Raw genomic sequence first — 144,179 nt, 5'->3', positions numbered from 1 at the left:
TTACAATAAAACCTAGATACAATATATGTGTGTAAATACCATTTTCTTGTTGCACATTAAGTATTAGATTCCGAAGGTATAAGTAACCTGGGTAGATAGACAGTAGTGCTAACAATTTACATTCACTTCCCAGTGTTCCTTCTCTGGGTGTACTTGTTTCTGTCCATCATTGATCAACTGGAAGTGATTTGGATCTTCTTTATGTTGAAGATATCCACTTCCATCAGAATATATCTTCATACAGCATTGAAGTGTACAACGATCTTCTGGTTCTATTCATTTCACTCAGCATCAGTTGATGTAAGTCTCTCCAAGCCTCTCTGTATTCCTCCTGCTGGTCAAAAATGCAGTTCTTAAGAGGTTTTTTGTTTGTTTGTTTGTTTGTTTACTTTTTTATGTAGGAGTCAGGCTTTTAATCCACTCTGCTATTCACTTCCATTTTATGGGAGAGTTTATCCCAGTGACATTCACAGCTATGATTGCCTGCTCTTCATTTCCCTCCATCCCGTTTCCTTCCCTGTACATAATTTTCTTCTCTCTTTCCATCCTATCCCTACTCAGTAGTATTTTGTTTTTTTTTTACTGACCCTATCCTGCACCTGCCCTACCTTCTATCACCCCTCTTCCCTTCTCTTAGTCCTTTCTCCTAATATTTCTGCCTTCCTTTTTATACAGCCCTTCTGTTTTCTTCCCCCTTTATAGGGTGAGATAAATTTCTGTCCCCAACTATGTGATTATTTTTTCCCCCTCTTTACAGTGTGAGATAAATTTCTGTCCCTAACTATGTGATTAAGGTTTTCCCTCTTTGAGTCAAAACTGATGAGACTAAGCTTCAGACAATGCTCATCTCCTATTCTTTTTTTTTATAGCTCTTTTGTGCCTATAATGTGATCTAATTTATGCCATTGTAAGTCCCTTTTCCTTGCCTTCCAACAGAGTCCTTTTTCTATCCCTTAATCTTTTTCTTTTATTATTTCATAACATCACAGTGCATTCCCAGCCACAGCCTCTGTACATGTATGACCACTCTAAATTCCCTAATAACTGTTATTAGTTCTCAAGAGTTACAGATATCCTTCTGTCATCTAGATATTCAAAAGCTTAACCTTTAAATAGTATATATTTTCCCCTCTTTACCTTCCTATATACTTCTCTTGACTCCTGTTTTTGAAGATCAAATTCTCTATTTAGTTCTGCTTTTTTTTAATAGAAATTATTGAAAGTCTTTTTTTCATTGAAGATCCATCTCTTCCCCTGAAAGGTGATGCTCAATCTTTCTGTGTAGTTAATTCTTGGTTGTAACCTTAGATTTTTGCCTTTCAGAATATGGAATTCCAGGTCCTTTGATCCTTTGTTGTAGATGTTGCCAAATCATAGGTAATCCTGACTTTTGTTAGACTGACCTTTCTTGAAGTTCTTCCAAACTTGTGATTTGGGGTTAGTTTTATGCTCTCTCCTGGAAGTTAGTTTGTGATAAGAAATCTTAAATACCATACTTGAATTGTTTTTGTCTGATAGCTTGCAATATTTTTTTCCTTGAGATTATACTTCTGAAGTTTTGCAACAATATTCCTTTGAGCTTTCCTTGTGGAAGTAAATTTGTGTATTTTGTGTTTTCTTTCAATTACTGTTTCCCCTTCTGCTTCTTGTAGATTGTAGATCAGAACAGTTTTCTTTGATGGTATTTTGAAGACGCTTATCCAGGGTCTTTTTTTTTTTTTTTTGGTTATGGCCTTCAGGTAGATTGATGATTTTAAAATTGTCTTTCTTGTATCTATTTTTCAAGTTGGCTGTTTTCCCAATGAAATATTTTACATTTTTTCCCAATTTTTCATTCTTGTTTGACAGATTCTTGAAGTCTCTGGGTCATTAGATTCCTTTTGCTTCATTCTAGTTTTCAATGTGTGATTTCCTTCAGTTAGCTTTTCTATCTCCTTTTCCATTTGATTTATTTCCATTTGATTATTGATACTGTTTACTTTAGCAGATGTATATATATTTCTCCTATTTGGCCTATATTGTTTTTTTAAGGAATTGATATATTCAGTGGATTTATTTTCCTTCCTTTTCCAAGGTGTTGGCTCTTTCTTGCATATCTCGTTTCTTTTCTTATTTTTCTTCTACCTCTTTTATTATGCTTGTAAAATCTTTTATGTGAACTTCCAAGGATCTTTTGACTTGAGACCATTTCATTCCTTTCTTAATAGGACATTTTGTCATCATGTGAATTGATGTTTTGGTCTTCTCTGTCACCATATAGTATGTTTCTTTCTTTCTTTCTTTCTTTCTTTCTTTCTTTCTTTCTTTCTTTCTTTTTTTTTTTTGGTTAAGGGTCTTTTCCTTTTCTTGCTCATTTTCTTTCCTTCTCTTTTTAATTTCCTCTTTTATGACTTTTATGTTAAAAAGTCTGCTCCTGGGATAAAGGGTGTTCTGTCTCAAGCTTCCCATGAAGTGTTAAACTTTAGTTTTGAGCATATAGTCCCCTTGTATTTGGTGTCTGGCTTACAGCAGAGGATAACCCTACCTGATCTTTCCAGGAAACTTCTTGATTTCCCAGGCTGTTGTTTTGCCTTCTTAACTAAGATTGGAGGCTGTTCACTGGTCTGCTCCACTAATGAGCCTAAACTAAGGGTTTCAGTTGCTGATCTACTGTGTTTAAGACCTTCTCACTAGTTTTCCCATACACTGAGCTGAGCTGAACACTCCTTTTACCCCAATGAAACTCTTGAATTTCTTCCAATCTATTTTGAGCTGGAGAGCTGGTTTGATTTCATCAAACTCTTTTCAGAGATTTGGTTTCATGTGGTTTTTGAGGGAAAGGGAGAGAGTTTGAGCAGCTTCCTGGTTTCATTTTGCCATCTTGACTCTGTCCCCTGAAACTCTCTTGAGTCCTATTTCCAAATCTACCCATAAGTATCTGTGTGATCTTAAGTAAAATATGTAACTTCTCTAGACCTTAGTTTTCTCACCTGGTGAATCTATAATTATGTGGTTATATTTATGGAGTATTTACTATGTATGCGGTCCTATGCAGTCCATACAAGAGAAATAGGATCCTGCCTTTTGAGACCTTAAAAGTTAATGGAAAGAAAATAAATATGGTCAAAATACTTAAAAAAATAAATACCAGGGAATATATAATCTAGTACTCAATTGAGTTTTAGATATAGATAGAATTAATACATTTTGCATGATCATTTTAAATGAATAAATATGTCCATATATTAAAAAATTGCTCTGATATATTAAGAGGCTTATGTTGGATTAGTTTGTGCCCTTTCCTGGAAGTTAGTTGTGATAGGAAATCTTAAATAACATCTACTAAATGATGGAGGTTAGACTTACAACATTTATATACATTAAGTACAAATAGAAATATAATTATAAATTCTATATCTATTGAAACAAGCATTGCTAAAATGATAAGGAAAAAGTTTTTCCCTTTTAAAAAATAAAAACTATGGCACATTTTAGTTCATTTATCACTTATCATTTGAATTCACATTTTATGATATTAGCTTATACTGATCTGCAAGCTTTATCTTTCTTTATTCACCCTAAATTTTTAGTTTAGAATAAGATTCTTAATCTGGATGACATACAAATATGATATTTTAAAACATTGTATTATAAAAAAAATTAAATTTCCCTGAAATTAAACTAAAATCATTGACAATAGAGATTGATTTTGTATTTATTTATCTATCTATCAATCAATCTATCTATCTATCCATCTGTTTGTTCGTTCATTTGTTTGTTTGTTTATTTATTTATTTAATTATTTATTGCCTTGGAATCCCAAGTTCTTAGCAAGTTTCTGGTAAGTTCTTAAAATGATTTATAAAACTTCCTGAATACATGATCAATAAGATGCAAGACTAGGTATTTTTCCTGATCCCCCCAAACTCTCAAAAACAGAAATTAAGTAATAAAGAAAGCTGTAATGTACGGGCTAACTCCCTGGAGGGCCTTGGGATCAGCTCTTTCCTTCTGGAGTCCAGAATCACCAACCTCTCTCCTCCTCATCCTTCTGCCAAGTGCCTCTGGCCTCTTTTCCCTCTTCCCCTTCTTTCCCCAATCTTTGCCTACAATTATCTTAATACCAAACATTCAGCAACCACCAATGGTGAGAAGACCCATTACCCAAATATATCTTAATAGAGTCATTATCTCATACTGATTAGGTAATTAGCCTTAAGTGCTCGGTTGTCTGATTGAAGCTTACCTTTTTGGAGTTTCAGCCCTCTTCAGAAAGCAACTTCATATGTCTCCATGTTCTAAAACATCAAAAATACAAAATAAATTTAAAAAAGAAAGAAACAAAACCTATAATACTCACACAAGTGCATACACATACAGAGACAGGAGAGAGGGACAGACACAGAGAGATGCAGAGACAGAAAAACAGAGAGATAAATAGCAACGCAGAGGGGCAAAGATAAATAGAGAAGGATAGAGAAACACACACACACACACACACACACACACACACACACACACACACACACATGGATCAAGCTTGCAATCCTCTTCCAAGGGCATTGAAAACACAAACTATGGTAATCTACTCCATAGTACAAACATCAAATCTCTCTGAGATGCAAGTGCCTGGATGGAACACTTAGGAACATAGTGTGCAAGACACAACATAGGGCTGGGAATGAGGGGAGAAGGGAAGACTATATATCAAACCACTGTGTGTGAGAGATCCAGCAAGAAGATTCAAGATTATTGAGTAGAAAGGCATTCAGAAGAATTCAACCAAACCCCCCTCCTACAAATGAGTTTACATTCCCGCAAATGAAATTTTGGAGTGGCAGAATCAACAAAAGGTTGAATGAAGCAATTTTGAGGCTCAAGAGTATCAAGATGATTGGCCAAAAATCTGTTTGAGCAGGCTGGTGATGGGCACAGGAAGCATAGACAATTTTTGATGACTGTTTGTTTCATCAGCCATAGTATGAAAAGCTTCAGAAGCTTTTAGTCCACTTCAGAATTGGTGAGGAAATTGGACTACTGGTTAGAAAGAGATTGGAACAAGATTGCAGGGGAACCCTTGCTGTTACTGGGTTCATGACTTTGTTGCATTGCCCATACACAACTCTGAGAACAAAAGAAAAAATAACATTTGTGGTAGCAAGGCATAAGAGGCCTATCTCTTGGTACCAGGTTGGAGAGGAGTTCTTGTTGTTGACCATGGCTAAGTAATAACCCTGCTCTCTGTTTTGAGACACAGGAGAACACTAGAATTGTGACTGCAGTCCAATTATAGTGCAAATGCTAGTGCTAATGACTATAGGGGAACAAGAGCAGAGCACAGGACAGGAAAGCAATTATAAAATCTTAGGTCATAATATGTTGGAAGTATTAAACTTCAGTAGCTCTGAAATGAGGCCTGAAACTTGGGAAAGGTCCCTTCCACCCTAGAAGTAAAGACTACTTAAGTTCCATGTTTTCTCTCAGAATAATTTATTTCATGACAAGCCTTGGAATTAGTGCTTGACTGAAAAAACCCACAAATAATTACCAAGAGAAGATATCCTTGAAATTCTCCAGAAAATGTCTGGTTTTGCTCATGTCTGGGAATGGTTTTAGATCAGGCACAAACTGAAGGCAGGAAGCAGCAGCACAGCAGACAGAGTAAGGCAGGCAGCTCACAGCTGAGCAGATAGGAGGGAGATGGGGTGGTGATCTCAGCTGTTTCTGCCAGGAGACCTTTAACGCAGTGTTGGCTACTTTGCCCTGGCAGCAAACTAGTAGACAAGCAGAGAAGCTAAAAACACAGGGGGTGAAGACTATAATCCCAAAAAGCTAGGGTCTCTTGGGACCTGACAACACTCATCCAGAGTAGAGTCTCAAAGTCTCAGAGCACAGATGCAGCACAGCCATTGCTGTCCTGCTAGTGCCTTGCTGCTGCCCCCTGCAGTCTGTAGAGTAAGCTCAGTAATACCATCCAGCCCCCCTCCCCCAACAAAAAAGCAGACCATTTTTTTTCTTGTTAGTTTGTTTTCTTTGACTCTTCTTTGATAAAATGAGCAAAAAATTAAAGCACACTCTAAATATTGATAGCTTCTATATGGAGAGAGAGCAGACTTAAACCCTGAGGAGACTAAAAACAGACTGTCTCCAGATGAATCCTCAAAAGGGGATGCGATCTGGTACTCAACAAACAAGACTTTCATAAAAGAAATTAAAAAGGCTCTCACAAGAGAGCTAGAAGAAAAATGGGAAAAGGAAAGGGAAGCTTGGCAAGAGAGTCTGGATAAGTCATTCCATCCATTTAAAGATAGAGAGGATAAAGAAAAAAAATCCTTGAAAAACAGAATTAGTGAGTTGGAAAAAGAAAATAGCTCTTTAAAAAATAAAATTGGAAAAATGAAAAAAAAAATCCATAGAACAAAACAATTCACTTAAAAACTCAATTGGACAATTAGAAAAAGATATAAAAAAGTGAATGAAGAAAATAAATCATTAAAAATCAGAATCAAACAAATGGAATTGAATGACTTGAGGAGACACCAAGAATCAGTCAAACAAAACCAAAAAAGTGAACCAATGGAAATAATGTCAAATACCTTCTTGGGAAAACAACAGACCTGGAAAATAGATCTAGGAGAGATAATGTGAGAATTATTGGACTTCCTGAAAAAAGATGATGAAAAAAAGAGCCTGGACACTATTTTCCAGGAAATTACCAAAGAGAACTGCCCAGATAATATAGAAACAGAGGTAAAATAGACACTGAAAGAATTCATCGATCACCTACTGAAAGGGACCCTAAAATCAAAACTCTAAGACATATATTGGCTAAATTCCAAAACTATTAGACAATGGGAAAAATACTGCAAGCTGCTAGAAAAAAAAATCAATTCATATACAGAGGAGCCCCAAAAGGATTACTCAGGATCTATCAGTATTCACATTAAAGGATAGAAGGGCCTGGAATATGATATTCTGAAATGCTAAGGAACTTGGTATGGAGCTAAAGATAATTTACGCAGCCAAAATGAGCATCTTTTCACAGGGAAGAAGATGGACATTCAACAAAATAGTGAATTTCATCTATTTTTGATGAAAAAAAGGATCTTAAAAAATCTGATCTACAAATATAGAATTTAAGAGAAACCTAAAAAGGTAAAAATAAATCTTGGGAACTATATTTCTTTTATAAAGATATATAAAGAACACATGTATACTTTGTTCTAGAAACTATAGGTGGAAAGGAAATTGTACCTGGAAAAGGGTAAAGTGGAGGTACTGCAGCTCTTGAAGAGACAAATGAAAGTAGTATATCTGAGAGAAAGAATGGAGGGCAATGAACATAGTGTGTATCTTACTGTCATCAGAATTGGCTTAAAGAGAAAAATATTACACATATTCAATTTATGGTAAAACTTCTCCCACCTTATTGAAAAGTAAGAGGGGAAAAGTGAAAAGGGCAGGAGTAAGCTAAGCAGAAGGGAATACAGAATTGTGAGGAAAAAGAAAGGGGGAGGAACTCTAAGGTTAAATACGCACACTCTCAGAATTAGATAAATCACACCACAAAATAAATAAGAAAGAAATCAAAGAGGTAAATAGAATACTAGAAAAGTTAGATATGATAGACCTTTGGAGAAAACTAAATGGAGATAGAAAGGAGTACACTTTCTTCTCAGCAGTTCATTGAACCTATACAAAAGTTGACCATATATTAGGACATAAAAACCTCAAACTCAAATGGTGTAAGGCAGAAATAGTAAATGCATCCCTTTCAGACCACATTGCAATGAAAATTACATTAAATAAAAAAGCCAGGGGAAAATAGACCAAAAAATAGTAGGAAACTAAATAATCTTATACTAAAGAATGATTGGGTGAAACAGCAAATCATACACATAATTAATAACTTCACCCAAGAAAATGAAAATAATGAAATGTCATACCAAAATGTGTGGGATGCAGCTAAAGTGGTAATAAGAGGAAATTTTGCATGTCTAGAGGCCTACTTGATAAAATAGAGAAGTAGAAGTTCAGTGAATTGGGCTTGCAACTAAAAATGCTAGAAAAGGAACAAATTAAAAACCCTCAGTCAAAACTAAACTTGCAATTTTACAAATAAAAGGATAAATTAATAAAATTAAAAGTAATATACATATATATTATGTGTAATATATATATTTAATTAATTAATAAAACTAAGAATTGGTTCCATGAAAACACCAACAAAATAGATAAACACTTATCAAATCTTATTTAAAAAAAGGAAAAAGGAAAATCAAATTTTCAGTCTTAAAAATGGAAAGGGAGAACTCGCCACCAACGAAGAGGAAAGTAGAGCAATAATTAGGAATTACTTTGCCCAGCTTTATGCCAATAAATTCAATAACTTAAATGAAATGGAAGAATATCTTCAAAAATATAGCTTGCCCAGATTAACAGAGGAAGAAGTAAATTGGTTAAACAATCCCATCTTAGAAAAAGAAATAGAACAAACTATTACTCAACTCTATAAGAAAGAATCCCCAGGACCAGATGGATTTATATGTGAATGCTACAAAGCATTTAAAGAACAATTAACTCCAATGCTATATAAACTATTGAAGAAATAGGGATTGAAGAAGTCCTACCAAATTCCTTTTATGACACAGACATTGTACTGATACCTAAACCAGATACATTGAAAACAGAGAATGAAAATTATATACTAATGAATCTCCCTAATGAATATTGATGCTAAAATCTTTAATAAAATATTAGCAAAAAGATTACAGAAAATCATCCTGAGGATAATACACCATGACCAAGTAGGATTTATACCAGGAATGCAGGGCTGGTTCAATATTAGGAAAACTATTAGCATAATTGACTATATCAATAATCAAATTAGCAAAAACCATATGAGCATCTCAATAGATGCAGAAAAAGCATTTGATAAAATCCAAAATCCCTTCCTAATAAAAACACTTGAGAGTTTAGGAATAAATAGACTTTTCCTCAAAACAGTTAGGAGCATCTAATTAAAACCATCAATAAGCATCATATGTAATGGGGATAAACTGGAGCCTTTCCCAGTAAGATCAGGAGTGAAACAAGGTTGCCCACTATCACCATTGTTATTCAATATTATATTAGAAAAGCTAGCCTTGGCAATATGAGTTGAGAAAAAAAGATTAAAGAAATTAGAGTAGGTAATGAAAACCAAATTATCACTCTTTGCAGATGATATGATGGTATACTTAGAGACCCCAGAGACTCTACTAATAAGCTATTAGAGATAATTCAGAACTTAAGCAAAGTTGCAGGATACAAAATAAATCTGCATAAATCCTCAGCATTTTTGTACATCACCTACAAGATCCAACACCAAGAGATACAAAGAGAAATTCCATTCAAAATAATTGTTGATAGTATAAAATATTTGGGATTCTACCTACCAAAGGAAAGTCAGGAATTATATGAGCAAAATTACAAAACACTTTCCACACAAATAAAGTCAGATTTAAATATTTGGAAAACTATTGAATGCTCTTGGATAGGCCTAGTGAATATAATAAAGATGACAATACTCCCTAAACTAATCTGTTTATTTAGTGTTATACAAATTAGACTCCCAAGAAACTATTTTAATGACCTAGAAGAAATCACAACAAAATTCATATGGAAGAACGAAATGTCAAGAATTTCAAGGGAATTAAAGAAAAAAAATAAAATTAAGGTGTCCTAGCTATACCTGATCTAAAACTATATTATAAAGCAGTGGTCACCAAAACCATTTAGTAGTGGCTAAGAAATAGATTAGTTGATCAGTGGAATATTTTAGATTCACAAGACAAACTAGTCAATAACTATAGCAATCTAGTGTTTGACAAACCCAAATATCCCAACTTTTGGGACAAGAATTCATTGTTTGACAAAAACTGTTGGGAAAATTAGAAATTAATATGGAAGAAATTAGACATGGACCCACACTTAATACTGTACACCAAGTTAAAAATGGAACATTGATGCATTGTTGGTGAAATTGTGAATAAATCCAACCATTCTGGACAGCAATCTAGAATTATGCCCCAAAAGTTACCAATCTGTATATACCCTTTGATCCAGCACTACTGGGCTTATATCCCAAAGAAATACTAAAGGAAAAGGGACCTGTATGTGCCAAAATGTTTGTGGCAGCCCTTTTTTAGTGGCTAGAAACTATAAAATGAATGGATAGCCATCAATTGGAGAATGGTTGGGTAAATTATGGTATATGAATGTTATGGAATATTACTGCTCTGTAAGAAATGACCAGCAGGATGAATACAGAGAGGCTTGGAAAGACTTACATGAACTGATGCTTAGTGAAATAAGTATAACCAGGAGATCATTATATACTTCAATAACAATACAGTATACGGACATATTTTGATGGAAGTGGATATCTTCAACAAAGAGAAGATCTAATTCAGTTACAATTGATCAATGATTGACAGAATCAGCTACACCCAGAGAAGGAACACTAGGAAATGAGTGTAAACTGTTTGCATTTTTGTTCTCTTTTTCAGGTTATTTTTACCTTCTGAAACCAATTCTTCCTGTGCAACAAGAGAACTGTTTGGTTCTACACACTTATAGTGTATCTAAGGTATACTATAATATATTTAACATGCATAAGACTGCCTGCCATCTAGTGGAGGAGGTGGAGGAAGGTAAAGGAAAAGTTGGAACAGTAGTGAGTGCAAGGGATAAAGTTGTTACCCATGCTTATGTACTGTCAATAAAAATTTATCAAAAAAAAAAAAAAAAAGCCTTTCATAAAAAAAAAATCCCCATACACACCAAAATATCTGTGGAAGCACTTTTTACAGTCATAAAAACTTAGAAACAAAGTAGATGCCTAAAAACATTATTATATATAAATGTAATGGAATATTACTGTACTTAAGAAATGATGAAGGTAATAAATATAGAAACATATATGTATGTTTCTATATTTATATAGCTATATTTGATGCAGAATGAACTAAAGCAGAAGAAAACTATGTAAACTGAAAGAACAACCACACACACACAAATCAAAAGAGAATATTGCAAAAATTATAGACAACAATCATCTACTCCTTTGTGATTGGTAGAAATCTACTTGTTTTCATATTGTACTTTCTTTGGAATTTTTTATTGTATTGATTGTGTTGATTTCTGTTCTCTTGTTTTTTTTTTATATTAAAATACTATATGTTATGATGTATGGCTTTTGAGGGAGAGGATGAAAAGTGTTAGTGGAGAAAACTATGATGACATAAAACAAAAAAAAAAGATCAATAAAAATGGCTAAAAATAAAAAATATATAAAAAAATAGAATTGAGCAAGTGGAAGCTAATAACTTTGTGAGATATCAAGAAACAATAAAACAAAATCGAAAGAAAAAAATGAAGGAAATTTGAAACATCTCATTAAAAATAACTTACCTGGAATAAAGATGAACAAGAGATGATTTAAGAATTTTTGGGGACAGCTTAAATGGCACAGTGGATAGAGTACCAGATCTGAAGTCAGAAGGGCCTGAGTTCAAAATCTGGCCTCAGACACTTGATATTTCCTAGCTGTGTGATCCTAGGCAAGTCACTTAAGCCCAGTTGTGTCAGGAAAAAAAAAAAAGTAGAATTTTTGGACTTCCTAAAAACCATAGTTAAAAAGAACTTAAAATTATACTTTAAAAAATTCAAAGAAAATTTCCATGATATCACAGAACCAGAGGTTAAAATGGAAATTCAAAGACTCAATCATCTCTTGAAAGAAACCCCAAATTGAAAACTCCTAGGAATATTATTAACATATTACAGAGCTCCTAGTATTATGAGAAAATATTTTAAGTAGTCAAAAATAATTCACATATCATGAAAGTACAGTAATGACACTAATGATTTAGCAGCCTTCATGTTAAAGGAGCAAAAGTCTACACATATGATATTCCAGAGATCAAGGAAAGTAGTATTGCAACCCAATAATAATCTACCCAGCCAAATTGAATATAATTCTTTATGGAAAAAAATGAACATTTAATGACTTATAAAACTTTCAAATTTTCCTGATGAAAAGACCAGAGCTGAATAGATCATTTTACTTTCTAATAGAAGACTCAAGAAAAACAAAGATAAATACATTAGAATAAATAATAAAAGTAAATAGGAAAGAAAAATCATAACAGAATCAAGACTATCAAAATGTTTACATTCATATTTGGTAAGAGCATAACAACTAAAAACTTTATCATTATTGGAGCAGTTAGAAATCTGTATAGATAGAGTGTGAAATGACTATGGTGAAATGATTTTTAAAGAAAGAATCAAGGAAAAAGAAGGATAAATATACTAGAAGGAGTAAGGGAAAGGAAGAATGGGGAAAATGTCTCACATAAAAGAGATGCAAAATAAAGTTTTACAATGGAGGAAAATATGAGTGATGTGCCAAGAAATACTTAATCTTTACTATCATCAGAATTGGCTCTGCAGGAACAACATACACACTCAGTTGGGTAATAAATGTATAGGAGAAGGAGAGGGGGCTGATAGAAAGGAAAGAAGACTAAAGTAAGTAGTGATCAGGATCAAAATAAACTTTTGAGCACAGTCAGGAAATTTTTTGAAGCATAGTTTTTAATTTCTTTTTTATCATGGCTTTTAGGAAGTCCAGTAATTCTTAAATCAGCTCTTGTTGATCTATTTTCCAAATAAATATTTTTGATGAGATAATTTAAATATCCTTCTATTTTTTGTTCTTTTGTTTAATTGTTTCTTGACATCTCACAAAGTCACTAGCTTCCACTTGCTCTATTCTAATTTTTAATGATTAATTTTCACTTTCCACTTAGGCAATTTTGTTTTTTAATATATTATTTTCTTCAGTATTTGTTTATGCCTTTTCTTTTAATTAAGCTGTTGACTGTCTTTATATTTTTCTCACGTCACTCTCAATTTCTTCCACAGTTTTCCTTTACCATTCTTATTTGTTTTACAAAATACTTTTTGAGCTTTTTTAGAAATTCTTGTTTTTTTTTTTTTTTTTTTTTTCAAGCAAAAGTTTGAGGCTTGGCTTATCGATGTTTTGACACTTTTGTCTTCTGAGTGTTTGTTTTTAAGGGGAGAGAGACAGAGACATAGAGGCAGAGACACAGACACAGAGAGCAGAGAGAAAGAGAGACAGAGAGGAGGAGGAGAACGAGAAGGAGAAGGAGAATAAGGGAAAGGAAAAGGAGAAGGAGGAGGGGAGGGAAGGGAAGACGGAAAAGGAATGAGAAGGGGAAGTAGAAAGGCAAGGGCAAGGGGAAGAGGAGAATCATTTATATACAGTTAGAAATCTTAGAAATCATAAATAAGTGTAAACTGTTTGCAGTTTTGTTTTTCTTACTAGGTTATTTTTACCTTCTGAATCCAATTCTTCCTGTGCAACAAGAAATTTGGTTCTGCACACATATAGTGTATCTAGGATATACTATAATACATTTAACATGTGTGGGACTGCCTGTCATCTAAGGTAGGGGGTGGAGGAAAGGAGGGGAAAATTCAGATTTGGGATAATGTTGTAAAAAATTATCCATGCATATGTACTGTCAAAAATTATAATTATAAAATTAATTGAAAAAAGAAAAAAAAAGAAATCATGAATGTGAATGTAAATGAGATTAACTCCCTGATAAAATGTAGAAAGAAAAGAAAATAGCAGAGTAGATTAAAAACTAGAATCCAATAATATGTTCTTTTAAAAAATATTCCTTGAAACAGAAAGATACATAGAAGTAAAAACAATGGATTAGGGTAAAATCTATTACACTTCAGCTAGGTTAATAAAATCAAGGATAGCAAATTATCACCTCAGACAAAGAAAAAAAAGAAATAATTATGGAAATTAACTTTTGTTAAAATGTACTGTGGATGATGATATAATATTAAAACCACACACACACACACACACACACACACACACACACACACACACAGGCGCGCGCGAAACAGCAAATGGCATAACTTCCAATACTTAAAGGAAAGGTTAAATCAGTTACATGACAAAATGGTGAAATTATAATGGTAGGAGACCATAAGTTTCCCTGTAAGTACTAGATATATCTAACTATAAAATAAACAATAAAGAAAACAAGGAGATGATTAGGGTTTCAGAAAAGTTATCTCTGAAGAAAATTGAATGGGAATAGAAAGGACTATATCTTTTCCTCTCAGTTGTATATGGAAAATTCACAAAACTGATCATGTTCCAAGGCATAAAAACCTTACAATTAAATTTTAAAAAGTAGAATACTACATATATTCTTTTATCACCACATTTCAATAAAATTGTATTCAATATACTCCCTAGGAAATATAGATTAAAAATTGATTAGAAATTAAAAACAAAACCCCAAACAAACTAAAATGAAATACAAACTCTCAAATTCCCAATTTTGATCCCCAAAATGAGTGTAGTAAACAACCAATCATCCAGTGGTCCTGAAATTTTTTAAATAGGAGGCCAGTTCACTGTCCCTCAGATTCTTGGAGGGCTGGACTATAGTAAAAACAAATGCTCACACTCTGTCTCCACTCCTCAGCCCATTTGCCATAGCCAGGCAGGCCACATAAATGTCCTCAGTAGGCCGCATATGGCCCACAGGCTGTAGTTTGAGAACCCTTGAATTATAAACAGTCAAAAATTTCATTAAAATTGAAAACAATAAAATGTAAAAATTTATTGGATGCTGCCAAAGTGTTACTTAGGAGAAATTTCATATATCTCAAAATTTACACCAATAAAATAAAGAGCAGATGAGTAAGTTCAGGATTCAATTAACAAAATTTTAAAATTAAAAAACCCCAATCATACTCTAAATCGGAAATCCTGAAAATCAAAGAAGATAAGAAAATTATTGAATTAAGGAGACAAAAAGTAGGATTTATTAAAAAAAATAGACAAACTAATGGTTCAGTTTGATTAAAAAATAGAAATAAGAAAACCAATTTATCAGAGTCAAAAATTTAAAGCATGAATTCAGCACCAAAGAAAATAAACTGAAGGTAATTGTTAAGAAATATTTTGCCTAATTATATGCCAACAAATGTGACAATCTGAATATAAAACATACATATTTATAAAAAATATAAATTTCCAAGATTTGAACAAGCCATCCATGAACTTTTTAAGAAAAAAATATCCAGGATCATGTGGATTTACAAGTGAATCCTACCAAACATTTAAAGAACACTATTTTCCCAAAAGTTTTTTGGAAAAATGAGCAAAGAGGACATCTATATAATTACTTGTATTACAAAAATATGCTATTACCTAATGCGAGAAGAGCAAAAACAGAGAAAGAAAACTGTAGATCACTTACTTTAACGACTATTGATGTGAAAAATAATAGCAAGAAGATTACAATCATACATCACAAATGTATACATTCTGACCAGTGGGATTTCTATCAGAAATTTAGGGCTAATTCAACATTAGGAAAACTGTCAATATGATTGTCCATATTAATAACAAAACAATAAAAATTATATGGTTATAACAATATATGGACTATGTTTTTGAAAATACAAAATTATTCTTTTTTATTAATTTTATAATTATAATTTTTGACACTACATATGCATGGGTAATTTTTTTTACAACATTATCCATTGTATTCACTTTTCCAAATTTTCCTCTCCCTCCCTCTATTCCCTCCCCTAGATGACAGGCAATCCCATACATATTAAATGTGTTACAGTATATCGTTGATACAATATATATCTGTAAAACCAAATTTTTTGTTGCCCAGTAAGAATTGGATTTCGAAGGTATAAGTAACCTGGGTAGAAAGACAATAGTGCAAACATTTTACACTCAATTCCCAGTGTTCCTTCACTGGGTGTAGCTGTTTCTGTCCATCATTGATCAACTGGAACTAAATTGGATCTTCTTTATGTTGAAGATATCCACTCCCATCAGAATATATCTTCATACAGTATTGTTGTTGAAGTATATAATGATCTTCTGGTTCTATTCATTTCACTCAGCATCAGTTCATATAAGTCTCTCTAAGCCTCTCTGTATTCATCCTGCTGGTCATTTCTTACAGAGCAATAATATTCCATAACATTCATATACCATAATTTACCCAACCATTCTCCAATTGATGGGCATACATTCATTTTCTAATTTCTAGTCACTACAAAAAGAGCTGCCACAAACATTTTGGCACATACAGGTCCCTTTCATTTCTTTAGTATTTTTTTTTGGGGGGGGGCGGTGGATATAAGCCCAGTAGTAGCACTGCTGGATCAAAGGGTATGCACAGTTTGATAACTTTCTTGGCATAGTTCCAAATTGCTCTCCAGAATGGCTGGATCCTTTCACAGCTCTACCAATAATGCATTAGAGTCCCAGCAAAATTATTCTTATTATAAGATAATAGAGAGCATAGAAATAAGTGGAGCTTTCCTTAAAACGATGAGCAGTACTTATGTAAACCATTTTCTTGAGATCAGGGATGATACAAGATTGTCCATTATCAGCACTACTATTCTATCTAATTCTAGCTATAGATCCCAGCTGGTCATAATGTATGAATTTTTGATTTATGGCTGTAATATCTTTGCTAATATTTTATTTAAAACTTTTACATCAGCAGTCATTAGGGAAATTTATCTATAATTATAATTATGTTTGTTATAGTAATAAGAGGAAAAAATTGAAGCAATTTGAAAAGGGATTAAGGAAACAAAACTCATTCTTTGCAGATGATATGATAATATACTTAGAGAACCTTAGAGAAGAAAGTTTAAAAATTAGTTGAAATAATTAATAGCCAATTTGAGGTATATAAAATAAACCCATCAGTTTTTATTTTATTACCAGCAGAGTTTAGCAGGAAGAGATAGGAAGAAAAATTTTCATTTAAAACAATTTTAGACAATATAAAATGCTTAGGGACTTACCTACCAAAACAAACTTAGGAAGTATATGAACACATTTATGAAACAGTTTTCACACATATAACTTCAGATCTAAACTACTAAGAAAATATCAGTTGCTCATGAGTAGGCCAAGCTAATATAACAAAATGAAAATTCTACCTAAATAAATTTGCTTTTTCAGTGTTATACCAAATTACAAAAAGATATTTTATACAGGTAGGGAAAATCAAAACAAAATTTATCTAGAAGAACAAAATGTCAATAATTCAATGGTATTAATAAAAAAAACCATGATGAAAGGTATGCTAGTAATACCAGATCTAATGTATTACAAAGCAGTAATCATCAAAAAAAAAAATCTGGTACTAACTAAGAAATAAAGTGGTGGATCAGTAGAATAGATTAGGGACAAAATATACAATGCTTGTATATTGTGTAAACTAGCATTTGACAAACACCTAAATCCAAGTTTTATGGACAAGAAATCACTATTTGACAGAACATTTTGGGAAAATTGGGAAGCACTTTGGCCAAAAGTACTTATAGTCCAATATCTCACACAGTATACTGAGATAAGGTCAAAATGGGTATAAAATTTAAACAAAAAAATATGACAAATTTGGGGAGAATAAGAAATTTTACCTCTCAGACATAAGCATAAGGGAAGAATTTATGACTAAGCCTTAGAGAGCATTACAAGAATGAAAATTGATAATTTTTATCACTTGAAATTAATAATGTTTTGTACACATAAATGCAGCCAAGAGTAGAAGGAAAATATGAAAGTTGGGAAAATTTTACAGAAAATTTCTCTTTGAGAATTGAGTCAAATATATAAGAACATAAATCATACTTATATTTATAAATGATCAAAGCATCAGACAATTTTCAGTACAATAAATTAAATATTGATATGAATTGTTATGAATATAAAATTATTAACATGAAAAATATATAAAACACTGTTGATTAGAAAAATGCAAATTTAAAAAAATCTGAGGTATTCTCTCATATCCATCTTATTGGCTAATATGACAGAAGAGAAAAATGACAAATGTTGGGAATGTGGAACAATTGAAACACTAATTCACTGATGGTAGTTTTCAACTAAACTAACCCTTTTGTAGAATAATCTTAAATTATGCCCAGGGGTCTTTACAACTTTGCATATCCTTTGACTTAGCAATATCACTACCACAAAAGAGATTTTTAAAAAGAGGAAATATGTACAAAATGTTTATAGCAGTTCATTGGAACTAGACATTGGGGGCTTATCTAACAATTGTGGAATTGAACAAGTTGTGGTATAGAATTGTAATGGAATAACATTGTGTTTTAAGAAATGAAAATGAGACTGCTTCCAGGAAACAAACAAACTTAGAAAGACTTACCTGTACTGATGCAAAATGAAATAAGCAGAACTAGGAGACTATTGTACACAGTTACACAATATTGAATGATGATCACCTGTGAATGACTAAGTTATCTTCAGTAATACAAAGATCGAAGACAATGCTGAAGGACATATTGAAAAAAAATCTTATCTGTTTTTTGAGAAATAACTGATGATATCTGAATACAGATTGAAAATGTATTTTTTTAACTTTGTAACTTTATTTCATGTTATTAAAGGATTTTCATTACTTTTTCCTTGAGTTATGATTGAGAAGTGGATACAGATAATGAAATTGCCAAACAGTTGTCCTTTAGGATTTCTATTTCCTCTTGACTGAAAGTGCTTTTTTTCTACTCTTGAATTAGTACCCAGGACTGTATCTAGGTAATGAAATTACCAAACTTCATCTAATTCTGTATCAAATGAAAGCCCAGAAAACCCCATTTAATTCACCCTAACATTATATTGCCTCTTCCACTGCAGAGTTTGATTTGAGGTATTGTTTCAAATTGTTTGGAGGGGAATCTTGGGAAATCTCAGCTGAGTATTTTCTACCATCTTGGCTCCATTACTAGAAAACTATCTAATTTCTTTTTCTTAATTTATTCCTATTCTTTTCTAATACAATATTGAATAGTAGTAATGATAATGAACATCTTTTTTCACCTTGACTTTATTGCCAGGCCTTTTGCCTTCTAGTTTATCCTAGATAATGCTTGATCTTGGTTTTAGATAGATATTCCAAAGGGAAAAAATATAAGAATGTATCTCATTCTATTTTTTTTGCAAGCAAAGAGATTCTAGTACTAATTAGTATCTTAGCAATTAATTCGCAGTCAGTTATTCCGATCAACCTACCATGAAATTTTCCCTGTGTCATTTGTCCATTACTTATCAAAATCTGAGAATATTTCACTCTAGGGAAACAATGACATTTGAAAGTTGATCAACTCTTATAACAAATAAATTCAGATTCTAACAACATATTATGAGATATACATTTTCAGTAATAAAACAAGATAACAATTTCAAAGATCACACTTTGGGAATATAAGCAAATACTGGAACAATTACAAATATAAGGAATTTTCTAGATAAATGTTGCTAAGTAAATTCTGAAACATCATTTCCTGATTCTAAGGTCTAATAGTATAAAGTTAGGCATATGTGATTAGTGCTTGCAAAATAGCAACCACAAGCCAAGATATGTTCAGGGATGAGAATATAGTCTAATAAGATTTACATAGCAAAGGTGCAACTGTGAAAAGATAATTAACATTGTCACCCTTGTGTCTGTGATGTCACTGGGCTATAAGCAATTTAACACAGTGTGAAGTGTCATCACACAGTTCTCATTATCTAGTGTTCATACACCTATGTTGACACTGAGAAATGCTGCTAGTGCTCAAAAATGGTCTGAATCAGTTTTCTGCTTTGATCTGCAGAAAATTACCTTTTTACTTTCAACTGCCTGCTCATCTTTTGTCTGAATGGATATCCAATTTTTAAATGGTGCTATTGAATAGACTTGGTTAATTCCAGTTAGGATTTATATGTTATCATTTTATGGTGATTTAAACAATAATGGTGTTTTCTCCATGTAAACCATCTGCTGTCTTATGGGTGTTATATTTTCACAGAATTTGCAGTAACTTTCTGCTTTGCAGATGTTCTAAGAAAAAGTGAGAATGGAAAATTTTGGATTTAATTATTAGAAGGCTATGTTACTTAAAGATGAGGAATCTAAGGGCCAGGGAAGTAAAACAAATTGCCCAAGGCTACAACTGTGGTAATGACCAAAAGTGAGATTTGAATTACTAACAAAGTCCAGCAGCAAGAGATACCAAAAAAAAAAACAAAAAACAACAAATAAAAAAAAAAAAAAAAAAAAAATATTCAAAATAACTGTAGATAGTATAAAACCTTTGGGAATCAATCTGCCAAGAAAATCAGGAACTCTATGAACACAATTATGAAACATTTTTCACACACAATAAAATCAGATCTAATCAATTGGAAAAATATCAAGTGCTCATGGCTAGACTGAGTAAATATAATAAAAATGACAATACTACCTAAATTAAGCTACTTATTTAGTGCCATACCAATCAAATTCTCAAGAAATTATTTTACAGATTTAGACAAGATAGATCTGGAAGAACAAAAAGTCAAGAATTTCAAGGGAATTAATGAAAAAAATGCTAAAATGTTGGCTTAGCTGTGCCAGACCTAAAACTATATTATAGAATAGTCAATCAGTGAAATAGGTTAGGTTTATGGACAAAATAGGCACTAACTATAGCAATCTAGTGTTTGACAATCCAAAGACCCAGCTTTTGTGATAAAAACTCACTATATGACAAACATTGCTGGGAAAATTGGAAACTAGTATGGAAGAAATTAGGGCTCAACACACACCTAACACCACATACCAAGAAAAGATTTAAATAGGTTCATGATTTAGACATAGTGCTATTATACAAATCAGAGGAACATATAATAGCTTACCTCTCAGATCTATGGAGAAGAAAGGAATTTATGTCCAAAGAAGAACTGGAACTCATAATTGAATATTAGAGAGATAATTTTGATTATACGAAGTTAAAAATTTTTGTATAAACAAAACTAATTCAGATAAGATCATAAGGCAAGCAATAAATTGGGAAATTATTTTTACATTTAAGGGTTCTTATAAAGGCCTAGTTTCTAAAATATATATTGATAAATGGTGAAAGGATATGAACTGACAATTTTCAGATGAAGAAATTAAAATTATTTTTAATAATATGAGAAGATGCTCTAAATCACTATAGATGAGAGAAATCCAAATTAAGGCAACTCTCACATACCACACACGACTCTCAGATTGACTAAGATGACAGAAAAAGACAAGAATGAATGCTCGATGGGATGTGGGAAAACTGGACACTAATACATTGTTGGTAGCATTGTGAACAGGTGCAGCCATTCTGGAGAGCAATTTGGAACTATGTTCAAAAAGTAATCAAACTGAGCATACTCTTTGATCCAGCAATGTATCTATTGGGCCTATATCTCAAAGAGATATAAAAGGAAGGAAAGGGACCCACATGTGCAAATATGTTTGTGGCAGCTCTTTTCATAGTGGCAAGAAACTGGAAACCAAATATATGCCCATCAATTAGAGAATGGCTGAATAAATTATGATATATGAATGCTGTGGAATAGTATTGTTCTATAAAATGATCAGCAAGATGATTTTAGAAAGGCCTGAGGAAATTTACATGAACTGATGCTAAGTGAAATGAGCAGAACCAGGAGATCATTATACATGACAACATCAATATTATACTATGATCAATTCTGATGAACATGACTCTTTCCAACAATTAAATGATTGATGGCAGTTCCAATGATCTTGTGATGAAGACAGCCATCTACATCCACAGATAGGACTATAGGAACTGAATGTGGATCACTATATAACATTCTCCCTTTTTTGTTGTTGTTCGCTTGGATTTTGTTTTCTTACTCATATACTTTCTTTTTTTGATCTGATGTCTCTTGTGCAGCAAGAGAATTGTATAAATATGTTTATACATATTGGATATAACATATATTTTAACATGTTTAACATATATTGAATTAGTTGTCATCTAGGGAGGGTATGGGGGAAGGAGGAGAAAATCTAAAACACAAGGCTATGTAAGGGTCAATATTGTCAAATTATCCATGCATATGTTTTGAAAATTAAAAAAAAAACCTTTATTAGAAAAGTGGGATTTGAACTTATGTCTTCTGAATTCAAAGGGAGGGATTTTTTTCCGTTCAAGAAGATAATTTTAATATAACATTTTCACTTAATTAACATATAAATGTTAACTAGTAAACACACTGTGTTAAATATTTGGTAAAAGGTACATTATTCAATTTAATGCATCATCTATAAATTAAGTATCTACTAGTTATATAAAGATAAAATAGGAATACTTTCTGTTCTCAAGAAGTTTATATTCATCTGGGAAATCAGTAGTCACATAGGGAATTACATTTAAAAGATAAAAATTATATCTTATATCCTTCCTGGTTGCTATAATGTAAATGCTACTAACAGTCCTATATCAAAAAGTGGAAATTGGGATGGAGGTAAGGGGTGGAAGTATGTTCTTGATAGTTTAAAAAAACTTTTCTTTCATCTTCCATTTCAAGAATAATTGGTGGAGTCTTCTGACTTGGATGATGATTTAGAGATGAGGAAAATCTCTTTCTTAAAGGAGCTAATATTATGTGAGGAAAATTCAAACATATATATATATATATATATATATATATATATATATATATATATATTTCTGTTGCTGCTGCAGCAGTAGCTTGATTATAACATAAATGAGCATATTTTGAAGTTCTCATAAGACTAAAACTGGTAGCAGTCTAAGAAGTCCTACAATCCAAACTTTTCATTTTATAGATGATTTTACTGAGGCAAAGACAAATTAAGGGACATATCTAAGCTCACACAGGTAATCAGTGACAGAGACACAATTCAAATTTATGTGGGTAACAAGATTAAGAAACTTAATTCAATCTCAGGTTTCATGATTATAATTACAGTAGAAAACATCAGCACACTTTCCATTTTATTATACCTGACAGTTATCCAGCTTTAACATTTGAAAAAAATGTTTTATTCAGTACCTTACAAAATGTACAGAAATTAATTTCATGAGGGACAGGGTATGAGCAGGTTGGAATCTTGCTTCTCAAACCATTTGTGTAATACTATGTACTATCCTATGAGTTCCCTGGAAAGTTAAGAGGGTTAAGGAAGATGAAACCTCAGTGAAGAAAAAGAAAAACTTATTGTGATTTTGATAAAGTATTGAAAATGTATCTTGCAATTACTTTATCAAATATATTTATTTGGAGATCAGACAAAATTTCACATGTAATCAGTAATAATTAATATTGCTGTGAATCTCCTGTGTGGTAGAGTGAAAAAAATGAAATTATAAGACTTAAATTCAAATACTGGATCTGTTATTAATTTTTTGTGTAACTTTCAGCAATTTACTTTACCTTTCTTAGCCAGTTTTCTCATCCTTGAAATGATGTTGTTGCTATAGACAACTTTTTTTTATTATAACTTTTTATTGACACTACATATGCATGAGTAATTTTTTACAACATTATGCCTTGCACTCACTTCTGTTCAGACTTTTCCCTTCCCTCCCTCTAGATGGCAGGCAATCTTATATATGTTAAACATGTTACAGTATACCTTAGATACACTATATGTGTGTAGAACCGAATAGTTTTCTTGTTGCACAGAAAGAATTGGATTCAGAAGGTAAAAATAACCTGGGAAGAAAAACAAGAATGTAAACAGTTTACACTTATTTCCCAGTGTTCCTTCTCTGGATGTAGCTGATTCTGCCCATCATTGATCAATTGGAACTGAATTAGATCTTCTCTTTGTCAAAGATATCCCCTTCCATCAGATGGTATTACCGAGCGTTCTCTACAGACTGCAGGGGGATGCAGTGAGGCACTATCAGGACAGCAATAGCTAAGAAACTCCAGGTGAGTGTGGCCAAATCTGGAGATACCCTTGCTTTTTGGGGTTATGGTCTTTATCCCCTGTGTTTACAGCTTCTCTGCTGGTCTACTGGCTTGCTGCCAAGACAAAGTAGCCACACTGTGGTAAAGTTCTTTTTGCAGAAACAGCTGAAATCATACCACCACCCACCCTCAGGTCTTTGCAGTATGATTGCCTTCCATACTTTCACTGCCTATCCTGAGTCTGCATCCAATCTGACTGTCCTGATCATGAGCAAAAACAGACCTTTTCTGGTGAATTTTAAGGATGTCTTCTGTTGGTAATTATCTGTTTGTTTTTTTAGTCAAGCACTAATTCTGAGGCTTGTCATGAAATAAATTCTGAGAGCAAAGACAGAGTTTAAGTAGATGTGTGTGTGTCCTCTGGGAAATGAGTGTAAACTGTTTGCATTTTTTTGTTTTTCTTCCCAGGTTATTTTTACCTTCCAAATCCAATTCTTCTTTGCAACAACAACAACAAAATTCAGTTCTACACACATATATTGTATCTAGGATATACTATAACATATTTAATATGTATGGGAATGCCTGCCATCTAGGGGAGGGGGTGGAGGGAAGGAGAGAAAAATTCGGAATAGAAGGGAGTACAAGAGATAATGTTGTAAAAATTACCTATGCATATGTACTGTCAAAAATATTACTATAAAATTAATAAAAAAAAAGATTCTCTCTCCCATCTTGGCCAGAAGTCTTCATTATAGACAACTTTTAAAATTTATTCCAATCCTAAATGTAGATCCTATAAATCTATGCAAGTATAACATGCATTGTCAATTGTTTGTGCACCATATTTGATGAACAACTTTTTTTACGGATTGAGAACAAAACCAGTAGTCTGTGTTTTTGTGGACAATGAAAAAATTCTTAAGTGTGTAGAAGAACTTTTCTGTTATGACTATCATGGAGAAGGAAAAAACAACAATAAACTTCAATATTAGAGCCAAATAACTATTTATCCAGGTAGTTGTTAGCAATGAGGTAGGGCCTAACAGTTTGATAAACTTCTATTTATTAATACAATTGGACATAACAGTCTTGGCAAATATAAAATTGAAGTTTTTACAGTCCTCACAAATAAATTTATATAAGGATTGGCAACTTGTTGCTGAAGAAATTACTTCACTGTGCAAGTGAACATCATAGTAGACAGGTGGTAAACATAAGACTAAGGAATGATTAGTGGAATTCTTTAGCTCTCAAGGAAAAAAAATGTTCTAAGCTTAAATAGCATTTGGTCCAAGTAATAATGAAAATAATAACCTCTAGGAGAGATAAGAATTTAATTGAGTTTGCTCACCTGTATAATTGGAAAATCTAATTGTTGAAGTATTTTGACAAGATGGAACTCCAGGAAGCTGTTTGAGCTCTTCAAGTTTCCCTTTAAAACCACATGAAATCAAACCTCTATACATAATCTGATGGAATGAACCTACTCTTCAGTTCAATATAGATTAGAAGGATTTCAAGAAAAACTAGTCTCATTCGGAAGAAATGGGGTGTTTTGCCCAGCTCAGATAGAATCTGAGAAAGCTAGTGAGAGGGTCTTAAGCATAGCAGATCAGCTTGGTCTTCTCTCAGTAAAGGAGCAAACCAGTGAGGCAGCCCCCCGTACTAGTTCAGAAGGCAAATTCTGAAAAATAAGATTGTTTCCTGAAAAGAGCAGATAAAGCCAACCCCAGACACAAGGGAGTATGCTCATAGCCAAAGCTCAGAACTGTAAAGGAAGCTTGAGACAAAGTCCAATTTACCCCAGGAGCAGAGCTGAAAAACAAATGTGAAAAACAATAAATACAAAAAGAAAAGGAAAGGAAAAGAGCAAGAAACAGAAAAGAACCTTGACCATAGAAAGCTACTATGGTGATAGGGAAGACCAAAACGCCAACTCAGATGAGGACAAAATATTCACAAAGAAAATCTCAAAGAGTGGTATAAATTGGTCTCAAGCCGAAAAAATGTTTTTCTTGGAAGTAGTCATAAAGTCTTTAAAAGTCAAATAAGAGAACTAGAAGAAAAAGTGAGAAAATAAATGAGAGGTATGCAAGAGAGAGTTAACAGGCTTGAAAAAACAAGGCAATTCCTTAGAAAATACAATTAGCAAAATGCAGGAATCCACTGAAAAAACACCTTGAAAAGTAGAATTAATCAAATAGAAAAAAAGACACAAAAGTTACCTGAAGAAACTCACACATTAAAAAGCAGAACAGGGCAAACAGAAGTTTAATTCTATGAGAAATAAAAAATCAGTCACAAGATAAAAAGAATGAAAAAAATGGAATAAAATGTAAAATACCTTGCTGGTAAAACAGCCAACCTGAAAAATAGATGTAGGAGAGACAATTTAACATGGATACAGGTTATGGATAGGAATGAACTCTGATGTGATGATATCAAAGAAAAGGACATTAAGGAGTAGAAAAAGGATTCTACTGGAATAAAAGGAAAGGAGAGGTATAATGGAACAAACTAGATCATATGAAAAGACACAAAAAACTGTTACAATAGAGGGAAAGAACAGAGGGGGATGAGCATTGTCTGACTCTTAGTCTCACCTGTTTGGTCAAAGATGGAATGACTTAATCACTCAATTGGGGATAGAAATTTATCTCACTATATAAAGAAGTAAAAGGAAAAAGGAGAAAGAAAAGGGAGAGGCTGGATAGAAGGAAAGACAGAAACACTAGTAAAAAGTACTAAGAGGAGAGAAGAGGGGTGATACAAGGTAAGGCAGGTGCAAGATAGGGTGAATTTAAGAGAAAATACTACTAAGGACAGACAGGGTGGAATTAGAGAACAAAAGTATGTACAAGGGAGAAAATAGGATGTTGGGATATACAGAGCTGGCAATCATAACTGTGAATGTGAATGGGATTAATTCTTCTATAAAATGGAAGTGAATAACAGAGTGAATTAAAAGCCATGTTGTTTACAAGGAACACATTTGAATCATAGAGACATAAAGAGTATGTATGTACTCTGTATGTAAAGCTAAATGGGTGGATCAGAATTTATTATGCTTCAGATAAAGCAAGAATAAACAAACAAACAAACCAATCAACAATTTTGATAATAATGCAAAAATAAAATCAGATCTAATTAAAAGAGATAAGTAAGAAAACTAAGTCTTGTTAAAGGATACCATAGACAATGAAGTAATAACAGTACTAAATGAATATGTACAAAGTGGTATAGTGATGCTATAGCATCACATTCTTAAAGAATATATTAAATCAGTTATAGGAGCAAATAAAAAGGAATACTATATCAGTAAAGGTCCTCAACTTTCTCTTCTTAGAATCAGACAAATCTAATCATAAAATAAACAAGAAGAAAACACAATCCTACAAAAACTAGATATGATAGATATCATAGATGTCTGGAAAAAGTTGAATAGGACAGGAAGGAGTACACGTTTTTCTCAGTAGTACATGGCACATATACAAAATTGGCTATGTATTAGGGCATTAAAACCTCACAATCAAATGTAGAAAGGCAATAAAACATAAATGTTTCCTTTTCATACCACAATTCAATAAATTTGTTATTTAATAAAGGGCCAGAGAAAAATGGACTAAAAACAAATTGGAAATTGAATAATATAATTATAACTATTGAGTGTTTCCAACTACAAATCACAGAAAAAAATTGATGATCATGTGGAATGACAATAATGAGACAGTATAGCAAAATGTATGTGACACAGCCAAAGCAGTTCTTAGGGAGAATTTTATATCTCTGAATAACTGCCTGAATAAAATAGAGAATGAGGACATCAGTGAACTGGGTATACAACTAAAAATAAAAAAAGAACAAATGGAAAATCCCCAATTAAATAATAAATTAGAAATTCTGAAACTTAATGGAGAGATGACAAAATTAGAGTTAAATATATTTAACTAATCAATAAAATTAACAGTTGGATTTATGAATAAAAGAATAATACTTTTTAATATTTAATTTGATTAGAAAAAGGAAAGAAGAAAAAAAAGGAAAGAAAATAAATCAAATTATCAGTGTCAAAAATGAAAATGGTGAACTTACTGCCAATGAAAAAATCTGAATAGAAGTAAGTGCAAGGGATAATGTTGTAAAAAATTACCCATGCATATGTACTGTCAAAAAAATGTTATAATTATAAAATAAAATTAAAATTAAAAAAAAAAAAAGAAAAAGAAAAAATAAGGATTGAAGGAATCCAAGAAAATTCTTTTTATGACAGACATGGTAGGCTGAAACCAGAGAAAGAAAATTATAGACCTATCTCCCTTATGAATATTGATGATAAAATCTTAAATAAAATATTAGCAAAAAGACTACAGAAAATCATTCCCAGGATAATACACTATGACCAAGTGCGATTTATACCAGGAATGCAGGCCTGGTTCAATATTAGGAAAACTATTAGCATAATCTACTATATCAATAACCAAATTAACAAAAACCATATGATCATCTCAATAGATTTTTAAAAAGCATTAGATAAAACCCAACATCCATTCCTACTAAAAATGCTTGAGAATATAGGAATAAATAGACTATTCATTAAAATAATGAGCACATATTTACAACCGTCAGTAAACATTATATGTAATGGCAGTAAACTGGAACAGTTCCCAGTAAGATCAGGAGTGAAACAAGTTTGCCCACTATCACCATTACTATTCAGTATTGTACTAGAAACGTTAGTCTCAGAAATAAGAGCCGAGAAAGTGATTCCAGTAATTAGAGTAGGTGTTGAGGAAATCAAACTATCATTCTTTGCAGATGACATGATGGTATACGTAGAGAACCCCAAAGACTCTGCTAAAAAGCTATTAGAAATAATTCAGAACTTTAGCAAAGTTGCAGGATACAAAATAAATCCACATAAATCCTCAGCATTTTTATACATTACCAACACACTACAGCAGCAAGAGATACAAAGAGAAATTCCATTCAAAATAACGGTCGATAGTATAAAATATATCTACCAAGGAAAGTCAGTAATTATATGAGCAAAATTACGAAACACTTGCCACAAAAATAAAGTCAGATTTAAATAATTGGAAAGACATTAATTGCTCTTGGATAGGCCGAGTTAACATAATCACGATGACAATACTCCCTAAAATAATCTACTTATTTAATGCTATACCAATCAGACTCCCAAGGAATATTTTAATGACCTAGAAAAAATAACAACAAAATTCATATGGAAGAACAAAAGGTTGAGAATTTCAAGGGAATAATGAAAAAAAATCAAATGAAGGTGGCCTAGCTATACCTGATCTAGAACTATATTATAAAGCAAGTCACCAAAACCATTTGGGATTGGCTAAGAAATAGACTAGTTAATCAGTGGAATAGGTTAGGTTTACAGGGCAAGATAGTGAATAAAAATAACAATCTAGTGTTTGACAAACCCAAAGATCCCAACTTTTGGGATAACAATTCATTTTTTGACAAAAACTGCTGGGAAAACTGGAAATTAGTATGGCAGAAACTAGGCATGGACCCACACTTAACACCACATACTAAGATAAGTTCAAAATAGGTCCATGATTTAGGCATAAAGAACGAAATCATAAATAAACTGGAGGAACATAGGATAGTTTACCTGTCAGACTTGTGGAGGAGGAAGGGATTTTTGACCAAAGAACTAGAGATGCTTATTGATCCTAAAATACAAAATTTTGATTCCATCAAATTAAAAAGCTTGTACAAACAAAACTAATGCAAATAAGATTAGAAGGGAAGTAACAAATTGGGAAAACTTTTTTATAGTTAAAGGTTCTGATAAAGGCCTCATTTCCAAAATATACAGAGAATTGACTCTAATTTATAAGAAATTAAGCCATTCTCCAATTGATAAATGGTCAAAGGATATGAACAGACAATTTTCAGATGATGAAATTAAAACTATTTCCACTCATATGAAAGTGTTCCAAATCACTATTGATCAGAGAAATGCAAATTAAGACAACTCTGAGATACCACTACATACCTGTCAGATTGGCTAAGACTACAGTTACATATAGTGATGAATGTTGGATGGACTGTGGGAAAACTGGGACACTGATGCATTGTTGGTGGAATTGTGAAGGAATCCAACAATCCTGTAGAGCAATCTGGAATTATGCCAAAAAGTTATGTGAATACCCTTTGATCCAGCAGTGCTACTACTGGGCTTATATCCCAAGGAAATACTAAAGAAAGGAAAGGGACCTGTATGTGCCAAAATGTTTGTGTCAGCCCTTTTTGAAGTGGCTAGAAACTGGAAAATGAATGGATGCCCATTAATTGGAAAATGGTTGGGTAAACTATGGTTTATGAATGTTATGGAATATTATTGTTCTGTAAGAAATGACCAATAGGATGAATACAGAGAGGCTTAGAGAGACTTACATCAACTGATGCTGAGTGAAATGAGCAGAACTAGGAGATCATTTTACATTTCAACAGTGATACTGTATGAGGATGTATTCTGATGGAAGAGCTAATAGAGAAGAGCTAATCCAATTCCAATTGATCAATGAAGGACAGAATCAGCTACACCCAGAAAAGGAACACTGGGAAATGAATGTAAACTGTTAGCATTTTTTGCTTTTCTCCCCAGGTTATTCTTATTTTCCGATTCCAATTCTTCCTTTGCAACAACAACAGCAACAAAATTCAGTTCTGCACATATATATTGTACTAGGATGTACTATAACATTTAATATGGATGGGAATGCCTGCCATGTAGGGGAGGGGGTGGAGGGAAGGAGGGGATAATTCAGAACAGAAGGGAGTACAAGGGATAATGTTGTAAAAAATTACCTATGCATATGTACTGTAAAAAATGTTATAACTATAAAATTAATTAAAAAAAGAATATTAGGGGAATTAATTTTAAAAATACAAATTATGACAGCCTAGAAGTATCAGATCTAAAATTCTATTATAAAGCAGCAGTCATAAAAAGAAAATATTTTGTACTTTCTAAGAGATAGAGTTGTGAATCAGAGGAAGCGGTTAGGAACACACGACACAATAATCAATGACTATAGTAATCTAGCATTTGATAAACATCCAAATTCCAACTTCTGGGATAAGAACTGACTATTTCACAAAAATTTTTTGGAAGTGGCAAATAGTATGTCAGAAACTCAGCATAGACCTACATCTCATACCCATACTAAAATAAGGTTAAAATGGGTACTTGATTTGCGCATAAAGGGTAATACCATAAGTAAATTAGAAAAACAAAGTATAATTAACTAAAGAAGAAATAGAAAAAAAAACTGAGCATACCCTTTGACCCAGCAGTGCCATGACTGGGTCTGCATCCCAAAGAAAATGTAAAGGAGGGAAAAGGACCCACATGTGGAAAAATGTTTGTATCAGCCTTTTCATAGTGGTAAGGAACTACAAATTGCATGGATCCCATCAGTTGAGAAATGGTTATGGTATATGAATGTAGTTGAACATTATTGTTTTATTACAAATGATGAGCCGGAAGATTTCAGAAAAGCCTGAAAAGGCTTATATGGATTGATATTAAGTAAAATGAGAATAACTAGGAAAACAGTGAACAAGAAATAAGATTTTGTGATGAAAAAGTGTAATGGCTCTTCTCAGTGGCATCTGCATGCAGAGAGGGAACTATGGAGACTGAATGTGGATCAAAACATAGTATTTTCAGCTTTTTCATTCTTGTTCTTGTTTATTTGCTTGTTTTTTTCCTTTCACATATTTTCCCCTTTTGATCTGATTTTTCTTATGCAGCATGATGAATATGGAAATATATTTAGAAGAATTGCTCATTTAATCTAAAAAAAGAACTAGAAAACATAATGAAATACAAAATGGACAATTTTGATTACATTAAATTGAAAAGTTTTTGGACAAAGAAAATTAACACAAATAAGATTAAAAGGGAAGTACAAAGGTGGGAAAATATTTTTTACAGCTAATGTTTGCAATAAAGTCTCATTTCTAAAATATATTAAAATACGAATCTATAAGAATAGAAGTCATTCTCCAGTGATAAATGGTCAAGGGATATGAACAGACAGTTTTCAAATGATGAAATTAAAGCTATTTATAGACCTATAAAAACGCTCCTGGGAGCAGCTAGGTAGTACAGTGGATAGAACACTAACCCTGAAGTCAAGAGAACCTGAGTTCAAATCTAGACTCAGACACTTAACACTTCCTAGCAGTGTAACCTTGGGTAAGTCATTTAACCCCAATTGCCTCAGCAATATATCTATCTATCTATCTATCTATATCTATATATATATATATATATATATATCAGTGCAATTACTGGGTCTGTATCCCAAAGAAATAATAAAAAAGGGAAAAGGACACACATGGGCAAAAATGTTTTTAGGATCTCTTTTTGTGATAGTAAAGAACTAGAAAAAGAATAGATGCCCAACTATGGGCAATGCTTGAATAGGTTGTGTTATATGAAAGTAATGGAATATCATCGTCCATAAAAAATCCACAAACTGATTTTTGAAAGACCTGCATTTGCATGGATTGATGCTGAGTGAAACTACAGGAATACAATTTACACAGTAACAACAAGAATGTGTGAGTATCAATTGTAAAAAGACTGGGTTCTTCTCAGTCTTTCAGTGATCCGAGGAAACCCCAATAAACTCTGAATAGAAAACACCATCTGCATCCAGAAAAAAGAACTATGGAGATTTAATGTACATCAACACATGCTATGTTTAATTCTTTTTTCTGTTTTTTTTTCTTCTCCATTAGTTTTTCTATTGTTATTTTTGTTCTGATTTTTCTTTGGCAACATAATTCATAAAGAAATGTGTAGGAGGCAGAGCCAAGATGGTGGACAGGACACATTTTTTTTTTTTTTCTGACCTACTACCCTAACACTAATTACCAAATCGAGCCTTTGTATAAGCAGAATCCACAAATATCAGGAGTGTAACAAATTACAAGCAGAAGACAGTTTTGAAGATCACCAGAAAAGGTCTGTTTCAATTGGGCACAAAGGAAGGTGGGCCAAGCACAAGCAGGATGATCATAAGCACAGAGTGCAGGCAGTGCAGATCTGGGGTTGTGCATGCCAGAAAATTTATGGGGAGGATTCTGTAGCAGTATTGGCTACTCTGCCCTGGCTGCAAGCTAGTAGATCAGCAGAGAAGTTATAAAACATCCAACAAAAACAGAAGGTAAATAGTGGAGCTGGAATCACTAGAATCTCATGGGACCTAGCCATGCCCAACCAGCACTAGGAATGACTCAGCACCAACTCAGCACAGCTGCAGCAACTTGTAGAAGAAGTCACTGCCACTTGTAAAGGAAACTTAGATAACCTCCCTTTCCCTAAAAACAGATAAAAATTAAATAAACAAACAAACAAATAAATAAATAAATAAAGGAAAAAGTACTCTGACCATAGATAATTTTTTATGGCGAAAGAGAACAGATTTCAAACCCTGAGGAGACTAAAAGCAGATTGTCTACAGAGGAGGCCCCAAATGGTGATAAAAAACTGTTCCCCATTATAAAAAGCTCTCCTAAAAGAGACTACACAACATCTTAAAAGACAGCTGAAGAAAAAATGGGGAAAGAAAATGAGAACTTTACAAGAGGGTTTGGAAAAGGTAACATAGGACTTATCTGAAGAAAATTCACTACAAAATATTGAAATGGAAAAAGCCTATAATTTCTTAAAAAATAGATTTGACAAAATGGAAAAAGAAAACAACTCCCTGAAATACAAAATTTGTGAAATGGATAAAAGAAAAAAACTCAAAAAGCAGAATTTGTTAAATGGAAAAAGAAAATAACTCCTTAAAAAACAGAATTTATGAAATGGAAAAAAAATCCATAGAACCAAACAACTTATTTTAAAATTCAATTAGACAAATACAAAAAGAAGTAAAAATAAATAAAGAAAACAATTCACTAAAATCAGAACTGAACAAATGGAAATGAATGGCTCAATGAGATATCAAGAATCAGTCAAGCAAAACCAAAAATAGAAAAAAAATAGGAAAAAAATAAAATACCTCTAGAGGGAAAACAATTGACTTGGAATGTAGATCTAGGACATACAATTCAAGGATTATTGGACTTCCAGAAACCATGATTAAAAAAAAAAGCCTACACACTATTTTCTAGGAAATAGTTCCAGAGAACTGCTCAGATGCCATAGAATCAGATGGTAAAATAGCCAATGAAAGAATTCACCAAAAACCTACTGAAAGAGATCCCAAAATTAAAATTCCAAGAAATATCATGAATAAATTTCTGTTGGAACAAGGAAAAAATATTACAATGCCAGAAGAAAATTCAAATACCAAGTAGCCACAATAAAGATTACCCAAGACCTAGCAGCTTCCACCTTAATGGATCCAAGCACCTGTTATATAATATTCCTAGAGGCAAAGGAACTTGGAATGCATCCAAGAATAAACTACCTGGCTAAAGTGAGCATTTTCTTTCAGGGAAGAAGATAGACATTCAATGAAATAGGTGAATTCCATTCATTTCTGATGAAAAGACCAGAGCTAAACAACAACAAAAAAAAATTTGACCTCCAAATAGAGAACTCAAGAGAACCATAAAAAGTTAAACAGAAAAGAACTTTTGAGCATTGTATTTCTGTTATGGGTATAAATAGAGAGTGCATGTATAATTTATTTTATATACAAAATATACATATTTATTATAACATTATATTATGTTATTGTATGTTATATATTATATAATATATTATAACATATACATATTTTATATATATATTTATTATAACAAATAAAAATTATATAGAGGTGGAAAGTTGATTGTACAGGAAAATAGGAAAGGTAAAATGAGGGAAATTACACCTCAGGAAATGCAAAAGAAAACCAATTAAAATGGAGAGAAAGAAGGGAGAGGGATGAATATTGTGTGAATCTTACTCTCATCAGATTCAGTTCAAAGAGAAAAAATATGTTTACATTTGATTTCACAAAGAAATTTCTCTTATCTTATGAGATAACACGAGGTGAAAGGGGAAAAGAGAAGGGATAGACTAAATAGAAGGGAAAACAGAAATAGTAGGGGAAAGGTATAAGAAAAGGGGAGAGGCTCTAAATGCTTCAGTGAAGTGGTGCTCATAAATAAAATACTGGGGAGAAGGGGAAAGGGAAAAAAGAAAGAGAAAAGTATAATTTTGAGTTAATAAGATGGTAGGAAATACAAAATTAGTAGTTTTAACCATCGATGTGAATGGGGTTAGCTCTCCCATAAAATGAAAGTAGACAGCAAACTGAATTAAAAGTCAGAATTCTACAATATGTTGTTTACAAAAAACACATTTAAGGCAGAGTGATACATACAGAGTAAAGGTAAAAGGCTGGAGCAGAATCTATTATGCTTTAAATGAAGTAAAAAAAAGCCATTTTTATCTCAGATCAACTAAAAACAAAAATTAATCTAATTAAAAGAGATAATAAAGGAAATTATATCTTAATAAAGAGTACCATAGACAATGAAGCAATACCATCACTAAACATATATGCACCAAGTGGTATAGCATCCAAATTCCTAGAGGAGAAGTAAACAGAGGTACAAGATGAAATAGACAGCAAAACTATAATAGTAGGGGAGCTCAACTTTTATCTCTCAGAACTAGATAAATAAAGCCAGAAAATAAATCAAAAAGAAGTTAAAGAGGTGAATAGAATACTAGAAAAGTTAAAGATGGCAGATGTATAGATAAATTGAATGGATTCAGAAAGGAGTGTACTTTCTTCTGGAAAATTCATGGAACCTATACAAAACCTGACCATATATTAGGACATAAAGACCTGAAAATCTAATTGCAGAAAGGCAGAAATGTGTAAATGATTTTTTTCAGACCATTATGAAATAAAAATTACATTCGATAAAAGGCCAGGGGAAAACAGACCAAAAAGAAAATTGAAACTAAATAATCTCATCCATAAAGAATGAATGGGTAAAATAGCAAATCATAGACATAATTAATCATTTAATCCAAGAGAATAACAATAATAAGACAACATACCAAAATTTGTGGGATGCTGTCATGAGGCAATAAGAGGAAATTTTATATCTCCAGATGCTTACTTGAATGAAACAAAGAGAAAATCAATGAATTGGGCTAAAAAGGCTAGAAAAACACCAAATTAAATCCTCTCAATCAAATACCATACTTGAAATTCTAAAAAATAAATGGAGAGATTAAAAAAAGTGAAAGTAAAAAAAAAAACTATTGATTTAATAAATAAAACTGAGTTGTTTTTTTGAAAAACCAACAAAATAAATAAACGTTTTCATAATTTGATTAGAAAAAGGAAAGAGTAAATCAAAATTTTAGTCTCAAAAATGAAAAGGGAGAACTTTCCATCAATTAAGAGGAAATTAGAGCAATAATTAGGAGTTACTTTGCCCAACTTAATGCCAATAAATTTAATAACCTAAGTGAAATGGAGGAAAACCTAGAAAAAATAGGTTCCCAGATAAACAGAAGAGGAAATAAATTACTTAAATAATTCCATTTTAGAAAAAGTAATAGAACAAGCTATTAATCAACTCTCTAAGAAAAATACCCAGGACCAGAAGAATTTATATGTAAATTCTACTAAACATTTAAAGAATAATTAACTCCAATATTATATAAATTACTTGAAAAAAATTAGGGAACAAAGGACTCCTACCAAAATCCTTCTATGACACAGACATAGTGCTGATACCTAAATCAGGTAGGATCAAAATGGAGAAAGAAAATTATAGAACAATCTCCCTAATCAATATTGAGACACAAATATTAAATAAAATATTAGCAAAGAGATTTGAGGAGATCATTCCACAAATAATACACCATGATCAAATAGAATTTATACCAGAAATGCAGAGCTGGTTCAGTATTACAAAAACTATAAGCATAATTGACTATATCAATAACTAAATTGACAAAAAAAAAACATATGATTATCTCAATAGATGTACAAAAAACATTTGATAAAATCAAATATCCATTCCAAGGAAAAAACATTAGAGATATAGGAATAAATGAAATTTTCCTTATAATCGTCAGTAGCATCTAATTACAAACATCAGCAAGCATCATATATAGTGAGAATAAACTGGAACCACTCCTAATAAGATCAGAGGTGAAACAAGGTTTCCCACTGTCACCATTATTTTTCAATATTGTATTAGAAATGCTAGCCTTGGCAATAAGAGAGGAAAAAAAAGAGATTAATGGAATTCGAGGAGGTAATGAAGAATATAACTTATCACTCTTTTCAGATGATGTGATAGTATACTTAAACAATCCTAGAGAATCAACTGAAAAACTATTAGAAATAAAGTACAACTTTAGCAAAGTTGCAGGATACAAAATAAATCCATATAAATCAGCAGCATTTTTATACATCACTAACAAAATCCAATAGCAAGAGATGAAAAGAGAAATTCCATTTAAAATAACTGTTGATAGTATAACATATTTGGGAATCTATCTGCCAAGAGAAAGTCAGGAACTATATGAGTAAAACTAGAAACCCTTTCCACACAAATAAAGTCAGATCTAAGTAATTGGAAAAATATCAAGTGCTCATGGATAGGTCGAGTGAATATAATAAAAATGGCAATACTACCTAAACTCCCAAGAAACTATTTTACTGACCTAGAAACAGTAACAACAAAATTCATCTGGAAGAACAAAAGGTCAAGAATTTCAAGGGAATTAATGAAAAAAATTCAAATGAAGGTAGCCTAGCTGTACCAGATATAAATTTTTATTGTAAAGCAGCAGTCATCAAAATTATTTGGTAGTGGCTAAGAAATAGAGCAGTTGATCAGTGGAATAGCTTAGATTCACAAGACAAAATATTCAATAATTCTAGAAATCTAGTATTTGAGAAACCCAAATATCTCAACTTTTGGGGATAAGAATTCAGTATTTAACAAAAACTTCTGGTAAAATTGGAAACTGGTATAAAATGAGGCATTGAACCACACCTAACACTATAAACCAAGATAAGGTCAAAATGGGTTCATGATCTAGACATAATGAATGATATTATAAACAAATTAGAGGAATATAGGATATTTTACTTCTCGGATTTGTGGAGGAGGAAGAAATTTGTAACCAAAAAACTAGAAATCCTGATTTATCACAAAATAGATAATTTTTATTATATTAAATTAAAAAGGTTTTATATAAACAAAACTAATGCAGACAAGATTAGAGGAAGGAAGTAATAAACTGGGAAAATATTTTTATATTCAAAGGTTCTGATAAAGGCCTAATTTCCAAAATATATAATTGACTCTAATTTATAAGAAATCAAGCCTTTCTCCAATTGATAAATGGTCAAAGGATATGAACAGACAATTTTCAGATGAAGAAATTGAAACTATTTCCTCTCATATGAAAGTGTTCCAAATCACTATTGATCAGAGAAATGCAAATTAAGACAACTCTGAGATACCACTAAATACCTGTCAGATTGGCTAAGTTAATAAGAAAAGATAATAATGAATGTTGCAGGAAATGTGGGAAAACTGGGACATTGATATATTGTTGGTGGAACTGTGAACAGATTAGAACTATGCTCAAAAAAGTTATCAAACTATGATCTTTGATAGATCTTTGATCTAGCAGTGTTACTATCGGGCTTATATCCCAAAGAGATCTTAAAGGTGGGAAAGGGATTCATATGTGTAAAAATATTTGTGGAAGCCCTCTTTGTAGTGGCAAGAAATTGGAAACTGAATGGATGCCTATCAATTGGAGCATGGCTGAATAAATTATGGTATATGAATGTTATAGAATATTATTGTTCTGTAAGAAATGAAAAACAAGATGATTTCAGAGAGGCCTGGAGAGACTTGCATGAACTGATACTCAGTGAAATGAACAGAACCAGAGATCATTATACTTGGGAACAACAAGACTATATGATGATCAATTCTGATGGATGTGATTGTCTTAAAAAATGAGATGATTCAAAACAGTTCCAATTATTCAGTGATGAAAAGAGGCATCTGCACTGAGAAAGAGAACTGTGGGAATTGAGTGTGGACCACAACATAGCATTTTCTCTCTTTTTGTTGTTGTTTGCTTGCATTTTGTTTTTTTTTTCCTCAGGTTTTTTTTTCCTTGTTGATCCGAGTTTTCTTGTGTACCAAGATAACTATATAAATATGTATGCATATGCTGGATTTAACATATTTTAACATATTTAACATGTATTAGACTATGTGTCATGTAGGGGAGGGATGAGGGGAAGGAAGGGAAAGTTTGTAATTGAAGGTTGTGCAAGGGTCAGTGTTGAAAAATTAATCATGCATATGTTTTGTAATTAAAAAAAGAAAAATGTATTTAAAAAGTTAACGTACATTAGAAAAAAATAATGTGCTCTCTCAAAATTCAGATCAAACATAATCTTATTTCAAAGTTAGGGAAAACAGATTTATTGATAAATCTCAGTGTCTGAGAAATAAATTTATATAATGTGAGTTTCCCAAAGACCTGGCCTTCATGGTTTTGCATACTGGCTAAAATCATGTAGGTGATTAATAAATATTTGCTGAATTGAATTTGTTGATGTATCTAAATTAGTGTGTTACAAATTACATGGATTGAGATTTTGGTTCTCCTTTTTACTACCTGCATGACTTTTGGCTAGTCACTTATCTTTCAGTTTTTCTTCTCTCAAATGTTGGGGGTTTGCATGAATGAGAAAAGAGAAAAGAGAAATCTAAATAGCTTAAGAAGCTTTTTCTAGGTTTAAGTTATGACCTATTCAAGCAACTGTTCATAATGGTATCATTGGGCAGAAACTAGACTTTTTCTTGTTTACTTTACCCTGTAGCTGCTACTCTGTTTGATTTCAACTCTATGGACCACACAAACTCATAACCTCAAATCTCACTACTGTGCTCAAGCCTTTATTAACCTTACCTCCCCCAGCTTCATTTCCTTTCATGTCAGTGGGCTGTGTGGTAGAATATCAAATTCTTCCCAGTGCTTTCCTTCATAGAAGACAGAAACTAGAATTTTGGGACTAGCTCCATTCTATCTTTGTTTTCCTGCCTTCTTTCAGTTCCATAGAACAAGAGGCTTCCAAGTCATGTCACCTTGGTTCACCTCCCTGCTTTCTTGTTTGTTGTTTCTTTACCATTAGATTATAAACTTCTTGAGGAAATATATAATCCTTTTTTATTAATTATCTCCCCAGTACTTAGCACAATGCCTGACATATAGTAGATACTTGATATGTATTTATTGGATTAGGTGAGATTCTTCTTAGTTTTTCTTGACAAATTAAGGATCATAAGAGGTAATTATGAATCAATCATTATGCTTTTATGAGATTTGGCATCCTTATTTATAAAATTAAGGGATTTGACTACTTGCTCTTTCAAATGTCACCTGACTCTACTTTAATTTAACTCTATAACAAGAAGGTGGCAACTATTTAGCCTTCTTTCACTTCCTTATCTCCTCTGGTTTTTCCCTTTTAGGAGGAATAAGAGGAAATATAGTGACTCTGCAATTTTCATGTCTTTTTTAAAATATCATTTGAGTCTAATTTCCTTTCCCAACTGTAAGTCAGATCAATTTATTGTCCAAATGTGCTTTTTATTATCCTTACCACTGACTGAAACTATGGTTTTATACATGTTTGAAAGACCCCCTTATTTCTTGCCTATTGATAAATGCATTTAAAAGAGTTATCTTTTCCATTTAAAATGACAACATTATTTTAGAAATTACAAAACATGGTGAAAATTTATAAATGTCTGCATAAAATTTTAATTTTTTTAGTAGTTTCAAATAAAAGAGTTGGGACAATTACTAACAAAAATAACTGAAATAGAATCAACAAAAGTTTGCATGAAATTCTGAACAGTTAAGAATTGACTAAATAAATATTAGAGACCAATTTTAGTTGAAATGTTCCCTGACACTAAACTTCTTTGCAAGGAGATTCCATTCACTACAGCAGAGACACATGAATACTTAGAGCAGCTGTTCATGTTGATCTGTGAATGTCCTGGCATATGTGATTAGAGACTTATCTCCTAAAAATCATGTTTAAAAAAAAGGAACAAAAAAAATTGATGTTATTTGCAATTTTTCTTTTAAATTTGCAGCAACTGTCCCCAAGTTAGGAAAAAAATACCTTAATTCAATTTCTATTTCTTTAAAGTAAATGTAGCTCCTGGTTATCAACACTTATTCTTCTGGGTCATTCCGAATAGCTGGCTTTAAATGGAAAGCATTTCCTATCCCATGAAGTCTTTCTGAGCCACTGAGTAATAGAACTTGGATTATTCCAATTCTCTGAAAACACTTTTATAAATCGAGCTTCTTTACTTTAGCTTAACATGCACATTTGGTGAGCACTGAAAAATCTAAGAGAATATAAATGTTGGTAAATGAACCTTCTGTGAGCACAAGTTATTTGCTTCAAGGTTTTTCTCTCTTTGATTACAGCTGAAAGTATGCTAGTTAATTATCTGGAAACAAGCTGTTTAGTTATGACTCCAAAAATTACTATGTAATATGCTGTTTCTATTCAGTCATGGGTGAAACTTCAGAGGGATACCTTTCCTATAAATAACGAAAGATCTTCCATGTGATTAGATGTATGTTTGTTTAAAGAAACAATGATGATGCCTTAATAGGAAGGACCACCACAGTTGTAAATTTCAAAATCCTACTATATAACTCAGTTACAAAAGAAGAAAAAAATTCAAGGAGTCACCCATTTGCATCCCTCTTTTGATAAATACTTCTCCACCACCATACAAGTAAAAAATGACAAATAAAAATTCAGGGTAAAAAATAATAAGGCATTGTGCAATGAAGAAAATAAAGCTGTAGCAAAGATCACATCCTGAATCTGAAAAAAAATAGAATAAAGTTTTTATAATGTAAAAGGAACTATGAATAGTATAATTGAAAAATATTGAATGCCTTCTCTACTTATGACTCATTGCAGGATGGGAGCTTGATGTATATTTGTTTTTAATGACAATAATAATAATAAAGCTAGTGAAGAAAAGATTCTCACTGGAACAGATCCTATCTTGGAAGAAAGTGACAAATACCCAATTAAAAACAAAACAGTTAATCTAATCTAAATGTATTTTTGAAATTTCTAGAGGTATAGTGTAAGCCCCTGTTCTATCTCTTAGTGTTTGTGTATTGAGGAATGGAATGAAATAAATAAGGATCTGATAAAGCGATATGATATCTTTTTAGAGATCTTTTACTTGATGATCACTGCCACATTCTTTGTGCATTATCGCTATCATTATTTTTATACTTCTCTTAACCCTAGATTTTCTTTTCTTACCTTAGTGCTTTCAAGTTGCTGTTTATTTTTATAGTAATTTATCCAGTATTGTCCATTCTATTTTCCTTCATCTTCTAAGGCTGCCTTCCTTCTAGTCAGAATAATTTTTTGGGTGCTATGGGAATCCAGACTTTATCTAAAGAGTGCTACAAATTAATTAGCTTCATCTCACCCAAGTACCCTCAGCTGCATGGATCAACATATTGAAACTATATACTAATTTTTTAAAGAGGCCACGAAGTGGCTTAGTAGATGGAGTGCTGGGCTTAAAGTTAGGAAGACCTGAGTTCTGGCTTCACACACTTACTAGGTGTATGACCTTGGGGAAATCACTTAATCTCTATTTTCATCTACTAGAGAAAAAACAAAAAAGGAAACAACTCCATAACCTTTGCCAAGAAAGCCCCAATATAGTCCACAAAGTAACAAAGATGACTGAATAATAGCAAAATATACCTTTTTAAAATGTGAGGACTCTATATATCTTTTAAAAAACTCACAATTAGGCTATAAATTGATATGGGGAAGTTGGTGGTAAAATGATTAGAATGTGAGATTTAGAGTCAGAAAGATTTGAATTCTACTCTTGCCTCAGTAATTATTTTAACATCAATATTCTCATATAGAAAATAAAGGACTGAAGAAATGGATTCAAAATTTCAGAAAATAAAGGACTGAATAAATGGATTCCTATCAATTGGAGCATGGCTGAATAAATTATGGTATATGAATGTTATAGAATATTATTGTTCTGTAAGAAATGAAAAACAAGATGATTTCAGGGTTATACTTGTAGGTACAGAATCAAATTGGAGAGAAATTACAATATCTAAGTTCTTCTAACATTCCCTTTCAAACAAATTCATAATAATGTCTCAAATATAATTCTGAAGTGGCATAATGAACAAAAAATGAAGGTGAAAAATTTTTGTAGGGAGAGATCAGGTTTGGGGACCAATTCAGAGCTGACATGGGGGGAACTCCAGCTTTGGGCATTAGAGATAGCATCAGCATCAACATCAGCAAGAACTTCAGGAGCTTTAAGTGCAGAGTTGGCAAGGTGAAGTTGTAACTAGTAAAAGCAAATTATAGAAGATTTCTGTGTTAGCATTGGGCATGAGATAGGGTACTTTTTGGCAACTTCTTTGCAGATATTCACCTTTGAGTCATTAAGGAACAGGGACTCTGAAAGGCAATGCTGTTTATAGTTTCAAGAGAGCAGGGGCCTTAAGAAAAATGTTGCTTTTGATCACCAGGGACCTAGCTCTTCAGGCGCTATATCTCTTGCAATTGTAAGAAAACAAGACCTCTGAGGGTGCACTTGTATGTATAAAGGATCAGGGGTCCTATCTAGGTAAAAACCAGAGAGTATAACAAAAGACAAGCCAACATATCTCTTCTACCTTGGAGACATTGAAAACTTAACAAACTCATGAGGTATCTTTGAAAGTATCAATGCAAAAAAAGCCTAAATCATGGCACAGTGCCCCTCCTTTTCAAACTTCTCTCCTCAATGAATAGAACTCAACTTTACTATAAGATAAATGTTAAAAAAAATAAGCTGTAAAATGAACAAGAAATAAAACTAGAACTTGACCACTAAAAAGAGAAAAGGTGAAAAAATGAATATTAAAATACAAATTCAGGGAAGAAAAAAGGTCACAAATTTCAACTAATGAAAAAAAAATTAAATGAAGGCGGCCTAGCTATACCTTATCTAAAACTGTATTATAAAGCAGTGGTTACCAAAACCATTTGATATTGGTTAAGAAATAGACTAGTTAATTGACTAGTTTGGTTGACAAGACAAAAGAGTCATTAACTATAGCAATCTAGTGTTTGACAAACGCAAAGATCTCAACTTTTGGGATAATAATTCATTATTTGACAAAAACAGCTGGGAAAACTGGAAATTAGTATGGCAGCAATCAGGCATGGACCTACACTTAACACTTTACACCAAGATAAGATCAAAATGGGTGGCATAGGGAGGGATACTAAAGAGGGAGGGATTCGTGATGAAAGTGGGGCTCATAAGTTTAATACTAAGGAAGGGGTTGAGGGGGGGTGAGGGAAAAAAGCATAATCAGGGTATATTATAATGGCAGGAAATACAGAATTAGTAATTTTAACTGTTAAATGTGAATGGGATGAATTCTCCAATTAAGCAGAGACGGATAGCAGACTGGATCAAAAGTCAGAACCCTACAATATGTTGTTTACAGGAGACACATTTAAAGCAGGGAGATACATGAAGATTAAAGGTAAAAGGATGGAGCAGAATCTATTATGATTCAAGTGAAGTCAAAAAAGCAGGGGTAGCCATCCTTATCTCAGATCAAGCAAAAGCAAATATCGATGTAATCAAAAGAGATAAGGGAGGAAACTATATCTTGCTAAAGGGTAGCATAGACAATGAAGCCATATCAATGCTAAACATATATGCACCAAGTGGTATAGCATCTAACTTCCTAAACGAGAAGTTAAGAAAGTTGCAAGAAGAAATAGACAACAAAACTATAATAGTGGGAGATCTCAACCTTGCACTCTCAGAATTAGATAAATCAAACCACAAAACAAATAAGAAAGAAATTAAAAAGGCAAATCGAATATTAGGAAAATTAGGTATGATAAATCTTTGGAGAAAATTGAATGGTGACAGAAAGGAGTATACTTTCTTCTCGGCAGTTCATGGAATCTATACAAAAATTGACCATATATTAGGACATAAAGATCTCAAAATAAATTCAGGAAGGCAGAAATAGTAAATGCTCTCTTTTCAGATCACAATGCAATAAAAACTACATTCAACAAAAAGTTATGGGTAAATAGAAAAAAAAAGTAATTGGAAACTAAATAATCTCATTTTAAAGAATGATCGGGTGAAACAGCAAATTATAGACACAATTAATAATTTCACTGAAGATAATGACAATCATGAGACATCATACCAAAATTTGTGGAATGCAGCTACAACATTAATAAGGGGAAATTTTATATCTTTGGAGGCTTACTTGAAGAAAATAGAGAAAGAGAAAATCAATGAATTGGGCTTGCAACTTAAAAAGCTAGAAAAAGATCAAATTAAAATTCCCAAATAGTAAATTTGAAATTCTAAAATTAAAAGGAGAAATTAATAATATTGAAAATAAAAAATATTGAATAAAACTAAGAGTTGGTTTTATGAAAAAGCCAATAAAATAGATAGACCTTTGGTAAATCTGATTAGAAAAAGGAGAGAGGAAAATGAAGTTGTTAGAATTAAAAATGAAAAGGGGGAACTGTTCACCAATGAGGAAGAAATTAGAGAAATAATAAGGAGTTACTTTGCCCAACTTTATGCCAATAAATTTGATAACCTAACTGAAATGGAGGACTACCTCCAAAAATATAAACTTCCCAGATTAACAGAGGAGGAAGGAAATTGCTTAAATAGTCCAATTTCAGAAAAAGAAATAGAGCAAGCTATTAATCAATTCCCTAAGAAAAAATCTCCAGGACCAAACATTCTACCAATCATTCAAAGAACAATTAGCTCCAATGTAATATAAACTATTTGAAAAAAAAGGGTATGAAGGAGTCCTACCAAATTCCTTTTATGACACAGACATGTTACTGATACCCAAAGCAGGTAGATTGAAAACAGAGAAAGAAAACTACAGAGCAATCTCCCTAATGAATATTGATGCTAAAATCTTAAATAAGATATTAGCAAAAAGACTACAGAAAATCATCCCCAGGATAATACATCATGATCAAGTAGGATTTATACCAGGAATGCAGGGCTGGTTCAATATTAGGAAAACTATCAGTATAATTGACCATATTAATAATCAAATTAACAAAAATCATATGATCATCTCAATAGATGCAGAAAAAGCATTTGATAAAATCCAACATCCATTTCCATTAAAAATATTTGAAGGTATAGGAATAAATGGACTATTCCTTAAAATAATCAGTAGCATCTATTTAAAACCATCAATAAGCATCATATGTAACGGGGAAATAATGCAACCATTCCCATTATGTCAAGAGTGAAACAAGGTTGTCCACTATCACCATTACTATTCAATGTTGTTTTAGAAATGCTAGCCTTGGCAATAAGAGTGGAGAAAGAAATTAAAGGAATTAGAGTTGGTAGTGAGGAAACAAAATTATCACTCTTTGCTGATGATATGATGGTATATATAGAGAACCCCAAAGATTCAACTAAAAAGTTATTATAAATAATCCACACCTCTAGAAAAGTTGCAGGACACAAAATAAATCCACATACATCATCAGCATTTTTATATGTATGTCACTAACAAAATCCAACAGTTAGAGTTACGGAAATTCCATTTAAAGTAACTACCAATAGTATAAAATATTTAGGAATCTATCTGCCAAGGGAAAATCAGAAACTATATGAGCAAAACTACAAAACACTTTTCACACTAATTAAGTCTGATCTAACCAATTGGAAAAATAGTAAATGCTCTTGGATAAGGTGAGCAACTATAATAAAGATGACAATACTACCTAAGATGACAATACTACCTAAACTAATGTATTTATTTAGCACTATACCAAACAGACTCCCAAAAAACTATTTTAATGACTTAGAAAAAATAACAACAAAGTTCATATGGAAAAACAAAAGGTCAAGAATTTCAAGGGAATTAATGAAAAAAAAATCAAATGAAGGTGGCCTAGTTGTACCAGATCTAAAATTATATTTGATCCTTTAATGTGGAGGCAGCCAGGACTTGAGTGACCCTTATTGTGACCCCTTGATATTTGAATTGTTTTTTCCTAGCTGCTTGCAGTATTTTTTCCTTAATTTGGTAGTTCTGCAGGTTAGCCACAGTGTTCCGTGGAGTTCTTTTTTAGGGTCTTTTTCAGAAGGTGTTCGATGAATTCTTTCAATGTCTATTTTCCCTTCTGTTTCTATTATCACTGGACAGTTCTCTTTGATGATTTCTTGTAAAATAGAATTTAGGCTTTTTTTAAATTATAGTTTTCAGGAAGTTCAGTGATCTCCAGATTATCTCTCCTAGATCTATTTTCCAGGTCTATTGATTTTCCCAGTAAGTATTTGACATTATTCTCCAGCTTTTCATATTTTTTTTTTGTTTGACTGATTCTTGGTTTCTCAATTAATCATTCACTGCTATTTATTCAGTCCTGATTTTTAATGAGTTATTTTCTTAATTCACATTTTTTTAGTTCTTTTTGTATATGCCCAATTGAGTTTTTAAATTAATTATTTTGCTTTGTTGAATTTTTTTTCCATTTCACTAATTTTTTTTATTAGGGAGTTATTTTCTCTTTACAATTCACAAATCCTACTTTCCTGTGATTTTTTTTAACCTTTTCTAATTCACAAATTTTTTTCCCCTGTATCTCCTGTGAGTTCTTTATTTTTTCCAACTCAAATTTCAAGATGTTGTTATTCTCTTTCATAGATTCTCTTCCCTTTCCCCATTTTTCTTCAAACTCTCTTAACTTTTTAATAGTCTATTCTAGGAGAGAGTTATGTGATGGGGGGCAGGTATCATTCCCCTTCAGGCTGTTTTCTGCTGACTCTCTGCTGTTAGCCTCCTTGGTGTTGGATACCCACTCTTTTTCTGTATAGAAGGTGTCAATCATTCTCTTCAGCTTCTTACTCATTGTTAAAAATCTGTTGCGGTTTGCCCTTGGGGTAAGAAGTTTATTTACCACCTTCCTCCCAGACCAGATGGATGCAGCAGTCCTTTGCCTGAGCTAAGAGAGAGCTCTGGGAGAGTTCCTCTTCCCCATCCATGGAAATGCCTTAGAGGTGGTTAGCACTGCTGCAGCTTCAAAGGAGTGCCCAGTGAAGGACCCAGCTATGTGGCCTAGAACTGCCCTGAGGTTTAAGGCTGAACAGTGAAAGCATCACAAACATCAGCCAAAGCCTCTCATGGGGCCGTGGATATTAGCAGCTGACGCAAAAAGCCCCTGCGCCCAAACCGGAAGTGTCTGCCCAGAAACTGCGGTCCCTATTTCAAGGGTTCTGCTTCTCTGGGAGTTCTGTTCCCCTGGGAATTCCGCTGCTGCTAGAATTCCACTGTCTCAGGCTGAGCCCCACATTATGTGGATTAGATGCTGCCTCGGGCTGTGTCCCCTGCTGTTCAGACTCTCAGCTACCCCAAGGAGAAGCCCCTGGGCAGCAGAAGGCGGCTGCACAGCAGTGCTGAGATTGGTGTTAGATCACTTCCGGATTGGTGTGGATTTAGGATCTGGCTTTATATTTTAAAGTAGCTTGATTTCTCTTCTGATTTGTTGTTTTATAAGCAGAGTAGAGCTATCAGTCTGTGCCAGATTCCACTATCTCAGTGGCTTTTCTGATCCCAAAGTTCTCCCCAGCCTGATTGGCACAGTGTGCTAGCACCTAACCCTGTCTGTGCTGATCTTTTTTTCCTCTCCTTGAAACCGACCTTTTCTTCAGCTGGTAAATTGGGCTTCTAATCCTTGTGATTTTTATCAGGCCAGCGTTATTTTTGATGCTGATTTAACTAATTGGTATTGAGGGAAGAAGGGAGTTTACAAATCTGCATGTATCTTCTCCACTATCTTGGCATTGCCCCCTTCTCCTGATCTTCTAAGTTGTCTTTTTGTGTCTCTGGGATAAGGGGTCTAGAAGCCACCAGTACTGTTGCTGATCAAGAGGTCACAAGGCCAGTTCCTGCTTTGTTCGCTGTGTGGCTGGAGCCAGTACTGCACTGGGACTGTGTGACACAGATCTTTCCTGACGATCTTCTAAATTGTCTTCAGCTGGAAAATCTACTCCATCTTTTTGTGTGTTCTGACACTTAAACATGTTTAGAGTTATTTTAAAAAGGAATTTCGAGTGATTTAGGGAAGAATATGGCAAGTTCCTGTCTTTCCTCTGCCATCTTGGTTCTGCCTTTCCAACATTACTTCTTCATAAAAAGTTCAGCAGGAAGAAATAAGAGGAGAAATTAGGTGATATGATATTAATTTATGGAAAGCATGGAAAATGTATCAGATATATGTATAAGGAAAGAGTTTATGAAAAAAATTAGATATAATTAGGATCATGTAAAAAAATGACTAATTTAGATTGCAAAGGAAAAAAATATGAAGAAAACAGGCATGAGGGTATATGAAATTTCTCTATAAATCCTTAATTTCTCAAATTTATAGAGATGAACCAAGTTTCTAAGAAACAGTATAAGAGGGGGCGGAGCCAAGATGGCGGAGAAGATACACAACACTGTGTAAGCTCCTTTCTTCCCTCACAACCAACTAGATTTAATCAGCCACAGAAATAGCGTTGGACTGATAGAATCCACAAGGACTGGAAGCACGACTTACCAGCTGAAGAGAATCTGGAGTTTCAGGAGGAAAGGTCAGCTCCCAGGGGAGGAAGAAGAGAGACCAGCGCAGACAGTGGGATAGTGGCACACTGCGCCGGTCACACTGGGGAGGACTCTGGGATCAGAGAATCCACTGACATAAAAGAATCTGGCACAGGCTGTTAGCTCTTCTCTGCTTATAAAACAGCAGATCAGAGGAGAAATATAAGCCACTTTAAAATTTGAAACTAGATTGGATCTTCCCGGATCCCAGGGGTGACTCAGCAGATCTCGGCACTGGGACATAGGCAATCCAGGCTTTTGCCTCGGGGTAGTTAAGAGATTGAAGAGTTGGCAGGGCAGTAACTCATAGTGCCTGGCTCGGCTGGGTGGAGGCTGTGGAACGGAAGTCCCAGAGAAGCGGAACCTTTGAACTAGGGACTGCAGTTTCTGGCAGACACTTCCCAGTTTGAGCGCAGGGGCTTTTCACATCATCTGCTGCAAACATCCACGCCCCACCGGGATGCATAGGCTAGGTTTTGAGTCGCCTTTGCTGTTCAGTCTCAACCTCAGGGAAGCCGCTAAAACACAGCGCCCTCAGGGCACAGCAGTGCTGGTCACCTCTGAGGCATTTCCAGGGAGGGGGTAGAGCTCTCTCTTAGCTCAGGCACGGGGGGCTGCTGCATCTATCAGGTCTGGGAGGAAGCTGGCAAAGAAATAAATAAATAATTTCCTACCCCAGGGACAGACCCCAAAAGATTTTTTAAGTATGAGCAAGAAGCCCAAAAAAACCATAGATTCCTTCTACACAGAGAAAGAGCGGGTATCCAACCCTGAGGAAGTTAACAGCAGAGAGTCAGCAGATAAAAACCTAAAGGGGAACGATTCCTGCCCCCCATCACATAACTCTCTCCATGAAGAGACTATTAAAAAGTTAAGAGAGTTTGAAGAAAAATGGGGAAAGGAAAGGGAAGCTATGATAGAGAATAACAACATCCTGAAATTGGAGTTGGAAAAAATAAAGAATTCACAGGAGATGCAGGGAAACAAAATTAGTGAATTAGAAAAGGTAAAAAAATCACAGGAAAACAGGATTTCTGAATTGGAGAAGATAAAAAAGTCTCAAGAAAATAAGATTTCTGAATTGGAAAAAGAAAATAATTCTCAAAAAAAAATTAGGGAAATGGAAAAAAAATTCAATAGAGCAAAATAATTCATTTAAAAACGAAATTGGGCATTTACAAAAAGATCTAAAAACTGTGAAAGAAGAAAATAACTCCTTAAAAGTCAGGATGGAACAAATAGAAATGAATGATTCACAGAGAACCCAAGAATCAGTCAAACAAAACAAAAAAAATGAGAAGTTGGAGAACAAAGTCAAATACTTACTGGGAAAATCTATAGACCTGGAAAATAGATCTAGGAGAGATAATCTGCGGATCATTGGACTTCCCGAAAACTATGACCAAAAAAAGAGCCTAGATTCTATTTTACAGGAAATAATCAAAGAGAACTGTCCAGAGATAATAGAAACAGAGGGGAAAGTAGATGTTGAAAGAATTCATCGAACTCCTTCTGAAATAGACCCTAAAAAAAGAACACCACGGAATATTGTGGCTAAGCTGCAGAATTACCACACAAAGGAGAAAATCCTGAAAGCAGCTAGAAAAAAACAATTTAAATACCAAAGTGCCACAATAAGGGTCACCCAAGATCTGGCTGCCTCCACATTAAAAGATAGAAGGGCCTGGAACCTGATATTGCAAAAGGCAAAAGATCAAGGATTGCAACCAAGAATAAACTACCCAGCTAAGTTTAGCATCTTTTTACATGGAAGAAGATGGTAATTCAATGAAATAGAGGAATTCCAAATGTTCCTAGGAAGAAAACCAGACTTAAACAAAAAATTTGATCTACATCCACAAGACTGAAGAGAAACAGAAAAAGGTACACAGAACCCTTGAGAACTGTAACTCTGTTGTGGGTATATAGAAAGTACTCATGGATAATTTGATTTTACTGATATAAAAGAAAAAAAAAGGAGGGGGTGTAGTAAAAGGAAGGGGGTAGGATCAGAAAAAGGGGAGGGTGTGATAAAAGGAGGGAAACTACATCCCAGGAAGAGGCATAGAAAATACACCATATCTGAGGGAATTTAGAGAGGGGGTGAATCATTGTGTAAATCTTACTCTCATAAGAAGAGGCTCAAAGAGTAAATAATTGTCATATTTGTTTTTCAGAGACTTCTCTCTCACCTCATTAAAAGGGAGGAGAGGAAAAGGGAAAAGGAAAAGGAGAATAAGGGAAGGGACATGGAGGGAGGGGGGAGGGATACTAAAAAAAAGGGAGGGCTGTGCATCACAAGGGGGTCTATAAATTAAATATTGGGGAAGGGGTTCAGGGAGGTCAAGGGAAAAAGCATAATCTGGGGATAATATGATGGCAGGAAGTACAGAATTAGTAATTGTAACTGTAAATGTGAATGGGATGAACGCTCCCATCGAATGGAGATGGATAGCAGACTGGATCAAAAATCAGAACCTTACAATATGTTGTTTACAGGAAACAAACTTAAAGCAGTGAGATACATATAGAGTAAAGGTAAAAGGTTGGAGCAGAATCTATTATGCTTCAGGTAAAGCCAAAAAAGCAGGGGTAGCTATCCTTATCTCAGATCAAGCAAAAGCAGAAGTTGATCTAATTAAAAGAGATAAGGAAGGAAACTATATCCTGCTGAAAGGAAGCATAAATAATTAAGCCATATCCATACTAAACATATATGCACCAAGTGGTATAGCATCTAACTTTCTAAAGGAAAAGTTAAGAGAGTTGTAAGAAGAAATAGACAGTAAAACTATAATAGTGGGAGATCTCAACCCTTGCACTCTCAGATTTAGACAAATCAAACCACAAAACAAAGAAGAAAGAAATTAAAGAGGTAAATAGACCTTTAGAAAAACTAGGTATGATAGACCTTTGGAGAAAACTGAATGGTGATAGAAAGGAATATACTTTCTTCTCAGCAGTTCATGGAACCTATACAAAAACTGACCATATATTAGGACATAAAGATCTCAAGATTTAATGCAGAAAAGCAGAAATAATAAATGCCTTCTTCTCAGACCACAATGCAATAAAAGCTACATTCAGTAAAAAGTTAGGGGTAAATAGACCAAAAAGTAATTGGAAAATGAACAATCTCATCTTAAAGAATGACTGGGTGAAAGAGCAAATTATAGAAACAATTAATAATTTCACCCAAGATAGTGACTATGATGACACATCATACCAAAATCTGTGGGATGCAGCTAAAGCAGTAATAAGGGGAAATTTTATATCTTTAGAGGCTTATTTGAAGAAAATAGAGAAAGAAAAGATTAACGAATTGGGTTTGCAACTTAAAAGGCTAGAAAAAGACCAAATTAAAACCCCCCAACCAAAAATTAAACTTGAAACACAATAATTAAAAGGAGAAATCAATAATATTGAAAGTGAAAAAACTATTGAATTAATAAATAAAACCAAGAGTTGGTTTTATGAAAAAGCCAATAAAATAGATAAACCTTTGGTAAATCTGATCAGAAAAAAGAAACAGGAAAATCAAATTGTTAGTCTTTCAAATGAAAAGGGGGATTTTTCCACCAATGAAGAGGAAATTAGAGAAATAATAAGGAGTTACTTTGCCCAACTTTATGCCAATAAATTTGATAACTTAAGTGAAATGGATGACTTCCTCCAAAAATATAGGCTTCCTAGATTAACAGAGGAGGAAATATATTGCTTAAATAGTCCCATTTCAGAAAAAGAAATAGAACAAGCTATTAATCAACTCCCCAGGAAAAAATCCCCAGGACCAGATGGATTTACATGTGAATTCTACCAAACATTTAAAGAACAATTAGCCCCAATGCTATATAAACTATTTGAAAAAATAGGGAATGAAGGAGTCCTACCAACCTCCTTTTACGACACAGACATGGTACTGATACCTTAACCAGGTCAATCGAAAACTGAGAAAGAAAATTATAGACCAATTTCCTTAATGAATATTGATGCTAAAATCTTAAATAAGATATTAGCAAAAAGACTTCAGAAAATCATCCCCAGGATAATACATTATGATCAAGTAGGATTCATACCAGGAATGCAGGGCTAGTTTAATATTAGGAAAACTATTAATATAATTGAATATTAATAACTAAATTAATAAAAACCATATGATCATCTCAATAGATGCAGAAAAAGCATTTGACAAAATCCAATATCCATTCCTACTAAAAACTCTTGAGAGTATAGGAATAAATGGATTATTCCTTAGAATAATCAGGAGCATACATTTAAGACCGTCAGTAAGCATAATATGTAATGGAGATAAACTGGAACCTTTCCCAGTAAGATCAGGAATGAAACAAGGTTGCCCACTATCACCATTACTATTCAATATTGTATTAGAAATGCTGGCCTCGGCAATAAAAGCCGAGAAAGAGATTCAAGGAATTAGAGTAGGAAATGAGGAAATCAAACTATCACTCTTTGCAGATGACATGATGGTATACTTAGATAACCTCAAAGACTCTGCTAAAAAGCTATTAGAAATAATTCAGAATTTTAGCAAAGTTGCAGGATACAAAATAAATCCACATAAATCCTCAGCATTTTTATACATCACCAACAAAATGCAACAGCAAGAGATACAAAGAGAAATTCCATTCCAAACAAATGTTGAGAGTATAAAGTATTTGGGAATCCATCTACCAACGAATAGTCAGGAATTATATGAGAAAAATAATAAAACACTTGCCAAAAAAAATAAAGTCATATTTAAATAATTGGAAAGACATTCAGTGCTCTTGGATAGGCTGAGCGAATATAATAAAGATGACAATACTCCCCAAACTAATCTATTTATTTAGTGCTATACCAATCAGACTCCCAAGAAACTATTTTAATGACCCAGAAAAAATAACAACAAAAGTCATATGAAGAATAAAAGGTTGAGAATTGCAAGGGAACTAATGAAAAAAAAAAGTCAGAGGAAGGTGGTCTAAGTGTACCTGATCTAAAGCTATATTATATAGCAGCAGTCACCAAAACCATTTGGTACTTGCTAAGAAATATAACGGTAGATCAGTGGAACAGATTAGATACAAAGGACAAAAAAGGGTACATCTATAGCAATCTAATCTTTGACAAACCCAAAGATACCAACATTAGGGACAAAAATTCATTATTCAGAAGAAACTGTTGGGAAAACTGGAAATTAGTATGGCAGAAATTAGATATGGATCCACACTTAACACCATATACCAAGATAAGATCAAAATGGGTCCATGATTTAGGCATAAAGAATGAGATCATAAATATATTAGAGGAACAGAGAATAGTCTACCTATCAGACCTGTGGAGGAGGAAGGAATTTATGACCAGAGGAGAACTAGAGATCATTATTGATCACAAAATAGAAGATTTTGATTACATCAAACTAAAAGTTTCTGTACAAATAATACTAATGCAAACAAGATTAAAAGGGAAGTAACAAATTGGGGAAATATTTTTAAAGTAAAGGTTCTGACAAAGGTCTCATTTCCAAAATATATAGAGAACTGACCCTGATTTATAGGAAACCAAACCATTCTCCAATTGATAAATGGTCAAGGGATATGAACAGACAATTCTCAGATGATGAAATTGAAACTATTTCCACTCATATGAAAGAGTGTTCCAAATCACTACTGATCAGAGAAATGCAAATTAAGACAACTCTGAGATACCACTACACACCTGTCAGATTGGCTAAAATGACAGGAACAAATAACGATGAATTTTGGAGGGGATGTGGGAAAACTGGGACACTGATACATTATTGGTGGAGTTGTGAAATAATCCAGCCATTCTGGAGAGCAATTTGGAACTATGCCCAAAAAGTTGTCAAACTGTGCATACCCTTTGACCCAGCATTGCTGTTATTGGGATTATATCCCAAAGAAATACTAAAGAGTGGAAAGGGACCTGTATGTGCCAAAATGTTTGTGGCAGCTCTTTTTGTTGTAGCTAGAAACTGGAAGTTGAATGGATGTCCATCAATTGGAGAATGGTTGGGTAAATTGTGGTATATGAAGGTTATGGAATATTATTGCTCTGTAAGATATGACCAGCAGGAGGAATACAGAGAGGCTTGGAGAGACTTAAATCAACTGTTGCTGAGTGAAATGAGCAGAACCAGAAGATCACTATACACTTCAACAACAATACTGTTTGAGGATGTATTCTGATGGAAGTGGAAATCTTCAACATAAAGAAGATCCAACTCACTTCCAGTTGATCAATGATGGACAGAAATAACTATACCCAGAGAAGGAACACTGAGAAGCGAATGTAAATTGTTAGCACTACTGTCTATCACCCAGGTTACTTATACCTTCGGAAGCTAGCAATTAATGTGCAACAAGAAAAAGGTATTTACACACATATATTATATCTAGGTTATATTGTAACACATGTAAAATGTATGGGATTACCTGCCATCGGGGGTAGGGAGTGGAGGGAGGGAGGGGATAATTTGGAAAAAAAAAAAAAAGAAACAGTATATGAGCCATTGATTTTCTTTCATGCTTAATCAAAAGATGTGATCAGGTAGTTCCCAGAAAAATAAATCAAAATTATCAGTAGCAACACAAAAATGCTCTAAATAACTATTAATGAGAGAAATATAAATTAAAGCAATTCTGAAGCATCCCATTTACATCTATGAGACTGGTTAACATGACAGAAAATGCAAATGACAAATACACAGTGCATATGGAAGGATTGTGACTCTAAGACATTCTTGGTAAGATAGTAAACTTGTCCATTTATTCTGGAGTACAGTTTGGAACTATGCCCAAAGGGATATTGAACTGTGTATATCCTTTGACTTAGCAATACCACTAGTAAGTCTATATCCCAAAGAGATCAAAGGAAAGGATAAAAGACATTTATGTATAAAATGTTTATAGTAGTTATTTTTCAATGGGCAAAGAATTGGAAATTTAGGGAATTCTTATCAATTAAGGATGAACAGATTGTGGTATATGATTATGAAATACTATTATACTATGTGAAATGAAAAACTGGATGTTTTCAGAAAAACTTGCTAAGACTTATATGAACTAATGCCAATTGAAGTGAATAGAATCAGGTAAACATTGCACACCAGAACAACTATATTATTGATCTGTTATATAATGCTGTCTCATTGGAATTTTTTTATTATTTTATTTTTTTATCTTATAATTATAACTTTTTTTTGACAATGCATGGGTAATTTTTTACATTATCTCTTGCACTCACTTCTGTTCTGATTTTTCCCTTTCCTCCCTCCACATCCTCCCCTAGATGGCAGGCAGTCTTATACATATTAAATATATTATAGTATATCTCAGATACAATATATGTGTGCAGAACTGAATTTCTTATTGAACAGGAAGAATTGGATTCAGAAGGTAAAAATGACCTGGGAAGAAAAACAAAAATGCCAACAGTTTACACTCATTTCCCAGTGTTTCTTCTCTGGGTGTAACTGATTCTACCCATCATTGATCAATTGCAATTGAATTAGATTCTGTCTTTGTAGAAAGATATCCACTTCCATCAGAATACATCCTCATACAGTATTGTTGTTGAAGTGTATAATGACCTCCTGGTTCTGCTCATTTCACTCAGCATCAGTTTAAGCCTCTCTGTATTCATCCTGCTGATTAGGAATTTTCTTTTAATAAGGTAATTTGATCTCAGTGGTATACTTATGGAGAGAAAGATTAGACCTGTGATGTGACTGGTATAGGGAACCCTCTGAAGAAAATCCCTCTACCAATGCAGATCTACATTTTTAAAAAAACATTGTTTAGGTCAGGACTTTTTCCAGTCATGCCCCTTTTTGCCTGCCAAATTTTTACATTATCCTGGGTATATAGAGGTATATAAAATAAGTATACAGATTAAATATTTACTGGTAATAAATCATAATTTAACCACCCCTAAATTCAATTATGTGACCACATATGGGATTGTATGACCCACAATTTAATAATCTTTAGTCTAGGTGCACATCTTAGTGATATGATATTGGAATGGAGGTAATAAGAAGATTGCCAAAAGCTCTCTTGCTCTTCATATGCCCAAAGTAGAATTAATCATTGTATGATAACTCAGTTTTCAAATTCCAAAGTGTAACTGATTTATTTATTCAAACCTTTTCCCTAAGTAATTAGGTGGTACAGTGAATAAGATACTGGATCTGAGGCCAGGAAAAATAAAAAACAAAAACAAAAAACAAAAAACGTGATGAAAATGCTACCTCAAGGCTCTAAAATATTACCATAGTCAATTGCTTAAATTGTGTTTCTGTTTCTATGTTTGCAAAAATGGGTAAAATAACAGCAACTACCTCCTAGAGTTGTTGTAAGATAATGCTCAAATGCGATAATGTTTTTAAAGGACTTGACACAGTGACCATTTGGATTCAGTGTCCAGATATTTTAGATCAGGATGATTGGGGATAACTCTGTATGCAAGTGATTTTGCACAGCCTTCCTTATTTAAATCCATTTCACTTACATATTATGACTCCCTCATGTGATAGTCTTCTTCAAGGATTAAGGACAAAAAATTTAAGTGGAGATGCTCTCCTCAGATGAAACAGCTTTCCTTCCCCCTCTCTCTCTTTATTTCTCTCCCTGCCTCCTTTCCTTTTTTTTTTTTTTTTCTTTCCTTTCTGTCCTTGTGGGTACTGTATCCAAAGGAATGTATGTACATTTTGATTGCTGAAATGTAGTAAGTATCTTTGGGTTCACTAGCTAGATTTCTTTCTTAAGAACCAAACTTTAAACCCAAATCATTGGCCCTTATTAATAGGCCCCCAAAATATGCTAGATCAGTTTCCATTTGGTCTTTTTTTTTTTAAACTTTGCCTCAAATGAATTAAATGCAAGTGATTTTGCACAGCCTTCCTTATTTAAATCCAATTCACTTACATATTATGACTCCCTCATGTGATAGTCTTCTTCAAGGATTAAGGACAAAAAATTTAAGTGGAGATGCTCTCCTCAAATGAAACAGCTTTCCTTCCCCCTCTCTCTCTTTATTTCTCTTCCTGCCTCCTTTCCTTTTTTTTTTTTCTTTCCTTTCTGTCCTTGTGGGTACTGTATCCAAAGGAATGTATGTACATTTTGATTGCTGAAATGTAGTAAGTATCTTTGGGTTCACTAGCTAGATTTCTTTCTTAAGAACCAAACTTTAAACCCAAATCATTGACCCTCATTAATAGGCCCCCAAAATATGCTAGATCAGTTTCCATTTGGTCTTTTTTTTTAACTTTGCCTCAAATGAATTAAATAACAATTATTTCTGTTGCTTCCAGAAACCCTTAAGTTCTCCCATCTCAGATTAAGGACCATTATTTGTCTTATTTTTTTCTTATCTAGCCTTAATTACTGAATGGGCTATTGCTTCAGTCAAACTGAGCCTTTTTAAAGATCTTAGCTTAAAAAGGTCAAGGACTCACACTGCATCCAGGGCCATCTTCAGTCATCCTGATCTATTTTTGGCTCCTGAACTCTGATGGCTCCATAGGAGAAAGTGAGACTAGTACCTTTGCACAGCCCTTCCTCACTTAAATCCAATTCACTTGCATGTCATGTTATCACCTCCCTTATGTCAAGTACTACTTCTAGAATATACATAAGCAATAGCAAAATGACAAGTAGTAAGTAGTTAAGAAATGCTTTTTTCCTTCCCCTAAATCATGGCAAAAAGAGGAAAAAATGGAGAAAGGATATTTTAAGTACATAAAAGCAAATAAGTATTGCCATAAACATTTATTTAATTCTGATATTATGACAAAGGCATTAATTAAAATGCAAAAATCCTGCAGCCATTGATATCAAATTATGATTTAATTGGCAAGACTAGTTAGCTAATCATATAGAAATGAAGAAAATTTGGAAAGAAAAACTCTTGAGAATTAAGTGGGACCCTGGAGCACATTTATGGGAGAGAGAATTTTGAAAGCTTTAGGGCAGCTGTGGCATCATAAAAGTAGTCATAATTTATTGTTATATCTTTTTTTTTAGGTAGAAGTCCATAGAAAATAAAAGAAGGAAGAAAGGGTTGCCAAAAGGGGAATGAAGACTAGCTGTTATCTTCCACATATTTTTTCCTGGTAGAGGGCCTGAATCAGTAAGATAAAGTTCCCATGCTGCCTTCATTCTTTATTTATTTGATCCTTTTTAATGGTAAGCAAGAGTGAAGGATAAAGATTACCATCACACATTTCATGACAAAAAGCACATGGAATATTTATCAGCTCATCTTATGGGCATATTGCCAAAATGTGAATGACTTTTTTTTTTTTTTTTTTGAGGATCCACAAATGAAGAAACAATTTATGATTCACTGATTAGCTAAAGTGAACATCATGTCAAAATAACACACTGAGTGAAATCACAATGTTTAAGACCTAGCAAAAATTGTCTTTGGAAAATAAATGATCATACATGGCTTTTGTAAACACAATGTAATCAAACCAGTAATTTTTCTTTTGAAATCTTCATGTTCCACATATTCTTTCTTTTTAAGTTGCAAACAGAAAAACATATTTTCAGTGTTATATATAAGCATTTTATTATGAACCTATTGTGTTCAGTTCACTTTACTTTGAGCTGGGGTATAATTTAAAATAAGGAAAATAATATTTATTTTTAAAGAGTTTACATTCAACTGAAGGACAATAATTTATGCATATAATGGAAGAGGGAATAGCTAATAAAGCTGGGTTTAGAGCATGTACGATATGGTGTGGTTATATTCTATCTTCATGGTTGATAAGCCCTTACCAATTGAAAACATATTCAGCTAGCCTATGAATGTTCCTTATTGGCTTACTTCATGGTCACAAAAAGTCTTTTAATTTATTGCTTAGCCAACTAAATTGAGTATGCATACAAAAGTAGGGATGGATGATAAATTCTTCTTCTTCTTTTTTTTTTTTTTTTTGTTTGGGGGATAATTCATAGAGGGATGATTTTGCAGAAATTGTAGGAAGAAAAAATAAGAGAATTGAATTAATGAAAAGACAGAAGGTAATTGAAGTGGTCAGTGTCAGTTACTACTCTAGAACAATAAGCCAGAGATGGAAGAAAAGGGGCTTTCTAACATGTAAACTATTATTCATTGATAGTATCAAAGTACTGAGAACAAGGTATTTGTATTTAATAGCTTTTTCTCCATTATAGACTTTTTTCAGGGTTGGTGAGAAGTTGTTGTATTTTTCCCTGGACCTGGAAGTTCATCTTCATTGAAATTCCCTATATGAAAACTCTAAAAATTATGATAAATTTCTTATCTACAATATGTTTTAGAGTCTTCTGGTAACTTGAGGTTATGCCCATAATGAGATAGGTAGTGTGTGTCAGAGACAGGGTCTCCCATTAATCTGATATGGCAATTTAAATAATCTTTTAGCCTAACACTTTTGAACCCAGTAGATTTTACAATATCATTACTAAAATAATTACTAAATTTCTTTAGCTGATTACTTCTAAATAAGCAAACACTATTCCATATTATTTTACTGATATTTTGTACACATGCTATTATGTATATTCTACTCTTCAGAAGACAGGGGTTTTATCTTTTGTGTTATTAAGGGACTAGGTACATTTATTATATTTCACAAATAGTAAAAATAGACCCTCCATATGGTTCTTTTCCTTGTAATTTTATTATATAGATCTCTCAAAATAAATCAGAATTGTACTCATAACCTCAGATATCACTTTTCATAGGAAATTACAAAATTCTTCAGAATTTTTCAGATCCTGTTTGCATGCATATTTCCCTTTTTTAGTTTTTTAATTATTTATTTAAACTAAATACAAAACAGGAATTTTCATTTCAAGAAAGCATGTATAATAATAGAAGATATTATAGTCATGACTACCCATCTTTTCTTTGCTTTCTTATAGACTATTCTTTGATTATTTTCTGTGCAATTTTTCTTTTTTTCTTTTTTTCCTCTTTTTATGTTCCCTCCCCTCACTTCCCTCAATCAGGCTACAATTAAACCTGGAGATATCTATCCATCTATCTATCTGCCCTCTATCTACATATATAAGCATATACATCCATAGCTGCACAATACATATGACATACCCTTACATATACCTACATGCCTACACAAAGAACACATATATTTACATATAGAGTAATATGAATCTAAAACAATATTAAAAAGTGAGATATCATATAGATTTTTCTCTTGATTGAATTTTTTAAAAATTATTTTTAACACATGTTTTATGAATCATGTTGGGAGAGAAAAATCAGAGCAAAAGGGATAAGCCATGGAGAGGTAAAAAACAAACAAACAGCAAAAATAAGTGAATATAGCATGTGTTGATTTACATTCAGTTTCATTAGTTCTTTTTCAGGATGCTAATGGCATTTTCTGTCCAAAGTCCATTGGATTGCTTTTAATTAGTGAACCACTGACAAGAACCAAGTCTTTCATCATTGATCATCACTGTTATTGTGCACAGTGTATTCCTAGTTCTGCTTATTTTGCTCAGCATCAGTTCATGTGAACTGGCCTTTCAGGCCTTTCTATAATCAGCTTGTTCATTATTTTTATAAAACAATAATATTCCGATATCTTCATATACTATAGCTTGTTCAACCATTCCCTAATTGATGGGCTTCCACTCCTTTTCCAATTCTTTGTTACCACAAAATAGCTGCTACAAACATTTTTGTACATGTGGATTCTGTTCCTTCTTTTATAATTTCCAGGGATACAGACCCAGTAATGGCACTCATGGATCAAAGTGTATGCACAGCTTAAAAGCCCTTTGGGCTTAGTTTCAAATTACTCTCCAGAGTGGTTGGATCATTTCACAACTCCATTAACAATGCATTAGTGTCCCAGTTTTCCCACATTCCTCCACTATTTATCATTATCTTTTCCTGTCATCTTAGCCAATCTGAGAGGTGTATAATAGTACCTCAGAGTTGTCTTAATTTGAATTTCTCTGATCAATAGTTATTTAGAGCACCTTTTGCTATGACTAGAAATGGTTTTAATTTATTCATCTGAAAATTGCGTGTTCTTATATTTTGACCATTTGTCAATTGGAGAATAGCTTGAATTCTTATAAATCTGAGTCAATTCTCTACAGGTTAGCAATGAAGCTTTTATCATAAATACTGGTTGTAAAACATTTTTTCCCAGCTTTATACTTCCCTTTAAATTTTGTTTCTGTTGGTTTTGTTTGTGCAAACCCTTATTAATTTAATGTAATCAAAGTTGTCCATTTTATCTTTCATAATGTTCTCTAGTCCTTTTTTGATCATAAATTTCTCCTTTCTCCAAAGATCTAATAGGCAAGTTATCCCCTTTTCTCCTAATTTGTTTATAATATCTTCCTTTATATACCTAAGTCATGTATCCATTTTGACTTTATTTTGGTATGAGGTATAAGATGTGGGTCTATGCCAAATTTCTAACATATTATTTTCCTGTTTTCCTGGAAATTTTTTGTCAAATACTGAGTTTTTATTCCAGAACCCAGAGTTTGAGGGTTTATCAAATACTATGCTCTAGGCCTTAATTATTGTTTTGTGTGTATCTAATTTATTTCACTAATTCAACCATTCTATTTCTTAGCCATTATCATATAGTTTTGATGACTGTTCTTTTATAATATAATTTTAAGTTTGGTACTGCTAAGGTACCATCCTTTGTATTTTTTTTCACTAATTCCCTTGATATTATTGACTTTTTGTTCTTTCAGCTGAATTTTGTTGTTATTTTTTTAATTCTATAAAATAATGTTTTAGGAATTTGATATGGCACTAACATATATACTTTGTAGAACTGCATAAAAATTCTATCATATCAAAAAATCTTGATTGTTATCCTTTATGTACATAGCCTTTTGATATGTATTGTTTAATTTTGTATATCTCTAATTCTTAAGACATCCTAGAATGACTTAGTTCCAGGATTTTCATTCAATGAATTTTTGTGATTTGCTATTACTGGTGAATGCAAATAGGCCTCCCTCCAGAAATTTCTTTTTACTTGAGGATAACATTTGCAAAAAGAATGCTTTAAGTAAAACAAAACAAAATAAAATAAAACCTACAAACATTTTGTATCCTTGGGAAAATTTTATATGGTTTAAAGAGCAAAACCAGTATAATTTCACTTACTTTTGCCTGAAGAAGCAAAAAATTTAATAAACATGTTTACTTTTTATTCAAAAGTGTTTTCCTTAGGAGGAGGCAAATTCATTTTTAAAATATTTTATTTTTTCCCTCATAATCAAGAGAGATGAATACTAGCAAGCTTCTATTGCTGAAAATTTTATAAATATAAATCATAATTATAACATTATAATCTTTGTGAAATGAAAAATGTGGTCTTTCATGAAACTTCCGTGATAACCTACAGAAGAACCAAAAATATTTTGATAAAAATTCATGAGCAATGAGATCTGAATGGTCAAATCATTGCTTTCTATTTAGCTATTGTTTTATCATGTTAGAAACTTCAAATAATATATATATATATATATATATATATATATATATATATATATATATATATATATATATAATATTATGAGCTTCCTCTCCCAATGTTCCTCTCTTGTACAGAAAGAAAATTATTTTTTCATCTCATCCCATGACAGATAAATGTTTTTATATCATTTATTCATTGCTAACCATTTATAACAGAATACACTGAATGGGGAAGATACTAGTCAAATCTAAAAGAATTATAATTAAACAATATTTTGGTAAATTAGAATAGCCTTTAAGACAGATCGCTTAAGGTAGCAAAAATGAAATTCATCAATGAAGACACATTTCTCAAATGTTTAATAGGTGCCAGAAACTCCCTGTTCACTTAGTTAAATGAAATAAAAGATAAATCTCTCCAACAAAAAGTTGCTATTTAATATCGCAAGTTTCTAAAGTTAAATTATATCAATTGTACATCACTCATCAATATTCCATGGATTATGTCTGTCTCAAAACTTCCTACTTTAACAATGCATTCACTGTCTTTGTTCTTGGCCCTTACTCCTTCCAAAAATATTTTAACAGAAGATTTCCAACAAGCTTGGGAATATGTACCTTATATGTTCTTTATATAAAATTTGCCATTACCATTGATTTTTCTCATCATTATATCAATTAGGAAGGATACATCTAGCTCTAAGATTTATCCCTAGCCTAGTGCTATCAACATTCTTTTAATCAATGTCTTAGTTAAGGGTATAGTTATCACAGTAATTTACTATATAGATAAAACAAAGTTTGGAGTGAGAGCTAAAGCACTAGATTACAGAATCAGGGTACAAAAGTACTTAGACAAAATACAATATTGGGGAAAATTTCCTGAGAGGAGATTTAATAGGGATAAACATTCTTAACTTGGAATAAAAAAAAAAAAAAGCAAGCTAGTGAAGGATAAAAATGTTTTGAATGAAAAATGATTTGAGCATTGTAATGGGCTACAAGATCAATATAAATACCCCCCAGAATTAAATTTTAGTTTATATGAAGAGAGGTATAATATATAATACTTAGATGGTTAATAGTTCTATATATTTAAAGTCCGAGGTTGTCTTATGGGTGCTTAATTTGGGAAGAATATTCATAAGATAGTGATATTTTATAAGAGAACCATCAGGGAAAGAAATTATTTAAGATTCAATATCAATTGAAATAAATGAGGATGTTTAAGGTGATGTCCATACCACAATACAAAGAAGAATTTTGGTTTCTTCAGTTGTTAGCATGATTCCTCCCCATATCCTTATAAATGTCTTTAATATATGTTCATTGGATAGAATATACACACATATACACATACACACATTCATACACATGCATATATATATATATGTGTCAACATACAGACTACCGTGTTTCCCCCGATAATAAGACACTGTCTTATTATTTTTTTGGGACTAAAAAACACCAGAGGGCTTATTTTCAGGGGAGGGCTTATTTTATCCTCCATCATGCCCCTTTTATCCTCCATCATGCCCATTTTAGCCTCCATCATGCCCCTTTTAGCCTCCACATGCCCCCTGAGTGCTTATTTTATTCTCCATCGCTTACTGAACTTACCGAGTTTTTAGATGGTCCTGTCTCAGCTCTACTCCGCGGCGCTGCTCTCAGTAGCGCCAGCAAGCAAATCACCAGGGAAGAAGAGGATGACGCGCTCACTGCTGCAGCTCTGATTGGATGCAGCTCGGAGCGCGACGTGCGTTTCACCCGGGAGGGGAGGGCGGCGCTGCTTACTGAAGGTACCGCTACGCAGCATATAGCGCAGGGGATCACCATGATGACCGTTTTCATAGTAAGTTCGATAGGGCTTATTTTCGGGGGAGGGCTTATTTTAGCGGAATATTAAAGAGTATGTGGGTGTCTTATTTTCAGGATAGGTCTTATTATCGGGGAAACACGGTATATATATATGAATATATATATATATATATATATATACATATATGCTTGGTATGTAGAGATGTTATACTTATTTATCATAATTCATGTTGTTTTCCCTAAACTGGACTTTTAAGGAAGTAGAAATATTTTATTTTTCTTTTTGTATTCTTAGGATCCAGTTCAATGAGTGGTATATAGTAGATTCTGAATGAATTGCATAAAATGATAGATGGTGTCCAGTATTCAAAAATGTTATATGTGAAAGAGGAATTGATATAATACAGCAGAAGCAGGAGTAATGGACTGTTATTAAAGCTTTAAGGTGAAGGTCAGAGTAAAAAAAGTAAACTAAACAAAACAAAGAAAATTTAAAAAGCAAAAAACAAACCAAAAAAACCTTAACAACAACAGCTTTCCTAGAAATTGGTGCTTTCTGAAAGTGGAATTGACTACTGCAAAGGTCATGTATCATTTCATGTGAAATCTTCAAAGAAAGACTGGAAAAGTCTTGGCATATGTGCTGTATAGAGTGTTCTTATTTAGGTACAGGTAAATTAGATGTCCTTAAAAGTCCCTTAGAGTTCATAAAATTGTGATTTCTGATGGTGCTGTGGATGAGACATCTACAAAGTATGGTAGATAGAGAACCAGGATTGGAATCAGTAAGACTCATTTTTCTGAGTTCAGATCTAATACCAGACACTTATTAACTGTGTATCTCTAGGCAAATCATTTAATCACCTTTCCCTCAGTTTCCTCATCTGTAAAATGAGATGAAAAAGAAAATGACAAACCACTTTGCCAAGAAAACTCCAAACGAGGTCACAAAGAGTCAGACATGATTAAAATATGACTCAACAAACAATAACAAAATATATAAGATGATCCACCCCCATAATGATAGTTTGGTCCTCCCTTTCCTCTTTTTTTTTGAGTAATATACGTTCCTAAAAGAAATTTCCTGAAATCTAAGGACACCCCAACTATTCATCTCTGTGCTCTGTGTCCCTTACTCAACTCAAACCTTCTAAACCTGAGACACAAGCCCTATCATATATTTTGTGTTCTTAAAGTTGTATTAGATTCCTGGCAAAGCTCTATGTCAGTGCACTTAGTTTGAGGAGCATAGTAGTCTTCCCTTGTCTTATTTGGTGCCTGAAAGATATAGATATAAGAATAAGATTCTCTAGGTCTCGACCCTCAGTTTCCCTCCATGTCCATGGGGTAATTTACAATACAATGAACTATTATTTGCCCCTTTTTGCAGGTGCTGAATAACCCTGGGAACAAATATAGTTAAAAGAAGACTGTCCTGAGTGGATTCTGGCCAAATCCACCAAGAACACATTATTTATATACTGGAACTAACCTCTCCAAGATAAAGCTTTACTCTTGACAGGCTCTGGTAGGACTGGATCCCCCTTTTGGGTTCCCTCAAGAAAGTTAAGTCAGTAGTTCTGACATTTAGTCACCTTTGTTCCCTGGGCTATTTAAGTCATGATAGATCAATATCCAAAGTGGAGTCTCACCCATGGAGAGGACACTCTGCCTGGAACTCTCCCCATCAAGACTTACAGCCCGGTAATCCAGGATTTCCCAGTCAGAGATCTGCAATGTTGGTACTTCCACAAATCAGTGATGTATTCTTTCCTCTCTCTGCATCTAGTCTATGTATCTCTTTGTATTGTACTAGTTATATTAATCATAGGATGCATTAAGTGCTTTTGTTGTAAGAATTGCATTGTCAATTCTTGTTTTCCTTTTTAAAAAAATAATTCATTTTTATTATATTCATTGTTATTTTACACTTTCATACAACCTGGTATCTTAGGTCTTGTGGTGGGAGGGAGCCACTCCATAGGACCAAATCATAAATCTTAACCTAACAGTGTCCCAAGTATTTAGAGTTTTCCAAGTATTATACTTTTGCCTATGCTTCGTTGCTCTGTTTTGTTTTGTTTTGTTTTGTTTTTACCACAAGATTCCTCCACATCTAACAATCCCTGAAGCCATTGAATTTAGCTCCTGTCTCTGCCCAGTCCTTTATAGCATTTTTTCCATTGGACTATTTCATTAATCTTTCAGCCTTTCTTTCCTTTAAAACTTCTTACCTTTTAACAAAGAACATAATATTACTATTAATAATATTTTTCTTGCAGTACTAATTCTTTTTTATTAAGTTCTTTCACTTAAAGTCATGTTGGTGTGGGCTCAATTAAATAAGTTGGGTAGGAGAATATCCCTATAACTCAAAGCATATTTCATCATATTCTAGGCTCTGCAGATAACTATTTGAATATGACAATTTCTCCTAATAAACATAGAAGTCATCAAAAAAGCAATTAAATCATTAGATTAAGAACAGTATGAACTCACAGGCATTTTCTACTAATATATGTTATATAAAATATAATTTTCTTTTCATAGGAGATTTGATGACAGTTGATGTATGGTAGTCATGGTGTTGATTTTAGATGAGAGAATCTTTTTTCAATTATTCAGTCTGAAACAGAAAGCTGTCATGTAGACAAAAGCAATCGAAGGTGGCCTGGAAGGCATTGGCTTTTATTATTGTTCCCTGGCGTTTGTTTTCAACCCAGGAACTCTGATTCTGTCCTGTGGCTTTTCTCATTACCCAGGACTCTGCTCAATGAATGTTTCATTAAATAGTTTGAAAGAACATTTGATACTTTGTCTTTCATAAGACTTTTTCTTGTTGTTGAGTTTGCAACATGTATTCTTACTTCTCCTGAAACAATGAAAGCTAGAACATGCTGCTAACTTGGGTGAAAATTAAATTTGTATCTTTTTACATTCATTCATTTACATTTATTCATAACATTTATTTGTTACCTTTTCCAGGCATAGGAAGCCAGAAATATTCTTTTGTTAAATACGATAGTAGAAAGTAAAACAGAAAATATATATGATGATGGTGCTGATCAATATATATTTATATCATAGGATCATAGATTTATTAGCATACCTTATTTTATTGTAATTTACTTCATTGCACTTCATAGATACTTCATTTTTAATGGAAAGTTTGGAATAGAGATTTTTGGAACTCAAGATAATTGAATAAGAAGTAAATCACCATAACTCTCCCATTCTCACCTCCAAAAAACCCCAAATCAGCAAACATGAAATAGTGCCCCAAATCGTGGAACAGAAGAATCAACAATAAAATGGAGGAGGGAAAACATTATTTTAGTACAAGAAACTTGGAAAATCAGCAAGAAAGATCTCTCTGATGAGGGTAAAAAAAAAGGAGCCCAGTCCAGGCTGCAAGCCAGCTGCAAACTCCACCAGTGGTTGATTCTAAGCCCAAATGTGGTAGAGCAGGTAAGCATCCACAGCAGAAGTCCCCATATCTCCAGCCATGCAAGGGAACAGGTAGACTCTAGTCCTGGGAGCCACTGCAGGCTTCAAGATAGTCCCAGAGGCATTCTCCAAAAGCCATATTCTATAAGCTTCAATGAATCCCTGAGAAATGGGTAGTCATTAGAAAGTAGACTGTCAAGTGCCTTAGTGTAGCCTTAGGGAAATGTTGAACTACCCTACCTAATGGTACTACACTACCATTAAGACCCTGCATCAGCACCAGTTAATTTGCCAGCCTCCAGCAACACCATTTACCACCTATAGGTGATCCTCCCCCACCTCCAGTGCAGAACCAGACACAATAGTCATAAGTGGTCTTCAGGACAACATCAGTGTAGCACCAAGTAAACAATGAGAATCTGCAGCATCTAGCACAAGAAACCTGAAATAGTGTCCCTTATACTTTGGGAGCAGAGCTCAAATTTAACAGAAAAAAAAATAGTAGATACAATATAACAACATCAACACCAAAAAAGATTCTGATCATAGAAAGTTATTTGACATGGAAAATCAAAACATATACTCAGAAAATGAAAACAATGTTTAAAAATGGGAAAAATCCTAATGAAAAATAAGAAATGGTCTTAAGTCTAGAAATGGACTCATCCAAAAGGGAGTTTTGAAATTATGTAAGAGAGGAGAAGAAAAATTGAAAAAAGAAATGAAAGTGATGCTAGAAAAAGCTTGGGAAAAGAAAACAACTGCTTAAAAAATAGAATTGGCAAACTGGAAAAAGAGACAGAAAGATTCACTGAAGAAAATAACTACTGACAAATGGAAAAGAAAATGCAAAAACTAATAAAGGAAAACAACCTAAAATTAGAATTGGTTAAGTGAAGCTATTGACTCTATGAAGTATCAAAAATCAATCAAATAAATTAAAAGATTTTTTTTAAAGGAAGAATATGAAAAATACCACATGGTAAAAATAACTGACCTGGAAAGGAGACCCAGGAGAGAATCACTGGATTTCCTGAAAACCTCAACCGAAGGAGTACCTGAACAGCATTTATCAAGAAATTATCAAGGAAAACTGGAGTGGAGACATAGATTAAAATTCATTGGAAACTAAATAATTTAATTCTAGAGAATAAGTGGGTCAAAGAATAAATCCCAGAGAAAATAAATAATTTCACAAAAGATGGGAACAGTAATGAGATAGTATACCAACATTTATAGAGTGTTACTATGGGAAAAAGGAAGACTGGAGTTGATCTTCAGAGGAGAGCAGTTGTAACGTGCTCTCCTGGCAGTTACTATTACTAGTCTGTCCTAGACCCACCAGAGTACCTTTGACCACTGTGCTTAGCAGTGTGAACTCTACCCGGCTTGCCTCCTCTGAGGCCTTCAAAGGTCTCTGGCCACAATCTCTTGAATCTATAGCTTAATAACCGGTAGCACACTCAAGAACAGCCACATGTAATCTTAAAAGCCTTTATTATACATACTCACATAATGCCCTGACTGATGCCCTGACTTGTTGGTTCCAGAGTGAACACCTGGTCAGAAGACCCACATGTTCACTACTAAAATCCTTACCTCTTTTGACTATCCATCTTGGCTTGGCCACCCAGGCTAGGGAGCCAGGATGAAGAGCGCTGCCTTCATCCTGATTAACTGCTGCCTGCAGTGGGCTTACATAGGGCCTGTGAGGTCACACACACAGCCAATCAGCAAGAGAGTCACCCATTATGAAGCTATCTCAAAATGGACAGGATCCCATCTACAAGGCAGTCCTAATATCCACAGAAATTACTTCGGGGCCTCAATGATGCGCTGTGGCGCAGCCCATTTAAAAGGCCCTTACAGGCAGTGAAAAAAACAAAAAGCCTCTTCTACCCTCAAAAGTAAAATTAAATGGCTTCCTGTCTAGAAAGAATTAATATAACTCATAAAATGACTTTTAAAATCAAGTGAGAGAGATTGAGGAAAAAAAACAAAACAAAACAAACAAAAAAATAAAAACCATCCAAGAAAAATGAGAATTTTATGAACAAGTTAACCAACTGAAAAAGAAAATGTAGGGTCTTAAATCAGAAAATAATTCTTTGAAAATTAGATTGGACAAAGAGAAGGCAGTAAAGGTAAAAGAGACCAAGAAATAGAACAAAATATAAAGAATGAAAAAATAGAACATAATATGAAACAGCTTATTAAAAACATGCAATAGATCTGAAGAATAGATCAAGAAGAGAACATATAAGAATCATTGGACTTCCTGAAAGCTGTGATCAAAAATTAATCTTAACAAATAATATAAGAAATAGACAATGAAAATTGTCTAGGAGTGATAGAACAGAAAGAAAAAATAAAAACTGAAAAAAAATTCCACTGATCACCATCTCAATGAGATTCCACATGGAAAACACAGCAATATTATTGCCAAATTTTGAAATCCCCAAATCAAAGAGAAACTTTTTGAAAAAATCAATTCAAATACACTGGAGTTACAATTAGACTTATATAGGACTTGTCAGCAGCCACAATAAAAGACCACAGGTCCCAGAATAATATATACTGCCAATCAAAAGAACTAGGCCTGCAGTTAAAAATATATTCAGCAAAATTATTCATAATATTGAATGAAAAAAATGACATTCAATGAACTTGCAGATTTTCAGGACTTTGCCTCAACCAAATCTGATTTTGAATAGAAAATTTAATATATAAGAGCAATTATCAAAGATTAACTTCAAGAAACTCAACATGGACAAAATTTTTATGTGTTTTGCATGGAAATGTATACTATATATTTAAAATTTGCATTAGTAATTGGATAGCTCAAAAGAAATATTGAGGCTGTGTTGAATATAAGATTCTAAAAATTTATACTGTCTAGGAAAAAGTAAAAATAGTAATTAAATAGTAATTTATATAAATGAAATGCAAAGGAAGAACTCAAAGAAAGATTAGAAGGCAGAGAAGGGCTCAGCATTATGAAAAATCTACTCACATTGGGGATGAATTAAAAAGGAGATACTTGATATACATATATACATATAAATGTATAATATACATATATGTATGTACATATGCATATATATACATATGAGAGAGACAGCGAGATTAATAGGAATGGGACAAGATATATATATATATATATATATATATATATATATATATATATATATATTAATGGAAATGGTCTAAAGAAGGAAGGAGAAAACAGAGGGAGAAGATGAGGTAAGCTTTCATGGGTGATGGGAAGATTAAGCAAGGCAAGTTATGGAGCAGAATTAAAGTAGAAGACAATAGGGATAGGAAAAAAGGGATTAACAGAAACACTACAACATGAATTAGGAATAGAATTTGTTAGAAAAAAGCAAGACTAATGATCACAAATTTAAAAGTCAAATTTAAAGATTCATTCAAGAGAAAAAGCTACATTATATGTTAGCCTTATTCATATTGTGATAGATACATGTTTTCATATGAGTATATGTATGTATGTGTGAATGTGTGTGTGTGTGTGTGTGTGTGTGTGTGTGTGTGTGTGTGTGTACCTGTACTTAACTGTATTCAACTTTATGAAGGTGAGGGTTAATGAAAGGGGAAAAAGAATAAACTAAAAAAGTGCATAGCAGACAACAAAAGAATAACTTAATAAAGCAAAAGATGAACATTCTTCCAGGAATTTGTGATCAAAGAAGAACTAGAGATTGTTGTTAATCACAAAATAGATAATTTTAATTATGTTAAGTTAAAAAGTTTTTGTTCAAATAAAACGAATGCAAACAAGATTAGAAAGAAACAATAAACTGGGAAAACATTTTTACATTCAAGGCCTCATTTCTTGAATATATAGAGAATTGACTCAATTTTATAAGAATGCAAGCCATTCCCTAATTGATAAATGGTCAAAGAGTATGAACAGATAATTTTCAGTTGAAGAAATTGAAACCATTTCTAGTCATATGAAAAGGTGCTCTAAATCACTATTGATCAGAGAAATGCAAATTAAGACAACTCTAAGATACCATTACACATGTCTCAGATTGGCTAAGATGGCAGGAAAAGACAATGACAAATGTTGGAGGGGATGTGAGACGACTGGCACACTAATACATTATTGGTGGAATTCTGAATGGATCCAACCATTCTGGAAAGCAATTTGGAACTATGCTCAAAGAGTTATCAAACTGCATACTCTTTGACCCAGCACTTTTTCTACTGGACTTATATCCCAAAGATATCTTAAACAAGGGAAAGAGACCTACATGTGCAAAAATGTTTGTGGCAACTCTTTTTGTAGTGGCAAGGAACTGGAAACTGAGTGAGTGCCCATTAGCTGGAGAATGTCTAAATATGTTATGGTATATGAATGTTATGGAATATTATTGTTATGTAAGAAATAATCATCAGGATTATTTCAGAGAAGCCTGGAGATACTTACATGAATTGATGATAAGTGAAATGAGCAGAACCAGGGCATCAATATACATGGAAACAACAAGATTATCCTGTTTGGACCCTGGATCTCTTAGAATCAGCCAGAGTCAGGATAATTAAAAGTCTTTATTCTTGGTCTTTTGCAGTCGTGGTCAGGGGAATAGATCTAGCAATCTCCACAACTCCTTCCTCCCTCTCCACCACCAGAAGAATGAATCAATTTCCTCCTCCTATTCCACCCACTCATGTTACTTCCCCTTCTTTGTTCACACCCATCATTCCAGCCAGCACAGAATAGTTGGGAAGGGTTATCCTTCAAACATGTTAATAGAGAATTGTCCAATTGGCAATTAGCTTCACATGCTCCATTATCCAAGTGCATTTGCTCAGTTCTAGCCCTTTACATCTACCGCTTTCTTTTGTTTACAGGTGATCACGCCCTCCCTGACTTCTCAGCAATGGAGGAGAAAACACCAAAAAGGAGATGATCACACCCTCCCTGACATCTCAGGAAGGGAGATGAAAAGCACCAAAGAGAAGTGGGGATTGCTAGTAGGTTTCTGGGCTGAAGTGTCTTATTAGAGACAACTACACACAAACCCATCAGCATGGGAGGTATTACACAAGCACATAGCAATAACAGAGGCTATTAGTGATGACTCTCCCCACAGTCAATGCAGGCTTGATGAGGTATAACAAACATGAATTGTACATGCAAGTAGTGATATAACAAACAATATAAATCAACACAGTCTTGTAAAAGATTTCCAGAAGTCCTAGAAGGAGGGTATATAAACATCAGTCAAACATACACCTTCTTCAGCAACCAAAAGATAGTCTAAAACCAATCTATTGCCCATTGCTTCCCATATCAGGGAATCCAATGATCCCAACAAGTTTTTGAAGTCCCACAACAGTCTTTTTTATATGTTAGGGAATCCAATGATTCCTACAGGTTTTGAAGTCCTACAACAGTCTTATGATGTCTCAGAGAATCCAATGATTCCTGAGGCCTTTCAAGTCCTATAATGCTCTTATCATGTCTCAGAGACTCCAATGATTCCTGAGGGTTTTCAAGTCCTACAATAGTCTTATCATGTCTCAGAGAATCCAAAGATTCCTGAGGGTTTTCAAGCCCAACAATTTTTGATGTCTATGAGTCAAACGCCATAACTGCCAGGCTCTTTCAGTGGTGGGCACAGTCAGCAATGGAACCAACCAATGTTTCTTGGGTCTTCTCCTTCGTTTCAAGGGTCTGCTCTGTCTCTCTCTATGATGGACAAGGCAAATATGGCTTGTTGGCACCCATCTGATTCCTTCTCCATCAGTAGAGATACAAAGAAACCCTCTCCCCCAAGCAGTTAACCTATCTGGTCCCCTCCATTCACCACTTTCTGGGTCTCTCCACATGACCTAGTGATTATCTAAAGACAGTGGAGCTGCTTGCACTGCACACTGTCCTTCCGGTGGGTTATAAAACCTGTCTGCCGGAGCCAGTGCATCTTTGTCAAAAATTAAAAACTTAATAGTATAGAGAACTAAATTTAGAAATTTTCTAGGGTTACCCGTGGCTCCCCCTTTCTTTTGTTTTTGAAGGAGTGTCTTAATATCTCTGTTTCTTCTCTCTACTATTGCCTGCCCTTGAGGATTAAAAGGTATGCCAGTGGTATATAAAATCTTATACTGTGCACAAAAATGTGTAAAACGTTTAGATATATATGCAGGTCCATTGTCTGTTTTTATTGCTTGTGGCACACCCATAATTGCAAATGCTTGTATAAGGAATTCAGTGACCACTCCGGCTGCCTCTTTTGCTGCTGGCATTGCAAAACTGAATCCTGAAAAGCTGTCTACCACAACGTGGATAAAAGACAGATGACCAAAAAATTTATAATGGGTCACATCCATTCACCAAATTTCATTACGTCTCAAACCACAAGGGCGACTTAGGGGTCGGAGCCAAGATGGCAGAGAAAATACACACGAATTTCTAAACTGCCTCTTACATTCAATATTAACTATTTAACTCAGCCTCAAAAATAACACTAGACTGGTAAAAACCACAAAGATTAGAGGCACCACTTACCAGCTGAAGAGAATCTAGAATTTTGTCAGAAAACGTCAGTCCTGAGGGGTGGAAAAAAGACTGGGATAGACAGGGTTAGACTAAAGGCTAGCATATTGTGCCAACCAGGCTGGGGAGGCCTCTGGGGTTAGAAAACCTACTAAGACAGAGGAATCTGGCATAAGCTGATAGCTCTACTCTGGTTGTAAAACAGCAGGTTAGCAGAGAAACCAAAGCCATTTAAAAACAAAACAAAACAAAACAAAACAAAACAAAACACCAGAACTTATAAATAGCCCAAATCAGAAGTGACTCAACACCAATCATGGCACGGCTATGCAACTGCCTTCTGCTGTCTGGGGCTTTTCCTTGATCCAGTTAAGAACCTGCACAGTGGGCAGTGGGGGACACAGCCCAGGGCAACCTTTAATCCACACAGTGGGGGGCTCAGACTAAGGCAGTGGAACTTCCACAGCAGCGAAACTCCCTGCAGCAAAAAACTCTCACAGCAGCTACTGTGTTTCCCCAGAGATACTTCCTGTCTAAGTGGCAGGGATTTTCCTTGGGGCAGTTAAGAACCTGCAAGGCAGTGGGGGGGGCACATCCTGGGCAGCCTCTAATCTCACAGAGGGGGGCTTAGCCTGAGGCAGTGGAACTCCAACAGCAGCGAAACTCCCGCAGCAACAAAACTCCCACAGCAGCTACTGTGCTTCCCCAGCAGAGAGACACTTCAGGTTGGAGCTCCGGGGCTTTTCACTGGTCAGTTGCTAATATCCATGGCCCCAGGCTTTGGCCCAGTTGTGACTCTTTCACTGTTCAGCCACTATCCTCAGGGCAGTCACTAGGTCACACAGTGGAGGTTCTTCACTGGGCACTCCCTGTGGTGCAGCCGTGCTAACCACCTCTGAGTCACTTCCAGTGGGTGGGGGAAAACTCTGTCCCAGAGCTCCCTCTTAACCCATTCACAAGACTGCTGCAATCCATTCTATCCCTGTTCTTTGAAGCAGCTGGTAAATTTCCTACCCTAAAAACAGACCCCATAGATTTTTTTAAAATGAGTTAAAAATTGAAGAGAACAATTGGCAGCTTCTATATAGAGAAAAAGCAGGGATCCAAGTCCGAGCAGGATAACAGCAGACAGTCTCTAGATAATACTCTAAAGAGGAATGATAGCTGGCTCCCATCACATAACTGTCTCCTAGAAGAGACTATTAAAAAGTTAAGAGAGTGAGTATAAAAATGGGGAAAGGAAAGAGAAGCCATGCTAGAGAGTAACAACATCATGAAATTTGAATTGGAAAAGAGAAAGAATTCACAGGAAGTGCAGGGAAACAAAATTTGGCAATTGGAAAAGGTTAAAAAAATCACAGTAAAGTCAGATTTCTGAATTTGAAAAGACAAAAAAATTCCCAAGAAAGTAGGGTTTCTGAATTGGAAAAAGAAAATAACTAACTAAAAAAAAATAAAAATTAAAAATAAATTTAAATTCCACAGAGCAAAATAATTCATTTAAAAACTCAATTGGACATATACAAAAAGAACTAAAAATGTGAATGAGGAAAATAACTCATTAAAAATCAGGACTGAACAAATAGAAATGAATGATTCAATGAGACAATAAGAATCAGTCAAGCAAAATCAAAAAAAAATTAAAAGCTGGAGAATAACATCAACTATTTACTTGGAAAATCAATAGACCTAGAAAATAGATCTAGGAGAGATAATCTGAGGATCATTGGACTTCCTGAAAATTATAATGGAAAAAAGAACCTAGTTTCTATTTTACAGGAAATCATCAAAGAGAACTGTCCAGAGATAATAGAAACAGAAGGGAAAATAGGCAATGAAAGAATTCATTGAACACCTTCTAAAAAAGACCCTAAAAAATCCACAGAATATGATGACCAAGCTGCAGAACTACCAGACTAAGGAAAAATATTGTAAGCAGCCAGGGAAAAACAATTCAAATATCAATGTGCCACAATAAGGGTCACTCAAAATCTGGCAGCCTCCACATTAAAGGATCGAAGGGCCTAGAATCTGATATTCCAAAAGGCAAAAGAACTTAGAATGCAGCCATGAATAAACAACCCAGATAAGTTTAGCATTTTCTTAAATGGAAGAAGATGGACATTTAATGAAACAGAGGAATTCCATTTGTTTCTAAGAAAAAAGAAAAAAAAACAGATTTAAAGAAAAAATTTGATCTCCAACTACAAGACTCAAGAGAAGCAGAAAAAGGTAAAAGGAACTCTTGGGAAATGTATTTCTGTTGTGGATATACAGAAAGTCCACATGTATAATCTGATTTTACTGATATAATATTTTAAAAAGGGAAGTAGAAAGGGAAAGGGGATAGTATCAGGAAATGGGAAAAGGGGAGATAAAACGAAAGAAACAACATCTCATAAAGAGGCAAAGAAAATTTACCATATCCGAGGGAATTTAAAGAGGGGAAGGAACACTGTGTGAATCTTGCTCTCAGCAGAGTAGGCTCAAAGAGTAAATAATTGACATATTTGTTTTTCAGAGAATTCTCTCTCACCTCATTAAAAGGGGGGAGAAGAAAAGGGAAAAGGAAAAAAAGGAATAAAGGAAGGGTACAAGAAAGGGGAAGCTAGGGGTAAATAGACCAAAAAGTAATTGGAAAATAAATAATCTCCTCTTAAAGAATGATTGGGTGAAACAGCAAATTATAGACACAATTAATAATTTCACTCATAATAAAATTGATAAGCCTTTGGTAAATCTGATCAGAAAAAGGAAAGAGGAAAATCAAATTGTTAATCTTAAAAAATGAAAAGGAGGAACTTTCTACCAATGAAGAGGAAATTAGAGCAATAATAAGGAGATACTTTGCCCAACATTATGCCAAAAAATTTGATGACTTAAGTGAAATTGATGACTACCTCCAAAAACATAGGCTTCCCAGATTAACAGAGGAGGAAGTAAATTTCTTAAATAGTCCCATTTCAGAAAAAGAAATAGAACAAGGTATTAAACAACTCCCTCAGAAAAAATCCCCAGGATCAGATGGATTTACAGGTGAATTCTCCCAAACATTTAAAGAACAATTAGCCCCAAAGTTATATAAATTGTTTGAAAAAATAGGGAATGGAGGAGTCCTACCAAACTCCTCTTATGACACAGACATGATTCTGATACCTAAACCAGGTAGACTGAAAATAGAGAAAGAAAACTATAGACCAATCTCCTTAACGAATATGCTAAAATCTTAAATAAGATATTAGCAAAAAGATGTCAGAAAATCGTCTCCAGACTAATATACTATGATCAAGAAGGATTTATACCATTAATATGTATGGGAATGCCTGCCATCTAGGGGAGGGGGTGGAGGGAAAGAGGGGAAAAACTTGGAACAGAAGGGAGTACAAGGGATTATGTTAAAAAACATTACCTATGCATATGTACTGTCAAAGAAAATGTTATAATTATAAAAAATAATCAAAAAAAAAAGAAAGTTGGGGAAAAACCATTTGTGATATTTTGGAATTTGTATAATCCCTAGTCTTACTCATTTGTGTCTTTATCTATTAGTTTAATAATGACAGTTATAGTTTATGTTTTAATGGTCTCAATATTTAGAACTTTAAAAATTCAGAATTTAGTATGATGACACTTTTAGTTATCCTCACCAACAGTTCATATATCATTTAAGTAAGGAGTACAGTAGGATACCTGTAAAAGCTGATATCAGTATAGATACTCTTTCTGTGTATGTAGATAACAACCTCTCCATACATTAATCTCCATTATTTGCAGAGAATAAAAATATCCTTACCTAGTAAAAAAAAAAAAAAAAAAAAAAAAAAAAGAAGAAGGATTTACACCAGGAATGCAAGGCTGGTTTAATATTAGTAAAACTATTACTATAATTGACCATATTAATAATCAAATTAATAAAAAACACATGATCATCTCAATAGATGCAGAAAAAAATCATTTGATAAAATACAACCTTCATTCCTACTAAAAACACTTGAGAATATAGGAATAAATGGACTATTCCTTAAACTAGCCAGGAGCATATATTTAAAACCATCAGTAAGCATCATATATAACTGCGATAAACTGGAACCTTTACCAGTAAGATCAGGAGTGAAACAAGGTTGCCCATTATCACCATTACTATTCAATAATGTATTGGAAATGCTAGCCTCGGCAATAAGAGTTGAGAAAGAGATAAAAGGAAGAAGAGTAGGTAATGAGGAAATCAAACTATCATTCTTTGCTGATGATATGATGGTATACTTAGAGAAACTCAGAGATTCTAATAAAAAGTTATTAGAAAAAATTCACAACTTTAGCAAAGTTGCTGGATACAAAATAAATCCACATAAATCCTTAGCATTTTTATACATTACCAACAAAATCCAATAACAAGGGATAGAGAAATTCCATTCAGAACAACTGTTCAGAGTATAAAATATTTGGGAATCCATCTACCAAAGAAAAATCAAGAATCATAAGAGCAAATTTACAAAACACTTGCCACAAAAATAAACTAAGATTTAAATAATTGAAAAGAAATTAAGTGCTCTTGTATAGGCCGAGTGAATATAATAAAGATGACAATACTCCCTAAACTAATCTATTTATTGAGTGCTATACCAATCAGACTTCCAAGAAAATATTTTAATAACCTAGAAAAAATAACAACAAAATTCATATGAAAGAACAAAAGGTTGAGAATTTCAAGGGAATTAATGAAAAAAAAAATCAAATGAAGGTGGCCTAGCTGTACCTGATATAAAACTATATAATAAAGCAGCATTCACCAAAACCATTTGCTATTGGCTAAGTAATAGACTAGTTGATCAGTGGAATTGGTTAGGTTCACAGGACAAAATAGTGTACTATTATAGCAATCTAGGGTTTGACAAACTGAAAGATAACAACTTTTGGGATAAGAATTCATTATTTGAAAAAAAACTCTTGGGAAAACTAGAAATTAGTATGGCAGATATTAGATATGGACCCACACTTAACACCATATACCAAGATAAGATCAAAATGGGTCCATGATTTAGGCATAAATAGTGAGATTATAAATAGATTAGAGGAACATAGGATAGTTTACCTGTCAGACGTGTGGAGGAGGAAGGAATTTCTGACCAAAGGAGAACAAGAGATCATTATTGATCACAAAATAGAAGATTTTGATTACATCAAATTTAAATGCTTTTGTACAAACAAAACTAATGTACACAAGATTAGAAGGAAAGTAAGAAATTGAAAAAATATTTTTAGAGTTAAAGGTTCTGATAAAGGCCTCATCTCCAAAATATTCTGAGAATTGACTCTAATTTATAAGAAATCAAGCCATTCTCCAGTTTGATAAATGGTCAAATGATATGAACAGATAATTTTCAGATGATGAAATTAAAACTATTTCCACTCATATGAAAGAGTGTTCCAAATCACTATTGATCAGAGAAATGCAAATTAAGGCAACTCTGAGATACCACTACACACCTGTCAGATTGGCTAAGATGACAGTAACAAATAAGGATGAATGTTGGAGGGGATGTGGGAAAACTGGGACACTGATTCATTGTTGGTGGAGCTGTGAAAGAATCCAACTATTCTGGAGAGCAATTTGGAACTATGCCCAAAATGTTATCAAACTGTGCATACCCTTTGATCCAGCAGTGCTACTACTGGGCTTATATCCCAAGGAAATACTAAAGAAGGGAAAGGGACCTGTATGTGCCAAAATGTTTGTGGCAGCCCTTTTTGTAGTGGCTAGAAACTGGAAAATGAATGGATGTTCATCAATTGGAGAATGATTGGGTAAATTATGGTATATGAACGTTATGGGATATTATTGCTCTGTAAGAAATGACCAGCAGGGTGAATACAGAGCTTGGAGAAACTTACATGAACTGATGCTGAGTAAAATGAGCAGAACCAGGACATCATTATACACTTCAACAATACTGTATGAAGATGTATTTTGACTGAAGTGGATAGCTTCAACATAGAGAATATCTAATTCAGTTTCAGTTGATCAATGATGGACAGAAACAGCTACACCCAGAGAAGGAACATTGGGAATTGAATGTAAACTGTTTGCACTATTGTCATTCTACCCAGGTTATTTTTACCTTTAGAATCCAATTCTTACTGTTCAAAAAGAAATTTGGTTTTACACACATATATTATATCTAGGATATGCCGTAACACATTTAACATATATGGGATTGCCTGTCATCTAGGGGAGGGAGTACAGGGAAAGAGGGAAAATTTGGAAAAGAAGTGAATACAAGGGATAATGTTGTAAGAAATATTACCCATGCATATGTACGGTCAAAAATTATAATTTTAAAATTAATAAAAAAATTAAAAAACAAACAAACAAACAAAAAACAATCAAACAAACCATGAGGGTTCTCCCCTGGAGGGAGTGTAGGAGCATGGAAAGGAAGGCAAACTGTAAAGGCTTTTACTATGTTCCTAACTTCTTCTCTTGTTATTCCAAATTGTAAATGTAAAGCTCGGGCAGCCTGATGATATTTAGAATGAGATTCTTGGGCTTCTTGAAATAAAGGAATATTGGCCAACATGTTTAGAAGGCTATCTGCCTTTGATTTGCCATCCAAAATAGGACCTGGAAGTCCACTATGGGAGTGAACATGCAAAATATCAATCTTACCTGGATGCTTTCTCACTTGCTCTTAAAGCTCCTTAAAGAGCTGATATATATTGGAGCTACACATTTTAGTTGGGCTGTGGCAATTCTTTGTACCACACCTACTGAATAGGCCGAATCAGATATTATATTTATGTCTCCCGGTAATAAGCAAGAGCTAGAATGATCACATACAATTCAATCTGCTGAATGGACTGAAAAGGAGTTCTGATTACTCTCTTTATAGTTAAGTCACAAGAATATACAGCACAAATATTATGTTTGGATATATCTGTAAAGATAGTCGGTCCTTTAAGAGGAACTTTAGAAACCCTTTCTTCAAGAATCCATCTCCAATTATGTAAAGACTGGTTATCTTTAATGGAGACCCATGTGTAAAATTTGGAGCCATGGCTAATAAAATTTGCCACTCTGGGATTGTTTCACAGCACACAATAACTTTTGCATTAGTATAAAATGTGTATATCTTGTCAGGTCTTATCCCAGATAATTGTACTGCTCCTTAATGGCCTTTAATAAAATCTAGCTGCAAGCACTGGGTAAGGAGTTCAGTTTTGTTCTGGCTGTGCTGTGAGGTTTACCCACTCTATCACATTGTCTCCTTGATGAAGGACTGCTGTGGGTGCCTCTTGTGTAGCAAAAACTGATATTTCCAAGGGTTTTTGGTTGACTCTTTCAACCACTTTGGATAAAGCCAGCTCAGCTTCTCTCAAAGCCTGTTGAGCTTCTTTTGTAAGCTAGAGTGGTAAATTTAAATCAATGTCTCCCCTTAAAATGTCATATAATGGGGTTTCAATTGATAGATAGTCAAGCCTAACATGGGACACATCCATTGGATATCTCCTATCAATTTCTGGAAGTCATTTAAGTTGTTTAGCTTCTCTGTTGTTAAGGAGAGTTTTTGTACTGTAAGCACCTTGGGATATACTTCATATCCTAAATATTGAAAAGGAGCATGTCTTTGAAATTTTTCTGGAGCTATGTGCAATTTATAATTCCTTAGTGTTTCTATGTTTTTTTGTAGACATGCTCCTAACATTTTTTTCCTCAGGTGTATATCCCAATATATCATCCATGAATTGTGAAAACATTATTTTTGGAAATGCTTTTCTTACTGGAGTAAGAGTAGCATCAACATATATTTGACACACAGTAGGTCTGTTTTTCATTCCCTATGCCCAAACTGTCCATTCATATCTTTTATAAGGCTCAGCTAAGTTAATGCTGGGCACTAAAAAGGCAAATCTTTTCATATTCTCCTTATCTAGAGGGATAGAATAGAAACAATCTTTAATGTTTATAACCCACAGAGGCCATTCTCTAGGCAATTAAGTAGGAGATGGAGGTCCAGGTTGAAGAGTTCCCATAGTTTCCATCTGTTCATTTACCTTTCTTAAATCAGTAATTATCCTACATTTTCCAGATTTCTTTTTTACAACAAATACTGGGGAATTCCAAGGACATAGAGAAGGTGGTAAGTGTCCTTGGGCAAGTTGCTCCTGTACAATGTCTAATAAGGCTTGAATTTTATCACTAGCTAAGGACCACTGTTCTATCCACACTGATGTATCAGTTTTCCATTGGATAGGAACAGGTGAAAGTTGTGGCAGGCCTTAAACATCAGCTCTGCCTAAAAAAACCCCAAAGTACTCATTTTTAACCACAATTGTTGTAAAATGTCTCTTCCCCACAGATTGATGGGGATTTTTTCAACTATAAAAGGAGTAAAAACTCCAGGTTCACAATATCCATTTTAAAGGGATGGCACTAACTTCAGCTGCTATTGATCCTCCTATGCCAAACATGTAGGTGTCTGCCATAATCTTTGTCCAGTGACTGGGCCAGTTGGCACCTCTAATGACTATGCAATCTGCACTAGTGTCTCCTAATTCTTCTTCTTCTTTTTTTTTTTTTTATAACATTATCCCTTGTATTCATTTTTCAAAATTTTCCCCTCCCTCCCTCTACTCCCGTCCCTAGGCAATCCCATACATTTTACATGTGTTACACTATAACCTAGATACAATATATGTGTGTAAATCCAATTTTCTTGTTGCACTTTGAGTATTAGATTCCGATGGTATAAGTAACCTGGTTAGATAGACAGTAATGCTAACAATTTACATTCACTTCCCAGTGTTCCTTCTCTGGCTGTAGTTGTTTCTGTCCATCATTGCTCAACTAAAAGTGGGTTGGATCTTCTTTATGTTGAAGATTTCCACTTCCATCAGAATACATCTTCATACAACATTGTTGTTGAAGTGTACAGGGATCTTGTGGTTCTATTCATTTCACTCAGCATCAGTTGATTTAAGTCTCTCCAAGCCTCTCTGTATTCCTCCTGCTGGTCATTTCTTACAGAGCAATAATATTCCATAACATTCATATACCATAATTTACCCAACCATTCTCCAATTGATGGACATCTATTCATCTCCCAGTATCTAGCCACTACGAAAAGAGCTGCCACAAACATTTTGGCACATACAGGTCCCTTTCCGCTCTTTAGTATTTCTTTGGGATATAAGCCCAATAGCAGCAATGCTGGATCAAAGGGCATGCACAGTTTGATAACATTTTGGGCATAGTTCCAAATTGCTCTCCAGAATGGCCAGATTCTTTCACAGCTCCACCAACAATGTATTAGTGTCCCAGTTTTCCCACATCCCCTCGAACATTCATCATTATTTGTTCCTGTCATCTTAGCCAATCTGACAGGTGTGTAGTGGTATCTCAGAGTTGTCTTAATTTGCATTTCTCTGATCAGTAGTGATTTGGAACACTCTTTCATATGAGTGGATATAATTTCAATTTCATCATCTGAGAATTCTCTGTTCATATCCTTTGACCATTTATCAATTGGAGAATGGTTTGATTTCTTATAAATTAGGGTCAGTTCTCTATATATTTTGGAAATGAGACCTTTATCAGAACCTTTATCTGTAAAAATATTTTCCCAATTTGTTACTTCCCTTCTAATCTTGTTTGCATTAGTATTGTTTGTACAGAAACTTTTTAGTTTGATGTAATCAAAATCTTCTATTTTGTGATCCATAATGAACTCTAGTTCTCCTCTGGTCATAAATTCCTTCCTCCTCCACACGTCTGAGAGGTAGACTATTCTCTGTTCCTCTAATATATTTATGATCTCATTCTTTATGCCTAAATCATGGATCCATTTTGAACTTATCTTGGTGTATGGTGTTAAGTGTGGCTCCATATATAATTTCAGCCATACTAATTTCCAGTTTTCCCAACAGTTTTTTTTTCATATAATGAATTTTTATCCCAAATGTTGGTATCTTTGGGTTTCTCAAACACTAGATTGCTATAGAAGTACTCTTTTTTGTCCTTTGTACCTAATCTGTTTCACTGATTGACTAGTCTATTTCTTAGCCAATACCAAATGGTTTTGATGACTGCAGCTATATAATATAGCTTTAGATCTGGTACACCTAGACCACTTTCATCTGACTTTTTTTTCATTAGTTCCTGGAAATTCTTGACCTTTTATTATTCCATATAAATATTGTTGTTATTTTTTCTAGGTCATTAAAATAGTTTCTTGGGAGTCTGATTGGTATAGCACCAAATAAATAGATTAGTTTGGGGAGTATTGTCATCTTTATATATTTGCTGGGCCCATCCATGAGTGCTAAATGTCTTTCCAATTATTTAAATCTGACTTTATTTTTGTGGCAAGTGTTTCTTAATTTTGCTCATATAATTCCTGACTTTTCTTTGGTAGATAAATTCCTAAATATTTTATACTCTCAACATTTGTTTGGAATGGAATTTCTCTTTGTATCTCTTGCTGTTGTATTTTGTTGGTAATGTATAAAAATGTTGAAGATTTATGTGGATTTATTTTGTATCCAGCAAATTTGCTAAAGTTTGAATTATTTCTAATAATCTTTTATTAGAATCTCTGGGATTTTCTATGTATACCATCATATTATCTGCAAAGAGTGACAGTTTGATTTCCTCATTACCTATGCTTATTCCTTCAATCTCTTTCTTGAATTTTATTGCTGAGGCTAACATTTCTAATACAATATTGACTAGTAATGGTGATAGTGGGCAACCTTGTTTCACCCCTGATGTTACTAGGAAAGGTTCCAGTTTATCTCCATTACATATTATGCTTACTGATGGTTGTAAATATATGCTCCTGATTATTCTAAGGAATAGTCCATTTATTCCTATACTCTCAAGTGTTTTTAGTAGGAAAGTATGTTGGATTTTATCAAATACTTTTCCTTCATCTATTGAGATGATCATATGGTTTTTATTAATTTGATTATTAATATAGTCAATTATACTAATAGTTTTTGGAATATTAAACCAGCCCTGGATTCCTGGTATAAATCCTACTTGATCATAGTGTATTATACTGGGGATGATTTTCTGAAGTCTTTTTGCTAATATCTTATTTAAGATTTTAGCATCAATATTCATTAAGGAAATTGGTCTATAGTTTTCTTTCTCAGTTTTCGCTCTACCTGGTTTAGGTATCAGTACCATGTCTGTGTCATAAAAGGAGTTTGGTAGGACTCCTTCATCCGCTAATTTTTCAAATAGTTTATGTAACATTGAGGCTAATTGTTCTTTAAATGTTTGAGAGAATTAACATGTAAATTCATCTGGTCCTAGGGATTTTTTTTCTGGGGAGCTGATTAATAGCTTGTTCTATTTCTTTTTCTGAAATGGGACTATTTAAGCAATTTATCTCCTCCTCTGTTAATCTAGGAAGTCTATATTTTTGGAAGAAGTCATCCATTTCACTTATCAAATTTATTGGCATAAATTTGGGCAAAGTAACTCCTTATTATTTCTCTAATTTCCTCTTCATTGGTGGAAAGATCCCCATTTTCATTTGTAAGACTAACAATTTGATTTTTTTCTTTCCTTTTTCTGATGAGATTTACCAAAAGTTTATCTATTTTTTTGGCTTTTTCATAAAACCAACTCTTTATTGTATTTATTAATTCAATAGTTTTTTACTTTCAATATTAGTGATATCTCCTTTTAATTTTAGTATTTCAAGTTTGATTTTTGGTTGGGGGTTTTTAATTTGGTATTTTTCTAGCTTTTTAAGTTTCAGATCCAATTTAATCTTCTCTTTCTCTATTTTGTTCAAATAAGCTTGTAAAGATATAAAATTTCCCCTTATTACCCCTTTAGCTGCATCCCATAGTTTTGGTATGATGTCTCATCATTGTCATTATCTTGGGTGAAATTTTTTATTGTTTCTATAATTTGCTGTTTCACCCAGTCATTCTTTAAGATGAGATTATTCAGTTTCCAATTACTTTTTGGTCTATTTACCCCTAACTTCTTATTGAATGTAGCTTTTATTGCATTGTGATCTGAGAAGAAGGCATTTATTATTTCTGCCTTTCTGCATTAAATCTTGAGATCTTTATGTCCTAATATATGGTCAGTTTTTGTATAGGTTCCATGAACTGCTGAGAAGAAAGTATATTCCTTTCTATCACCATTCAGTTTTCTCCAAAGGTCTATCATACCTAGTTTTTCTAATGGTCTATTTACCTCTTTAATTTCTTTCTTATTTGTTTTTTTTTTTTTTTTTTTTTTGTTTGTTTGATTTGTCTAAATCTGAGAGTGCAAGGTTGAGATCTCCCATTATTATCGTTTTACAGTCTATTTCTTTTTGCAACTCTCTTAACTTTTCCTTTAGAAAGTTAGATGCTATACCACTTGGTGCATATATGTTTAGTATTGATATGGCTTCATTGTTTATGCTACCTTTTAGCAGTATATAGTTTCCTTCCTTATCTCTTTTAATTAGATCAATTTTTGTTTTTGCTTGATCTGAAATAAGGATGGCTATCCCTGCTTTTTTGGCTTCACCTTAAGCATAATAGATTCTGCTCTTACCTTTTACCTTTACTCTGTATGTATCTCCCTGCTTTAAGTATGTTTCCTGTAGACAACGTATTGTAGGGTTCTGACTTTTGATCCAGTCTGCTATACATCTCCGTTTTTTGGGAGAGTTCATCCCATTCACATTTACAGTTAAAATTACTAAATCTGTATTTCCTGCCATCATATTATCCCCAGATTATGCTTTTTATCCTTGACCCCCCGGAACCCCTTCCCAAATATTTAATTTATAGACCCCACTTGTGATGCTCAACCCTAGCTTTTTAGTACCCCTTCCCCCTCTTTCCAAGTCCCTTCCCTTTTCTTGTACCCTTCCCTTATTTCCCTTATCCTTTTCCCTTTTCCCTCCCCCCTTTTAATGAGGTGGGAGAGAATTCTCTGAAAAACAGATATGTCAATTATTTACTCTTTGAGCCTACTGTGATGAGAGTAAGATTCACACAGTGTTTCTCCCCCTCTCTAAATTCCCTCAGATATGCTAGATTTTCTATGACTCTTCCTGGGATGTAGTTTCCCTCTTTTTTTCACTTCTTCCCCTTTTTCTGATATCACCCCCTTCTGTTTACTACTCCCTCTTTTTTATATCAGTAAAATCAAATTATCCATGAGGACTTTCTATATATCTATATATACAGTTCTCAAGAGTTCTTTTTACCTTTTTCTGTTTCTCTTCAGTCTTATGGATGTAGATCAAATTTTTTGTTTAAGTTGTTTTTTGTCTTAGAAACAAATGGAATTCCTCTGTTTCATTAAATGACCATCTTCTTCCATGGAAGAAAATGCTAAACTTAGCTGGGTAGTTTATTCTTGGTTGCAATCCTTGTTCTTTTGCCTTTTGGAATATCAAGTTCCAGGCCCTGCGATGTTTCAATGTGGAGGCAGCCAGATCATGAATGACATTAATTGTGGCACCTTGATATTTAAATTGCTTTTTTTCTAGCTGCTTGCAATATTTTTTCCTTTGTTTGGTATTTCTGCAGCTTAGCCACAATGTTCAGTGGAGTTGTTTTTTTTAGGGTCTTTTTCAGAAGGTGTTGGATGAATTCTTTCAATGACTATTTTTCCTTCAGTTTCTATTATCTCTGGACAGTTCTCTTTGATGATTTCTTGTAAAATAGAATTTAGGCTCTTTTTTTGATTATAGTTTTCAGGAAGTCCAGTGATCTCCAGATTATCTCTCCTAGATCTATTTTCCAGGTAAGTATTTGACATTATTCTCCAGCTTTTCATTTTTTTTTCTTTTTTGTTTGTTTGTTTTGTTTGACTGATTCTTGGGTTCTCAATGAATCATTCATTTCTATTTTTTCCATCCTGATTTTTAATGAGTTATTTTCTTTATTCACATTTTTTAGTTCTTTTTGTATATGCCCAATTGAGTTTTTAAATGAATTATTTTGCTCTATTTAATTTTTTTCCATTTCCCTAATTTTTTTAGAGAGTTATTTTCTTTTTCCAATTCAGAAATCCTACTTTCTTGAGACTTTTTTTTATCTTTTCCAATTCAGAAATCCTACTAGCCTGTGATTCTTTAATCTTTTCTAATTCACAAATTTTGTTTCATTGGACTTCCTGTGAATTCTTTATTTTTTCCAACTCAAATTTCAAGACGTTGTTATTCTCTATCATAGCTTCTCTTTCCTTTCCCCATTTTTCTTCAAAATCTCTTAACTTTTTAATAGACTCTTCTAGGAGAGAGTTATGTGATGGGGGCAGGTATCATTCCCCTTCAGGCTGTTACCTGCTTACTCTCTGCTGTTAACTTCCTCGGGTTTGGATACCCGCTCTTTCTCTGTGTAGAAGGTATCAATAGTTCTCTTCAGATTTTTACTCATTGTTAAAAATCTGTTGCGGTTTGCCCTTGGGGTAAGAAGTTTATTTATTTATTTATTTACCAGCTTCCTCCCAGCCTGGATGGATGCAGCGGCTCCTGTGCCTGAGCTAAGAGAGAGCTCTGGGAGAGAGTTTCCCTTCCCCTCCCTGGAAATTCCTCAGAGATGATTAGCATGGCTGAGATGTGAGGATTGCCCTGTGAAGGACCCTGCTGTGTGTCCTAGCGACTTCCCTGAGGTTTAAGACTAAACAGTAAAAGTAACACAAAGCCCAACCAATGGGTCCTGTGGGGCGTGGATATCAGCAGCTGATGTGAAAAGCCCCTGAGCCCGGAAACCACGGTTCCTCTTTCAAAAGTTCTGCTTCTCTGGGAATTCTGCAGCTGCTAGATTTCCACAGCCTCAGGCTAAGCCCAGCACTGTGTGGATTAGATGTTGCCTCTGGCTATGTGTCCCCGCTGTTCAGGCTCTTAAGTACCCCAAGGTGAAGCCCTGGACAGCACAAGGTGGCTTCACAGCCCTGCCAAGATCTGTTAGGTCACTTCCGGATTGGTGTGGTTCTAGGATCTGGCTTTATGTTTTAAAGTGGCTTGATTTCTCTTCTGAACTGCTGTTTTATAAGCAGAGAAGAACTAAAAGCCTGTGCCAGATTCCTCTATCTCAGGGGCTTCTCTGATCCCAGAGTTCTCCCCAGCCTGATCGGCACAGTGTGCTTGCACCCAACCATCTGTGTTGGCCTTTTTTCTTCCTCCACTTGGAACTGACGTTTTCTGTTGAAACTCCAGATTCTCTTCAGCTGGTAAATTGTGCTTTTAATCCTTGTAGTTTCTATCAGTCCAGTGTTATTTTTGAGGCTGAATTAACTAATTGGTAATGAGGGAAGAAGGGAGCTTCCAAATTCATGTGTATCTTCACCCCCACTCCCAATTCTTCTAATGGTATGCCATTGATATAAATAGTTAGCATAGATTGGTCATCTGTCACAGCTGCTGTCCAATAAATTCTTGGGTTTTGCTACTAGGAGTCAGAATTTGGGCGACTATTATCAATTTGCTTATTAGGAGTCTGTATCAATAAACCTGATGCCACTACTTCTCCTGGTTGATAAGCCACATTGTCTACTGTGTTAGTGACTGGGATATTATCAACACATTCCCCAGTTTCCCCCATCAGTGTATGGATGGACACTGTTTTGTAAGTACTCTCAGGAGGTGAAATGGTCAAGCCTACTGTGCCTGGATGCAAGGGATCCATAAGCTGGATAGGAATCGATTTCACCTCTCCAGGGGTACCTCAGTTGTCCCAGCTGCATACAACTCTATCCTCTCCAATTGTAATCCCTTTCTTCCATCAGGTTGCTTCCTGGCTGATTGATTGTGTAATCCCTTTCTCCCATCAGATGGCTTCCTGGCTGATTGGTCATGTTTGGGTATTGGAATTCTAGGCACTCTCTGGGTGTGGCATCAACTGCCATCCTGCCCCAAGTGTTTTTTGCCTGGGGCCCAGCTCCAGGGCCTCTCAACCGTTTCCCTGAATCAGTTTACACTCTGAAGCTCAATGGAACCCTCTGCTGCATTTTGGATATGGGGTATTGGGTCTTCTTCTCCCACCCTGTTTTCTCACTCTGTTTCTATGCCAACATTGAGCTTTCAGATGTCCTACTTTACCACATTGAAAGCATTGACGAGTCTCTCTGGAAGTCCCTTGCCAAAAGGGAGCCTGTCTTCTCATGTTGGGATCTTGGGAAGTCTTCATCATAGCCTGGCTATAAAATATATTTGTGCCCACTGTGGCACAGTGTCTTATGATCTCTTTTAAAGGAACATCCTTGTGTAGTCCAAGGATAATCCTTCTACAAACCTCATTGGCATTTTCTTTAGCAAGTTGCCTTACCAAAGTGTCTGTTACTGTATTTTGACCATTAGTCTGTATAACAGGTGTCTGAAAACATCCCACAAAATCAGCAAAGGGTTCATTTGTTCTTTGTACAATTTTTGTGAAGGTATCATCTTTGTCATTTTTATTGGGGAGAGAAGCCCATGCTTTTATAACAGCAGCAGCAGCAATTTGCTCAAATGCTGCTATGGAGTAATTAATTTGTACTGAAGCTTCTGCATAAGAACCTACACATGTTAGTAAGTCACAGGTGATTGAAGTATTAATTCCACTTTGACTATTTTGTTGGGCTTGTATCCTACAGAGCTCACTATATTCAGAAAGCTACAGAAGTTTTGTCCAAGTTCTAAGCACACCTTTGCAATGGATTTCCATTCACTAGGGATTAAGACTTCATAATCTAAATCCTGTAATAACATTTTAACATAAGCTGATGTAGTCCCATAGAGAGTGCAAGCTTTTTTCAGATCTTTGAGGATGTCTATATCAAAAGGAATGTATCTTCTACTTTCTTGACCTGAAGAGTTAAACTGTTGAATCACAGGAAAATTTTGAAGTCTCAGATCATTACCTATCTTCTTCCCTTCTTCTGCTCCTTTAAAAATTGCTTTTTGCAATCTAGTTATAGGAGTTGGGGATTGCTGGGGGGGGGAGGTGCTGATGATATCACCGCCCCTCCCACTACTCCTCCTCCTTCCATCCCTCAAGGTGGAGGTAATGTGGGCCTATCAATAATTGTCTCTCTAGGTGTGGTTGAAGCTGCTTCAAGAAAACCAGAATCACCATGCCCTGAATCCTTATTCAAGTTCCTTTGTTCTCGGGCAAGATCTTGAGATTGCTTATCTTCTATTTCTTTTTCCTCACACTTTCTCCTCTGGCCATTTTTAAAACTTTTTCTTTTTCTACAACTTGCAAGGTAGTTTAAGGCCAATTGAATTACATTGTATATATAAAAATACCTCTGTGGAAATTGAATGAGGACCTGATTTTGTATGGAATTCTTTTAGTAGGAGTCCAACTAGTTTCCAGTTGTCTACACTTATTTTTTCTTCTTCTAAGAACCAAGGGGATGTGTGTTTTAATGTGCCTAAGAGTTTAGCAATCTGTCCCCAGGTTATAAGTAAAGTCTGCTCCTCAATAATCTTAATTATATTCTCTATAACAGCACTCTGGAGTGGGGATGGAGCTGGGGCTGGGGAGGGGCTGAGGCTGAGTCTGCTGAGGTTGAGAGAATGTCTTTAGCTAACATCTGCCCCATTTCAGCTATAAGAGTTTTCTGGTTTAGCCCTCAACAAAGTAAGTTCCTTATTTATCTATTAAAATACTCACTTAATCTTCTGGTCCCTGGAGGACTTCAGTGAAGGTAGGGTGCCTGGCCCACGTTGGAGGCCAAAATGTTGGGACCCTGGATCTCTTAGAATCAGCCAGAGTCAGGATTAGGAAAAGTCTTTATTCTTGGTCTTTTGCAGTCATGGTCAGGGGATTAGATCTAGCAATCTCCATACCTCCTACCTCTCTCTCCACCACCAGGAGAATGAATCAATTTCCTCCTCCTACTCCACCCACTCATGTCACTTCCCCTTCTTTGTCCACACCCACCAATCCAGCCAGCATGGAATAGATGGGAAGGGTCATCCTTCAAACATGTTAATAGAGAATTGTCCAATTGGCAATTAGCCTCACGTGCTCCATTATCCAAGTGCATTTGCTTAGTTCTAGCCCTTTACATTGTCCAATGATAAGTTCTGATGGATATGGCTTTCTTCTACAGCAAGACAATTCAGTCCAATTCCAATGATTTTGTGATAAAGAGAGTCACTTGCACTCAGAGAGAAGAATGTGGGAATTGAATGTGTGTGTGTATATATATATATATATATATATATATATATATATATATATATATATGTATCCATAAGGGGCAGCTAGGTAGCACAGTGGATAGAGCATCAACCCTGAAATCAGGAGGACCTGAGTTTAAATCGGGCCTTGAACACTTAACACTTCCTAGCTGTGTGACCCTAAGCAAATCACTTAACCCCAATTGCCTCAGCAAAAATACATGTATGCATATATTATATGTAATATGTATTTTATCATGTTTAACATTCATTTAACTATTTGTCATCTAGGAGAGGAGATGGCAAAGTGGGGGAAAATTAAAACACTAGATTTTGCAAGGATTAATGTTGCAGAATTATCCATGCATATGTTTTGAAAAATAAGAAAGCTTTAATAAAAATACGTTCTACTATTATGTTTTTTTGAAATGGAAATTTATTGCTATGTATTTTGAATCCTCCCTGTGTTCTCCTGGAAACAAGACAATGTTTTGTTTTGGTTTGTTTGTTTGTTTTTGTCTTTCTTCTTTTTTTCTATTCTATTTTTTTCCTTATTTTGTATTTAGTTCAATACATTTTTAAAACATAGGCAAGCAAATCATCAGAACAATCTAGAAAAAGAAGAAACAGAGACACATGAACTGAATCATTTATTCTTCAATAAATCCAGGAGTATAAAAAATTATAGGATGCACTCAAAGCAGTACTTAGGGCAAATTTTATTTTTTTCTAGATTCTTACAACCAAAATATGGGAAAAGAACAGGTCGATGAATTGCCATCAATTGAACAACAAATAGGATGAGATCAACAAGATTGAAGAAAATCCCTCTTGAGCTTGTAAATAAATATAGGAGATGGTTTTATGAAAAAAAAAAGATATATACATTACTTTTATTAAAAAGAATACCAAATAACCAATATCCAAAATGAAGAAAAAATAAATCAATCATTAGGAAATATTTTGTTTAACTATATGCCAATAAATCTGACAATCTGTAAAAAAATTGATGCATATTTATTAAAATTAATTATCTAGATTACTAGATAAGGAAATAGAATGATTATATAAGCCATTTTAGAAAAAAAATATTGAACAATCTATTCATGAGCTCCTTATGAAAAAAATCCCCCAAACCTTATGGGTTCATGAGTAAATTCTACCAAATGTAAAGAATTTTTTATTTCAATTCTATATCAATTATTTGCCAAAATAGGCAAAGAAATCCTATACATTTTTTTTCGACCATACTATTATAGTACTGATACTTAAAGCAGTGAAACCCAAAACAGAGAAAGAAACTTATAGGATAATTTCTCAAATGATTATTGATGAAAAAAATATTTATTTAATAATAGCATTTAAATTTTCAAAATACATGCAAATATAGTTTTCAACATTCACCCTTGCAAACTCTTGTATTCCAAATTTTTCTCCCTCCCTCTCCTCACCCTCTTCTGCTAAATAGCAAACAATCTAATATAAATTAAACTTGCATAATTCTGTTAAACATTGTCATATTTATCATGCTGCACAAGAAAAATCAGATAAAAAAAGGAAAAAAATAATAATTAAAATAAAAAAAAAACAAGCAAGCAAGCAAACAGCAGCAACAATAAGGATGAAAGTACTATGTTTTGCTCCACATTAGTCAACATATCCTCTCTCTGAATGGAGATGGGTCTCTCCAGCACAAGACCATTGGAACTGACATGAATCACTCATTGTTGAGAAGAGTGAAGTTCATTACATTTGACCACATAATCTTCTTGTTGCTGTGTACAATATTCTTTTGGTTTTATTCACTTCACTTAGCATCAGTCCATGTAAGTCTCTCCAGGCATTTTTGAAATCATCCTGCTAATCATATCTTATACAACAATACTTTTCCCTTACTTTTGTATATCATAACATTCAACCATTCCCCAGCTTACTATCATATAGTCAATTTCCAGTTCTTTGGCACTATAAAAAGGCTGCTACAAACATTTTTGCACACATGGGTCCTTTTCCCATTTTTGTGATCTCTTTGGTATACAGTCCCAGTAGAGACAATACTGGATTAAAGAGTATGCACAGTTTTATAGCTTTTTGGACATAGTTCTCCAAAATGGTTGAATCAGTTTGCAATTCCACCAATAACGTATTTGTGTCCCAGTTTTTCACATCCCATCTAATATTTATCATTATTTTTTTCTGTCATCTTAGCTAATGTGAGAGGTGTGACGTAGTAACTCAGTGTTAATTTGCATTTATTTAATCAATAGTGATTTAGAGCATTTTTATATGACTAGAAATTGTTTTAATTTCTTCATCTGAAAAATGATCATATCCTTTGATCATTTATCAATTGGAGAATACATTTGAATCAATTCTCTATATATTTTAGAAATGAAGCCTATATCAGAATCCTTAGATGAAAATTTTCCCCAGTTTTAGCTTCCCTTCTAATGTTGGCTGTGTTGGTTTTGTTTCTACAAAATATTTTTAATTTAATATAATAAAAATTATCCATATTATTCTTTAGTTCTTCTTTAGTCATAAGTTCTTCCCTTCTCTACAGAACTGAATAGACCATCCCTTGTTCTCCTAACATTTTATATCCAAATTTTGGGTATAGGGTATTAGGGCATTAGTCAATGCCTAATTTCTGCCACTGTGTTTTCCAATTTGTCCAGCAACTTTTGTCAAATAGTGAGTTCTTATCTCAGACCCAGAAGCTGGGATCCTTAAGTTTATAAAATACTATTCACTATAGTTATTGACTGTTGTGTCTTATGAACCTAACCTATTCCACTGATACAATACTATATTTCTTAGCCAATATCAAATATTTTAATGACCATGGCTTTATAATATAGCTTTAGGTGTGATACAGTGAGGTCACTTTCAATTGCACTTTTCATTAATTCCTTAGAAATTCTTGATCTTTTGTTTTTCCAGATGAATTTTATTATTTTTTCTAGCTTTATAAAATAATTTCTTGGCAGGTTGGTTGGTATGGCATTGGATAAGTAATTAATTTAGCTAAAATTGTCATTTTTATTATATTAGCTCTACCCATGACTACTTGATTCACTTCCAATTGTTTAGATTTAACTTATTTTTGGTGAAAAGTGTTTTGTGATTGTTTTCATATAAGTCCTGGCTTTGTTTTGGCAGGGAGACTTCCAAATATTTTACATTATCTACACTTATTTTAAATGTGATTGCTCTTATTATTTGTTGCTGCTATACTTTGTTGGTTTTATATATATATTATATATATAGTCAATGATTTATGTGGATTTACTTTATATTCTGCCACTTTTATGCAAATAATTTTAATAAAATATTAGTAAAGAGATTATAGCAATTTGTCACAAAATTATGCATTGCACACAGGTGGAATTTGCAGAGTTGGTTCAGTACAAGGAAAACCATCAATATAACTGAACTAATTAGTAATGGAACCAACAGAAAATGTATGATTATTTCAATAGATACTGAAAAAAAAAACCTTTAACAAAATACAGCATCCATATCTATTAAAAACCTTAGAGAGCTTCATCAAAATAAGCAGTATCTATCTAAAAACATTAGCAAGCATTACATGGAATGTGGGCAAGTTAGAAGGCTTTCCACTAATAGCAGAAATGAAGCAAGGATGCACATTCTCATCATTAATAGTCAACATAATATAGAAATGTTAGCTTTAACAATAAGAGAAGAAAAATAAATTGAAGATAAGCAATGAGGAAACAAAACTATCGTTCCTTGCAGATCATATAATGATATACTTAGATAACCTTAGATTATTAATGCAAAAAAACTGTATAAAATAATTAACTTTAGTAAAATCACAAGACAAAAGATAAACCCACATAATCTTTAGCATTTCTTTATGTGACCAACAAAACCCAGCAGCAAGAGATAAAAAAAAGAAATTCCATTTAAAATAACTGTAAACAACAAAAACCATTTAGGAGTCTACCTGCCAAGACAAACTCAGGAACTATATGAAGAAAATACCAAACATATCATACAAATAAAGTCCTATTTAAACAATTGAATCCTATCAATTGGTGTTTGGTAGGCAAAGCCAATATATATTTTAAAAGACAATTCTGTCTAAACAAATTTAATTATTCAGTGCTATACCAATCTATCAAAAATTATCTGACAATACTAGAATAAATAACAATAAAATAATTTGAAGTAGCAAAATGTTAAGACTATCAAGGATACTAATAAAGAAAAGGATAAAAATGAAGATTGCCTAAATATATCTGATCTCAGACTATATTATAAAGCAGAAATCATCAAAATTATCTTTTTCTGATTAAGAAATAGAGTGGTGGATCAGTGGAATGTATTAGGTATATGGGAGATAGCAGTTAATGTCACAATAAACTACACTTAGATAAATACAAAGAGAGCAGTTTTTGGTATAAGAATTCACTATTTGACAAAAAAAACCTTCTGGAAAAAAACTGGAAAACAATACCAAGTACAAAGTAGATATAGGGCAACGTGTCACATCATCTACTAAGATAAGGTCAAAATGGGTGCATGATTTAGATATAAAGAGTAATACCACAAACAAATTAGAAGGGATATAAATAGTCTATCTATCAAATGTATTGAGAGCAGAATTTCATGACTATATACAAGATAAAAAGCATGTAAAATAGAAATTTTTGATTACATTAAATTAAAAACATTTAAACAAACAAAATTAATGCAACCAAGAGAGCTGGGAAATGATTTTTATAGCAAGTGTCTTTGATAAAGGTTTCACTCTCAAATATATAGAAAACTGAGTCAAATTTTTAGAAATACAAAACACTTCCACAATTGATTAAGGGTCAAAGGATGTTAATAAGCAGTTTTCAGATGAAGAAATAAAAGCAATTTATAGGCATATGAAAGTGCTCTAAATCACTTTTGATTAGTAAAATACAGGCCAAGATGGTGGAGAAGATACACGCCACTGTGTAAGCTCCTTTCTTCCCTCACAACCAACTAGATTTAATCAGCCACAGAAATAGCGTTGGACTGATAGAATCCACAAGGACTGGAAGCACGACTTACCAGCTGAAGAGAATCTGGAGTTTCAGCAGGAAAGGTCAGCTCCCAGGGGAGGAAGAAGAGAGGCCAGCGCAGACAGTGGGGTAGTGGCACACTGCGCCGGTCACACTGGGGAGGGCTCTGGGATCAGAGAATCCACTGACATAAAAGAATCTGGCACAGGCTGTTAGCTCTTCTCTGCTTATAAAACAGCAGATCAGAGGAGAAATATAAGCCACTTTAAAATTTGAAACTAGATTGGATCTTCCTGGATCCCAGGGGTGACTCAGCAGATCTCGGCACTGGGACATAGGCAATCCAGGCTTTTGCCTCGGGGTAGTTAAGAGATTGAAGAGTTGGCAGGGCAGTAACTCATAGTGCCTGGCTCGGCTGGCTGGAGGCTGTGGAACGGAAGTCCCAGAGAAGCGGAACCTTTGAACTAGGGACTGCGGTTTCTGGCAGACACTTCCCAGTTTGAGCGCAGGGGCTTTTCACATCATCTGCTGCAAACATCCACGCCCCACCGGGATGCATAGGCTAGGTTTTGAGTCGCCTTTGCTGTTCAGTCTCAACCTCAGGGAAGCCGCTAAAACACAGCGCCCTCAGGGCACAGCAGTGCTGGTCACCTCTGAGGCATTTCCAGGGAGGGGGTGGGGAACTCTTTCCCAGAGCTCTCTCTTAGCTCAGGCACGGGGGCCTGCTGCATCTATCAGGTCTGGGAGGAAGCTGGCAAAGAAATAAATAAATAATTTCCTACCCCAGGGACAGACCCCAAAAGATTTTTTAAGTATGAGCAAGAAGCCCCAAAAAACCATAGATTCCTTCTACACAGAGAAAGAGCAGGTATCCAACCCCAAGGAAGTTAACAGCAGAGAGTCAGCAGATAAAAACCTAAAGGGGAACGATTCCTGCCCCCCATCACATAATTCTCTCCATGAAGAGACTATTAAAAAGTTAAGAGAGTTTGAAGAAAAATGGGGAAAGGAAAGGGAAGCTATGATAGAGAATAACAACATCCTGAAATTGGAGTTGGAAAAAATAAAGAATTCACAGGAGATGCAGGGAAACAAAATTAGTGAATTAGAAAAGGTAAAAAAATCACAGGAAAACAGGATTTCTGAATTGGAGAAGATAAAAAAGTCCCAAGAAAATAAGATTTCTGAATTGGAAAAAGAAAATAATTCTCAAAAAAAAATTAGGGAAATGGAAAAAAATTCAATAGAGCAAAATAATTCATTTAAAAACGAAATTGGGCATTTACAAAAAGAACTAAAAACTGTGAAAGAAGAAAATAACTCCTTAAAAGTCAGGATGGAACAAATAGAAATGAATGATTCACAGAGAACCCAAGAATCAGTCAAACAAAACAAAAAAAAAAAAAAGAGAAGTTGGAGAACAACGTCAAATACTTACTGGGAAAATCTATAGACCTGGAAAATAGATCTAGGAGAGATAATCTGCGGATCATTGGACTTCCCGAAAACTATGACCAAAAAAAGAGCCTAGATTCTATTTTACAGGAAATTATCAAAGAGAACTGTCCAGAGATAATAGAAACAGAGGGGAAAGTAGATGTTGAAAGAATTCATCGAACTCCTTCTGAAATAGACCCTAAAAAAAGAACACCACGGAATATAGTGGCTAAGCTACAGAATTACCACACAAAGGAGAAAATCCTGAAAGCAGCTAGAAAAAAACAATTTAAATACCAAGGTGCCACAATAAGGGTCATCCAAGATCTGGCTGCCTCCACATTAAAAGATAGAAGGGCCTGGAACCTGATATTCTGAAAGGCAAAAGATCAAGGATTGCAACCAAGAATAAACTACCCAGCTAAGTTTAGCATCTTTTTCCATGGAAGAACATGGTAATTCAATGAAATAGAGGAATTCCATATGTTTCTAAGAAAAAAACCAGACTTAAACAAAAAATTTGGTCTACATCCACAAGACTGAAGAGAAACAGAAAAAGGTACACAGAACCCTTGAGAACTGTAACTCTGTTGTGGGTATATAGAAAGTACGCATGGATAATTTGATTTTACTGATATAAAAGAAAAAAAAAAGGAGGGGGTGTAGTAAAGGGAAGGGGGTAGTATCAGAAAAAGGGGAGGGTGTGATAAAAGGAGGGAAACTACATCCCAGGAAGAGGCATAGATAATACAACATATCTGAGGGAATTTAGAGAGGGGGAGAATCATTATGTAAATCTTACTCTCATCAGAAGAGGCTCAAAGAGTAAATAATTGTCATATTTGTTTTTCAGAGAATTCTCTCTCACGTCATTAAAAGGGGGTAGAGGAAAAGGGAAAAGGAAAAGGAGAATAAGGGAAGGGACGTGGAGGGAGGGGGGAGGGATACTAAAAAAAAAGGGAGGGCTGTGCATCACAAGGGGGGTCTATAAATTAAATATTGGGGAAGGGGTTCAGGGGGGTCAAGGGAAAAAGCATAATCTGGGGATCATATGATGGCAGGAAATACAGAATTAGTAATTGTAACTGTAAATGTAAATGGATGAACGCTCCCATCAACGGAGACGGATAGCAGACTTGATCAAAAATCAGAACCCTACAATATGTTGTTTACAGGAAACACACTCAAAGCAGGGAGATACATATAGAGTAAAGGTAAAAGGTTGGAGCAGAATCTATTATGCTTCAGGTAAAGCCAAAAAAGCAGGGGTAGCTATCCTTATCTCAGATCAAGCAAAAGCAGAAGTTGATCTAATTAAAAGAGATAAGGAAGGAAACTATATCCTGCTGAAAGGTAGCATAAATAATGAAGCCATATCGATACTAAACATATATGCACCAAGTGGTATAGCATCTAACTTTCTAAAGGAAAAGTTAAGAGAATTGCAAGAAGAAATAGACAGTAAAACTATAATAGTGGGAGATCTCAACCTTGCACTCTCAGATTTAGACAAATCAAACCACAAAACAAACAAGAAAGAAATTTAAAAAGTAAATAGAACATTAGAAAAACTAGGTATGATTAGTAAAATACAAATGAAATCAACTCTGAATATTACCCCATATTTATCCATGGCTATGACTAATGGCTAATATGACCAAAACTAAATGAAAATAATAATATGAGAATAATAGATGTTGGAGGGAATGTAGGAAATTTGGGACAATAATTTGTTGTTCATAGATTTGTGAATGATCCAACCATTCTGTAATTCAATTTGGAACTATGACCAAAGGGAAACAAAACTACACTTACCCTTTGACTCAGCAATACCACTACTCTGTATCTTAAATAGATTACTTAAAAAGTTAAAAAGGACCTACATGTTCCATAATATTTCCAGTAGTTCTTTTCATAGTTGCAAAATATTGAAAACTGAGAGGATACTTATCAATTGGGGAACGGCTGAATGAACTGTGGTATATGAATGTAGGAATGAATATTTTTAAAACTTTTATTTTTCAAATCATATGCATAGTTTTCAACATTTACCCTCTGCAAACACTTGTGCTCCCATTTTTTTTCTCCCTGCCTTTCTTCCACCCCCTCCCTGAGGCAGTAAGTAATCCAATATATGTTAAATATGTGAAATTACTCTCTCTCTCTCTCTCTCTCTTTCTCTCTCTCTTTCTCTCTCTCTATGTATATATATATATATATATATATATATATATATATATACATATATATATTTCCACATATATGTCATATATATTCTATATACATTTCCATATTATCATATATATATATTTTTTCACAGTTATCATAGTGTACAAAAAGTAAAGAAAAATGAGAAAGAAAGCAAAAAGCAAGAAAACAACAACAAAAAAGTGAAAATACTATGTGGTAATCCACACTTAGTCCCCACAGGCCTTTTTCTGGGTGCAGATGACACATTCCATCAGAAGTCCTTTGGAACTGGTTAGAATCACCTCATTATTGATAAGAACCAGATCCATCAGAATTGATCATTGTATAATCTTCTTGTTGCTGTCTACAGTGTTCTCTTAGTTCTACTCACTTCACTAAGCAACAATTCAAGTAAGTCTCTCCAGGACTTTCTGAAATCATTCTGCTGATCAATGAACATTTTTACATTTTTATATAATGGAATATTATTGTGCAATAAGAAATGATGTACAGACAGATTCCAGAAAAAAATTAGAAAGACTTTCAAGAACTGATGCAAAGTGAAATGAATAGAACCAGGAAAACATTGTACACAATATCAGCAACATTTTGTGATGATTGTGTATGAATGACTCAGCTTTTCCCAATAACACAATGATCTAAGACAAGAATAAAGCACTTTTTGCATATATATATTGTACCTAGGATATACTATAACATATTTAATATGTATGGGAATGCCTGCCATCTAGGGAAGGGGATGGAGGGAAGGAGGGGAAAAATTCAGAACATAAGGGAGTACAATGGATAATGTTGTAAAAAAAAAATTACCTATGCATATGTACTGTCAAAAAAATGTTATAATTATAAAATTAATTAAAAAAATAAAAAAGAGAAAAGCACTTTTAAAAGAAAATACTATCTACACTCAGAGAAAGAACAGATGGGCTCTGAATGCAGTTCAAATCATGAGTTTTTCAATTATTCTGAAGGCTCAGATGATGATTAGCATTTTTTATCCATAAAGTATTTTTCCAATAAGGTATTTTTTTTATTAAAGCTTTTTATTTACAAAACATATGCACGGGCAATTTTTCAACATTGACCTTTGCAAAACTTTCTCTTCCAAAATTTTCCCTCCTTTACCCCATCTCCTCCCCAAGGTGTCGGGTAATCCAATACATGTTAAATATGCTAAAAGATATGTTAAATACATTATATGTATACATATTTATACAGTTATCTTGCTACACAAGAAAAATCAGATCTAGAAAGGAAAAAGATATTTCTGTGACATTAACTGCGAAATCTTGTGTTCCAATTCCCCCTTGCCCCTTCACCCATTTCCTCATCTAGATGCCAAGTGGTCCAATATATGTTAAACATGGTAAAATATATGTTACATCCAATATATGCATACTTATTTATACAATCATTTTGCTGCACAAGAAAAATAAAATCAGATTGAAAAAATAAGAAGGAAAATGAAAGCTAATAACAACAACAAAAAGAGTAAAAATACAGTGTTGTGAAACACACGTAGTTCCTACACTCCTTTCTCTTGAGTGCAAGTGGCTCTCTTTATCACACGATGAATAGAACTGGTATGAATCATCTCACTGTAGAAGAGAGCCACATCCATCAGAACTTATCATTGGATAATTGTGTTTCCATGTACAATGATTTCCTGGTTCTGCTCATTTCACTTATCACCAGTTCATGTAAGTCTTTCCAGGAAAGTCTGAAATCATTCTGCTGATTGTTTCTTGCAGAACAATAACATTCCATAACATTCATATACCATAATTTATTCAGCCATTCTCCATTTGATGGGCATCCAGTTTCCAGTTTCTTGCCACTACAAAAAGTACTGCCATAAACATTTTTGCACATATAGGTCCCTTTCCCTCCTTTAAGATCTCTTTGCGATATAAGCCCAGTAGAAACACTGCTGGGTAAAAGAGTATGCACCATTTGATAACTTTTTGAGCATAGTTCCAAATTGCTCTCCAGGATGTTTGGCTCCATTTACAGTTCCACCAACATCAGTGTCCCAGTTTTCTCACATCCCTTCCAACATTCATCATTGTCTTTTCCTGTCATCTTAGCCAATCTGAAATGTGTGTAATGTTATCTCAGAGTTGTCTTAATTTGCATTTCTCTGATTAATAGTGATTTGGAGCACTTTTCATATGACTAGAAATAGTTTCAGTTATTTCATCTGAAAATTGTCTGTTCATATCCTTTGACCATTTATTAATAAGATAATTGATAAAGTTGAGTTATTTCTCTATATATTTTAGAAATGAGGCCTTTATTAGAACCTTGAATGTAAAAATGGTTTCCAGTGTATTATTTTCCTTTTCTAATCTTGTCTTCATTAATCAAAATTATCTATTTTGTGATCTCTAGTTCTTCTTTGGTCACAAATCCCTTACTCCTCCATAGATCTGAGGGGCAAACAATCTTATTATTTTTTTCTAATTTGTTTATAATATCATTCTTTATGTCTGGATTATGAACCCATTTTGACCTTATCTTTGCATACAATGTTAGGTACGTCAATGCCTTGTATAAAATTTTCCCAGCAGTTTTTTATCAAATAATGAATCCCCAATAAGGTATTTTTTAAAACATAATACTATTGCATACAAAATATACCACAGAATAGTGTAAACAAAATTTTATATGTGTTGGAAAAGCAAAAAATAATGTGACATTGTTTATTATGATATTTGCTTTTTGGTGGTCATCTATAACTGAACAATCAATAACTCAAAAATATGTTTCTAGAACTGAAAAGGCCTGTGGGGTTAATTTGCTCAATCCCTTCATTATACTGCTACACAATATGAGGCCTAGATAAATAGTATGATCTGTCTTAGGTCATAAAATGAAGAGTTGAATTGGGATTTGCATCTAGAAAGAAGCTCTTCCTGAGATCCAATATTTCTACCATTATTTAGTATTGCTGTTTCCCCTTTTTCTCACATCCTCATACTGCTATTCAACTAGCCATTCTAAAGTATTTGAACACTTTCATTATATACCAATAGATTGCCAGATGACGTGTAAACTCTTGGCCCTGAAAACTCCACATTTTAATTCCCATCTACTTGTTTAATTTTATTTCATACTACTCCCTTTCAAATATTCTATTATTTACATCATGCCTTTTCTAAATTCTTTAATCTTAGCCTCTTTCATGAAATATACCCTATCCCATCCGTTGAATTCTTTTCCATTTTTAAAATACACCTTAGTTGCTACTTTTCATTGATGCCTTTGCTGAGACTCCTATGCAAAAATGATCTTTCTATATACAAATTTTTCATAAATAGACCTTGCCATTTTCTCATATCATAATTATTTAAATATGTATTCTTTCCCAAATTTACTCTACCCTCTCTTATATGGTAAACTTTTCAGGACTGTATCATATTTATCTTTGTATTCTGAGTTAATAGTACAATGATTATCACATACTTTAGCTCTCTTTGAAGCACTCCATCCACTGAGAAAGATTATAGTTTTTCCCAAACATAAAAGGTTGTTATGGAGAATTATATTCCCAAATACATCATGACCCTCTGATCAATTTGGTTATGTGCTTCTCTAAAACTTAGCTTGAATTCTCAGACAGTAGACATGTAAACTGTGCCCAGAACCATACTTGAAGCCTTTTAGTTTAGAAGGGCTATGTGATCCCTTGACATATTGTGTGAAAACTCATACCATTTCAGATTCTTGACATATCTTGTTATAATGTGTCAAGGGATGCATGACTCAACAGTATAATTTTATATGTTCACTAGGCATTTTTTTTCATTGAGTTTTACTGTGCTTGTGTTTATTTTTGGTCTTTGCATGATTTTTCTCTTCCCCTTCTCCCTTTTGCTGCTCTCCCCCAATCAACCCTGAAATATTTTTACATGACACATTTTGGTGCAGAAAAATACAGAAAATAATCATTCCTATTTCTGGAGAATATATCTTCCAATGAGCCCAGTCTTCTTCCCAAACATTTTAAAAATAACGCTTCTCAGTGCTTATGCAGCACTCTTCATCCTGAAAGCTACACAAGTTCCCATTTCATTCATTTCCATGGCAACTTGTTAAACTGGATTTCTGGCAATGAGCTATTTTTGCAAAAGAAAAAAAATTAAATCTAAAAGAATCTATGGATTCTTATATATTTGAGTTGATAATTTTAAGGGATAAATTGTACACTGTGCTTCAAAGTCAGAGAAGCCTGTTTCAGATCAGAAGAGCAAGGCTTAGTGCTCCTCAGGAAATAATAAACTCTGAATAAACTCAGGTATAATTATTACTGTGATGCTGAAATTTCAGCCTGTTAGCTAAAAATATTATTCTTTTTATTCCTTCATCAATCTACCCTAGCATGTGTCCCTGCAGCTATTATATTTATAAGATGACAGGAAAGAATATTCACAAATATGAAACTTTTTGGAAAGGTCATTGGAGTTTAGGGAAAAATAATAAATCCACCAATGTAAGCTTATGAGAAAAACCAATCATTGGGCCTGGTGAATTGGTAGAACGTATATACAACTTTCTAAAGCCTTAGTTTAGCTAGTAGGTAAGTTGTTCAAATTATTACAAGTCAAAGCAAGTAAGATTTCTCATTAAAATCATGCAAATGAGTACTGCCTAATGTTATTAATTGAAGCTATGACACAATGGGACAAAAAAATCCAACATTACATGGGGGGGGAACTAGTTACATAAAAATATTGTTAGAAATATTGTATAGGGACTATTTGCTCAATAATATTTCTATAATGTTTCCTGGAGATAAAGAACAATTTATGATGATAGTTCAGAATGTAGAATATGGAATATGCTTCTGTTATTGCTGGCCTTTTTTGGAAGGCTTAGGAAAGATGAAATTCTTAAAGACACTGGTGGTAAGACCCATCTATCTTGACCTGATTTACTATACCAATGGAATCTTTACTGGTGAGATATGACTAAGAATGAATGAAGATATTTTTGTCTTCTTTTTGGACAGATAAGATGTGGTTCATATAACTGAATAGTGAATAATATTGGTTTGGTATCTTTTGAGTTATATTGATGAAGCATATATGGTTTTGCTTATTATTTTTATTCCCATAGCAACTTACCAAAAATTCTCTCATTTATATATTTCTAAAAATTCCCACAGAAATGTAATGAAATTAAATATCCACCTAGTTCAAAGGTTTCTCTCTCTCTCTCTCTCTCTCTCTCTCTCTCTCTCTCTCTCTCTCTCTCTCTCTCTCTCTCTCACACACACACACACACAGAGTCTAAAGTAAAATTTATTTTTCATTCTAATTAATTAATTAATAATTTCCCCCCAGTTACATTCAAAAACTTTTTTACATTGGATTTTAAAGATTTTTGAGTTTTCGCTCTTCTCCCTTTTCCTCATCCACAATTAAGAAATTATATGTGAAGTTATAAAAAATATTTCCATAAAAGTCATGTTGTAAAAGAAAACATAGATCTTCCACCCTAATGAAAATAAAACCCTCTAGAAAAATTAAGTTAAAAACAAAGGAAGAAATATATAGAGAAAAATAGAGAATTCTTTGATCTGTATTCAGATACCATCAGCTCTTTCTCTGGAGATGGATAGGGTTTTTCACCATACATCCTTCAGAGTAGTTGTGGATAATTGTACTATTGAGCATAACAAAATCATCTCAAAAGATTGCTATTGTATTTCACTTTGTTCATGGCAGAATAATATTCCATCAGAGAATTTTCTTTGAAAATGTTTTTACAATTACTATTGCTGATTGTATTTCCCCCCATTTATTCTCTCTCTTTTCACCCTATCTCTCCTCAAAAGTATTTTGCTACCGACTACTCCCTCCCCAAATATGACCTCTTTTTTATCACCTTTCTCCCTTCCTATATCCCATTCTCCTCCTATTTTCCTGCATGGTAAGCTAAATTTCTATACTCATATTGAGTATGTATGTTAGTTCCTATTTGGGTCAGTTTCACTCACTCACTATCTCTTCCCCATCTTCCCCTCCACTATAAAAACTTTTCTTTGCCTCTTTTTTGTGGCAGATAATTTGCACCATCTCACTTCTCCCTTTCCCTTTCTCCCAATAGAATTCTCTTTCACCTCTGAATTTCATCATTTAAAAATACATTATCCCTTCATACTCAAATCAAACCTTGTACCCTCTGTATATATATACTTCTTCTAATTGCCATAATAAGGGAAACAATCTAATGAGTTACAAGTGTCATTTTTCCATATAGGAATGTAAAAAAGATAAATCTTATAAAACTTATTAATTCCTTTATGATATCACTTTCCTGATTACCCTCCTTATGCTTCTCTAGAGTCCTATATTTGAAAATCAAATTTTCTATTCAGTTGCAGCCTTTTCATTATGAATACTTGTTTTCTTGAATGATCACCTTTTCATCTAAAGGATTTATACTCTTGTTGTGCTGAGTAGGTCATTCTTGCTTGCAGTCTAGCTCCATTGCTCTGCAGAATATCATATGTGAAGTCCTCTGATGCTTTAGTAGAAAAACAGCTAAATCTAATGTTATTTTTACTGGGGCTCCAATATATTTGAATTGTTCCTTTCTGGATGTTTGTAATCTTTTCTCCTTGACCTGGAGGTTGCAGAATTTGGTTATAATATTCCTGAGAGTTTTTATTTTGGGATCTGCTTCAGGAGGTGATCTTTCAATTTTTATTTTATCCTCTGATTCTCGAATATCAGGACAATTTTCATTGATAATTTCTTGAAAGATGGTGTTTACTTCTGACCAAGATGGCGGCGTGGAGGCAGGCAGCTGCTTGAGCTCCGTGTTTTCTCTCAGGACTTACTTCATAACAAGCCTCGGAGTTAATGCTTGACCAGAAAAGAAACCCACAAATAATCATCAACAGAAGACATCCTTGAAATTCACCAGAGAAGGTCTATGTTTGCTTGGGGGAGGGTCGAAAAGACTGGGGGGCAGACTGAGGGCAGGCAAGCCAGAACAAGACAGGCAGCTCACACAACCTGGACCTGAGCGGGGAGGAGTACAATCTTGTTTCTGCGAAAAGACTTTTACCCCAGTGTGGATACTCCATCTTGGCAGCAAGCCAGGAGCAGCAGAGAAGGTGTAAACACTGGAGGTGAAGAATAAAACCCCCGAAAGCCAGCATCTCTCGGAACCAGGCCACCCCCACCGCCACCCGGAGTGACTCAGCAAGTTCTCAGAGCCTCAGAACACAGACACAGCACAGCCATCACTTTCCTGTTAATGCCTTGCTTCTGCCCTCCCCCCAAGTCTGTAGAGGAAGCTCATTAACACCATCCAGCCCAAGCCCCCCAAAAAACAGACCAATTGTTTCTCTTGTCAATTTGTTTTCTTCCATTCCCAATCTGACAAAATGAATAAAAAATTTAAAAGGGCTCTAACCATTGACTGCTTCTGTATGGAGAGAGAGCAGACTTCAAACACTGAGGAGACTAAAAACAGACTGTCCCCAGAGGAATCCCCTAAGAGGGATATGAGCTGCTCCTCAATACATAAGACTCTCATAGAGGTAATCAAAAAGGCTCTCACAAGAGAGCTAGAAGAGAAATGGGAAAAGGAAAGGGAAGCTTGGCAAGAGAGTCCGGAGAAGTCATTGCACACATTTAAAGACAGAGTGGACAAAGAAAACAAATCATTGAGAAACAAAATTAGTGAGGTGGAAAAAGAAAACAGCTCTCTAAAAAAATAAAATGGATGAAAAGGAAAAAAATTACATAGAAGAAAAAAATTCACTTAAAAACACAATTAAAAAATTACAAAAAGATATAAAAAAGTGAGTGAAGAAAATGCATCATTGAAAATTAGATTTGAACAAGTAGAAATGAATGACTCAAGGAGAAACTAAGAGGTAATCAAGCAAAACCAGAGAAATGAAACAATTGAAAAGAATGTCAAGTACCTTATTAGAAAGACAACAGACCTGGAAAACAGATCCAGGAGAGACAATTTGAGAATAATCAGACTCCCTGAAAGATGTGAGGAAAAAAAGAGCCTGGACACTATTTTCCAGGAAATTATCAAAGAGAACTGCCCAGACATTTTGGAAACAGAGGGTCAAATAGACATTGAAAAAATTCATCAATCACCTACTGAAAGGGACCCTAAAATCAAAACGCCAAGAAATATAGTGGCCAAGTTCAAGAACCATAAGACAAAGGAAAAGATATTGGAAGCTGCTAGAAAAAAGCAATTCAGATATGGAGGATCCACAATAAAGATAACCCAGAATCTAGCAGCATCCACATTAAAAGAACGAAGGGCCTGGAACATGATATTCCAAAAGGCTAAGGAACTTGCATGCAGCCAAGAATAACTTACCGAGCAAGAATGAGCATCGTTTTCCAGGGAAGAAGATGGACATTTAGTGAAATACATGAATTCCATCTATTCTTGATGAAAAAAACAGACCTACACAAAATGTTTGATCTTCAAATTCAGAACTCAAGAGATTTCTAAAAAGGCAAAAAGAAACCTTGAGAACTATATTTCTGCCATAAAGATATGTAAAGATCACATGTATAATTAGTCTTAGAAACTAGAGGTGGAATGGAAATTATATCATAAAAAAGGGTAAAGTGGTGGTACTACATCTCATGAAGAGGCAAAGGTAACCTATTATATTTGAGAGAAAGAAAGGAGGGAGATGAACATAGTGTGTATCAATACACATATTCGACTTATGGTGAAACTTTTTCCACTGCATTGAAAAGTGGAGGGAGGGAGTAAGCTAAGGGTAAGGGAAAACAGAAATTGTGAGGAAAAGGGGTAAAATAAGCGGAGGAACTTTAAGGTGGGGGAGGGATACTAAAAAGGGAGGTCTGTGAAAACCAAGTGGTGTTCACAAGTTTAATACTGGGTTCGGGGGTAAGAGGGAAGGAAAGGAAAAAAGCATAAGCAGGGGATAACAGGATGGCAAGCAATATAGAATTAGTCATTCTAACCAAAAAGGTGAATGGGGTAAACTTCCTCATAAAGAGGAAGCAGTTAGCAGACTGGATTAAAAGTCAGAATCCTACTATATGTTGTTTACAGGAAACACACCTGAAACAGGGTGATACATTCAAACTAAAAGTAAAAGGGTGGAGTAGAATCTACTATCCTTCAGGTGAAGCCAAAACAGCAGGGGTAGCCATCCTCTTCTCAGATCAAGCAAAAACAAAAACTGATTTAATTAAAAGAGATAAGGAAGGGCATTATATCCTGCTAAAGGGTAGCATCAATAATGAAGCAGTATCAATATTAAACATATATGCACTAAGTGGTGCAGGATCTAAAATCTTAAATGAGAAATTAAGAGAACTGCAAGAAGAAATAGACACCAAAACTATAATAGTGGGAGATCTCTACCTTGCACTCTCAGAATTAAATAAATCAAACCAAAAAATAAATAAGAAAGAAGTCAAAGAAGTAAATAGACTACTAGAAAAGTTTGATATGATAGATCTTTGGCAAAAGCTAAATGGAGACAGAAAGGAGTATACTTTCTTCTCATCAGTTCATGGAACCTATACAAAAATTGATCACATACTAGGACATAAAAACCTCAAAATCAAATGCAGTAAGGCAGAAATAGTAAATGCATCCTTTTCAGACCACAATGCAATCAAAATTACATTTAACAAAAAGCCAGGGGAAAGTAGACCAAAAAATAATTGGAAACTAAATAATCTTATACTAAAGAATGATTGGGTAAAACAGCAAATCATAGACATAATTAATAACTTCACCCAAGAAAATGACAGTAATGAGACATCATACCAAAATGTGTGGGATACAGCCAAAGCAGTAATAAAGGGAAGTTTTATATCTCTACAGGCCTACTTGCATAAAATAGAGAAAGAGAGGGCCAATGAATTGGGCTTACAACTAAAATTGCTAGAAAAGGAACAAATTAAAAACCCCCAGATAAAAACAAAACTTGATATTCAAAAAATAAAAGGTGAGATTAATAAAATTGAAAGTAAAAAAACTATTGAATTAATTAATAAAACTAAGAGTTGGTTCTATGAAAAAACCAACAAAATAGACAAACCCTTAGTAAACCTCATTAAAAAAAGGAAAGAGAAAAAGTAAATTGTTAGTCTTGAAAATGAAAAGGGGAAAGAGTGCTCCAAATCACTACTGATCAGAGAAATGCAAATTAAGACAACTCTGAGATACCACTACACACCTGTCAGATTGGCTAAGATGACAGGAACAAATAATAATGAATGTTGGAGAGGATGTGGGAAAACTGGGACACTAATACATTGCTGGTGGAGTTGTGAAAGAATCCCGCCATTCTGGAGAGCAATTTGGAACTATGCCCAAAAAGTTATCAAACTGTGCATACCCTTTGTCCAAGCATTGCTGCTATTGGGCTTATATCCCAAAGAAATACTAAAGAGCGGAAAGGGACCTGTATGTGCCAAAATGTTTGTGGCAGCTCTTTTTGTTGTAGCTAGAAACTGGAAGATGAATGGATGTCCATCAGTTGGAGAATGGTTGGGTAAATTATGGTATATGAAGGTTATGGAATATTATTGCTCTGTAAGAAATGACCAGCAGGAGGAATACAGAGAGGCTTGGAGAGACTTATATCAACTGATGCTGAATGAAAGGAGCAGAACCAGAAGATCACTATACACTTCAACAACAATACTGTATGAGGATGTATTCTTTTTTTTTTTTTTATTCATTTTTCCAAATTATCCCCTCCCTCCCTCCACTCCCTCCCCCCATGGCAGGTAATTCCATACATTTTACATGTGTTACAGTATAACCTAGATACAATATATGTGTGTAAATACCATTTTCTTGTTGCACATTAATTATTAGCTTCCGAAGGTATAAGTAACCTGGGTAGATAGACAGTAGCGCTAACAATTTACATTCACTTCCCAGTGTTCCTTCTCTGGGTGTCGCTACCTCTGTCCATCATTGATCAACTGGAAGTGAGTTGGATCTTCTTTATGTTGAAGATTTCCACTTCCATCAGAATATATCCTCATACAGTATTGTTGTTGAAGTGTATAGTGATCTTCTGGTTCTGCTCATTTCACTCAGCATCAGTTGATTTAAGTCTCTCCAAGCCTCTCTGTATTCCTCCTGCTGGTCATTTCTTACAGAGCAATAATATTCCATAACCTTCATATACCACAATTTACCCAACCATTCTCCAATTGATGGACATCCATTCAACTTCCAGTTTCTAGCTACAACAAAAAGAGCTGCCACAAACCTTCTGGCACATACAGGTCCCTTTCCGCTCTTTAGTATTTCTTTGGGATATAATCCCAATAACAGCAATGCTGGCTCAAAGGGCATGCACAGTTTGACAACTTTTTGGACATAGTTCCAAATTTCTCTCCAGAATGGCTGGATTCTTTCACAACTCCACCAGCAATGTATTAGTGTCCCAGTTTTCCCACATCCCCTCCAACATTCATCATTATTTGTTCCTGTCATCTTAGCCAATCTGACAGGTGTGTAGTGGTATCTCAGAGTTGTCTTAATTTGCATTTCTCTGATCAGTAGTGATTTGGAACACTCTTTCATATGAGTGGAAATAGTTTCAATTTCATCATCTGAGAATTGTCTGTTCATATCCTTTGACCATTTATCAATTGGACAATGGTTTGGTTTCCTATAAATCAGGGTCAGTTCTCTATATATTTTGGAAATGAGACCTTTGTCAGAACCTTTACTTTTAAAAATATTTTCCCAATGTGTTACTTCCCTTCTAATCTTGTTTGCATTAGTATTGTTTGAACAGAAACTTTTTAGTTTGATGTAATCAAAATCTTCTATTTTGTGATCAATAATGATCTCTAATTCTCCTCTGGTCCTAAATTCCTTCGTCCTCCACAGGTCTGATAGGTAGACTATTCTCTGTTTGAGGATGTATTCTGATGGAAGTGGATATCTTCAACATAAAGAAGATCCAACTCACTTCCAGTTGATCAATGATGGACAGAGGTATCTACATCCAGAGAAAGAACACTGGGAAGTGAATGTAAATTGTTAGCACTACTGTCTGTCTGCCCAGGTTACTTGTACCTTCGGAATCTAATGCTTATTGTGCAACAAGAAAATAGTACTTACACACATGTATTGTATCTAGGTTATGTTGTAACACATGTAAAATGTATGAGATTGCCTGTCATCGGGGGGAGGGAGTAGAGAGAGGGGGGGGATAATTTGGAAAAATGAATACAAGGGATAAAATTATAAAAAAAATAAAAAAATTAAATAAAAAAAGAAAGAAAATATCAGATTTACTAATTAAAAACAAACCAAAAAGAAAAAAAAAAAAGAAAATGAAAAGGGAGAATTCACCACTAATGAAGAGGAAATTAGAATAATAGTTAGGAGCTACTTTGTTCAACTTTATGCCAATAAATTCGATAACTTAAATGAAATGGAAGAATACCTTCAAAAATAACTTGCCCAGATTAACAGAGGAAGAAGTAAGTAGTCTAAATAGTTCAATCTCAGAAAAAGAAATACAACAAGCTATTAACCAACTTCCTAAGAAAAAATCCCCAGGAACGGATGGATTTACATGTGGATTCTACCAAACATTTAAAGAACAACTAACTCCAATGCTATGTAAACTATTTGAAAAAATAGGGATTGAAGGAGTCCTACCAAATTCCTTCTATGACACAGACATGGTACTGATACCTAAACCAGGTAGATCGAAAACTGAGAAAGAAAACTATAGACCAATTTCCTTAATGAATATTGATGCTAAAATCTTAAATAAGATATTAGCAAAAAGACTTCAGAAAATCATCCCCAAAATAATACACTATGACCAAGTGGGATTTATACCAGGAATGCAGGGTTGGTTTAATATTAGGAAAACTATTAGTATAATTGACCATATTAATAATCAAATAAATAAAAACCATATGATCATCTCAATAGATGCAGAAAAAGCATTTGACAAAATCCAACATCCATTCCTACTAAAAACGCTTGAGAGTATAGGAATAAATGGACTATTCCTTAAAATAATAAGGAGCATATATTTAAAACCTTCAGTAAACATCATATGTAATGGCGATAAACTAGAACCTTTCCCTGTAAGATCAGGAGTGAAACAAGGTTGCCCACTATCACCATTACTATTCAATATAGCACTAGAAACTCTAGCCTTGGAAATAAGAGCCAAGAAAGAGATTCAAGGAATTAGAGTAGGAAATGAGGAAATCAAATTATTACTCTTTGCAGATGACATGATACTTAGAGAAACCCAAAGACTCTGCTAAAAAGCTATTAGAAATAATTCAGAACTTTGGCAAAGTTGCAGGATACAAAATAAATCCATATAAATCCTCAGCATTTTTGTACATTACCAACACAATCCAACAGCAAGAGATCCAAATAGAAATTCCATTCAAAATGACAGTCAATAGTATAAAATATTTGGGAATCCATCTACCAAAGAATAGTCAGGAATTATATGAGAAAAATTATGAAACACTTGCCACAAAAATAAAGTCAGATTTAAATAATTGGAAAGACATTCAATGCTCTTGGATAGGCCGAGCGAATATAATAAAGATGGCAATACTCCCCAAACTAATCTATTTATTTAGTGCTATACCAATCAGACTCCCAAGAAACTATTTTAATGACCTAGAAAAAATAACAACAGAATTCATATGGAACAACAAAAGGTCGAGAATTTCAAGGGAAGTAATGGAAAAAAAAATTAAATGAAGGTGGTCTAGCTGTACCTGATCTAGAACTATATTATAAAGCAACAGTCACCAAAACCATTTAGTATTGGCTAAGAAATAGACTAGTCAATCAGTGACATAGGTTAGGTTCACAAGGCAAAATAGTGAATCAAAATAGCAATCTAGTGTTTGCCAAACCCAAAGATCCCAAATTTTGGGATAAGAATTCATTATTTGACAAAAACTGCTGGGAAAACTGGAAAATAGTATGGCAGAAACTAGGCATGGACCCACATTTAATACCACATACTAAGATAACATCAAAATGGGTCCAAGATTTAGGCATAAAGAATGAAATCATAAATAAATTGGAGGAACATGGGTTGGTTTACCTCTCAGACTTGTGGAGGAAGAAGGAATTTATGACTGAAGGAGAACTAGAGACCATTATTCATCACAAAATAGAAAATTTTGATTAGATTAAATTAAGAATCTTTTGTATAAACAAAACTAATGCAAACAAGATTAGAAGGGAAGTAACAAATTGGGAAAACATTTTTACAGTTAAAGGTTCTGATAAAGGCCTCATCTCCAAAATATACAGAGAATTGACTTTAATTTATAAGAAATCAAGCCATTCTCCAATTGATAAATCATCAAAGGATATAAACAGACAATTTTCAGATGATGAAATTAAAACAATTTCCACTCATATGAAAGAGTGTTTCAAATCACTATTGATCAGAGAAATGCAAATTAAGATAATTCTGAGATATCATTATACACCTGTCAGATTGGCTAAGATGACAGGAACAAATAAGGATGAATGCTGGAGGGGCTGTGAGAAAACTGGGACACTGATGCATTGTTGGTGGAGTTGTGAAAGAATCCAACCATTCTGGAGAGCAATTGGAATTATGCACAAAAAGTTATCAAAATGTGCATACCCTTTGATCTAGCAGTGCTACTACTGGGCTTATATCCCAAGGAAATACTAAAAAAGGGAAAGGGACCTGTATGTGCCAAAATGTTTGTGGCAGCCCTTTTTTTGTAGTGGCTAGAAACTGGAAAATGAATGGATGTCCATCAATTGGAGAATGGTTGGGTAAATTATGGTATATGAATGTTAGGGAATATTATTGTTCTGTAAGAAATGACCAACAGGAGGAATACAGAGAGGATTGGAGAGACTTACATGAACTGATGCTGAGTGAAACGAGCAGAACTAGGGGATCATTATACACTTCAACAATGACTGTATGAGGATGTATTCTGATGGAAGTGGATATCTTCAACATAGAGAAGAGCTAAGCCAATTCCAATTGATCAATGATGGACAGAATCAGCTACATCCAGAAAAGGAACACTGGGAAATTTGTAAACTGTGAGCATTGTTTTTGTTTTGTTTTGTTTTGTTTTGTTTTGTTTCTCTTCCCAGATTATTTTTACCTTTCGAATACAATTCTTCCTTTGCAACAACAACAACAACAAAATTCGGTTGTGCACATATATATTGTACCTAGCATATACTATAAGATATTTAATATGTATGGGAATGCCTACCATCTAGGGGTGGGGGTAGAGGGAAGGAGGGGAAAAACTTGGAACAGAAGGGAGTGCAAGGGATAATGTTGTAAAAAAAAAAATTACCTATGCATATGTACTGTCAAGGAAAATGTTATAATTATAAAAATTAATAAAAAACAAAATAAAATTTAAAAATAAATAAATAAATAATTGAAAAAACAATCCTACTAATTTTAAATGAATAAATATTCTTTTTCGTGTGCCTCTTATTAAGGAAGCATCCTATATCTAGGAGGCTGCTACATCTTGAGTCATGTGTCAAATGAGAATTTGTGTGGTGCCTTCTTTGTTCTCAAACTATAAAAACCCCTTAGTAGAAAGAGATTTTGAAGATTTGGGCTAGGAAGTCCTTGACAGTTTGCCTAGCAATGGCTCCCATTCAAAACTGAATAGCTGTGACCATGTGTTCTCCCAGTGAAGGAATACACATGTTGGTACTTCTTCAGGGTGGTTATGGTGTCTGTTTTATGTTGTTTGTTTGTTAATGTGGCCACTGTGTTTGTTAATTGTGTTTTACTTTTATGCTTCGAATTTCCTCTTCCTTTATTCTTATTTAAATCCAGGTTCTGAGCAGTAATAAACTTCTATCAGTCCAGTTTAAAATGATGTCTTTTGAAATGCAAATTCTTCACCTTGATTAATTTTACATAAGATGACAAGGAGGAAGAAGAATAAACCAAAGCAATGGAAGATTGTGTTGAGAGTAGATTACAGCAGAAGAGTTTGGTAGGCAAAAGAAGATATGACTTATGGAATGAACAATTAAAATACATTGAAAACAAAACAAAAAAAATACTCTGTTGGAAAGAGGTGAAGAAAATTATGGGATAATCTATTTTAGTTTAATATTTGTGGCTTTTTTAAGGTTTTTGAAATATTTTTATATAGTATATAGTTTGATTCCCATAATGACCTTATATGGTAAATACTACAGTTATTTTTCCATTTTACAAATGAAGAAATTAAGACATAAGGAAATTAAATGGTGAAATAGTATTGTATACTATAAAGAAATCTTTATACAGTGTCAGAGGATTTAGATTTCATTACCAGCTTTGCTGCTTAGTATGCATTTGACTTTAGAAAATTAATATTTGGGGGGCGGAGCCAAGATGGCAGAGAAGAAACACACGACTCTGTGAACATCCTCACTCCCTCACAATCAATTAGATAAATTAAGCCTCAAAATAAGCCCTGGACTGATAGATACCACAAGGACTGGAAGCACGACTTACCAGCTGAAGAGAATCTGGAGTTTCAACAGAAAAGATCAGTTCCCAGGGGAGGAAGAAGAGAGGCCAGCACAGACGGCTGGGTGCTAGCATACAGCGCCGATTGCGCTGGGAAGGGCTCTGGGATCAGAGAAGCCACTGAGATAAAGGAATCTGGCACAGGCTGTTAGCTCTTCTCTTCTAATTATTTAGCAGTTCAGAAGAGAAAGCTAAAATACCTTAAAAATTCAGATAGATTAGATTTTCCCCGGATCCTGGGGGTGACTCAGCAGATCTCTGCACCAGGGGGCGTGGCCTCAGCTCCCACCTGAGAATAGTTAAGAGATTGACAAGTGGGTGGATACGGCCCAAGGCAACACACACTGCCTAGCTTAGCTGGAGGGAGTGGAACTCAGCTCCAGGAAGTCCCAGAGAAGCGGAACCTTTGAACTAGGGACCGCAGTTTCTGGCAGACACTTCCAGTTTGAGCACAGGGGCTTTTCACGTCACCTGCTGCAGACATCCACGCCCCACCGGGACACATAGGGTAGGCTTTGTGCTGCCTTTACTGTTCAGTCTCAACCTCAGGGAAGCCCCTAAAACACAGCGCCCTCAAGGCACAGCAGTGCTAATCACCTCTGAGGCACTTCCAGGGAAGGGGTGGGGAACTCTCTCCCAGAGCTCTATCTTAGCTCAGGCACTAGAATGGCTGCATCCATCTGGTCTGGGAGGAAGCTGGTAAAGAAGTAAATAAATAATTTCCTACCCCAGGGACAGACCCCAAAAGATTTTAAAAATATGAACAAAAAAACCAGAAAAACCATAGAATCCTTCTACACAGAGAAAGAGCAGGTATCCAACCCCGAGGAAGTTAACAGCAGAGAGACAGCAGATAACAACCTAAAAGGGAATGATTCCTGCCCCCCATAACATAACTCTCTCCTTGAAGAGACTATTAAAAAACTTAAGGGAGTTTGAAGAAAAATGGGGAAAGGATGCTGAGTGAAACGAGCAGAACCAGAAGATCATTATACACTTCAACAATGATACTGTACGAGGATGTATGCTGATGGAAGTGGATTTCTTCAACATAGAGAAGAGCTAATCCAATTCCAATTGATTAATGATGGACAGAACCAGCTACATCCAGAAAAGGAACACTGGGAAATGAATGTAAACTATTATTTTTACCTTCTGAATCCAATTCTTCCTGTGCAACAAAAAATTCGGTTCTACACACATATATTGTATCTAGAATATACTGTAATATATTTAACATATATAAGACTGCTTGCCATCTGGGGGAGGGGGTTGGGGGAGGAAGGGAAAAAATCTGAATAGAAGTAAGTGCAAGGGATAATGTTGTAAAAAATTACCCATGCATATGTACTGTCAAAAAAATGTTATAATTATAAAATAAAATAAAAATTAAAAAATAAATAAATAAACAAATTAGAAGAACAAAAAAAAAAAAAAAAAAAAAAAAGAAAAGAAAAATGGGGAAAGGAAAGGGAAGCTATGATAGAGAATAACAACGTCCTGAAATTGGAGTTGGAAAAAATAAAGAATTCACAGGAGATGCAGGGAAACAAAATTTATGAATTAGAAAAGGTTAAAAAATCACAGGAAAGTAGGATTTCTGAATTGGAAAAGATAAAAAAGTCTCAAGAAAACAGAATTTCTGAATTGGAAAAAGAAAATAATTCTCAAAAAAAAATTTGGAAAATGGAAAAAAATTAAATAGAGCAAAATAATTCATTTAAAAACGAAATTGGGCATTTACAAAAAGAACTAAAAACTGTGAAAGAAGAAAATAACTCCTTAAAAGTCAGGATGGAACAAATAGAAATGAATGATTCGCAGAGAACCCAAGAATCAGTCAAACAAAACAAAAAAAAAAATGAGAAGCTGGAGAACAACGTCAAATACTTACTGGGAAAATCTATAGACCTGGAAAATAGATCTAGGAGAGATAATCTGCGGATCATTGGACTTCCAGAAAACTATGACCAAAAAAAGAGCCTATATTCTATTTTACAGGAAATTATCAAAGAGAACTGTCCAGAGATAATAGAAACAGAGGGGAAAGTAGATGTTGAAAGAATTCATCGAACTCCTTCTGAAATAGACCCTAAAAAAAGAACACTACGGAATATAGTGGCTAAGCTGCAGAATTACCACACAAAGGAGAAAATCCTGAAAGCAGCTAGAAAAAAACAATTTAAATACCAAGGTGCCACAATAAGGGTCACCCAAGATCTGGCTGCCTCCACATTAAAAGATAGAAGGGCCTGGAACCTGATATTCTGAAAGGCAAAAGATCAAGGATTGCAACCAAGAATAAACTACCCAGCTAAGTTTAGCATCTTTTTCCATGGAAGAACATGGTAATTCAATGAAATAGAGGAATTCCATATGTTTCTAAGAAAAAAACCAGACTTAAACAAAAAATTTGGTCTACATCCACAAGACTGAAGAGAAACAGAAAAAGGTACACAGAACCCTTGAGAACTGTAACTCTGTTGTGGGTATATAGAAAGTACGCATGGATAATTTGATTTTACTGATATAAAAGAAAAAACAAGGAGGGGGTGTAGTAAAGGGAAGGGGGTAGTATCAGAAAAAGGGGAGGGTGTGATAAAAGGAGGGAAACTACATCCCAGGAAGAGGCATAGATAATACAACATATCTGAGGGAATTTAGAGAGGGGGAGAATCATTATGTAAATCTTACTCTCATCAGAAGAGGCTCAAAGAGTAAATAATTGTCATATTTGTTTTTCAGAGAATTCTCTCTCACGTCATTAAAAGGGGGTAGAGGAAAAGGGAAAAGGAAAAGGAGAATAAGGGAAGGGACGTGGAGGGAGGGGGGAGGGATACTAAAAAAAAAGGGAGGGCTGTGCATCACAAGGGGGGTCTATAAATTAAATATTGGGGAAGGGGTTCAGGGGGGTCAAGGGAAAAAGCATAATCTGGGGATCATATGATGGCAGGAAATACAGAATTAGTAATTGTAACTGTAAATGTAAATGGGATGAACGATCCCATCAAAGGGAGACGGATAGCAGATTGAATCAAAAAGCAGAACCCTACAATACGTTGTCTACAGGAAACACACTTAAAGCAGGGAGATACATACAGAATAAAGGTAAAAGGTTGGAACAGAGCCTATTATGCTTCAGGTAAAGCCAAAAAAGCAGGGGTAGCTATCCTTATCTCAGATCAAGCAAAAGCAGAAGTAGATCTCCTTAAAAAAGATAAGGAAGGAAACTATATCCCGCTGAAAGGTAGCATAAATAATGAAGCCATATCAATACTAAACATATATGCACCAAGTGGTATAGCATCTAACTTTCTAAAGGAAAAGTTAAGAGAATTGCAAGAAGAAATAGACAGTAAAACTATAATAGTGGGAGATCTCAACCTTGCACTCTCAGATTTAGACAAATCAAACCACAAAACAAACAAGAAAGAAATTTAAAAAGTAAATAGAACATTAGAAAAACTAGGTATGATAGACCTTTGGAGAAAACTGAATGACAATAGAAAGGAATATACTTTCTTCTCAGCAGTTCATGGATCCTATACAAAAATGGACCATATATTAGGACATAAAGATCTCAAAATTAAATGTAGGAAGGCAGAAATAATAAATGCCTTCTTCTCAGACCACAATGCAATAAAAGCTACATTCAGTAAAAAGTTAGGGGTAAATGGACCAAAAAGTAATTGGAAACTGAATAATCTCATCTTAAAGAATGACTGGGTGAAAGAGCAAATTATAGAATCAATTAATAATTTCACCCAAGATAATGACAATGATGAGACATCATACCAAAATCTTTGGGATGCAGCTAAAGCAGTAATAAGGGGAAATTTTATATCTTTAGAGGCTTATTTGAAGAAAATAGAGAAAGAGAAGATTAACGAATTGGGCTTACAACTTAAAAGGCTAGAAAAAGACCAAATTATAAACCCCCAACCAAAAATTAAACTCGAAATACAAAAATTAAAAGGAGAAATCAATAATATTGAAAGTAAAAAAACTATTGATTTAATAAATAAAACCAAGAGTTGGTTTTATGAAAAAGCCAATAAAATAGATAAACCTTTGGTAAATTTGATCAAAAAAAAAGAAAGAGGAAAATCAAATTGATAGTCTTACAAATGAAAAGGGGGATCTTTCCACCAATGAAGAGGAAATTAGAGAAATAATAAGGAGTTACTTTGCCCAACTTTATGCCAATAAATTTGATAACTTAAGTGAAATGGATGACTTCCTCCAAAAATATAGGCTCCCTAGATTAACAGAGGAGGAGATAAATTGCTTAAATAGTCCCATTTCAGAAAAAGAAATAGAACAAGCTATTAATCAACTCCCCAGGAAAAAATCCCCAGGACCAGATGGATTCACATGTGAATTCTACCAAACATTTAAAGAACAATTAGCCCCAATGTTATATAAATTATTTGAAAAAATAGGGGATGAAGGAGTCCTACCAAACTCCTTTTATGACACAGACATGGTACTGATACCTAAACCAGGTAGAGCGAAAACTGAGAAAGAAAATTATAGACCAATCTCCTTAATGAATATTGATGCTAAAATCTTAAATAAGATATTAGCAAAAAGACTTCAGAAAATCATCTCCAGGATAATACACTATGATCAAGTAGGATTTATTCCAAGAATGCAGGGCTGGTTTAATATTAGGAAAACTATTAATATAATTGACCATATTAATAATCAAATTAATAAGAACCATATGATCATCTCAATAGATACAGAAAAAGCATTTGACAAAATCCAACATCCATTCCTACTAAAAACTCTTGAGAGTATAGGAATAAATGGACTATTCCTTAGAATAATCAGCAGCATATATTTAAGACTTTCACTAAGCATAACATGCAATAGAAATAAACTGCAACCTTTCCCAGTAAGCTCAGGAGTGAAACAAGGTTGCCCACTATCACCATTACTATTCATTATAGTACTAGAAAAGCTAGCCTCGGCAATAAGAGCCGAGAAAGAGATTCAAGGAATTAGAGTAGGAAATGAGGAAATCAAACTATCACTTTTTGCAGATGACATGATGGTATACTTAGAGAACCCCAAAGACTCTGCTAAAAAGCTACTAGAAATAATTCAAAATTTCAGCAAAGGGGCAAGATACAAAATAAATCCACATAAATCCTCGGCATTTTTATATATCACTAACAAAATGCAACAGCAAGAGATACAAAGAGAAATTCCATTCCAAACAAATGTTGAGAGTATAAAGTATTTGGGAATCCATCTACTAAAGAAAAGTCAGGAATTATATGAGAAAAATTACAAAATACTTGCCACAAAAATAAAATCAGATTTAAATAATTGGAAAGACATTCAATGCTCTTGGATAGGCCGAGCGAATATAATAAAGATGGCAATACTCCCCAAACTAATCTATTTATTTAGTGCTATACCAATCAGACTCCCAAGAAACCAATTTAATGACCTAGAAAAAATAACCACAAAAGTCATATGGAAGAATAAAAGGTCGAGAATTGCAAGGGAACTAATGAAAAAAAACTCAGAGGAAGGTGGTCTAAGTGTATCTGATCTAAAGCTATATTATATAGCAGCAGTCACCAAAACCATTTGGTATTGGCTAAGAAATAGACCAGTAGATCAGTGGAACAGATTAGATACAAAGGACAAAAAAGGGTACATCTATAGCAATCTAATCTTTGACAAATCCAAAGATACCAACATTAGGGATAAAAATTCATTATTAGGAAAAAAACTGTTGGGAAAACTGGAAATTAGTATGGCAGAAATTAGATATGGATCCACACTTAACACCATATACCAAGATAAGATCAAAATGGGTCCATGATTTAGGCATAAAGAGGGAGATAATAAATAGATTAGAGGAACAGAGGATAGTCTACCTCTCAGACCTGTGGAGGAGGAAGGAATTTATGACCAGAGGAGAATTAGAGATCATTATTGATCACAAAATAGAAGATTTTGATTACATCAAACTAAAAAGTTTCTGTACAAATAATACTAATGCAAACACGATTAGAAGGGAAGTAACAAATTGGGAAAATATTTTTAAAAACAAAGGTTCTGACAAAGGTCTCATTTCCAAAATATATAGAGAACTGACCCTAATTTATAAGAAACCAAACCATTCTCCAATTGATAAATGTTCAAAGGATATGAACAGACAATTCTCAGATGAAGAAATTGAAACTATATCCACTCACATGAAAGAGTGTTCCAAATCACTACTGATCAGAGAAATGCAAATTAAGACAACTCTGAGATACCACTACACACCTGTCAGATTGGCTAAGATGACAGGAACAAATAATGATGAATGTTGGAGGGGATGTGGGGAAACTGGGACACTAATACATTGCTGGTGGAGTTGCGAAAGAATCCAGCCATTCTGGAGAGCAATCTGGAATTATGCCCAAAAAGTTGTCAAACTGTGCATACCCTTTGACCCAGCAGCGCTACTACTGGGCTTATATCCTAAAGAAATACTAAAGAGCGTAAAGAGACATATATGTGCCAAAATGTTTGTGGCAGCTCTTTTTGTTGTAGCTAGAAACTGGAAGATGAATGGATGTCCATCAGTTGGAGAATGGTTGGGCAAATTATGGTATATGAAGGTTATGGAATATTATTGTTCTGTAAGAAATGACCAGCAGGAGGAATACAGAGAGGCCTGGAGAGACTTAAATCAACTGATGCTGAGTGAAATGAGCAGAACCAGAAGATCACTGTACACTTCAACAACAATACTGTATGAGGATATATTCTGATGGAAGTAGAAATCTTCAACATAAAGAAAAGCCAACTCACTTCCAGTTGATGAATGACGGACAGAGGTAGCTACACCCAGAGAAGAAACACTGGGAAGTGAATGTAAATTGTTAGCACTAATACCTGTCTGCCCAGGTTGCATGTACCTTCGGAATCTAATGTTTATTGTGCAACAAGAAAATGATATTCACACACATGTATTGTATCTAGACTATATTGTAACACATGTAAAATGTATGGGATTGCCTGTCATCGGGGGGAGGGAATAGAGGAAGGGGGGGATAATTTGGAAAAATGAATACAAGGGATAATATTATAAAAAATAAAAAAAAGAAAAAAAGAAAAAAAAAGAAAATTAATATTTATTTCTTCTTTTTTAAAATGAAGGAGTTGAAGATAATCTCCAGAGTCTCTTCCAGCTCTCACATTATGACTTGCTTTGGTCTTTTATATACTGGATTTAAGATTTTCCTCTAATTACAAAATCAAATAAAAACAAAATCACTCTATCATCTGTACTGTTTTGATTATAGACAATAGGGTGTTTTTGATTTTTATTAGTTATATTTTCATCTACTTATTCCAATGACTGCTATGTATCAAAATCACACTATCCATCCTACTCTATTTATCAGTTTATCTCTTGGTCCTCACAGCAAGAAGACATTTAGATTTATTATCCTAATTCATAATATGTTATGTTGATCCAGGAAAACCTGGAGTGGTAACTTAAAAAAAAAAAACAAAAAAAACTTATCTACTCATCAGGCATATTTGGATCTGGGCTAATCTCACCCCTTAGAAGTGATAATGCATTGTCCAAGTAATTAACTGTGAGAGTTGAAAAAGTTTTTCATATAGAATAAAGGATTTGATTATGAATATAATTTAGGTTACTTTCTGTTGATATTTCTTACCTTTTTAGATAAGCCTTAGTTTTCTTATCTGTAAAAGTTGGAGATTGGACAAGACGACTGCTACAATTTATTTTTTGTTTGTTTTTAGCTCTTACATGCTAAATATTATATGTTTTCACTTCATTTTTCAGTTTATAAAATGATGCCTGAGGATTCAGAGAAGAGGAATGTTAGAAAAATTAAAAAAAAACAAGTGTGTTTGCCTTTTAGTTGCTCTCAGACTCCCCATCTCTACTGGATGGCTGCTTTTTAAGCCCTGAGCTCTGCTGTTCTTTTTGATATGCAGAGTAACCCAGCCTGGAGAGACAGTGTAGACCTGCTAAGCTCGGCTAGTTTCCTGGATGCTTATTAAAGTCACAGCTAGAAAAGGGAGTATTCAGGCTGGTACCTGTTTGCAGGAAATTGTATGATGAAAAAGACCAGAGAAACCAATGCCAGTGGTCCCCTATGCAGTAAACTATTGATCACAGTTATCAGTAGGAGGCATTCTGAGTCTGTTGCCCAGCTTGTAATATTGACTGAAAATTTGTCTTGTCAGATGTTTTAAAGCACTCATTTCTAATCAGTGTTCTCATTTTGATAAAAGCAAAATTTGCAGCCTAATTTGCATGAATAGCTATATGAATCAAGTAAGGCATGAGAGGATATAATGTGAATCTTCACATGATAAATCTTGAAAGAAAAAAAAAACTTGCTTTCTTGTTTAAAAAGAAATAATCATTGCAAATAGAGTTATAGTAAAATGAAAAATATAAATATAAACTATTTGTTTTCTTATCTGGAATTGCAGATATATAAAAATAGGAGAGATTAATTTGCTTATAAGTGAAAAAGAAAAGAAAAGATGTCTGATCATGTGCAGATATTTTGAGATGCTAAGTCCTTTTTTTTATAGGTCTTTCTCCTGCATAAAAACACATAGAACATTTGACTTAAAATATTGCAGTGTCTAATATATTTATTTTTACCACACACATCTATTTAAATTGTTTAAGTAAGAGACCTTGATAAAAAATATACTATGTTTGGCCAAGTCTTTAGACATCACTGTTTTGTTTTAATTTTTTTTTCTTTGGGGGGCACTGAATAGGTAATTTGGAATCCATATTAGATTCTCCAAACATGGACTTCTAATGGTATAAAATTACAATTGAACAGTGAATATGATTATTCTTTAATTCCATTTGATTTGATTTGATTTAACAAAATATATTAAGTAATTAGAATTCATAATTATTTTGAACTAATACAAAAAATACTCTTCTAGGGCCAGAGGATTAAGCATATCTACGTTAGGGGCAGCTAGGTGGTACAGTAGACAGATCATGAGCCCTGAATTCAGGAATACCTGAGTTCAAATCTGGTGTCAGACATTTAACACTTCCTAGCTGTGTGACCCTGGGTAAGTCACTTAAACCCAATTGCATTTTATATATATATATATATATACTGTATGTATATGCATATATATGTGTATATATATGTATATATATATATATATATATACACACACATATATGTATATACTGTATGTATATGCATATATATACACACATATATATATATAGACACACACACATTGAATTAAAAACTATCACTTTAGTAAGGTTCCTGTCCACTGTCCTTCAAAAGTGTTTAGCTTCTGATCAGCCCGTTTTTTATTTTTTAATAAATTTTATAATTATAACTTTTTTTTGACAGTACATATACATGGATAATTTTTTACAACATTATCCCTTGCACTCATCTGTTCTAAATTTTCCCCTCCTTCCCTCCACCCACTCCCCTAGATGTCAGGCAATCCCATACATGTTAAATATGTTATAGTATATCCTAGATACAATATATGTGTGCAGAATTGAATTTCTTATTGCACAGGAAGAATTGGATTCAGAAAGTAAAAATAACATGGGAAGAAATATAAAAATGCAAACAGTTTACACTCATTTCTCAATGTTCCTTCTCTGGGTATAATCAGCCCCTTCTTTAATGTGCCCTGTCTTTTATAAGCTTTCTCCTTTCCCATCTCCCTTCCTCTATCTACTTTTCTGCATGTTAAGATAGATTTCTATACTTATATTGAGTATGTATATCATTTTCTCTTTGAGAAATTCTGATAAAAATAAGATTCACTCTACTATCCCTTCACTCCTTCTGTTCTCTCCAGCATAAAAACTTTTTCTTGCCCCCTTTATGACAGATAATTTATACCATTACACCTCTCACTTTCTCTTTCTTCCAGTACAAGTCTTTCCCACCCTTAATTTTTTTAAACACTGTCCTTTCATATTCAACTCACACCTATGCCCTCTGTCTATATATGCTCCTAACTGCTATTACAGTGAAAAAGTTCTTATCAGTTACTAGTATCATCTACCCATATAAGAATGTAAAACAGATAAACCTTTATTTTAGTTTCTGGGAACTTCCGGCCAAGATGGTGAAGAAGACACACACATCTACTTAAGCTCTGTCTTTTCTCTCAGAATAATTTATTTCATAACAAGCTTTAGAATTAGTGCTTGATTGAAAACACACACACACAATTACTAAGAGAAGATAGCCTCAAAATTTGTCAGAAAAGTCTGTTTTTGCTTGTAGATGGGGACATTAGATTGAATACAAACTGAAGGCAGGCAGCTACAGCAGAGCAGACAGAGTAAGGCAGGCAGCTCACAGCTGAGCAGACAGGAGGGGACTGGGATGTGATCTCGGCCTTGTCTGTGGGAAGAGCTTTACTCAGTGTGGCTACTTTGTCTTGGCAACAAGCCAGTAGACAAGCAGAAAAGCTAAAAAATGCAGGAGGTAAAGACTATAACCAAGAAAAGCTAAGGTCTCTGGGGACCTGGCCACACCCAGCTGGAGTGACTCAGCATATCCTCAGAATCTCAGAATCTCAGAGCACAGAGGCAGTGAAGGCATTGCCGTCCTGCTGGTGCCTCACTGCTGCCCGTGCAGCTTGTAGAAGAAGCTCAGTAACACCATCCAGTCCCCCTACCCCCTCAAAACAAAAAAAAAAAAAAAAAACAAAAACAAAAAAAAAACTGCATTTTTTTGTTAGTTTTCTTTGATTCTTCTTTGACAGAATGAACAAAAATTAAAATGCATTCTTAATATTGATAGCTTTTATATGGATAGAGAGCAGACTTTAAACCCTAAGGAGATTAAAAACAGACTCTCTCCAGATGAATCCACAAAGAGGACTATGATCTGGTCTTCAAGACATATTCACTCATAGAAGAATTTAAAAAGCTCTCACAAGAGAGTTAGAAGAAAAGTGGGAAAAGGAAAAAGGAGCTTGGCAAGAGAGTCTTGATAAGTCATCCTTCTAATTTAAAGATAGAGTGGATAAAGAAATAAAATCCTTGAAAAACAGAATTAGTGAATTAGAAAAAGAAAACTGTTATCTAAAAAATAAAATTGGCAAAATGGAAAAAAAAAATCCATAGAACAAAACATCTCTGTTAAAAATTCAATTGGACAATTAGAAATATATAAAAAAAGTGAGTGAAGAAAATAATTCATTGAAAATCACAATTGAACAAATGGTATTTAATGACTCAAGGAGACACTAAGAATCAATGAAGCAAAACCAAAAAAATGAAACAATGGAAAAAAATGTCAAATACCTTCTTGGGAAAACAACAGACCTGGAAAAAAGATCTAGGAGAGATAATCTGAGTATTGTACTTCATGAAAAAGATGATGAAAAAAAAAAAAGTCTGGACACTATTTTCCAGGAAATTATCAAAGAGAACTGCCCAGATGTTATAGAAACAGAAGGTAAAATAGAAATTGAAAGAATTCATCAATCACTTACTGAAAGATACACTAAAATCAAAACCCCAAGAAATACAGTGGCAAAATTCCAGAACTATCAAACGAAGGAAAAAATAGTGCAAGCTGCTAGAAAAAAGCAATTCAAATATAGAGGAGCCACAATAATGATTACTCAGGATCTAGCAGCATCCACATGAAAGGATTGAAGGGCCTGGAATCTGATATTCCAAAAAGCTAAGGAACTTGGTATGCAGCCTAAAATAATTTACGCAGCCAAAATGAGCATTTTCTTCCAGGGAAGAAGATGAACATTCAACGAAATAAGTGAATTTAATCTATTTTTGATGAAAAAACAGGATCTTTTAAAAAATGGCACTATATCTTGCTAAAGGGTAGTATAGATAATGAAGCAATATCAGTATTAAATATATATGCACCAAGTGGTGTAGCATCTAAATTCTTAAAAGAGAAATGAAGAGAGCTGCAAGAAGAAATAGACAGCAAAACTATAATAATGGGAGATCTCAACCTTGTACTCTCAGAGTCAGATAAATCAAAACACAAAATAAATAAGATAGAAGTGAAAGAGGTAAACAGTAGACTAGAAAAGTGAAATATGATAGATATTTGGAGAAAAATAAATGGAGACAGAAAGGAGTACGCTTTCTTCTCAGCAAGTCATGGAACCTATACAAAAACTGACCATATATTAGGACATAAAAACCCCAAACTCAAATGCAGTAAGGCAGAAATTGTAAATGCATCATTTTCAGAACACAATGCCATGAAAATTACATTCAATAAAAAGCCAGGGGAAAATAGACCAAAAATAAATGAAAACTAAATAATCTCATACTAAAGAATGATTGGGTGAAACAGCAAATCACAGACATAATAACTTCACCCAAGAAAATGACAATGATGAGAATCATATTAAAATGTGTGGGATGCAGGCAAAGTAGTAATAAGGGGAAATTTTATATCTCTAGAGGCCTACTTGCATAAAACAGAGAACAAGAAGGTCAATGAATTAGACTTACAACTAAAAATGCTAGAAAAGGATCAAATTTAAAAAAAAAAAACAGTCAAACACTAAACTTGCAATTCTAAAAATAAAAGGAGAGATTAATAAAATTGAAAATTAAAAAAAAACAACTATTCAATTAATTAACAAAACTAAGAGGTGGTTCTATGAAAAAAAAACAATAAAATAGATAAATTCTTAATAAATCTGATTTTTAAAAAGGACAGAGGAAAATCAAATTGTTAGTCTTAAAAATGAAATGGGAAAACTCGCCACCAATGGAGAGGAAATTAGAGCAATAATTAGGAGTTACTTTGCCCAGCTTTATGCCAATAAATATAATAATTTAATTGAAATGGAAAAAAATATCTTCAAAAATATAGCTTGCCTAGATTAGCAGGGGAAGAAGTAAATTGGTTAAACAGTCCCATCTTAGAAAAAGAAATAGAACAAGCTATTAATCAACTCCCTTAAAAAAAATCCCCAGGACCAGATGGATTTACATTTGAATTCTACCAAACATTTAAAGACCAATTAACTCCAATGCTATATAGTCTATTTGAAAAAATAGAGAATGAAGGAAACCTACCAAATATGGCACTGATATGCCACACAGATATGGCACTGATACCTAAACCAGGTAGGTGGAAAACAGAGAAAGAAATTTATAGACAAATCTCCCTAATGAATATTGATGCCAAAATCCTAAAAAAAATTAGGAACAAGATTACAGAAAATCATCCGCAGGATAATACACTATGACCAAGAGGGATTTATAACAGGAATGTAGGGCTGGTTTAATATTAGGAAAATTATTAGCATAATAGTTTATATCAATATCCAAATTAACAAAAACTATATGATCATCTCAATAGATGCAGAAAAAGCATTTGATAAAATCCAACATCCATTCCTACTAAAAACACTTGAGAGTATAGGAATTAATGGACTTCTTCTTAAAATAGTTAGGAGCATATATTTAAAACTGTCAGTAAGCATTATATGTAATGGAGATAAACTGAAACCTTTATCGGTAAGATCAGAAGTGAAACAAGGTTGCCCACTATCACCATTACTTTTCAATATTGTATTAAAAACACTAGTCTCAGCAGTAAGAGTTAAGAAAGAGATTAAAGGAATTAGAGTATGTAATGAGGAAACCAAATTATCACTCTTTGCAGATGATATGATGGTATACTTAGAGAACCCCAGAGATTCTACTAAAAAGCTTTTAGAAATAATTCACAACTTTAATAAAGCTGCAGGATATAAAATAAATCCACATAAATCCTCAGCATTTGTATACATCACCAACAAAATCTAACAGCAAGAGATATAAAGAGAAATCCTATTCAAAATAACTGTTGATAGCATAAAATATTTGTGAATCTATCTACCAAAGAAAGTCAGGAATTATATGAGCACAATTACAAAACACTTTCTACACAAATAAAGTCATGTTTAAACAATTGGAAAAATATTAAGAGCTCTTGGATAGACCGAGCGAATATAATAAAGATGACAATACTACCTAAACTAATCTATTTATTTAGTGCTATAGCAAACAGCCTCCCAAGAAACTATTTTAATGACAAAGAAAAAAAAAAAAAAACAACAAAATTCATATGGAAAAACAAAAGGTCAAGAATTTCAAGGGAATTAATGGAAAAAAAAAATCAAATGAAAGTGTCCTACCTGTACCTTATCGAAAACTATATTATAAAGTAGCAGTCACCAAAAGCAGCCCTTTTTGTGGTGGCTAGAAACTGGAACATGAATGGATGCCCGTCAATTGGAGAATGGTTGGGTAAATTGTGGTACATGAATATTATGGAATATTATTGTTTTGTAAGAAATGACCAGCAAGATGAATACAGAGAGGCTTGAAAAGACTTACATGAACTGATACTGTGTGAAATAAGCAGAACCAGAAGATCACTATACACTTCAACAACAATACTGTAAGAGGACATATTCTGATGGAAGTGGTTATCTTCAACATAAAGAAGATCCAACCCACTTTTAGTTGATCAATGATGGACAGAAACAACTACAGCCAGAGAAGGAACACTGGGAAGTGAATGTAAATTGTTAGCACTATTGTCTATCTACCCATATACCTTCGGAATCTAATACTTAATGTGCAACAAGAAAATTGGATTTACACACAAATATTGTATCTAGGTTATATTGTAACACATGTAAAATGTATGGGATTGGACTTCCTGCCAAGATGGCGGCGTGGAGACAGACAGCTGCTTGAGCTCCTCATTTTCTCTCAGAACTTACTTCATGACAAGCCTCAGACTTAATGCTTGACCCAGAAAGAAAACCACAGATAATCACCAAGAGAAGACATCCTTGAAAGTCGCCAGAAAAGGTCTGTGTTTGCTCGGGGGAGGGTCGATCAGACTGGGCGCAGACTGAGGGCAGGCAAGCTAGAGCAAGACAGGCAGCTCACACAGCTTGGACCTGAGGGGAAGGGGTACGACCTCTGACGTTTCTGCGAAGGGGCTTTTACCCCAGTGTGGATACTCCGTCTTGGCAGCAAGCCGGGAGCAGCAGAGAGGGTGTGAACACCAGAGGTGAAGATTAAAGCCCCAGAAGGCCGGCATCTCTTGGAACCCGGCCACTCCCAACCCCCACATGGACTGACTCAGCTCGTTCTCAGAGCCTCAGGGTGCAGACTTAGTACAGTCATAGCTGTTCTGTTAGTGGCTCTCTGCTGCCCTACCCCCAGTCTGTAGAGGAAGCCCATTAACACCATCCAGCCCCATCCCCCACAAAACAGACCAATTGTTTCTCTTGTCAGTTTGTTTTCTTTGATTCCTACTCTGACAAAATGAACAAAAAAGTCAAAAGGGCTCTAACCATTGACAGCTTCTGTGTGGAGAGGGAGCAGACTTCAAATGCTGAGGAGACTAGGAACAGACTGTCCCCAGATGTATCCCCTGGAAGGGATATAACCTACTCTTCAATACAAAAGAACCTCATAGAGGAAATCAGAAAGGCTCTCACAGGAGAGCTGGAGGAGAAATGGGAAAAGGAAAGGGAAGCTTGGCAAGAGAGCCTGGAGAAGTCATCCCATGCATTCAAAGACAGAGTGGATAAAGAAATCAAATCATTGAGAAACAAGATTAGTGAGCTGGAAAAGGTAAACAACTCCAAGGAAAACAGGATTAGTGAGCTGGAAAAAGAAAACAGCTCTCTAAAAAATAAAATGGATAAAATGGAAAAAAATTCCATAGAAGATAAAAACTCAATTGGACAATTACAAGGAGATATAAAAAAAGTGAGTGAAGAAAATACATCATTGAAAATTAGACTGGAACAAGTAGAAATGAATGACTCAAGGAGATACCAAGAAGTAGTCAAGCAAAACCAGAGAAATGAAACAATTGAAAAGAATGTCAAGTACCTTACTAGAAAGACAATAGACCTGGAAAACAGATCCAGGAGAGACAATTTGAGAATAATTGGACTCCCTGAAAAATGTGAGGAAAAAAAGAGCTTGGACACCATTTTCGAGGAAATTATCAAAGAGAACTGCCCACACGTTCTGGAAACAGAGGGTAAAATAGACATTGAAAAAATTCATTGATCACCTACTGAAAGGGACCCTAAAATCAAAATGCCAAGAAATATAGTGGCCAAGTTCAAGAACCATCAGACAAAGGAAAAGATATTGGAAGCTGCTAGAAAAAAGCAATTCAGATATGGAGGACCCACAATAAGGATAACCCAGGATCTAGCAGCATCCACATTAAAAGAACACAGGGCCTGGAACATGATAATCCGAAAGGCTAAGGAACGTGGTATGCAGCCAAGAATAATGTACCCAGCAAGAATGAGCATCATTTTCCAGGGAAGAAGATGGACATTTAATGAAATAAATGAATTCCACCTATTTTTGATGAAAAAACCAGACCTACATAAAAGGTTTGATCTCCAAATACAGAACTCAAAAGATTTCTAAAAAGGTAAAAAGAAATCTTGAGAACTATACTTCTGCCAAAAAAGATATGTAAAGAACATATGTACAATTTGTCTTAGAAACTAGAGGTGGAAAGGAGATTATATCATAAAAAAGTGTAAAGTGGTGGTACTACATCTCATGAAGAGGCAAAGGTAACCTATTAGATTTGAGAGAAAAGAAAGAGGGAGATGAACATAGTGTGTATCAATAGACATATTCGATTTATGGTGAAACTTCTTCCACTTCATTGAAAAGTGAAAGGGAAGGAGTAAGCTAAGGGGAAGGGAAAACAGAAATTTCGAGGAAAAGGGGTAAAATAAGGGAAGGATCTTTAAGGTGGGGGAGGGATCCTAAAAAGGGAGGGCTGTGAAAAGCAAGTGGTGTCACTAGTTTAATACTGGGTAGGGGGGTAAAAGGGAAGGAAAGGGGAAAGCATAAGCAGGGGTTAATAGGATGGCAAGCAATATAGAATTAGTCCTTCTAACCATAAATGTGAATGGGGTAAACTGCCTCATAAAGAGGAAGCAGTTAGCAGACTGGATTAAAAGTCAGAATCCTACTATATGTTGTTTACAGGAAACAAACCTGAAACAGGGTGATACATTCAAACTAAAAGTAAAAGGGTGGAGCAGAATCTATTATGCTTCAGGCAAAACCAAAAAAGCAGGAGTAGCCATCCTCATCTCAGATCAAACAAAAACAAAAATTGATCTAATTAAAAGAGATAAGGAAGGGCATTATATCCTGCTAAAGGGCACCATCAATAATGAAGCAGTATCAATATTAAACATATATGCACCTAGTTGTGCAGCATCTAAATTCTTAAAAGAGAAATTAAGAGAGCTGCAAGAGGAAATAGATAGCAAAACTATAATAGTGGGAGATCTCAACCTTGCACTCTCAGAATTAGATAAATCAAACCACAAAATAAATAAGAAAGAAGTCAAAGAGGTAAATAGAATACTAGAAAAGTTTGATATGATAGATCTTTGGCGAAAGCTAAATGGAGACAGAAAGGAATATACTTTCTTCTCAGCAGTTCATGGAATCTATACAAAAATTGATCATATACTTAGGGCATAAAAACCTCAAAATCAAATGCAGTATGGCAGAAATAGTAATGCATCCTTTTCAGACCATAATGCAATCAAAATTACATTTAATAAAAAGCCAGGGGAAAATAGACCAAAAAATAGTTGGAAACTAAATAATCTTATACTAAAGAATGATTGGGTAAAACAGCAAATCATAGACATAATTAATAACTTCACCCAAGAAAATGACAATAATGAGACATCATACCAAAATGTGTGGATACAGCCAAAGCAGTAATAAGGGGAAATTTTATATCTCTACAGGCCTACTTGCATAAAATAGAGAAAGAGAGGGCCAACGAATTGGGCTTACAACTAAAATTGCTAGAAAAGGAACAAATTAAAAACCCCCAGACAAGCACAAAACTTGAAATTCAAAAAATAAAAAGTGAGATTAATAAATTTGAAAGTAAAAAAACTATTGAATTAATTAATAAAACTAAGAGTTGGTTTTATGAAAAAACCAACAAAATAGACAAACCCTTATTAAACCTGATTAAAAAAAGGAAAGAGAAAAAGCAAATTGTTAGTCTTGAAAATGAAAAGGGTGAACTCATCACCAATGAAGAGGAAATTACAACAATAGTTAGGAGCTACTTTGCTCAACTTTATGCAGATAAATTCGATAACTTAAATGAAATGGAAGAATACCTTCAAATATATAACTTGCCCAGATTAACAGAGGAAGAAGTAAGTAGTCTAAATAGTCCCATCTCAGAAAAAGAAATAGACCAAGTTATTAACCAACTTCTTAAGAAAAATCCCCAGGACCAGATGGATTTACAGGTGAATTCTACCAAACATTTAAAGAACAATTAGCCCCAATGCCATATAAACTATTTGAAAAAATAAGGAATGAAGGAGTCCTACCAAATTCCTTCTATGACACAGACATGGTACTGATACCTAAACCAGGTAGATCGAAAACTATAGACCAATTTCCTTAATGAATATTGATGCTAAAATCTTAAATAAGATATTAGCAAAAAGACTTCAGAAATTTATCCCCAAAATAATACACTATGACAAAGTGGGATTTATACCAGGAATGCAGGGCTGGTTTAATATTAGGAAAACTATTAGTATAATTGACTATATTAATAATCAAATTATTAAAAACCATATGATTATTAATAAAAACCATATGATCATCTCAATAGATGCAGAAAAAGCATTTGATAAAATCCAACATCCATTCCTACTAAAAACTCTTGAGAGTATAGGAATAAATGGACTATTCCTTATAATAATAAGGAGCATATATTTAAAACATTCAGTAAACATCATATGTAATGGTGATAAACTAGAACTTTTCCCTGTAAGATCAGGAGTGAAATAAGGTTGCCCACTATCACCATTACTATTCAATATAGTACTAGAAACACTAGCCTTGGCAATAAGAGCCGAGAAAGAGATTCAAGGAATTAGAGTAGGAAATGAGGAAATCAAATTATCACTTTTCGCAGATGAACCTAGATGAACTTAGAGAACCTCAAAGACTCTGCTAAAAAGCTATTAGAAATAATTCAGAATTTTAGCAAAGTGGCAGGATACAAAATAAATCCACATAAATCCTCAGCATTTTTATACATTACCAACACAATCCAACAGCAAGACATACAAAGAGAAATTCCATTCCAAACAACATGTTGAGAGTATAAAATATTTGGGAATCCATCTACCAAAGAATAGTCAGGAATTATATGAGAAAAATTACAAAACACTTGCCAAAAAAATAAAGTCAGATTTAAATAATTGGTAAGACATTCAGTGCTCTTGGATAGGCCGAGCGAATATAATAAAGATGACAATACTCCCCAAACTAATCTATTTATTTAGTGCTATACCAATCAGACTCCCAAGAAACTATTTTAATGACTTAGAAAAAATAACAACAAAAGTCATATGGAAGAATAAAAGGTCGAGAATTGCAAGGGAACTAATGAAAAAAAAGTCAGAGGAAGGTGGTCTAAATGTACTTGATTTAAAGCTATATTATAAAGCAACAGTCACCAAAACCATTTGGTATTGGCTAAGAAATACACTAGTTGATCAGTGGCATAGGTTAGGTTCACAGGGCAAGATAGTGAATAAAAATAGCAATATAATCTTTGAGAAACTCAAAGATCCCAAATTTTGGGATGAGAATTCATTATTTGACAAAAACCGCTGGGAAAACTGGAAATTAGTATGGCAGAAACTAGGCATGGACCCACATTTAACACCACATACTAAGATAACATCAAAATGGGTCCAAGATTTAGGCATAAAGAACAAAATAATAAATAAATTGGAGGAACATGGGATGGTTTACCTCTCAGACTTGTGGAGGAGGAAGGAGTTTGTGTCCAAGTGAGAACTAGAGAGCATTATTGATCACAAAATAGAAAATTTTGATTACACCAAATTAAAAAGTTTCTGCACAAACAAAACTAATGAAAACAAGATTAAAAGGGAAGTAACAAATTGGGAAAACATTTTTACAGTTAAAGGTTCTTATAAAGGCCTCCTCTCCAAAATATACAGAGAATTGACTTTAATTTATAAGAAATCAAGCGATACTCCAATTGATAAATGGTCAAAGGATATGAACAGACAATTTTCAGATGATGAAATTAAAACTATTTCCACTCATATGAAAGAGTGTTCTAAATCACTATTGATCAGAGAAATGCAAATTAAGACAACTCTGAGATATCATTACACACCTGTCAGATTGGCTAAGATGACAGGAACAAATAACGATGAATGTTGGAGGGGCTGTGGGAAAACTGGGACACTGATGCATTGTTGGTGGAGTTGTGAAAGAATCCAACCATTCTGGAGAGTAATCTGGAATTATGCCCAAAAAGTTATCAAACTGTGCATACCCTTTGACCCAGCCATACTACTACTGGGCTTGTATCCCAAGGAAATACTAAAGAAGGGAAAGGGACCTGTATGTGCCAAAATGTTTGTGGCAGCCCTTTTCATAGTGGCTAGAAGCTGGAAGATGAATGGATGTCCATCAATTGGAGAATGGTTGGGTAAATTATGGTATATGAATGTTATGGAATATTATTGTTCTATAAGAAATGACCAACAGAAGAAATACAGAGAGGCTTGGAGAGACTTACATCAACTGATGCTAAGTGAAACAAGCAGAACCAGAAGATCATTATACACTTCAACAATGATACTATACGAGGTTGTATGCTGATGGAAGCTGATATTTTCAACATAGAGAAGAGCTAATCCAATTCCAATTGATTAATGATGGACAGAATTAGCTACAGCCAGAAAAGGAACACTGGGAAATGTGTGTAAACTGTTATTTTTACCTTCTGAATCCAATTCTTCCCGTACAACAAAAAATTCTACACACATATATTGTATCTAGAATATACTGTAATATATTTAACATGTATAAGACTACCTGCCATCTGGGGGAGGGGCTTGGGGGAGGAAGGGAAAAAATCTGAATAGAAGTAAGTGCAAGGGATAATGTTGTAAAAAATTACCCATGCATATGTAATGTCAAAAAAAAGTTACAATTATAAAATAAAATAAAAATTAAATTATATTTAAAAAAATGTATGGGATTGCCTGTCATCTAGGGGAGGGAGTAGAAGGAGGGAGGGGAAAATTTGGAAAAATGAATACACGTGATAATGTTATAAAAAATTACTCATTCATATATACTGTCAAAAAATTTTATAATTATAAAATTAATTAAAAAATGAACATCTAAAAAAAAAGGAAATAGAGTAGTTGATCAGTGGAATAGATTAGGTTCACAGGACAAGAGAGTGAATAAAAATAGCAATCTAATATTTGACAAAAGCAAAGATCCCAACTTTTGGGATAAGAATTCATTATTTGACAAAAATTACTGGGAAAACTGGAAATTAGTATGGCAGAAACTAGGCATAATACCACATACTAAGATAAAATCAAAATGGGTCCATGATTTAGGCATCAAGAACAAGATCATAAATAAATTAGAGGAGCCTTTCCCGGTTCGACAACATAGCGGCTGCGAAGGCCGCCTTGGGTTCCTCTCCAACTTCGAGTCCGTCCCTGACCCCAAGTCCGGTGTCTAACCCGGATCCCGCACCAGCCTCCGCCCTGGCTCCCACCCCGGCCCCGCCACAGTCCCAGGGACAGGCCCCGGCGTCTGCACCTCCGCCGGCAGCTCCCACCTCTGTGCTGGCGCCGGCGCCCCTCAGGCCTGGACTCCCTGGGCCGTTCCCCGGCGGCCGCGTGGTCCGACTGCAACCGGTCATCTTCGCTTCCATTGTAGATAGATTCGAGCGCCGCAACGAGGGCGCGGGCCGCGTCATCGTCACCTTGCTGGGAACAATCGACAAACACTCAGTAGAAGTAACCAACTGTTTTTCTGTACCACATAATGAGTCTCAAGATGAGGTTCCTGTGGACATGGAATTTGCTAAGAATATAGCAAGAAAGTCTCTCCCAGTGAGCTTATTCTCGGATGGTATGACACAGGCCATGACATCACAGAACACTCAGTGCTGATTCATGAGTACTACAGCAGAGAGGCCCACAGCCCCATCCATCTCACTGTGGACACCAGCCTCCAGAATGGACGAATGAGCATCAAGGCCTATGTCAGTGCTTCCATGGGTGTTCCTGGAAAAAACGATGGGAGTGATGTTCACTCCACTGACAGTGAAATATGTTTACTATGACACTGAGCGGATTGGAATTGACCTGATCATGAAGACATGTTTCAGCCCCAACCATGTGATTGGCCTTTCAAGTGATCTACAACAAGTTGGTGGGGCATCTGCCCGGATACAAGATGCCCTCAGCACAGTGTTGCAGTATGCCAAAGATGTGCTGTCTGGAAAGATGTCAGCTGACAATATCGTGGGCCGCTTCCTGATGGGCCTGGTTAACCAAGTTCCCAAAATTGCTCCTGAGGATTTCGAGACCATGCTGAACAGCAACATCAATGACCTGTTGATGGTGACCTACCTTGCCAACTTAACACAGTCTCAGATTGCTCTCAATGAGAAACTTGTGAGCCTGTGAGGAAGCCCAGTGAGCAGCAGCTACAGCCAGCAACTCCATCTGATATGGGTTCTCCTTTGGTCTAACACAGGATAGAGTAGAAGAAAAGTGGATTCTTCTTTAACCATCATCTTTAAGTTGCCTGTTTCTGTAGATGAGCTGTTTATAACTCCAAATAAACCACAGACATCCCTTTTCAAAAAATAAATAAACAAATAAATAAATAAACAAATAAATAAATAAATAAGTAAATAACTAAATAATTAAATAAGTCAATCAATCAATCAATAAATAGATTAGAGTAACATAGGATAGTTTACCTCTCAGACTTGTGGAGGAGGAAGGAATTTGTCACCAAAGGAGAACTAGAGATCATTATTGATCACAAAATAGAAAATTTTGATTACATTAAATTAAGAATCTTTTGTATAAACAAACTAATGCAAACAGGATTAGAAGGAAAGTAACAAGCTGGGAAAACATTTTTACAGTTAAAGGTTCTTATAAAGGCCTCATCTCCAAAATATACAGAGAACTGACTGTAATTTGTAAGAAATCAAGTCATTCTCCAATTGATAAGTGGTCAAAGGATATGAACAATTTTCAGATGATGAAATTGAAACTATTTCCACTCATATGAAAGAGTATTCCAAATCACTATTGATCAGAGAAATGCAAATTAAGACAACTCTGAGATACTACTACACACCTGTCAGATTGGCTGAGATGACAGGAACAAATAATGATGAATGTTGGAGGGGCTGTGGGAAAACTGGGACACCGATGCATTGTTGGTGGAGTTGTGAAAGGATCCAATCATTCTGGAGAGCAATCTGGAATTATGCCCCAAAAGTTATCAGACTCTGCATACCCTTTGATCCAGCAGTGCTACCACTGGGAAAGGGACCTGTATGTGCCAAAATATTTGTGTCAGCCCTTTTTGTAATGGCTAGAAACTAGAAAATGAATGGATGCCCATCAATTGGAGAATGGTTGGGTAAATTATGGTATATGAATGTTACGGAATATTATTGTTCTATATGTAATGACCAACAGGATGAATACAGAGAGGCTTGGAGAAACTTAAATCAACTGATGCTTAGTGAAATGAGGATGTATTCTGATGGAAGTGAATATCTTCATCATAGAGAAGAGCTAATCCAATTCCAGTTGATCAATGATGGACAGAATCAGCTACACCCAGAGAAGGAACACTGGGAAATGAGTATAAACTGTTAGCATTATTTTTGTTTTTCTCCCCAGGTTATTTTTATCTTCCTAATCCAATTCTTCCTTTGCAACAACAACAACAACAACTTTTATATATATATATATATATATATATATATATATATATATATATATATATATATATATATATATATATATATATATACACCCAGGTTACTTATACCTTTGGAATCCAATACTTAATGTGCAACAAGAAAATTGGATTTACACACATATATTGTATGTATATTGTATCTAGGTTATACTGTAACACATGTAAAATGTATGGGATTGCTTGTCATCTAGGGGAGGGAGTAGAAGGAGGGAGGGGGAAATTTGGAAAAATGAATACAAGGGATAATGTTATAAAAAATTACTCATGCATATATACTGTCAAAAAATTTATAATTATAAAATTAATTAAAAAATGAACATCTTAAAAAAAAGGAAATAGAGTAGATGATCAGTGGAATAGATTAGGTTCACAGGACAAGAGAGTGAATAAAAATAGCAATCTAATATTTTTCTAATATCCTGCGGAAGTATACTTATGATACTGGACTTTGTTTAGAAGACCGCAGACCTCAGTTTTCTTCAGTGTATTCCCTCATCTTCTGAAGTCAGTGTTTTTAATTTTACCTAGTAAAATAGGGCAAGACTGAAAGAAAGAAAAATCAGATATATCCTGTCTTACTTTCTTTTTCTCTCGATATCATATAGTACATTATTAGAAAAAATTTACCTTTAGCCGGAATCTAAAACTTTTCTTGGATTTAATTGCATAGATATTCGTTAAATAATAGCAACTCCTTTGCAGGGTTGTTGGGAAGATTAAATAGAGATTATATTTATAAAGCACTTAGCACAATGCTTGCATATCATATACTCTAAATTAAAACTTCTTCCTTCCTTCCTTCCTCCCTCCCCTGTCTCCTTTCTTCTCTCCCTTCCTTTCTCCTTCTTTCCTTCCTATAACTGTGATACTTATTTAACATTTTTTAATATTTTGAGTTCCAAATCCCCTCACTCTTTTCTACTCTTCATCACTCACTGAGAAGACAGGCAAAATGATATCAATTATGCATGTGAAAT

The 144,179-nt window shown here is 34.1% G+C and overlaps 1 pseudogene; it reads left to right on the top strand.

Moving 5' to 3' along the window:
• The first annotated feature begins 43,204 nt into the window (after positions 1-43,204).
• Positions 43,205-142,062, top strand: LOC141552877 (eukaryotic translation initiation factor 3 subunit F pseudogene; annotated as a pseudogene).
• Positions 142,063-144,179: the final 2,117 nt, after the last annotated feature.

Source organism: Sminthopsis crassicaudata, chromosome 2, assembly GCF_048593235.1.
Source record: "Sminthopsis crassicaudata isolate SCR6 chromosome 2, ASM4859323v1, whole genome shotgun sequence".
NCBI lineage: Eukaryota > Metazoa > Chordata > Mammalia > Dasyuromorphia > Dasyuridae > Sminthopsis > Sminthopsis crassicaudata.
Note: the sequence above shows the minus strand (reverse complement) of the source record. Positions and strands in the feature narration are given on the sequence as shown.